At 40.8% G+C, this 144179-nt stretch overlaps 1 protein-coding gene across 9 annotated transcripts; it reads right to left on the bottom strand.

Annotated features, from left to right (window-relative positions):
• Positions 1-39570: 39570 nt before the first annotated feature.
• On the bottom strand, positions 39571-90829 carry SMARCAD1 (SWI/SNF-related, matrix-associated actin-dependent regulator of chromatin, subfamily a, containing DEAD/H box 1). 9 transcript variants are annotated; one of them, XM_044428706.1, is made up of 24 exons: positions 90811-90829; positions 88290-88629; positions 79720-79879; positions 75264-75432; positions 74284-74347; positions 70580-70671; positions 69314-69397; positions 68105-68294; positions 65134-65525; positions 53959-54161; positions 53103-53193; positions 51497-51596; positions 50838-50897; positions 50609-50684; positions 49953-50088; positions 48574-48711; positions 48142-48237; positions 47632-47749; positions 47330-47451; positions 45755-45943; positions 44914-45032; positions 44151-44333; positions 41181-41290; positions 39571-40121 (listed from the first exon to the last, which is right to left on the bottom strand). In XM_044428706.1, the coding sequence occupies exons 2-24, from the start codon at positions 88543-88545 to the stop codon at positions 40060-40062; spliced, it is 3210 nt and encodes a 1069-aa protein (XP_044284641.1). In that variant the 5' UTR covers positions 88546-88629; positions 90811-90829; the 3' UTR covers positions 39571-40059. The 9 variants fall into 9 exon arrangements, with proteins under 9 accessions (XP_044284641.1, XP_044284638.1, XP_044284636.1 ...); XM_044428703.1 differs by lacking the exon at positions 90811-90829 and adding an exon at positions 90555-90773; XM_044428701.1 differs by lacking the exon at positions 90811-90829 and adding an exon at positions 88770-90274.
• Positions 90830-144179: the final 53350 nt, after the last annotated feature.

Genomic DNA, 144179 nt, shown 5'->3' with positions numbered 1-144179 from the left:
TGGTATTTTCTTTAAAAACAATAAATGGATTGTCTTTCCTTTTGCCTTTGTATGTTAGTTATCAGAGCATATAAAGGCAGTACACGGTTCCTTCAGTTTGAAGTTATTTATTTTTATTATATCCATGGCAAATGGACATGAAAATGGCAACTGTTGGCTTCGTGTTCTTCTGCCCATTGCTTAAATTCTACCTGCCCATCCTGCTTTTCAGCAATTTTACTGCACTATTTTTGAGCCTGCTTTTAAATCCTGTTTTTATTTGAATGTTACTTCATGCTGTTATTTTGTTTTCTAGCATTTTAACTGAATACCCTGAAAGTTAGGATAGTAATCCCATCAGCCTCGTCACTATCAGCATCTGTCTTTGCCCCACTGTGACAAGGTTGACATGATCTGTCATAGAGGGTGTGAGGCAAGGCAAGAAGCTGCTAACCAGATGGAAAACCCCACTGGTCTGTAGGGTTGTGGGCCTGAGGCTTCCCCTGCTTGGGTTAAACTGTAGGTTAGCCTTATGTCTGAGCTGGGACTGTGTGTCAGCCCATGTCCTAAAAGTACACTTGCAACTTTTATGCCTGAATGTATATTTAGTTAAGCTTTCCTGGTCTTATGGTACAGAGTTTCTGAAACATAAGGATAATACCCATACACCATATGCCTACTTCAGTTCAACTGTTCTGGACTCATCAGATTTTCTGAGGTGATGTCAAAGTCTGCTGATATAATTGCAGGCAAGCTGGAAGTAAGTGGAATAGAGAATTCCTTGATTAGGAACTCTTAACCCATAGCTGAGTGGGCCTAGCTATACAGATTTGTGATGTCACCGCCTCTGCTTTCTGCGAACACGTAGCTATGCAGCTTTCTGTCTGAAGTGGCATCCAAATAGACTTAATAATGGACCAAGTTTTAGTGAGTTGATTTTTGAAGCAACACTTACTCTGCTGGCTGTCTCTCCTGATAAACTCTTTGCTGAGGTGATTAGAATATCTGACTAGTGATGCAGATCTCATTGGAATGATCCTTAAAAATTATCTCCTTGTCCAAAACCCATCAGCAAAGAGACAAGCATTGATTTTGTGTTAGCCCTAAAGGCTAATCAGTTGAATGTTAATCACATACTTCTACTCCATGGAGCTCCCAGCTGTGCTCCACATATCTGACATGTTTAAATTGCATTAAAAATGCAATCAGGTAAAAAAGTATTAAACTTTGAAAAGACAATTAAATAATATGTTATAGATGCGCACAAGAATGGAAAGCAGAAAGAGAGAAAGGAAGAGAGAGAGAGAGAGAGAGAGAGAGAGAGAGAGAGAGAAAGGAAGGTGCATGACAGAATTTTTAGTCCACTGTGCTGTAAATTAATAATAATATATTTTAAAAATCTTGAACTCAGCAAAATTTAAGTGGTAGAATGTGAATAAAGCAACATTAGGAACAAATGAGCATTAATCCATTTAATCAATTAAAAGGAGGGTTTGCAGCTCTGGTCTTAGCTTGGTATCTAAATGCATAAAATGAAAATATCGGGCAAATTTCCCTAGGAAAGGTGTTCCACAGATGGATAAGCACAACAGAGCAAGCTCTTTTCCTGGCAGCTACACCATCAGCAGAATGCTTACAGATACTCGGATGCTATTCCCCTTCTACTCCCCTGCCCTAGTGCTCATGGACCTGGTAGCACCCTGGGCTTGCCTCCAGACCAAGATACACAGTCTGACAACTGGGAGCAGTGGGGCAGGTCCACGAAGCCCCATTGTCATGGTCAGACCATTTTCTGGTGCTATTTGAATGCAAGGTGTTACTTCCCCGCTGTATTGGTTGGGGACCCATTTGGAGACCAACAGGAGGCCCTGTGCTGTGGAAGCAACACAGCGAGGCAGAAGACAGGGAAGGGGCAGGAACCAGAAAGAGGAACAGCCAGGAAAGGTGCAGGCACTGAGCTATAGGAAGTCCTGTCTGGGTGAGACCAGTTCTGGGGGAAAGAGCTCTTGAATAGCTCTTCTCCCAGGACTTCCAGCTGGTGCTTGTCAGTAGGCTGAGACCTCCAGGAGGCCTTGGGAAGGAGTGGTGGTGCCACTCTGCATTGCAGGTTCTTAGCAGCAAAATGTCTGTCTGCACTGAAGTGATAATAAAAGCAGCAAACCTGCATGTTACGCTCCACCATTTCACTATAAACACTAGGAATTTTATTCCCTTTTTCTCTAAACAAGTCCATTTTAAAATCCTACAGTGCTTCTTTTCTCTTGGTTGTTATAAAAGGATTACTTTATGCCACAGTTTCCTATGCTTTTAATTTAGCACTCCAGCAGTAAACTGGCAGCTCAGCAAACCTATTAGACACGTCCTTTGAAGCAAAACAAAACAATTTGATTGATTCAAAATTGAAAACCTATCAAACCAGCTGATACACATAACGGACTGAACTCCTTAGTGGTTTGTATTAATGAAGGCTTTTTTCTTTGGACATAAATTACCGTGCAGACAAGCAAATCATTTATGAGTTGTTTTCCCTATTTTGGGTTTGTTTCTCTGGCTTCGTTCTGTCAGCCTACAGAACACTTTCATTTTCAGCCTAATTTATTTGTTTCAAAGTAGATGGCAGAAACATGTCAGATACAAGCTATGATTCTTCTGGCATCGTGATGGTTCATGATATCATAACTAATCATAATTTAAATAAATCAGTAAACCAACAACAAACCATGGGCTCTATTTGTGGAGTGTAGCTGGTTGACAAACCATGGTTTGCTTGCGGGGAGGAATTTAGACACAGCAATCCATATCACATGTGAGAGTGGTAAATCACAGGTCAATTCATTAGTTGAGTAGACAATTAGTTCTTAGGTTGACTTTAGGTGCCCAAGTTTGCATGCCATGAAGGTACCTGCAGTTGGGTCAATCAAGGTGGAAATGGCTTGCATGCAACATGCCACCATCACATGTGAACAGGGCAAGCAACAAGCCACATTTCTGCAAATGACACTGTAACTTAGCATGATGTGCAACTCAAATCTAAATGTTGTCCTTGAACAATAAATCAAAGGAAAAGTACTTTATGAGCCCAGAATACCTGCCTGCCCTTTTCAACAGAAATAAAGACACCTCCTGAAGATGTGACAAGAGGGAAATTATGCCAATTTAACATCTACTGCCACTAAGCATCATGTTCCATTCCTGTAGATGTTTGATCACTGGGAAGTCTGGTAAGAACTGATCAAAGCTGCACCTCCTGGGCTAATATGCAGATCATAATTTTAATTATTCACCAGTTTCATGCTTCCTGAATATTTCAGTGCAGTTCATAGCTCAAAAATTATATTTAAATAGATTTAACATGGATATCTTATGAAAAAAATGCATTGAGAAATGTCTATTTTGAGAACCATACTTTTAGGGACATGTATTGCATGCATATTTTGAATGCAAATATTTATGTGTATTAATAAAGCAAATCAGATTTTTGTGCCTAGATGATGGAATAGACCAGTAACCAAATCTGTAATTGGCACAGATTGGAAGCAGATAGACAGATGGATAGATAGATTGAAGGAGCTTTTAAGGTGGAGTTTTAGATTGCAGTGTCAAGGTCTATTCTCAGAACCAGTTCCACACTTCTTAACTTATTTGCATCCAGCAGCAGTGCAGGATTTTATACTTACACGCTACAGAAACCTCCTTAATTGCAGGCTAGCAATAGCACAGCAGAGTGTCGATAAAACTTTCCATTACATATATATAGGATGGCATCCTTTTTGTGCAAAATGCTGTTTCCCAATCTGTGACTAGCCTGCAAGATCAAGGCACTTGGTTTTAGTAGCACACCTGAAAAGAAGGAGGGCACCTCATAGTCTGGATAACACCTGTGGCCATGCCTGTGGACCTGGCAATGTTTTCCATGCTGTGCCACTCCCAGTTTCCCAGCGCAGTGCACAGGGCCAAGCAAGATGACTCAGAGCAGGAATAACAGAATCACAGGATCTTACACCTGGAAGCGTCATGAGAGCAAATTCAAATCTGTTTGCTTGTTAGCATGAAGTTTACATGAATGGGTTCAAAAGGACAGAATTTACTAGCAAATCACTTTCATGCATTAACCAAAACTGCATACAACAATTTTAGATAAACAATACATAGAAATTTATCATCTTTGTTCAGGTGATTTACTATGAAACCTGGAAATTTCATGGACTATATAGCTATCTATTGAAAGCTAACCAAGCATTTACAAACCTAATTTGTTCTGGGGCTTATAAATGTCTGCACATATAAACTCGTAATTAGATTTCAGTAAACTTAGAAAGCAGCAGTAGCACCTGAAAATGCCATTACTTTCCACATCATGATCATCATCGTGGTTAGCTTTCAACTTACGTGTTAGGTCAGATCTTGTCATTTAACCATCCTCAAGCTTTTGCCCTGCAAATTTCAAGCACTGATAAATCAATGCTCATTCTATCAAATGAGTAAGGAAGTTTGCATTACTGACAGAGCAAAGGCAGCAGTTATTTGTAGAAGCACCTTGTGAAAATATATGGGATTGAATAATAGAGCAAATGAGTTAGTTTTTATAGGGAACCACGCAACATAAATGAAACTGTTAGAGTATAACTATGCAAGCAGTTCTGTCTTAATTTAGTTCTTGCCTGCTTACCATCATAAGACTAATTTTTGTACATGTCCTATATACTTTTTTCCCACAAAAAATGCTACCGCTGTTACTAGCCCAGTGGAACTCCCGCATCAAACCAGGGTAGCTTGGCCTGTTTGCCTTCAGAAAGCAGCTTGTTTGCTTTTTCAGTTTTCATGGTCTTACTTGCATGTCTCCACTTTTGTTCTCAGTGGTCTGTTTAGCTCTTTCCAGAAGATGCACTGGGAGAGGGAGTGAGCTGGCTGTACAAAAATGAACACCGAAGCTCAGCCTTTGTAGACCAACTTTGTAGACCAACAACTCTTTCCATACACAGTACCTTATGCATGACCACAGGTCTGAACAGTTATTCCTGGCTGCATCCTGTTATCTCATCTCTTTTAAATATTTTCAGTGCATAAATTATAAAAACTCAGTTTCATAAGCATGAATGACTTGCTAGCTGGCCATGGCGCCAGTCCAATTTTCTTTTTGAGCTTTATACACTTTTGATCTTCTCCTAGTGCTTTGGTGTAATTCCTTATGGGATATCATGGGCCACTTCTGACGACACTCTATGTGATTCTACTAGAAAAGCCCAAAAGATGGAAAGAAGTGCACCAGAAAATGAAATGCAGTGTGTGCCTCAGAGACACGTGGAACAAAACCACAAGCAAAGGTTTTCTTTTACTTGGAAGCAAACCCAAGTATGTTTCCAAAGCAATATTCAGGTTAGTCTGTTGTGGAGCAAGCAAGAAAGGGCCTCATGGCATCAAAAGACTTACACATTTATTATGGTATGAATGCTTGTGAACTAGAATTCTTTTCATCTGATGCATGATATTGCTATCCCCAACTGGCAGAGAGAGAAAAATGTAGGCACTGAGACAGAGGTACGCAAGAAATAGAATGATATGCAAGAAATAGAAATAGTGACCATTACATAAATGCTTAATAGTGTAATCTGATGCGTGTCTATTCAGAAGTAAGACTGACACATGCATAGAACAGTGAGCATGCCCTGTGCTGATGCATGTTTGTTAGCAGTTAGTTCAGCCTTTCTCAACCCGATGACCTCTAGATCAAGAACCCCAGAATTCCTTTTTGGTAGCCACATTTGTTTGGAATGATGGGAGAACTTTCTGGAGATATCCAGATAGAAGTAAGTTCTGCTGAACTCAGTGGATCATATTTGAGAATGGATCTGCAATAAATCAGGTGACAGAAGTTAAAGCATTCAAATATTTTGAAAGAAATACTGAAAATTATCATTGGAAATATTGAAAGACATTGGCATGAAATGCATTCATTTAGCTACTACCTTTGTCTTCAGTGTGAACCAGATGTTTTTGAGCTGGGTATTGCCCTTATGTGTTTGTTCTCATTCATAATAAATACAGATTTAGAAGTTTCTTAGAGAAGTAGGTTCTCATTCAATAAATGAACAAAAAAAAGGAAAGAAAGACAAAAGCTTTGCTAGGACTTCTCTACATGAGGACTAATTGTGTAGTTCATTATCCCTCACTCACAGAAGTTTGTAGGGCTTTTGCACAACATTCTCTTTCACCAGGGACTCTCCTGACTTTTCCAGCCTTTTTTGTGGCTTTTGGTATTTTCCTAGATGGCACCATTCTTCATTACAGTGGCCTCGTGTATTTTCACAATTCTGCTCTATACCATGGTGCCACTATGAAAAGGCAGAGAGGAAAACACCCAGGGGTGGGGTAAGGTGGGGGATCTGCAATCCTCCTACAAATAGAGTAGCAGAAGAAGCCAGGCTATGTAGAGAAACCTTAATCCTGAAGAAAAGAAGCATCAATGTCTACGTTACACCTTCACCTGGATTCCTAACTAAAACCAGAGCACAAAACTGGTGCTTGCAGAGAATTCATCAAAGTTTCCAAGTTTACCTCGTTTCTGCATTTGGCAGGCTCCTGTGCATGCACTGTGAATACTCGTGGGTAGGAAGTTCAAAAAGCTGTTCAACAATTATATTACTATAATTAGATTAGAAGTCACGTACGGCCTGCTTTTCCCCCCTGCATCCTGCACAATCCTCCTCCTCTCCATTTTATTCATTCAACAGCTCTTTGAGGTAAGTCAGTGACTGGCCCACAGCTGCCAGAGAGTGTCGTAGCCAAGGGGATCTAGAATGCAGATTTCTGCAGCTGCCTACCCTCTGTTTCTCTCTTTATTGGCTCTGTGGAAAGCCATGAGGCTGGAAGAAGCAAGACATGTGATACTTGCCTGGCCAAGTTCTTGTGAGCTTGAGAAGTCAACATGGAAGAAGTCGATATGGCAGCTGAGGAGAACTGTGATGCGCTGGTGAGGGGAAAGGGCATGATATGGTGGTTGAAAGGGATGCAACATGGTGTGAGACATGTATTTCCCTCCTCTGGGATTGAGAGACCTTGTACCAGGACTGACCATTGCATGTTCTTTGCCCCGCTATGGCCCCAGTCAGATCACACCATAGCTTTTCACAGTGGAATGGAAACTGGCTCAGGCCCTAGAGTACCACTGGCTATTCGTAAAAGAAAAATCAACTGTGTGGAACCAAGTAGACTAGGAAGTGTGGTTTTAGAGCAGAGGTTACTGGAAGGCGTATTATGATCTACTGGTAGTTCTCTGTATGATTTGTGGTAGATCAGTAATTATTTCTGGTTCTCATTCATCTAGTCATAATAGCAAAACAAAAACACACTCTCCTCCCACAATACTGATGAAATGAAGAAAACTTGGAGTAACCCAGATCTTGTAATCGAAACAAATTCCTGGGTTCAGAATTCTTTAATTCTAAGATTGTTTCTAGATGGAAACCCTGAGAAGGCATTGTGCCACTCTTCTGTCCTTCTCTCCTTAATGGATTTCCCACAATAATAATTGATGATGATGATGTGAGAAAATGCAGGAGAGTTACAAGCAGATGTCTGGAACCTGGATCCCCCATGGAATTCCACAAATAAGGCAGAGTGACGGTGCAATAAAGCCTTGTCTGCAGGCACCCTTGATAGATGTCTTTTGCAGTGGGTTCTTCTTGGTGAATCTTGGGCTTCTGCTAAAAAACCAAGTTGGGATATCCACCCATCCTGGGTAATGGTTCCACTGATTCTGACACATGCAGAGCACCTGTAAAGTCAAAGGGAAGGCATACAGACTATGCATTCAATATCTCAGTGGAGATAAATGGCTCAGAAAGAGAGTGTTTTGTTAGGTGAGAAGGGCAGTAACCAGGGAAACATTCCTTCTCATGGAAGAATTGGGTCTGAATGCTCAGAAGAGTTTGAAGTAAGACAGATAGTTATTATTAACAGTTTACAGAAGCTTAATTCAAATCAGATTATAAAAATGTCTTCCCACTGTAAAGTGAATATGTCAAATTACATGGTAATTTAGAAGTGTTGTTATTTTTCTTAAGAGTAGGTTGAACTCTGCGACTAAGAAAGCAAATGAATAACAATAAAATCTGTCAAATGTATGTAATCTTTGGGGCTTATCTCTAAGTATAAGTATAAAGTCAGCTAAAGTTAAATTTGCCTATGAGTTATCTGATCCTGATTCATGGAGTTTCCAGGAGAAGTAAGTTTACCTTAACTGGGTCCTATACAGCCCACTGGAAGGGCTCTTAGCCATAGCAGAATGTCATCAAGGTCAACCTTGCCAATCTGGTGCCTTCCAGGTATGTTGGTCTGCAGTTCTCTTCATTCCAAGCTAACCTGGCCAATAGGATGGTGGCTAACACATGATGTGCTCCAACACAACTGGAGGTCCACACATTGGAGATGGCTGCCTTGGATAAGAAAAGACAGAAGGGTACATCTCTACACTGGGTTGTACTTAAAGAAATGAACTGTATAGGTTGTCTAAAACAAGCAGCCAACTAATAGGAAATGTCAGTAGACATAATGTATCTTCTTGCTGTAGCGCAAGGATCAATCCAAAAATGATTTTCGTGGCTAGATTGTATGGTGAATACCAACAACTTTCCAGGCATAGCTCTAGGACTGCTTTACAAATGCTGCTATTATGTAATAATTAGATTGACCAAAAAGTATGCTAATGAATTCATCCCTAGTGAGAAAGTTTCAGCACAAAAGAGGCACTGCCAGGATTTTCCCAGGCAGAAAAGGAAATTTTTTATTTCATGGGAAAACAACCCATACATAGAATTTTATAGTACGTGCACTGTAGTTGTTCTTCCAGCCTCATCCAAAATTCTTCTTCAAAATACTGCTTCCTTTGTGCTAATTTAGTCACTACATACAGACATGTGTAATATTGCCCCCATTTTTAAAAAGGCAAAGCAATGTTAAGAAACCATGTGTGATGGTGTTGTCAAATGAGAAATGGAGACCATTGGTTAGGAGATGTGCTAAGCCCGATTGGGCAAGCTCCCATTAATGAGAGGCTTCAAAAGCCAAGGAGGACCTGGTTCAACATCTGTGACTGAGAGTCATGTCTTTTAACACATGGTGGAGCATGTAACCTCACAGCTGTTTCAGCTGATCACCTTGCAAAGCTTCTCCAAGCTGGTGCTTTCCAGATGGCTGGCAATGATGGGAGTTGGGAAGGTTATCAGGTTGAGGAGGTCTGATCTGGCAGAATATTGTTCAATTCTTTTCTGAGAATACAAATCAATGCACTTAACATTAACACATTAGCACAATGTTTTCATTGGTAGTGGAAGAGCATATTGGGTTTGAATCAGATGCCCCATAGGGTGTCTTCAGAGAGAGGATGACTCAACAGCTAGGAAAAGACAGAAATAGAGGTCTCAGCAGGAGATAAGAAGTAGATCCTCTTTTTAAAAAATGTTTACCTGTGCAAAGAATTGCTCATGGGAACCATGTTTTTGGAAGACCAGAGATCTTTCCAGAAATGTTTAAAGGAGCTTCTTTACAAACATCACAGTGGGACAATTCATCTTTACAGCTGCCAACACAAGTATATAACAGGAATAGTTTGTGGGTCAAAAGAGAAAACTTGCTTCTATAGCCTCTGTAAAGTTGCACTATTTATAATCCTTTTCAGCACTGTGCATAACTTTATTGTGAGCTATTTCTTTCTTAGCTGCAGGCTTCAAAAAGACAGATAGGAAAGTGTTAACATGGGAGGTTACAAGTGGAAAATAAACTCATCCACATGTTTTAGGGACGGCAATTGCACTATAAAACATCTGGATGCACCCTGTGTAATGGCATGAGTGGGGACACTGCAATAGAGTGAAAAGGTTAGAGTCCCTGTCCCACTCCAGATCAGGCCCCTGTGCCTACAATGGAGTAAAAAGAACAAAAGACACAGCTGTATACCACAGCTGCTTGGTATATCTTTGAGCCAAAGTCTGCTCTGAGCCTCTTATACCTGTCCACAGTCTTTCTCTCTGTCTTCACTGTTCAAGTTTAGATCCAGTGTCATCCTTTGATACTAAAAGAGGGCATGGCAGTTCAGTAGTGGAGGAATTCTTATATTTCCATATCACTTTTGAAGCAGCCGGCCATAGCGCTACAGCGTCAAGCAATGAGTCATTGATTCATATGTGGTTCACACAGATATCCTTGTTCTTTCTTCAGCACAGGGAACGCAGTGCTAAGAAAGTGGCGCTAATGTCTATAATCTCCATCCTTTCACTCCTTGTGAGCTTTTGCTGAACTATTAAGAACTGGCTTCAGGGACACCCCGGGGAAACCACTGCCTGCTTTGACACAGAGTATAGCAGCTATTAGGGTCTTTGCAGAATTGCTCAATTACTGAGAGAGGTTTAATTTGAGCCAATCATTTTGTTCTCAAGCATTCAGTTTCCATTAGGTATTTTGGTTTCCATTTGCTTTCATCCACCAGAAGATATTAAGGATCGCTCTTCCCCGCATTGCTTTCATGATGCTCTTGAGAGAGAAAAAATATTTCTGTGTTAATATTCGGGCAAATGCATCCATACTTGTCATGGTATACAAAAGAATGGCAAAACTCCCCCACTGCCCATATTAGTTGTAAGAGAGCCCCTTGGCGTATAAAAGCTGCATAGGAAGGATCTGTGAAGCTGTGGCCTCAGCACAACCATTGACGTGTGAGAAGGAAAGCTTAGAATTCCTCCTCTTCCTCTGGACATGAGTGGAAAATGGTCACAGAAGCAGCAGAGACACAAGCAGCATTATAAGCAGTGGAGGAGGTTCCTTTTCTTCTTTTTGGGGTAATCTGTCAGGTGGAACTCATGATGGAAGTGGGCAAGGCATAGGGTGACCACCCATGAACTGCTCCAAAAGAGCAAAGCATCATAAAAAAAGAGGACGAGCATTTGCATAACATGCACATGGGCTGCTTTGTATGTATTCGGGCAAATTTAGAAGAGTTATAACCATTTAAACAGAAATATAGCAAATCTTGGTATAAAATGGAAGGCTGTGACTGGGTGACCCATGAGCTAGCCTATTCTGGCTGCTGTCCAGGTGCTAAGTGTAAACTCAAACCATCCATAGATAAAGGTATATACTGTAAGAGATACTGTAAATGTATATACTGACAGTGATGGACAGCCTATAAATCTCCTAAATAAATTAAGTGGTGAAGGGGAATAATTGCTAACAGTTCTTTATCTTTAAACTGCAGAGCCAAATGTTTGAGCCACATCTTTCTCACACACACATTTTCACAGACTCTCACTCTTTTCTCACCTTCTATTGTTGAGCTGCTCTCTCCTGAAGCCAGAATTGATTGCTTTCACAAGGTTTCCCCAGTCCTCTTTTGATCACTCTAACTACTTTGTCCTTCCTGGGGTGCTCCTCTCCCACTTCATTCTCTCCCTCTGGCCTCACTCCATCCCACCTGTATGTGACCCTGAAGGCTGCGTGGCTCAGGTACTCCAGCCCTGGTGGAGGGAAACTTAGCAATTAAAGGAAGAGAAGTTGGTTCCCTGTTTCCCAAAGGTATTGAGTGGAACAGGTTGGCTGTGCAGATCTTGGATAAGGTGTTAAGACCTTCTGGAAGCCAACAACAGTCATGGACCAGAGCTCAAGAAGACCTTGTTGCAGGCACTGTAGAAACAACCTCACAGTCAAAGCTCAAACCATCCATAGATAAAGGTAGAAAACACACAAATACTTTAAGAATTGGACATCTGGCATCCTTTCCCCCTCTTGCCTCCTTTTTCATACTGTTAATTCACTGAGGTGTTTTCTTAGTTATGTATAGCAACAGTAATAAAAATAATAATAGGCAATTTTATTGTTTCTGTTAATAAAGAATAAGGCCAAGGTTATGCAAATAGACAATATAGCCAGTCAAAACTAAACAGCTGTAGTTGAGGGGCAGCTCTGATTTAACACAGGCAAAGACACAGCCTCACAGTCGTATCAGAATGCAGGCAAATGAAAGCTAACAATATCTTTGCAAACAGCTACTGGGCTGCGAGGAGCCCATGGCATTGATTTTAATTAGATCAGGCACAGTTTCTCTCAAACCTATTGGGTTTGTCTGATTCCATGATTTGTTGTGAGTAAGTTTTTATGAATCAGTTATCTAAAGCATATTAGGGTTGATCACCCCCGCTACACAAGGCTTTTGTTGATATTGACTAGCTTTGAATTTTGCCTCCTTCAGTGAGGTACTTGACAGGAAAAAAAAAACCAGCCTTGGGTGAAAGAAGCAATGTTTCTTTCCTCATTTCTGTATACAAGGAGTTCCCCTTCTGCTGTGTTCAGCCATTCAAAAATAGCATTCAGGATTTTTTTTAAAAAAATAAGCTTTTGCATTTGCAGAGTAAACAGCACCTTTAAAAAAACTTTGTCAGTATGTGCAGGTAGAACAATATACAGATTAAATATATTCATATGCATGTGTATACCCATTTTAAAGTACATATTTTGCATGTAAAAAGAAGAAACAAAACTACAAATTTAAGGAGGTTGCTTTCCCTTTGATATTATTTCAGAATGTAACACCTGAAACACACACACAAACCAACAAAAACAATGATACCTTCAAGGAAATAAATTTGCCATGTTCCTCGATCTCTAAAGCCATGCATTTTTTAAGTAACTCAATCAGTTTATTCAGAAACAATATTGACTATTCAGATGCATGAAATTAATTCTAAAATAAAATGAAATAAAATTCCATAAAGTACGATCAATATTCCACAGAAAATGAAAAATCATTCAATGCATCCATGTTTTGTGGGGGTGGGGGAGCAGCACTATGGTGGAAAGCTCTGCCCACAACCTATGCATGCTGGCTGAATGCTTGAAGGGAGCTCACTACAGCTGCAAGACTTCTGCCCAGGCATTCAGTGATCATGTACTGATGGGTGGTGGAACTCAAACCCTTCATGAGCAGGCACTGGGTTTTACTTTGAACGGTTGACTAGGACATCTATTTTTGGCATATTCACATCTCCCAGACATGTTCCCCATTGATAATAAACGGCAAACACTTATGGAAGAGTGCTATTTCACTTCAATGATAAAATAATACATGACTATACCAGGCTGACTAGGAGACCATATCTAGGTCTCAGTTTTTATAGTGCCATGACCAGCGCTGGTATCTTCTGATTGTCTATGTTCAGCTGCTTTCACATAGGCATGCATTGATTTGCACACATTGTAGGGAGCATAGAGGTCCATGAGTGACTACAATTAGTTCTCATTGATTAACACTGGCTTGATGGATGGTAGTAGGAAGCTAGGTCAAAGTTAAGTTCCAACAGTGAAATGTATTGTCAACTGAAATGATGCCTTAACTAGGGCAAATTTAAGATTAATTCTTTTTTCATCCTTTTATTTTTCACATTAAACTTTTAATGTTTTGGAGCTTTTAAGCAAAATCTAAGTGCCTACCCTCCATCCTTATCAAAACTCTCTGAGAGCTCCTTCTAATGATAACTTGAATGCTGTAGAACGCCTTTTCATATCATGAAGGTATCATAAATCCTGGATCACTTTAGACTAATTGATGACCACGACAGGGCTTCTTCCCATGTCACCACTGAAACATTCAAGAGACTTGGAACTTCTGATCTTCTCTTCACAGCACAAGATCCCCGCCACCTGGCCACAATTAAAAGGAATTTTGAAGAGGCTTCACAATTACAGAGTAGCATCTTGAGACCCTTTGTCTAGCTCTCTTGCGTCCAGAGAAGTTAGCACTAGTACCCTTGGATTTGGACCGCTCTAGTCATGCAGATAGTGCCCTGCTGTGGCATGACAAGAGGAATGAGTGACACATTTGCAGTGCAACAGCTGCTGTGCAAAGAAGGCCATTATGTTAGAAGGGGCTCTTTGGTTCTCTGAAAGATACCAAGCTCTGTGGCCTACTTTGCCTTTTCCATGCAAGTTACGCTGATATTAAAATGATCCGTAGCACAGGGCATCAATGCTGTGAGGCTTGCAACTTATTATATTAATGGCCTACTGCCTCTAAAGGATGAGCTTTAAGTGCTTATCTGAGAGCTTCAACCCACCATGCCCCCCATAGTGTTTACCTTGAGCTGATCCACAAATAATATTTTTTAAAGTATATTTCATCTGACTTCCAAAAGTTCTGTTGAATTCCACCTTAACTAATCAGGATTAGGATGTCCATCAGCACATTAATGGAAAACATATATTATTTGACTGGGCAGGAATGATGTGGCAGAGGATTGGCAGATCCTAACCTTTGTTTACGATCCCCTTCCAGAGACCAGTGTTATGCTCCTTCTGTTCAATGGGTGGCCATTCAAAGCAAGACGGCAGCAAGAAGATTCATGGGTGACCATCTAGGTAGAAGAGTGGCATTCAGTATGAAGTGATCAATTTAGATTGCACTATGATACATCAGAAACCATATAAACTGCAGGTGTACTGCTAATGAGATAAACATTTTAGGAGTGCCCAACCAAAAAACTGGTGGCTCGTATTTCCAAGGTATCATTCGGTCAAATGGAGCACAAGCAAGGCTATCTGATCTGGCTGCTTCCATACTTGAAGATTACGGGAATCCTATTGAGGACGGAAGGTGCAAAAGACATTGGTGGCCAGGCTTGGTTGTTTAAGTCTTGTGGTCCAGCTTGCAAGGAGGACAGGCTGAGGTGAGACCAGAGTACCTCGTATCCCAGTGAAGCCTTAGTCATCTCCACTCCGTCCCTTGGAATGCCCACCCAATGCCAGTTGCAAGGTCTGTCTTTCCTAATCTCAGAGCTGTAGCTGGCATAGAAATAACTTTTCTGGCTGTGAGGGCAGAGGGAGGGTGCTACAAGGCCAGATTCTGACCTCAGAACATGTTTTCAAGACTGGAGCTAAAATTCTGATCTCTTCTATGGCCATCTAGAGTCTGTCTGGAGGCCACAGGATGGTGTCCTATAATGGTGGTCTGGAATGCTCCTCTTGCAGAAGGAAATCCGCAGGACTGAACCCTGTTGTTACTCTGCCATGGAATGCATACATATTAAGGTAATTGTAGTTGATTATTTATTTAAAATGATGTTAAGCTGCTTGTAAAGGTAGAACTCTTTCAAGGTGATGTACAAGATAAGACTACACAAGCATGCCAAATTCAAGTAGAAAACCAGTAAATAATTATTAAATATATTACTATAAAATATTTTCAAATAAAGTAAAACGAAACATCATTAGAAATGTGGATGGGGGGAGGAGGCAGGAAAAAAACCCCATCAATATCTTTTCCACAAAAGCTGCTGTAGATCTGCCACTCTTGATGACATCTCCTTGTATTCTGCTTGCACAAAAGCAGAGGCATGTTGTGGAGTGTGCATTTCTTAATATGGTTCTACTTTGCAGCGCTAGCTAAAAACAGCTTCAGAGATGCTTCTGACTGGTATGCTGTGACCTGCCAGTATAACCAGGCCCTGCACATATAGGACTAATGAGTGGAAAAAGGAATGGAGAACAGAGCTGTCCTGACCCATCCTACTATCTCGGGATGTGCACCTGTGTTCAAACATACGTGTGTGCTCCATGGTGTCACATTCAGTAGCATAGGGGGCTTCATTTCATACAGCAGCAATACCCCTTTGGAGATCTCCACATTTATTGCATAGATATTTGGGTGGTCTTGCATAGAGTCAATTCCATCTTCTCCACATGAAAGAAGGACTGTTTAATCTTCACCAGCCTTATATGAAATAACATGGTTGCAATGTGAAAGAAAAAGAGACTTTTAACTGAAGAAATTAGAAAATGGAAGGGAAGGGTAGAAGATAAGTGATTTAAGGCACCTAATGCAGCAAAAAAGAGGACCCAACAACACCTTTGTCCCTTGTGATGTGTTGCCAGAAAAAGATGTGATACACTACTTCACACATTTTCCTCTCTTTGTGGCAAACACAGCACACAGAGACAAAATAAAATCAAAAGGTCAATATGGAGAACCATGCCTAGCGCACAATAAATTTCCTAACTTCAAATTTCTTTCAGATAACATCCTTTCTCTCTAGAAGTGGGCCAGAAAGAACAATGATCAGGTAAGATCCATAGGAGGCTACAGAATTGGACTCAGAGAGTGCTCATCAATGGTACCTTCTCAAACTGGGGAGAGGTTACAAGCGGGGTACTGCAGAGTTCAGCCTTGGGCCCAGTGCTCTTCAACATTTTATTAACGATTTGGATGAGGAAGTGCATGGGATGGTAGTGTCATTTGCAGATGACACAAAACTGAATGGGATAGCTAATACCCTGGAAGACAGAAAGATTCAAGGTGATCTTGATAGGTTAAAGTGCTGGGCTAAAACAACGGAATGAAATTCAGTGAGGACAAATGCCAAGTTCTGCATCTAGGAAAAAGAAACAAAATATGTATTAACAAGATGGGGAATACTTGGTTCAACGGTACTACATGTGAGAAGAATTTTGGAATTGTTGTAGATCATAAGCTTAATATGAGTCAACAATGTGATGTGGCTGCAAAAAGGGCAGATGCTATTTTGGGATGCATTAACAGAAGTATCCCTTCCAAATCCCATGAAGTACTAGTTCCCCTTGGCTCAACACTGGTTAGGTTTCATCTGGGGCACTGTGTCCAGTACTGGGCATCACAGTTTAAGAAATCTGCAGACAAGCTGGAAAGGGTTCAGAGATGGGCAGCAAGGATGATCCAAGGACTGGAAACAAAGCCCAGTGGGGAGAGATTGGGAGTACTGGGCATTCTTAGCCTTGAGAAGAGAAAATTGAAGGGAAATATGGTAGCACTCTACAAGTACTTCAAAGGCTGTCACAAAGAGGAAGGCCTGGATCTCTTCCCAATCATCCCCGAATGCAGGACATGGAATAATGGGCTCAAGCTGCAGGAAGCAAGATTTAGGCAAGCTATCGAGGAAAATTTCCTGACTGGTAGAGCAGTATGGCAATAGAACCCATTGCCCTGGGAGGTTGTGGGCTCTCCCACACCAGAGGCATTCAGGATGCAACTGGGCAGCCATCTGAAAGGGATGCTTTAATTGGGAGTACTGCACTGAGCAGGTGGTTGGACCCGATGACATGATGGCCACTTCAAACTCTATCTTTCTATGATTCTTTGGAATATCCTGAAACATCCCTAATCCCTAATCTGGGTACAGAAATATACTTTCTATATCACAACTGTAATTTTTCATCTTTGTGCTAGTGTTGGAAGGGACATAACTTCCCAAAGGGGAACTGGATTGTGTGTCCTTCCAAGAATTTTCTAAGGGATTTCAAACACTGGAGTGGGAGAGCAGGTAACCGGAAGGAAACAAAAGGTGTGCAGAATAGTCAGCCTAGCCTGCCTTCTGCTGCTGTCATGGTCAGTCTGTCTGGCCAACCAGCTTGGCTGTGCTTCACAGCAGCTCTGGAAAATTCTGATATTCTGAAGCATGTGTAGGGCAGCAAATGTGCTGTTGTTTCTGAGGGATGTGTGGGCTTATGGAATATAAGAGCCAGTGTGGTGTAGTGGTTAAGAGCACGGGACTGGGACTCAGGCGATCTGGGTTCTAGTCCCCGCTCAGCCATGGAGCCGACTGGGTGACTTTGGGCCAGTCACAGACTCTCAGCCCAACCTACCTCACAGGGTTGTTGTTGTTGTGGGGATGAGATGGAGGAGGAGAATGATGTAAGCTGCCTTGAGCCCTTTGTAGGAAAAAGGCAGGATATAAATTGGAAAAATAAATAAAAATGTGTGGATTGACTGGAAGAAGGTGATGCAATGAGATTGCCCTGTGGGTTACTTCAACCTCATAGAGTGTGGTGGGTGCCAACTCTTGGAGATAGGAAAAGTCAAGTTCTGTTTTAATATTTCAAGAACCCAGTGCAATTCATTTGCAAAATGACCCTAGAATGAAGATTCCAAAAGTGAGCAGAAAGGAATGGTATCACTGGGGGATGGGGTACCCTTCTCATTTCCCACAATGCTTTTGAGCAGCCTTTGCAAGGACTCTTTGGGAAATTAAAATTGCTTGTGGTAGCCACTTCCACCACCAGGGAACATCTGACAGGTATGTGAGTTGTGAGTTCTGATGCTGAAAATGCCTGAGCTGTTTTTTCCCCAAGAATACTGCCTGTTGAAAACTTTGTGAGTTTTCACTTGATATTGTTGGAATATTTCCCTCATGTTATTAATGTTTATATATTTGTCCTTTCCTGGAAGAATTATGGTGGTATAAAAGGCTCGTGTCTTACCCAGTCCTTACAACAGCTAAACTAGTGACTGGCCCAGTGAGGTCTATGTATGATTGGTGATGTGGACCAAAGCACTGTAGCAAGTACATCACATGGTTTCTCCTGCTTATGCCATTTTAAAAATAGATGATGCTCCATTTGCTTTTACATGGCTGGACAGAAGAATAAGAACACTGCCTGCGATGTGTGAAATCACCAAAATCTGAAGCTGTACAAGGGGGAATTTGCTCCCTTAAAATGGGAGTGTCTACGGTTTGAAAGCATATTTGGCCATAATGTGAGTGAAGAAATTAGGTGTAATAAATGGTTAAATTTAGTGCATGGGTGTTGAGTTTTACTAAATGCAATGGTTATTGTATGATGTACTTCTGTAAAATTCTATTCCTGGAATTTCCAGGGGTCAAACGGCACAGCCATTAATTTTAAAAGTGTGAAATCACATCAAGACAATGTGTTCATAAGTTTCTTGTGCCAGGGGGAAACTCTTAGCATCAATTCATAACAGAAAAGCATCCATTAGAGAGCAACAAGGGAATTTGCTGCTTGTTAAGAGAATTAAAAACAGACCAGCAGACAGAGAGAAACTTGGGAGCCTTTTGACCTTAAGTCCTTTGCAGAGTTCTCTCCTGTGGCCTTCACTTGGGTACCATTCACCCCACCTCCCCTTCCTCTCCCTCTACAGGATGCAGCTTAACACCTGCCTCTTTTTTGTCTTCTGCTCAGATCTGGTTCACACATTAAAAATCAACGACATGATAGGGATTTATAAAATAATGCATGGCGCAGATAAAGTGGTTGAACACAAGTTTTCTCCCCCAATTTCTGATGTTCATTGGCAGGGGACTGATGCAGAAAATAAAGTACTTCTTCATGCTTCTATTCTTTCGGCATCATATATGAAATTGACTGTCACTGATATCCACTCATTTAGGTGGCTCTAAAACAGGATTAGACAAATCTATAGAGGGTAGGAGCTTCCATATGAAGCTTATTTTGAATATTTATTCTGCCCATTTGTGGAAATGTACAAGGGTCCAGATGATGCTGTCTTCCACTGGGACCCCTTGAGTGATTTTCTACTGGTGCTTCTGCCTTTTTTCTTACTACAATAATAATGATAATGTTGATTGGGAGAAAGATGGAATAGCTGCACAAAGACTTTCAACTGGTAGTGCTAGGAACCATTTACCTGGAAGCACCTGAAAAGGCTATCAGCGGTTCCTTTGCAGTCATGATGGTTAAATGGAACCTTCAGAGGCACTGTGCTTTGGTACAAGAAGAGTGGATTATCATCATGGAGAATGCTAGACATGGTGGCTACCTGCCAGGGAGATGGATCCCACAGCTGATGGACCTAAACCACCTTACCATGCTGGCTTGTAGAACCATGGGTTCATCCAGGAGAAGGAGGCCTCTGTGCCACATCCCCTGGAAGAGTCACTTGTTGGTATCTGAGATTCTGGAAGGATGTTTTCCAGAACAGTCTCAAAAACTTCTTAGAAGAAATAGGTTCACACTTCCCTTGTGTATCTCCAGAGAAAGGTCATCCATCAGCGTCATCAAGGTTGATTTGCTCCCAAATCTGGGTCTGCAGCTTGTCTGGCATGAATTGCTGAAGCTCTTTTATCCAAGACTATCTGCAACTGAGATGCCATTTGCAACTGGCTGATAGTTATGACAGAAAACTGGTTATTGTATACTTCAGGGAGCTGTTTTTAGGAATGGTGGAACCACCATCTCCTTCAAGGCACCAGGAACACATTTAAGGCTGGCACAAGATTCCAGTGGACCCTCCATATACTGTTGCCAATGGACCGTGGAGAGAATAGGCCAGCCTCTCACTCATTGCAGGCAGTGCAGTGGGAGCCATATCATTTTTAGGTTCAGAAGAGGAGAAGGAGGAAGAGCCAGTGGGGGCTGAGCCTTTCGAAGCCCCCTCAAGATGGCCTAGTGAAGCTTTGCACACTGAGTGTGACAGTCAATCTCTTCTGGAAGAAATGGAAGGGTTTTCAGGAGGGAAGGGGGAGCATATGTGAAACCTAGTCCTTGACCCAGGAAGGAGACCTTGGAAAAAACAAGCCACTCAGTGGGAGGGGCTTCATCGTTCCCTCCATCTTGCTCTCCAAGAGCAAGGGGTACCCTGAGGGTGGAGCCTGCAGCCTTACTGAAAGAAAGGGACTGCAGGGAGGTTTCCAGATTGGATTCAGCGCTTTACCTAAGCAGAGGTTTTTCCTTCCAGCATTGATAGAAGGCTGTTTACAGTTAAACTGTCAGCTGCAGAGTCTTAGTAAAAGAAATGCATCTCAAAGGATTGTCCTAAGTTTTGGAACCTATGGGAAGGAAGGAAGGAAGGAAGGAAGGAAGGAAGGAAGGAAGGAAGGAAGGAGCTCACAACAGGCTCCAGCCACTGCTTCTCCCACTGCTGCAGCTGCTGGTTCTCAGCCTCTGGGCTCTTGGCAGCTGCCTACACATGCCAGGCCAGAGTCTGACCACACTGCCACCCCCTTGATCAATGCCATCAGCCCCCTGCTGCTAGCTTGAGGAAGCCCCAAAGGGCAAAGGGCAAGAGAGCATGCTGTGGGTTGCTAGACGCACATTCTCAGGTTTCAAAAACTCATGCACAACACAGTCCATATAACTCTCAAACGGCAAATGATTGCTGGGTGAAATTAGCATTTCAGGGAAGGTGGTGGAGTCTTTATTCCTGCAATTACATGGACACGGTCCCTTAGTGCATTTTCTCCGTGCAAATGTGATTGAAAGCAGGGTTGACATTAGAAGACTTTTGCAGTTAGATGAACTATCACTGGGCTTGCTGTTCAAAAATTCGATGCTGGGAAGATCATTAAAGCACTTCCTAACAGTTAGGACCCCGAGGGTGTGGAATGGGCTTCCACGAGAGGTCGTTGAGGCCCCATCGGTGCGGGTGTTCAAGGATAGGGTGGATGTCCACATGGTGGGCATGTCATGAGCGGAGCCGGCTGGTGCCGGAGGTCAGACTAGATGACCCAGGAGACCTCTTCTGACTCGCTCTGTCACATGGCTTGGCCCTGTTAGTCAGCCAGGGGTGGGGCTGAGAGGAAGGTGGGATGCAGTCAGGGTAGTGATCCAACAATATTCACAAGACTATTGAGAAAGAGGGCTGTGCAGAAGTGGTACCATGATTTACTGATCCAATAATAGCCCATGAACCTTCCAAAACGGACATCTGCCAGACTAAATCTTGGATTTAATTTTAATCTATCTGACTTTCCCTGGATTTAGTTGGTGCTTTCAAATAAAGAGCAGATCCTCAGAATTCATCAAGAAAGAAGGTAATGTAATTAATGTTCTCATCTCCTTTAATGCATCCCTGCTTGTACATTCTCTCCCCTAAAGTAGAAATAGCAAAGACTGCAGGAAACAACCCTACAGCCACACAGTTATGCAAGTACTTGCCAAGATAACTGGGTCTGTCTGTCTCAGCAAAACATGCACACCTAACAGGTTGTCCTTTAACAGAATGTGGAGACTTCATAAAAGGGGAGCAGGCAGAGCATTGGTGGATACCAACATAGCTTACAAAAACAGAATGGGATAAACTGCCCCCCCCCAAAGGGGTTGTCAGCAATCTGTTTACATCTGTTTTTCAAAGAGGAACTTGAGATAAACTAGCCCAGTGCTGGGGAGACTGCCAACAAAGGGGTGTCCTCCCTATTAGTTGGTAGATAGAAACTGCAGTACTAAAACTTTTTGCAAATATTCCAGACAGACAGAAAGATGAACGAGTGAATCCTAGATCAAATCAGGCCAGAACAAACAAAAGTGACAAATCTAAGGCTGTCATACTTTGGACATATCATGGAAAGGCAAGACTTCTTGGAGAAGACAATCATGCTAGGGAAAGTTGATGGCAGAAGCAAAAAAGGAAGACCAAATATGAGATAGATGGCCACAGCCTTGAATTTAGAACAGCTAGGCAGAACTGATATTTTGAAGGCCTTTCATTCATAGGATCACCATAAGTCAGAGACAACTTGACAGCACACGGCAACATCAGAACTAAAATCCTTAGTTCAGTCACATTGCTATTTTAATATTTCTTATCTGGTTTGCTCATGTTAAAAAGTATGAGTTTGTTGTGACTTTATGGAAGAGATTGAGCATATTTGTGCCTAGAAATGCCAATTCCTGGGTTGTTATTCTTACATCTGAACATCCAGAGCTAATCCATGGTTTGTTTATTCCCTAAACAAGTGAGAATTTTAGAGTTCATATTTAATGATAACTTGTGGATTATTAGGAAAGTAGAAACGACAAACATGCAAGAGGCAGCAAGACTGTTCAGTGCTACATGGCCACAACCAACAACTTATATATGCCATTGTGTGTGGACCAGAACACTGTATGCTGTAGTTGGGTGATTCCAAAAAGATGCTGTATGATCTTTTACCTTTATAAAGCCATAGTTCTCCCTGTTCCTTTGCAGAATCCCTTGATTTTTGGCCCATTCCTCTGGACTTTTCCTTTGCATTTCATCACTGAAATTGGGTAAGACATCTCCTAAGCATGCTTACTGTAATAAGATTCAGTCGTGGAACTTGTGTGCTGCATTTACCTGAATAAGGGCACAAAATGGGCATCAAAGATCAGGTAATATACTTATTTATCATTAAAAAATGAGGACACAGGTTAGTGCACAGTTTGTATGAGAGGCAGGGGTGCTAATTTACATAGGGAGATGCAAATCTGCAAGAAATTGCCATAATTTAAATAATATGGGCTGGTGAGTGAACTAACCAACCCAGGGTAACTTATTGTCAGGAAAGTTTATTATGACATGTGAATCTGCCCATATTGTTCAGAAGGAATCAGTCAGTGAATGCATTTGCTTGTTTTTAATACTTAATTACTACAAATTTCAAGTGCCATTTTATCCCCCCTGTGCTTAAAGGAATAAAACAAAGGAAATGTGCACTACTGTTTTTTCTTCTTAGGCAAATCTGTGCACGTTAAGTGATTAAGTGATTCATTGATGAAAGAATGTACACTTGCTTGGCTAAGATTTCCTTCACTAATAATAAAGGAAAAGCCAGGCAGCAGTTTGCCCACAGGCTTAGTGACAGGAGTGCTAGGCCGAGCCCCAAGGCACCACGGCAGCTTCTAGTTGGCCCTTGGATGCAGCCTAGCAGAGCAGGGTGCGTTCAACTCCACTGATGAGAAGGAGAAAGTCACAACATGTGACACTGGATAGGCAACGAGTTACCTGTACAGTGGTTTCTATGCAGGGATAATGTATCTTGGAATGTTGACCTTCGTCCACAGCCATTCTGTTGTGAGCCGGGGTCCCTTCTTCACGCACCCAAAAGCCACACACTGTTTTCCTTTCAAAGTGTTATATATTGACCACAAAGCACCCAGAATGAATCTCTGAGCATGCGCAGAGCAGTGTGTAGAGCATGCCTGGGCCCCACTCTTTGGGAAGTCCTTCTGAAAGCAAGCAGGCTCATCTCCACAGGCCAATCTTCTAAGTGGGCCGTCCTTCTCTGCTGATGATGCTCCATGGTGTTGGGAGCCATGACTGCCTCACCTGAGCCTTGTTCCAAGTTCCTTCTGCCAGTGGTGCATCTTGGTTATTCCCAGAGACTGTCCACCCACCTGGGGAGCCTGGCCTTGAGAGAAGCATCTCTGCCTCTCTCGTCTCAGTGTCTCAGCATGGCCCACATTCCCAGGCTCCCTGCAGTTCTGCTTCACATTCTGATTCGGATTGTTCTGAAGTCCAGCCAATAGTCCTTGAGAACAAATGCCCAAAGCAGCTATCCTGCTCACTGCCAGCACATTCTTGACTTTCCTTGGCATCCACTTCTGTGGGAAGGCACAGGACTGGAAGACCACTGTGGGTGGGTAAAGACCTAGTTACAGTACCAGTAAAGTGTGATTTGTCCCTTAGCAATGGACAAACCTCTATGGGCAAATTGCTGTCTCCCAGGCTATCTTCCTGTAGAGCTAAATCACAAAGCTGAGGGCAGCATACAAATGTTAGAAATGGCTTTAAGGATTTCAGAGAATAATTAAAGAAACACAGCCTGCTTTTCTATATAGAACAAGACAGCATAGTATTCTCCTTTTCATTCTGTATAACCATCTGCTGCAGGCTGGGGAAAGGAGGTGGGTGGAAGGAACTCGCATTAAAGCCTTTAAATGGTAAGAAATGGTTTCTAAGGGAAGCCTAAGCTGAAAGCCATTCGTCATAATACTTAGTACATCATTTCAAACACAGCAATATGAATCATTCAGCATTTTTACTTTATTGTCTTCCAATAAATTAAATGGATACCCACAGCCCCTGTGGGGGGAACAGAACTGCATTAGCCCCATGCAGATGTGTTCGCTCTCTCGGATAAGCAGGTGGCCGGGCACTTTCCTGAAGTGATTCTCAGGGAGGCTTTATGTTGCTTTATCCTTGTCTCATTCACAGAATTTGTAAGGGTGTGTGTGTTGTCCAGACCGTCCATTCTTCCACTTCCTGCATTTTTCCACTTCTCTGCCACCACACTTTATTGCAAAACGTATGCCAAGACAAAAAGACAGAATTGCTATACGGCACCATCATACTGGCAAAAGTTAGGAGCTGTGAGGACATTATTATTATTTATTTTTGGTGGGGGGTTATGCTAATTTTTGGTGGGGGGGTCGTGCTAATTTTCACTGGTCCTAATTTGAATTAACGAATGTGAATTAGTGCCAGTAGAATGAAATTCTGGTTTAAAAAACCAACTCCATCAATGAACAGACGACCAAACAAACGATGCTCAACAATCTGCAAAACACAGGTGGATGTAACAAACCCATACATCCTTATCCTACAGCCAACAAAATATAAAAATAGGCCTTCCCCTGGTAATTATCTATAGCACCACATCACAGCAATTTGAATGCTGATCCTAATCATGCAAATTCTTTAAAAGCAGATCACATCAGAAGAATACAGCAGGGATTATTTAGAGAAAATGGATGCAACATTTGGAAAACAACATGATGAACAGGTCCTATTGGGAGCTGCTGGCGAATAAAAATAGAAAAAGGAAGTAAACAAGTATTTAGGATATACTTGGCTGAGTAACTGCGCTGACACGTACGTTCAGGAGAGATTTCACATGCTTTGCCCTTCATGTTGGCTGAGGGCGAAACACATTATGTTAAATACAAGGCATGTAGACGAACCTCACCTTTCCTTTTACCTTGAGGTTCATGCCATGGACTGGATCAGAAGTACCGTGGGTGCATTGGGAAGACTTGAGCCTTTCTGCCTAGCCATTCTCGCCTAAACTATGCTTTTCTGACAGCTTATTAAAGGAGAGAAAATAAAGGTCTATTGGTGCCAATGGAGGTTTTCTTTCCTTTTTAACCCATGTTTGCAGGTTGGAGTGGAGCAGAGGAATTTAGGAAAAGATATGGCTGCATGGAAAACTATCTATTTCCAGTATTCACCTGTGCTGATCAGTGCCCCACACAGATTCCTCCAGGTATAGAAAAGAAGCAAGGATCAACTTCATTTTTTTGTTTTTAACATTTAGGGCTTAGAAATTGTTCCTCTCCCTCCCTCCCTCAGTGATCATATAATGGAGTTATGCCAGCTGAGGCCTTTAGGGGTTTACAAAAGTCCTGCTATGTGGGCACAACCCCAGATATGCTGCTGCCACAGCAGATGGGCTGCTGGATCGCCACGTACTGTTGTTATGTCAGGAACTGCTGACTGCTGTCCCGTGTCATCACATCTTTTCAGGAAAGGACCTTTCAGGCTGACTCAGTGAAAAGCGGTGTTTTGACACCTTTATTGTGTTTTCACAGTGCAGTCCAGCTTAGTTTTTCTGATTTGTTCAAGGGTCTTTAACCCTTGAACAAGGGATCCAGCCCTGATTTGTTCAAGGGTCTGGATCATTGAATGACATCACTGGGCCCTTGGTGGCGCACTGTGACAAATTTGCTCATCACAGATGAAGCTGGTCATGTGTCCTTCTCTATGGAGGATAGTCCTTTGTTTGAAGGGCAGCTAAGAATATTTTCTTCTGTTTGCAGTAATGCAGTACACAGTTGCCTCTTGAAATTCTCCATGCTATTTGTGGGCCAAATAATTTATCCATGGGATCAGAAATCCCCAACAGTTTTTCAAAGGTAGGGCTCCCAATTGGCAGGGACTGTAGTTTCAGCTTCTCAGGTTTCGGCTTCTTAGAGCCTGGTCCACTTTGTAGTGGCCCAGAGTCAGAGTTCTTGGTGAAGGTACATGGGATGCTTGCCAGCAATTGAACTCCATGTGCTGCGTAAGAAGAGCTATTCTTCCATGTCAGTGGATGCCACTGGCAGCTGCAAGTGGGAAGACAGGTGGCTGCCAGGAACAGCAGTCGGTGTGCCAGCTCGCTGCACCCCTTTTCTCCATGTGCCTGTGGCAGCAGTGGGAGCAGTGAGCAGAGAGGGAAGTGGGCCAATGGGAATGGCGCCTGGGGAAGGTTGCTGGTTGTGCAATCAGGGCTCCATGACTGCTCATGGACTTCTGGGCTTGGATCACTGCCTTGGAGCAGGATGAGCACTGGGAGAAGTCAAATGGGCAAGCGTGAACCAGGTTCATGAGAGACTTGGCACATCTGTAATTGTAGCATATTCTTTCTCATAGGGACATTTGGTTTGTGTCCTGCCCCTTAAATCTCAGCAGGATGGATAGTGTTGGCTAGCTGGCTCCCATTTTGCTTTCACTATAATGCAATTTATAATGGATAACGCAGTGGGGGGCATGCAGTGTTATTTCATGCATCCAGGAGAGCGAGAGCTACTGCCGAATCAAAATCTGTCTCGAACTGGGAGAAATGTAGCAGAACCATGGTCTTCCATGGTTCTGCAGCCCCCGCCTTGCTGGATGTTTGCACTTCCTGATCCAAAAAACTGCTGTGTGAACAATGGCCTCATGGATTCTCCTCCTGGCCTTTAGTGTGGGAAGCTGAGGAGGCTACAAGTCTCCTGAGGAACAATCGCACAATGCAAAACGGGATATTTTGGCACCACATTCAGCCACTTCCTAGGTAAGGAAAGCACAAGAATCCCAAACCCAAGTTAAGAGAATTTCTTTGAAATTTTCATCACCATTGAATTTCTTCTCATACGCAGTTTCTTTTCCATAAAATTGAATGAGGATGGGTGAAACAAGTGCAGGAGAAATTTTCAGCACAGCACTAATTTGAAGGCATCCTTTATAGGAAAGGCTGCCCTGTCCCATTTGAGTTTAAGCTGAAGAATTGTAAAAACTGTTGCCCACCAACATGTAGCACCCAGGCAGCAGACCTGCCTGTCAATGTGCATCTGTATGTCTAAATTATTATCTGCAAATTTTATGCAGAATCACAGTTGCTCTTTTGTCCTTCCTTTTAGTTCTTTGGAATAAAGATCACTGCTCCTTTCTGGCCTAATTTTGTCTTGCTGGTTATTTAAAATTTTGGATGCTCTTCCGGATACCTTACATGAGGCAGGTATTATGCAATGACTAATTTTGTTATTTAAGAAACAAGGTATATAGGCAGTTACGGGAGGGAGGGCTTATTCTAAATGAGAATGGCAAGGAGCACAGTAGCACACAATGGCAGAAATTGGCTTTGCAGATTCTGTAGCTGTCTGATAGCACAAGAAAACTTTTCCATTGCCTTTTTTGGTGTATCCACAGCTATGATTTGTTGCTCCTAAGAGTGTTGTATTTCAGGTACCTGGAGAGGTTTATAACAAATATATGTGAAGCTGAAATCACCCATCAAAACAAAAAGCCATTGTCTGGAGGAAGCCCAATAAATGTGTCTGGAAAAAGCAGGAATTTAAGGAAATTGGATAAAGGTGTTATAAAAGTCAAGCGAATGGTCAGGAATTTTGTAAGTGGGGTTCTTTTTAGTCCTGACATCAGTTTGAGACATACTGAAAACTTTCTCTCCATCCTGCTACATCTGCCACTTATAAACCCACCAAGAATTCCATTAGTTGTTGAAACTTAGATCTCAGTGCAATTCCTGATACAAGTTGGATGAAAAGCTAAGTCAGATGACAGTCCTAAGGAAAATTAGGTTGCAATCCTACACTCAGTTCCTTCAGACTAAGCCCCACTGAGCTCACTGGGATCTACATCTGAGTAGTCATAGGACGGTGCTGCTATTTGGAAGGAAGTTTCATTAGAAGTTTCACTTGCTTGCTCCTAGGTAAATGAGAGCATGATCAGGTCGCCAAAGACAAAAGTTCTTCTAAACTTTTACATCTGTACAATCTGGCTATAGTCAAACTTGACTAAACCTATTACAATCCATTGGGCACAGCACCGCTTACTATGCTGTCATTAAACAGAAGCCGTTTGAAAATCTTCCACATGGTAGGTGGAATGTGTATCAAGGGTAGGCACCCTGATGTCCATTTGTCCAGATGTTTTGGACTACAGGCTGGAGGATCCATTTGAACAACATTGTGTTCTAATTGGTGCCAGGTCTATGCGACTCAGGGCCTGATGTTGTCCACCCTGTCCTATGACACAACTGGGAAAAAGCAGTAAGTTGCGACAACCAGCAGACCTAAGTCAGACTCATCCAAGAAACACCACCAGAAGGGTTATCTGTTCAGGGGAATGGAAGTAGCTCAGGATGAAGGCTGGGGTGCTAAGCTAAGGCCTTAAGCCTTGAGTTTTAGGAATCAAGAGGCAAATATGGATCACACTGTAAAACAACATTGTGCTAAAACAAAAGGGGGTAACTGTGGAGCATTGTCCTACAAACGAAGTATGTTATATAAAGATAATGAACTCCTTCCCTCACGCACCCCTTCTAAATGCCACAGAGGTCTGGGAAAAATCAGTCCTTTTGTTCCACTGACAATTAGGGGCTATTTATTCCCAATGGAGACTGCAGCATAAATAAGCGTAGTTAGTAGAAGCTAATTTGCAGGACTGTAAAATGCAATTAAAGGTGACATTTTCACCAAAAGGCCTACCCTTGGCTATGAAGAAAGAAACAGAAACAGCTGAATCAGCCTTGTCCACTTTTTCTCCACAGCCTAAGGAAGAGACTGACTGTCATCTTAGATCTTACTTTCTGTGGCTAATAAGACTCTCATTAATGTGGTGGTTCTTCTTCAAAACTGCAGCTAGTATTCATCATTCTCCTTGTGTTTCTAGGTTAATGCCCTGAACTGTAGAATCTTCCTGGTGTTCCTTGAAGGTTGTCTGATTAGATTTAGAAGACCTCAGCTGGGAAGCCAATGCTATCAAATGGAAAGCTTCCAGTGGGGAACCTCTAATGTTTCACTTTTCCAGCCTCCAAGTTTCAATCAGGACCAGCCAGTGGCACCAGTGAAGAAGTGTGAAATCAGAGATGTGTGTCTTACAGCCATCGCATATAGAAGCTGCTGGACTATGAACACAAAGGGTCATCCATGAAGCTGACTGGTGGGAGATTCAGGGCAGATAAAAGAGAGACGCTTGCAGCCAAAGATAGGGTAGCCATGTGGCCAAGTTTACAGAGGACAATCCTCTATTTAAAGGACTGGAGAGGACAGTTCCATGTTTTAAGGCATTCTCTGTTTGTCAAGCTGTCCAGTCGAAGTCCAATTCAGAGCTAAAGAGCCATAGGAAGGGAGAGCGGCAGGGACCTTGGATTTCTCCAGTAACAGTAATGGAAGACCACCAGGGACTGGCTGACTGTTAGCATCTGGGCAGCAGACTGAGCAAGTGATCTCAGTACAGTCTACCCTATTATAATGAGATGATTTATGTTTTTAAATTATAAAAATATTTCTAAGTCTGTTTCTGTACCTATTGATCAGCATATGCACTTTTTATGTCAATCTCTGTCCTCCTTTCCAGTGATGTGTAAATGATCGCACTAGTCACAGGTTCCCCATGGCTGCTTTACATTGAAGTGCAATGTGAGATAGTTGAACAGTGGAATAAAATCAATACTGCATTTGTATCCCAAGCAATGGAAAATCCGCATACTATACAATCCTATCTGTAGCAGACACATTTTAGACCCACTCAGCTACACTGAATCAACCTAAGTGGCCCAGATTATATACAAGTGTTTCTTTGGTTCAAAGTACTCTCTTTCCACAGTATTGCCATGTGAAATTGCATTTATTCCAAACAGAAGAACAAAGCCATTGAATCTGTGAATGCTGATGGATGCATAATTGATATAATCTGGTCTTTCTCTGTGCACAGCTCAGAAGTTTATGTCCATTGATTAAAAGCAACTGGTGTGTATTCTCAGAAGGCCTTTTCATATAACCTGCTCCAATCCACAAGAATGTCATCCTAGTTGTGGGGAGAGAGGAAAGTCTCACACTCACATCTCTTGGTCATCAGTGCTTTGCCAAGATGCTAGGGCGATTCAGAGCGATATTTGGAAAAAGATTTGTTTGTGAAATATGTTTTCACCTGATTTTCAGCATTTCTGTGCCGCATGCCTACCCAAATCAGCACGATTGGCTGATCTTTGGGAGAGGGGTGGTTGCTGTTTTTCATGGTTTGTTTTATACTTTGCTATACTATTGTTGTTGTTGTTGTTAATTGTGAAGTCGTGTCCGACCCATTGCTACCCCATGGACAACATTCCTCCAGGCCTTCCTGTCCTCCACCATCTCCCGGAGTCCACTTAAGCTCACGCCGACTGCTTCAGTGACTCCATCCAGCCACCTCATTCTCTGCCGTTCCCTTCTTCTTTTGCCATCTATTGTTCCCAGCATTAGGCTCTTCTCCAGGGAGTCCTTCCTTCTCATTAGGTGGCCAATGTTTTTGAGTTTCATCTTCAGGATCTGGCCTTCTAAAGATCAGTCAGGGTTGATCTCCTCTAGGACTGACCAGTTTGATCGCCTTGCGGTCCAAGGGACTCGCAGGAGTCTCCTCCAGCACCACAGTTCAAAGGCCTCAGTCCTTTTGCGCTCAGCCTTCCTTATGGTCCAGCTTTCACAGCCATACATTGCAACTGGGAAAACCATAGCCTTGACTATATGCACTTTTGTTTTCAGGGTGATGTCTCTGCTTTGTAGTATGCCGTCTAGATTTGCCATAGCTTTCCTCCCCAGGAGCAAGCGTCTTTTAATTTCTTGGCTGCAGTCCCCATCTGCGGTGATCTTGGAACCCAGGAAAATAAAATCTGTCACTACCTCCATTTCTTCCCCATCTGTTTGCCAGGAAGTGAGAGGACCGGATGCCATGATCTTAGTTTTCTTAACGTTGAGTTTCAAGCCAACTTTTGCACTCTCCTCCTTCACCTGCATCAAGAGGCTCTTTAGTTCCTCTTCACTTTCTGCCATGAGAGTGGTATCATCTGCATATCTGAGGTTGTTGATATTTCTCCCAGCAATCTTAATTCCAACTGGTGATTCATCTAGCCCCGCCTTTCTCATGATGTGCTCTGCATATAAGTTAAATAGGCAGGGAGACAGTATACAGCCTTGCCGAACTCCTTTCTCAATTTTGAACCAATCAGTGGTTCCATGTCCACTTCTCACTGTTGCTTTTTGACCCTCATATAGGTTTCTCAAGAGACAAATAAGATGGTCTGGTACTCCCATCTCTTTAAGAACTTGCCACAATTTGTTGTGATCCACACAATCAAAGGCTTTAGTATAGTCAATGAAGCAGAAGTAGATATTTTTCTGGAACTCCCTAGCTTTCTCCATGATCCAGCGTATGTCGGCAATTTGATCTCTAGTTCCTCTCCCTCTTTGAAATCCTGCCTGTACTTCTGGTAGTTCTCGGTCCACATACTGCTGGAGCCTAGCTTGTAGGATTTTGAGCATCACTTTGCTAGCATGTGAAATGAGTGCAATGGTGCGGTAGTTTGAACATTCTTTGGCATTGCCCTTCTTTGGGATCGGAATGTAAACTGACCTTTTCTAATCCTGTGGCCACTGTTGAGTTTTCCAAATTTGCTGGCATATTGAGTGTAGCACTTTTACTGCATTGTCTTTTAAGATTTTGAATAGCTCAACTGGATTTTGAATAGCTCAACTGTCGCCTCCACTAGCTTTGTTGTTGCTCAGACTTCCTAAGGCCCATTTGACTTCACATTCCAGAATGTCTGGTTCGAGGTCAGTGACCACCCCATCGTGGTTGTCAGGGACATTAAGCTCTTTCTTGTATAGTTCTTCTGTGTAATCTTTCACCTCTTCTTAATCTCTTCTGCCTGTGTTAGGTCCCTGACATTTTGGTCCTTTATCATGCTCATCTTTGCATGAAATGTTCCCTTCATATCTCCAATTTTCTTGAAGAGATCTCTGGTCCTCCCTATTCTATTGTTTTCTTCTATTTCTTTGCACTGTTCATTTAAGGCATTCTTATCTCTTCTAGCTGTTCTCTGGAATTCTGCGTTCAATTGTTTGTATCTTTCTCTTTCTCCCTTGCCTTTCGCTTCCCTTCTTTCCTCAGCTATTTGTAAAGCTTCCTCAGACAGCCATTTTGCTTTCTTGCATTTCTTTTCCTTTGGGATGGTTTTACTTGCTGCCTCTTGTACAACGTTGTGAACCTCCGTCCATAGTTCTTCAGGCACTCTGTCTATCAGATCTAATTCCTTACATCTATTTGTCACCTCTACTGTATATTCGTCAGGGATATGATTTAGGTCATACCTGAGTGGCCTAGTGCTTTTCCCTACTTTCTTCAACTTAAGCCTAAATTTTGCAACCAGAAGCTCATGATCTGAGCCACAGTCAGCTCCTGGTCTAGTTTTTACTGACTGTATACAGCTTCTCCATCTTTGGCTGCAGAGCACATAGTCAATCTGATTTCTGTGTTGACCGTCTGGTGATGTCCATGTGTACAGTCATCTCTTGGGTTGTTGGAAAAGAGTGTTTGCTATGACCATCGTATTCTCTTGACAAAATTCTACCTGCCTGTGCCCTGCTTCATTTTGTACTCCAAGGCCAAACTTGCCTGTTATTCTGGTTATCTTTTGGTTTCCTACTTTAGCATTCCGATCCCCCATGATGATAAGGACATCATTTTTTGGAGTTAATTCTAGAAGGTACTGTAGGCCTTCATAGAAATGGTCAACTTCAGCCACTTCAGCACCAGTGGTTGGGGCATAGACTTGGACTATTGTGATGTTGAATGGTTTGCCCTGGATTCGAACTGGGATCATTCTGTCATTTTGGAGATTGTATCCCAGTACTGCTTTTCCTACTCTTTTATTGACTATGAAGGCTACTCCATTTCGTCTGAGGGATTCTTGCCCGCAGTGGTATACCTGATGGTCATCTTAATTAAATTCACCCATTTCTGTCCATTTTAGTTCACTGATTCCTAAGATGTTGATGTTCAGTCTTGTCCTCTCTTGTTTGACCACATCCAGCTTGCCTTGATTCATGGATCTTACATTCCAGGTTCCTATGGAGTATAGATCTTTGCATTATCAGACTCTCCTTTCACCACCAGATACATCAGCAACTGAGTGTCCTTTCGACTTTGACCCAGTCGCTTCATTCTTTCTGGCGCTACTAGTACTAGCCCTCTGCTCTTCCCCAGTAGCATATTGGACACCTTCCGAGCTGAGGGGCTCATCTTCCGGCATCATATCTTTTTGCCTTTTGGTACAGTCCATGTGGTTTTCATGGCAAAGATACTGGAGTGGGTTGCCATTTGCTTCTCCAGGGGATCACGTTTTGTCAGAGCTCTCTGCTATGACCTGTCCGTCTTGGGTGACCCTGCACAGCATAGCTCATAGCTTCATTGAGCTATGCAAGCCCCTTCACCACGACAAGGCAGTGATCCATGAAGGAGTGTTATACTATACAGAACAGTATAACAAAGGATGTGCTCTAAGCTGCTGTGTCCATGGGGAAATTAAAATAGCTAGAATATCTTTGCTTGGTGGAAGCGATATGGGCCAATTCTAAGGAACTGTGTGAGACCTGTGCTCTCTCAAGCATTTTCTATTCATAGCTCTAAGCTTGTGTATACTATAAGAGCAAGGCTACAACATCAATTTAGCTTAGAGAAAAGGCAAGGGATGGGGCATATGATAAAGGTGTGCAAAATTATGTACAGATTGATCCGATGAAGCTGACTGGTGGGAGATTCAGGACAAGTACAAGGAAGTACTTCACACCAGCTATGGGGGTTTACTCCCACAAGATTAAGTGATGATCACAATGAGAATGGCTTTAAAAAGGGATTAGAGAATTCATGGAAAAGAAAGCAATCTATGATGGCTAGTATTACACATAAGAAGCAGTCGGCTTATGTATATCAGCTGTCGAGAAGAAAACCCCTGACTGCCCCTCTACTTGTTTCTACTTTCTAAGTGAGTGCTACTTCCTACTTGTGGGTCCCCATGGATGGCTGGTTGGCCATGATGTGAACAGAATATGCTAATGGTCTAGATTGGGGTTGTCCAGCGTGCAGCCCCTGGGCCCTTGTTCTGTGGTCCTCTCGCTGCTCAGAGCCCCCCGCCCCCCCAGTCTGGCTCCCAGCAATGGCATGGGCATGATTGCGGTAGAAGCTGAGCACCTTTGCGCTTGTCAGCAGAAGTGGGCAGGACAGGCTGGGAGAGTTCGCCAGCTCAAGTAGAAGAGGCTCAGCACACGAACTGAAAATAGGAGGGCCCGGGGTGGGTCACATGGGAGGGTTTCCGGGTGGGAGAAACAGGGAAGAAAGGGATGGAACACCCCAGAGGAGCAATCACTGTGCTTGGGCTGTGATCAGAGAAGGGGCTGCAGAGGCAAGCTGCAGAAAGGGGCCACTGTGATAATCTATGCTGCAGTAATGAAAAAAGCGCAGACTAGGACAGACTTTGCCAAACAAATCAGCACATACTTTTTATTCTTCTTTGTGGTCTCTGTGCATCCCACATATGGGCATGTGCTCCCATGCAAGGCTAGAGAGGGAAAAACTTCAATTGATCAGTATGCCAGAATGGGTGCCTCTCCTGCTTCCATTTCCTGTGACTATAGGGAATGGACTTCCGCCCAGTTCCTCAGTTCCTTTTTGACCACTGGAGGTAGCATGCATGAGAAAAGCTTGCCAGAAGGGAAATTCCATGGCTGGACCCAGATCACTATAACTTTGAAGTACACTAGTGATAATAAGGAAGATTAACACATTATATTTTTGCAGGGAGGGGGCAGGTTTTACATGAACAAATGTACAGTATGGATGCAACCTGTAGTTATGTAAGAGGGTATCAGGTAACTGGGATGCCTTGCCATCCCCTATTACATTTTTCCCTATCCCTGTTTTTTTCCATAAATCCATCTGGATGTGTACATGGTAGGCATGTCATGAGCAGAGCTGGATGGAGCTGGGGGTCAGACTAGATGGTCCAGGAGGCCCCTTCTGACTCACTCTGTTTCTATGATCCCATGCCAAGGGCTGATAGAGAAATGGTGCACATGGGTATAAATACATACCATTTCTCCCCATACCAGCAGATCACAAACAAGGGAATAAAGGGCTGGCTGGCAAATGAAGCATCTCTCTTTGCTTGTAACCTTCCAAAGGGAATGTCTATGGCCTTGAAACGCTTGCACAAAACAGTGTAGACAACTCATTTTTTAGGACTATCTCACGTATTATGAAACTTCTACACATCATTTCTGAATAAAAAGGGGCGTCACATACACACAGATGTTCCTCATTGCAATAATGCAGTTTTTATTTTCCAGTCATGTTCATACACAACGAAGTTGGCTGTCAGTTGTGGCTTCCCAGGGAAAGTCTGTGGGGGTGGAGGGGCCGGAAACCACGGAGTCCCAGGCCATTTCGCCTGGCAGCTTCTTTCCCAGTTTCTAGTCTGCTGGGATTGTCCCATTAGTGAATGAGGCTTTGGACCCACGTGAGTGCTTTATCAGTGATGTGACTTCTGCCAGCTTAACCTCTGCCCACATGGTTAAACAGCTTTAATGTAGACAAAAGCGGAGTGTGTACGTGCGTGAGAAGCACAGCAACGCACAGCTGGAGCGAGGATCAAAATTATGAGCAGATTGAATGGAAGGAAAAAGCTTGTCAATTGGACAGTGAAGAGGAAAGCAACAGCGGCAACTAAAGGGAAAAGAAGAAATTACTGTAATAGCAATGGGAAATTTAATCAGGTGGTGTGCGTATCATTTTTGTAACCCCTTCTGTGTCCTGCGTAGAACTCACAATGGAGACATCTGGCAGAAAAACACCAAACATGTGTTTGGCCATATAAAGAAGAAAGGTACTTAGAGCTTAGGGCACAATCCTACTGGATTGCTGTCCACTTGCTTGGAAGCTTCCGATCTTGGAGGCTTCCAGGAATCCTGTGGCTTGCCAGGTGACTGCCCTGAAGAAGTGAGAGAGGCAATGTTGCTTGCCTCCTCTACCACTTTTCCACCATAAGAGCATCACAGCTTCTCTGAAGGACTTGCAATGCAGGGGCTGAGCTCATGCACCAGAGCCACAGTGATGTTTTCTGTGGTGGCTGGGAGGGAGTGACTATCTTCAGCTTGGAGCACTAGGATCTCAGGGATGAAAATCCCCAGTATCCTATGACTCAGACAATGTAAACAGTCCTTAGAATGGCTCTGCTCATGCTATATGTGGTCCTGGGGAACCATCGGATCTCTGACAGGAGCAGACAGTATTCTTATTGTGCATATTTTAAAAAAAACCAACTAATTCTGTAAGAAAGCTGTCGGGTTTCATAGCAAATGTAACCGTATCTTGTGAGATCTCAAAGACTAACAAATTTATGATGGCAAATGCACAAGACTTTTAGACTTATTTCATAACCCCATATTTCTCATGGACTGTTAGATATTGATAAGAAAATGGAAGGATGCATCAGTACCTCCACATGGTGCTGAGCCACCTTTTCTCTTGGCTGGGGGATGCTGGTGGTTGTAGTCCCCCAGCTAACCTCTCATAAGGAAATTGCCCCAGACAGCACTTCATTTCTGTGGTTTCAAGTTTCAGAATTCTCTTCCCACTTTTATGCTCACCATAAACTTTTGAGGTAGGCTGAGACAAAGAGATCAGTTGGCCTAAGATCAGAGTGAAATTCATGTACCTTGCCTTTCTGAAGTCAATGCACACAAAGCAGCTTACAGCAGAACACTGCAATTATAAACTGCATTATATTTGTACTACAAATAATACATTGCAGTAACTGAACTGTTAAAATTGTGCTGGACCAACAACTAAACAAGTGTTCATTGCCCTGTGCAAAGCAAACAGCAGAAATACAAGAAGCAGCACTTTAGGTAAACTTTTTGAAAATGGAAGTGCTGCACCCGAGGTTCTTGCTGTCTGTTGTGCAGTCTTTGTGTGTGCATTGCTTGCTCTAAGTGGACTACTTCCTGTCCATCTGAGGACACACGAGATGTTGGCTTTTGCTGAAGTGGAATTTCGGCTGTTCTTTTTTGGGAGGCATGTGGATCTTGCTGTATTTGTGACATATTATGCCTGACAACCTCAGATAACATAGGGAGAATCCTTGCAGCACGATGCTCATGGACAGCTTCACCAGATTGGCTCCCCTGCTTTCCATTGATGAATATTTTTGAATGAGTCTTTTCTATTCCAGCCCATATCCAACCGTATCTGTGAGGTCAATTTGCTTAAGTAACATTAAACAAAGTTGTGGCTGGCTGTTGTGCTTATTTTTCTTCAAAGATACAGCCTATGCATGTTTTTTTTTTAAATCCCAATTCAGTCATTCTTTCCTTTTGCAAATCAATTGCACCTGCTGCCTTTGACCTCCTACAACTTTTCTTTCAGTTCTATTGCTGCCACCTTCTGGGAAGAAATGAGGATGCTTATACTGCTAGTTTCTCAACTCCTTTGAAGTCTTCTCTAATCTATTGTTCCAATCATCTGTTTGCCTGGTGAATACATGGAGATCTTCCTGTGCAGCTGTTTGTATTCCAGTAAACTACAGTGAAGCAGAGGAAAATTAAATTTGAGCAGAATTACTACATTTTAGCAGTATTCCTCCATCCTGACCTGTTCCATGGTTTCACTCATCCACTAAGTCAAATAGAGCTTTCTATTTTTTGAACCACCCTATCATGAGCCCAGCTTGTTAACCTAAAAGGCAATAAATGAGCAACTATATCTAATTGTGACTTTGGGAGATAGGAAGCTGACATGGTGCACTGGTAAATTCTGAAGTGAAGGCTGTCATCCAAACTGTACGAATAGGCAAGGAGAGTTCCCCCAAGAAGAGTCCAGTTGTGTTGATCCAGATCAACAACCAGTTCTAGTTATTTTCATCTGCACAAAATACCGTGCATTTTAATAGGGACAGCTCACAAAAATAGATTGTCGCTGGGAAAATCTACCACTCCCCTTCAAGCTATTGTGGCTATTGTATTTAAACTCTGTGGAAATAGGGGTGAATGGCGTCAGGTGATGCCATCTTCCTCACTAAGCAAAATAAAGAAATAAAATCCAAGCACTTCAATCCCATGAACTTTGGCACCGCTGGCAGCAGTTCTCCGGGGTCTCAGGCCGGAGGCTCCTGCCTTAACCCAAAGAAGACCCTGTAGGCATGGAGAATCCAGCAAGAGCAGGAGCAGTGTCTGCTGTTACCCTCATGTACTGCCTTGTTTCCCCTGGATTTCTTCCCACAGGGCAGTGGATGGCAAACGGCCCTATGGAGTGGGTCAGGCTATGTGAGCCCAGCTGCAGTAGGCCCTGAATTCTTCCTGGCCTACTCCCCTCCACCCTGTATGTACACTGAATAGAATAAACCAGAAACCTGAAAAAAGCAACTGTAAGGACTTGGGGGAGACAGAGGGAGAAAGAGACACAGAAAGAATGATCCACCACTCCAAGACAGGGAAAAGAGAGGAAGCAGGTAACACTTTATTATTTTCTGTAAGGTTGCAAGCCCAATGGGTATGGCCTGCCCCTGTTATACATTATGCACAACACCCAGCATTTTAAGCAATTAAATTATAATTAACTTGCCTGCTCCCATAAAATTCAGGTGACTATCTATTCATGAAACCATATATTTATGCCTTAGCAAAAATGCATGATGTTTGCAAATTTAATATATATTCCATATACTCAAACTAGTTGGATAAAACTGCTTAAAACATTAAAACAAAAAGCTTTAAAATATAATAATTCATGATCCTCAGAGCTTTCTGAAGAAAATGCTTGCTATCTACTATTTGCTAGAAACTATCAAAGCTTGAACTCAGGTAGTACTTGGACAGAGAATTCCTAGAACCACAGCCACTATTCAGAAAGCCTCAATGCAATGCTACCATAAGTAATACAAATTAAATTCGAGGAGCTTAAACTTTTGTCACCCCCTTCCTGCATTTCAAATAACCATTAAGCAAAACACAATCTGTTAAGGACCAACTTTTATTATGTGAACAATTTGATACAAAACATTACAGTACTTCAAATAAAAACAAGCTGAGAGACAACAAATATGGGCATTTCAAATAAGGCACATGTAAAAAAAACACATCCAGTGAAATAGACAGGTTCTATATATATATTTGGAGGTAGAAATAATTACAAAAATATGGAACAATTTTAAGCATTAGCAGTTCTGTTAAAACTAGGGTCCCCATTTAAAAACTGCCTTGGCAAGATAGCTTATGTGGCATTTTATGCACTACATTTTTGTGGCAACTCTACATTTTGCTTCAGAGTACCAGTAGTGGAGTGAGGGTTGGGCAAGAGAACTATGCCATGAGCAATACAACAAGGAAGTTACAAAAAGTTATAAATGTCCATACAAATGTATTTAATAACAAAAAGTTCTTGAAGCACCACGTTTCATTTTTCCTCAAATAAAAAAGATATCTACAATGATTTTCTTTATTCTATTAGAGACCTAATGACGTTTTTAATAATGTTGCTATATCTGCTGGAATGGCCCCTTCTTCTCCTGCAGAATAAAAGGAATGCATTAGAATTCCACATGTAGGCAACATTTCATGCAATCTAATATTTATAGCATAGACAACTAAAGCAAAGAAGCAGCCCTTTCTGCAACCTCGCTAGCTTCCCAGCAGGGAAAACTGGTTATTTTGGGTCAATACAGATGTTACATGAATAAAAGATGGAGTAGGGGATGCAAGGGATGCTTGGCCTGTACTTGTAAGCCACTGATGCAAGCGCAGTCTGTGTACTCTAAGTGCATCTATGGTCTTTGCACAATTGTTGCTGTTCCGCCTGCTAGTATATTGGACTCAACTGTGATGTGCTATAAGAACCACAGAATTATTTTTAATGTCACAAGCTGCTGTGTAGCTGCAGTGGTTCACTATGCAACACAGTAAGAGTATGGTACGTTATCTGAGAAACACCACTTAGGAGCAGAGAAGTTGCTGCACAGTTATTTGGATTTTGACCAGGGAGATACAGTGCCAAGAAATCATATCAGGCAAAACAACAGGGGACAGATTAGCTTTGCTGCATATGCTCCAACCCAGTTCTGCCTTTAGAAAAGAGTAGCAAACAAATTGACCAAGAACTCCTCACTAAACAATGCAGGACATTCTATATCATGCAATTCACAGCCTGAGCATTCACTCCAAACAGCAACAGTCTGCATTGTTCCACTGTTTGTTTTCTGTATTACATCCTTGTCTTTTAGGATTTTCTCGCAGAATGTTTTAAAAGCCTATCTGGGAAGGAGAAATGCATGAGTTCTTTCTCCCTCATCCATTCAGGTGTGAGATTTATCTGCCACTACACTGGTTGTTAATGCTTCAAATGAACTAAAGTATGTTCTAGTTGAATGGAAGATTCTGCTGCATTTAAAATCTCTACATAAAAAAACTATCTGCACCTGACCACTAACCACCTGACCTTTATTTCCCTCTGCCATTAATCTTCTGGAATAAGGAACATAAACACTAACTCTCTTCTGTTTCACATAGTTTTAGACCCAGAGCTGCTTCTTACAATGCGACACATGCAAAACTGTCTTACAAAAGCTTACCTGTATCTGCTGCTGTCATGTCTTGTTCTAGTTTTAACTTTTGTTGACTGATTTTGAGCATCGATTCTTCTATAGTTCCTTTACTTATAAGCCTTATAACTTTCACTTCTCTAAAAACACAGAAAAATAATAAGTTTACTCATAAAATACTGTAAGTCAATATTCCTGATTTAGGCATAAGAATATTTCCGCTTAAATCCCACATGCCTTTACAGGAAACAGTACTTCAACACTACTGCTAATACTGTTGTTATAGAGAGGGTGAGGACCTCATCTTATACATACCATACTAGACAAAAAGTACATCAATATATCAGTTGTGAAACCACTGAGCAAACACACACATTGCCACACAGTGCCAGTTAAGTTTTAAGGATGAGTTTGATCTGAGGTAGCTCATTTGTGCGTGTACTTTCACAGATGTGGACCTGGTTTGCATGACACAACCACCTAGGTCAGGGGTTGGCAACCTTTAACACTCAAAGAGCCATTTGGACCCATTTCCCCCACAAAAGAAAACACCGGGAGCTGGAAAACCCTTTTGACATCTAAAATGAAGATAACACTGCATATATTGTTTTTTACCTTAATGCTATGTGTATCTTCATTATGATTTAGCTGCAGCTCTTGTTCAGTAACTAAAAACTGTTATTTTTAATCTTACATTATAAACTAGTAGGACTCCTTTCATATATTTTGAATAGGAGAACAGCTTCCTGAAGAGTCAAAGTCAGTGCTAAAGGGCTGCATGCATTAAACAGCAAACCCCATAAGTTCATCAGCAGTAAAAGCAAATGAAACTACCCATGTATCATTAAACGTTTGGTTTTCTTCAGAAACTTTTCTTCGATTTATCCATGGTTGGCCTATGGGGGTGCGGGGGGGGGGACTCAGTAAATTGGTGCAAGATCTGTAAATTGGTGGGGGATCCGCAGATCAGCCAGAGATATGGGTGTGTTTAGTGACTGATTAGCAGATAAACAGTCAAGTGCTGTGAATTGTGACAGGTCCCAAGTGCAGCTTCATCAACATTCAGATGAAGGAGGTTACATTGGGACAAAGAGAATCCTTTCAGCAGCGTTTTGTGCAACATGAGAGCCTGCAGGAAGATTGTTTAGCAGAGGAATGTAACGATTTACTTAACTAGCTATTAACTAGCTAGTTCTGCATTCCTGAGTGGAGCTTTAAGCAGATCAGTGGCTGTGCCCGCGCGTGTTTTGAGTGACGGAGCGTGTTTTGAGTGACGGAGCTGCAGCAGAGGGACTCAAGAGCCATATGCGGCTCCGGAGCTGTGGGTTGCCGACCCGTGACCTAGGTGAACAAGCAGGAGCAAGCACACTTGCTGGTTCCCAGCCACTTAAGCTAAAGACACACAAGTTGGGACTGTTTAGCTTAGAAAAACAGTGAGGAAAAGGAAATGCAATGCAAAAGAGGCATACAATATTCTGAATATATTGGAGACATTTCTTCCTTTCTTGCAATACAACAACCTGTGACTGATAGGATTTTCAGGACACAAAAAGATGTACTTCATCACACAGTGCATAATCAAACTATGGAATCTGCTTCCATAAGATGCAGTGATGGCCACCAACTTGGATGACTTCATGAAGGATAAGAGCATCCACGGCTATTAATCCTGATGGCTCTTGTGCTACCTCTCAGAGGCCTATCCATAGCAGTTATGGGGAAACATGGGGGGAGGGTGTTGTTCTACTCATGTCATGCTTGGGAGTGTCTTGCAGGCAGCTGGTTAGCCACTGTGTGAACAGACTGCTGGACTAGATGGACCCTGGACTGATCCAGCATGGTTCTTATGTTTTTATGAGTTCTGAGTTGTCTCCCACCAAAAGTCCACAATTCCATGTTTAGGCGACACAAAAATTAGCTAGGGATAAAGTGTCCCTGGGCTACTTAACTTCTCACATCTGCAGCAGGAGAGATCAGAGCATCCAGAAGTCAGTACACTCATTCCTGCTCATTCATGCTGACCCAGTTTAAAACAACAACAAGATAGTTGTGACATGCAAACTGGTCCAGGGACCATATATCCATTCAACAACCACTTTCAGCGGAGACACTTCATGTATTCAGGTTTTGGTCACTGAGAGGTAAGTCATCAGGTGAAGAGGTATTTTAACCAGGAGCCTGCAGTTTGCAAGGGTCAAGCCTTGGTATCTGCACCTGTGCCCAGAGGTTTCCTCAGTCATGCCATTCATATGACATAAGTGCTACAGAACTGACCCATCCTTTCATGGGCATAAGAAGCATGTTAGTGAGATGCAGTAAGTGCTGCTGCATTCAGAAAGTTCCATGGCAATCGGGGTGCATATGCAGCTGCTTTCTCACATACAGTGGTACTTTGGCTCACAAATTTAATCTGTTCCAGGACTCTGGTCATGTCCCAAATTGGTCGTGACCCAAGTCAAATTTTCTCATAAGGTTCAATGTAAATAAGGTTAATCCATTCTGTAAACCGTTTTTAATCACAAAAATTTGAAACAAAGTAACAAAGTACAGTACAGTAGAGAACACTAACCTAGCTGGGGGGGGAGGTTATTGTTTGGAGGGAAAGTCCAAACCATAATTGTGCGATAGTGATTGTGCTGGCAGAGGGGGAAATGGCTGCGATTGGGGGTGGGGTGGGGGGGGGGGGGGTGAGATGGGTATGATCGTGATCATCCCCCAATGCGGAGTTCATGAACCGAGGCAATTTTTCTTTGAATTTCTGTTCATGACCCGATTTGGTCATGAACTGAGGCATTAGTGAACTGAGGAACCACTGTATCTTGGGACCAGCTTGATAAAATAGAAAAGGAAGAAAGCAAGTTTTATTCTGTACTGTGCCACATAAATACACTGAACCTTTCTGTTTTAAATTCCACAGACAATTTAATACTTGTCAGCAAAACAGAATCAGCACTGTGTTTGATCATTATAGTCTGTCCTCATAAAAAAACCAAAATATACCTAGTTTGTCCTACTCTGTGGCATCGGTCTTCAGCCTGCTTGTCATTGTAAGGGTTGCAGTCAATGTCATGAAGGATAACCACATTGGCTGAGGTCAGATTAATCCCAAGACCTCCAGCTTTAGTTGACAGCAAGAAGACAAAGATACCCATATCTGAATTAAATTCGTCTATCAGATGTATCCTACAATGAAAGAGAACCACGCATTTATCAGCAAGCAACTCTTCAAAAGTGGGTCATACTGAAAAGGGAGGCATACGGGCATGTCCACTTACTAGCCACAGCACTAAGCACAGTAAACAGCGCAAATATTCAGCAACCAGTCACTGAAGGCAAAATGTTTGGGTGAGTGAGCAAATTTGCTGTAAACTTCTAAATCATCTTGACTGTTAATGATTTATTTTCTTATTGCCACTAAATCTATTGAGCTATATTTGTATCAACTGTGAATTATGCAATTCCTTATGTCAATATCATTGCTTTACACTTTATGGATATTTCTCTAGTGCTCTATATTTAAGGGAAGAAACTGTGGTGTGGAATTATATAGCAACTTTATTCAACAATTTTAAAGCATATGACATGGGATACCTTTATTTAAATTGGTTCCCAGCTTATTTTAATAGTTTTTTTTAAATAACTCAAGGTGTTCTATAGTTCCTACCTCACTATCAGTACATACTCAGCGTCAGATTCGAATGGGACAAGAATGAACATTAGTTGCATCTAGTAACGGTGCTCCTATCATATACATTTTACTTACCTGTCAGCAATTTGTGTCTTTCCATCCAGTCTAAGGTATCTATGCTGCTGATGTTTCAGAAGAAGCTCTAGTATATCTAGCATCATTGTAAACTGGCTAAAGAGGACAACTCTGTCACCCTAATGGGGGAAAGAAAATTGTATACTTTTCATTTTTGTTATCTATGCATTCTTCCCTTTCCTTAAGAAAACTGGCCTGTTGGTTTAGCATAACAAACCTATTAAGCACCTACCCGATGAAGAGTCCCTATGCATATGCTATACTACCTATAGGTAAATTGGGACCAGGCAGGAATTTTAACCTAGGATAACGCTAGAGCAGGGTGAAGGAAAGGAACAGAAAAGCCAATATGGCATATTCGTTTTGGGTGCTGGACTGGCACTCAGATGATCTGGTTTTTCATTCCCGTTTAGCCTAGCCTACCTCACAGTGGTATTGTGAAGATAAAATAGAAGAACATGATTATAAACTGTCCAGAGAACTTTGCCTGTAACGTGGCACAGAAATTAATTAAATGAGCAAGCCAGCCAGCCAGTGAGCCACCTTGGGATTACTACTGAAAAAAGGGGTCTACAGATATAATAAATACATAAAAAACAAGTATTTATAAATAATTGCTGATCCCACAATCCTGGTTCATACTGTGTCCACTGTATTTCCCAATAACCTTTTCAGAGCCATGAATTTGGAGCACGGCTTCCCTCATTCAAATTAGATACTCCAGTGGTTTACTAAAGACTTTTATGAAATCAGCCTTTCATTCAAGTTCTAGTTAAGACCATTTCATTATGTATTGGACATGCACACTGTAGGAAATCCAAAATATATCTGAAGATTAAACCTTTTCTTTGAAGTCTGACAAAATGTGTGTCAGTGTTCTAAATTTTCCTGAATCCAAAATCAGGTCCATCTCCAGTCTGAAATCATGAATATTTGTGTACTGTTTACAAAGCAAATGCAATTCATAATCTGTCATCACAGACATATCTTCAAATATAAGGTCAGGGTTTGCTTCACAGTGTGTAGGCTCCTGAAACAAAAAGGTAGCAAATGAAGCAAGTCATTGAGGAATTGCAAAGAACGTTACAATTCATTTTTGTCTGGATTTTGTGCACACATTGTGATGAAGCCAGTTTGTGAAAACTGAAAAGCAGTTAATATTAACAGTTGACTTTTCAGTTTCTTAAATCTCCCGTCCATGAATACAGCAGTCCTGATTCCTAGGTTTAAATTCTTTAAATCCTGACATGTACTGTTAATTGTTAATTGCACACGCTATATAATTAACTTAGATGTAGTTAGGCCTTAAAAATTGAAGCTTCCAAGCTCCTCTTCTTGCTTGAGTGGGGGGGGGGGGGGGGGGACAACATGAACAAATGTGCATACTCAAGACTTGCTGCAGCTCTCTCATGTTGTATTGAGTGTGCCTTTATAACTGCCTGCTCCAATCTGATGCCTTTCAGATGCTTTGGATTTCACATCAGACTCAGATAGCATGACCAACAGCTAGCAGTGCTGGTATCCAAAAGCACAGGGAAAGCACTAGGCTGGGGAGACTGTTTTACAATTGTATTGGGTATTAAAAACCGGAAGACCTTGTGACAAGGACAGCACCAGCTGTTCACAGCATCCATTCAATGTAGTCATGAAGGCAAAGGACATTTGTTTGAGGTAAGTATTTTTATATACCCATCTACTGAGTTTAAATGGGATTGCAGGGACTCTCTTGCCCTCCCTCCTTTTTCCCATTGGCAGCTTCTCACAGCTTCTGGCACTTGTAGAGTTTAGAACATTGTTAGCTTGCTAGTCTGCATTTTGGGTTTTGGTTTGGAATGAACAGTGCACCAGTGTCAGAGCAACCAGTACTCCAAGAGTTATGTACATCATATTAAGAAGCCCTGTGACAATTCATTTTTGACAAGGGAAATCTGGGCAAGTCTTATCTTTGTTTCTTAATAAGCTGCATCCATATTCCAACTCTGCAGTCAACAAATGACCTATTGTCTTTCACACAAGAGGGTTTGTCTCTTGGATTATCCTCTAATTTAAACTGGGGGGCCTTGGCTGGACCAAGCCCTGTGAGGCAAAGCAACTAGGATGCGTGAACGAGTCCTGTGTCTTGTGCAATCATTCTCTGTGATTTCCCATCAATTCATGATAATGCCAACTGTGGATGGATCATCGAAACCTGGGACTTTATTTTCTTTTATCCCACAATTTGTACCCCAATTTTAGTTTAAAGCATTTTCTCCTCAGGAAGCCTGACCTATTTAGTTGTTTACATGTTTTAATAATCAAAATTTGAATAATGTTGCACATGCAGCAGAAGAGTGGCTATTTGGTGAAAATACAAGTACATATGATAAAGTGGAAAAATATTAAGAACTTGCCACATTATTTCAGAACAACATCTTACCTTTAGCATGAGTTTTGACATCACTCTCAGTTTTTCAGAGGTATAATATTGGCGGTGTAACAGAGGATGGTTGGCCATTTTTCTTAGCTGCATCATTACATTGCCCATTTCTGTATTCTTTTCTATGAAAAAAACAAACAAATATTACAACATGAAAATATCCACTGAAGTAGACTGCTGCCTGCAAAAGTGTTGAAGAAAAACCCGTAATCAATTTAAGTGACATACAAATCCAAAACAGCTCAGAATTTCTGTTTAGTACTATGGGAAAGAAACGTGAGAAAATTTAAGCAAGCACCTACCTTGACTGTCAATAGATTTTTTTAAGCAGCTGAACAGATCCTGGTATAGTTGTTCTTGTTTTTCAGACATTTCACACCATTCAACTATATCTTTTTTGGGAGGTAATTGTTTCAAGACCTGGTGGACCAAAACAAAATTTTAATTTATCTGGAGATTATACACCTGGATTCTACCACACTCTCTTGGGAACTAGTGTCACATATGGAGTGTGGTGGCTAGAGCTGGACTGGGGGCTCTGGAGAGCTGGGTTCTAGTCTCCACTGTGCCATGAAGCTCATCATGTGACTCTGGCCCTGCTCTCAGCCTGACTGACTGCATAGGGATGTTATTGTGGGGATAAAATGGAAAGGATCGTGCAAGGCACCTTGGGTTCTTCACAAGAGGTAAAAAGGAAAGATATAAATATAATATAATAAAAGTAATTATTCTTATTTAAGATACCTTAGTTTCTACTGATTAGTTTACACTGTAACCTAATGCAGTTAGCAGAGGTTAAAATTAAGACATACCTCTTCTTTTACTCTTCTCAGGATAAATGGTTTTATTATCTGCTTGGCATGTACAATTCTCTCCTTTTCGTATATACTATGTTCCTCGGATGCTTTCTAGGGTGAAAAAAAATCAAAAGAATGAAGTATATTTCATTCAATGAATGTTAACATGAGAATGGCACCAGTTATATCAATGGACTGTTATGTTTCCAACAGTACATGTTTCAACCCAAAAAAGACTGTGATGCATTAGCTGTGATTTCTAGAATATTTAGTATAGTGTAGCCACACATAGCAAGAAAATAGTTTGTGGATTGCATGGTAACTTTCCAGAAACATTTTTGTGGTTATCTGTTAGGATAAGATGTAAAACAATTTTCATTATGAAAACCCATGTATGAACTTAACCTGCACTTTTGAACAATACAACCACATTTGAAGTATACTTACTGCTTTAGAAGAGAATATTCTCCGAATTTCACTGGTACTACTACTGAACATGTGTGGCATCACAAAATTCAAGAGTGACATAAGTTCTAGAAGATTGTTCTGAACTGGAGTTCCTGTTAGCAGCAAACGGTTTTTTGCCTATTCCAGAATTCAAAAATAAAGAAAAATGGTCAGTACTTACAGGATGAGATTACTAGTCTCTTCAAAACAATACTACAAAAGTAGAATCATCTCACTAGTGCAAAATGCTACACTTTCAGCCACTTACATCTTAAAAAACAATTAGCCAGTTTCTTGGTAACACTGTCTAGTTTTACTTGAAGGAAGGGACAGCTGCAGTTTCATTGTGATATAATGTATGATTTTATGTTACATGGATCCTCACCCTCATCAGGCTTCTCTTGTGTCTCATCCTCTATAACTTTAGTTTAGCATTATATTCAGACACAGACAAACTGTGGTTAGTCTTAATGATGGTTTAAGGAAACAAGCTAACTTGAAACTGTGATATATGTATGTGGCTTGTTCCCCCAAACTGGGGTGTGGGTAGATGTCAGGTTTGTGAAATCTACTTTTTTTTAAACTAGCATATTGAGGAACCCCAAAATGGTGATTCAGGCAAGAGGAAAAACCAATTATCCCGCATACTCCATAAGCCAGAGATGGGGAAACTCCAGCCCACAGACCTGATAAGGCCTACAAGGATTCCCCCACAGCCTGTCAGTTTCTTTCCTTGACCCGACTCTCTTTGACCATGATCAACTAGTTACTTAAACAGGCTTTCTCAGTGCTTAGCTGTGTAAGCTTGTACAGGAAATGCAAGTGTCTCCACATTTTTCTGTATCTTATGAGACAGAATTTGATATAACTGCCATGACAGAGCATGCAATTATTCTGACCAATTCTAGCTAACAGAAAATAGAGTGGGGTGGGCAAATGGTGGTCCTCCAGATGTTTTGGCCTACACCTCCCAACACAGCTAATGATAAAGGCTCATAGAAGTTTCAGGCCATCTTGGGGACCCCCTCCTGATTCAGGGTACAGATTCGTATAATATCAAGACATCAAAGATTAACTGTTTTCTCAGATATGAAACTAATACCTGCAATGATAGTTTAGTGTTTCAAATAATAGATCTAAACTTCAATCCAACTTCAATTCCCTGTTGTTCATAGAGTTTGACCAGTATGTTTCCTAATACTCTTGGCTTACTTTTTATATACAATAGTCTTATATGGGATTACTCAGAAGTACTACCACATGCTAATAGAATTTAACCAGGTGAAAGTACACAGGATTGCAGCTTAACTGTGCAGAACAAGAATCTGAATACAACCTGCAAGTATCTTAAAACAATTTCTTTTTTGACAAAGTCTTACGTTAATAGTCATCAGGTGCTGATAGCGTACAGAGCCCATGTTTTTTAACATATGACCTTCATCAAAGATTGCATAATTAAGTTTCATCCGGCGGAACAGACTGCGGTCTTCTGGACTGCTAATTGCACAGTTATACCTATTGTGAGAGCAAATACCACTTTATATACATATGCAAGGAGGCATGCTGATACCGCAATAAAGCACTTCCCACGTTGTTGCTTGTTACACTCAGTTAGAGGTAACAGCTACTTAACTCTGGGTTGAATTCAAAGAACTGTGGGCAGAAGTAAAATAACTGCTGGAATTGTTCTGCAAAGACTTGTGTGAGCAGAAATACTTGCATAGTGTTATAATGGCTAAGGGCTATAGCAGTTATCATGTTTTCAAGAACATATTTTGTTTCAATTTCACTTTTTAGGGAACTTTGTAGCACCGTGTAGAATAGCCTTTCCATTGGCAGAAGATACCTATTACACATAGAAAGGAACCCCTGGAACCAACCCTTAGTTAGATCATTGCATTCCTCTATAATGAACACTAGATTACTCCCATCTGTATAACTTCATCATAAATTCTTCATGGAATGTTCAAAACTGAATCAACACATGTAAGTTTTACTGTCAGGTGACTAAATTTCTCATAGAAGTTATACTTACGTTGTCACAATCACATTGAAATCCACAACTTTATTATGGATATCCATTCTGAGATGCCTCCTGTCTTCTTGAGAGCCTACATAGAAATACACACCAAATATTTTATACCAAACCCTTCAAAAAGTATCATGGAGTTTACTGTCATTTATCATGCTGCATCCGGACACCCATGATCCAGTTATATATTTAACCACAAATGTTCATCCACAAAAGAAACAGAATTTCTTACCATAATAAAATAAGACTTGGAGTTCAGGACACCACAGGTTAACTTCTCTTATCCAGTTATCTATTAAAAGAAGAATTATATATCTTTACAAAACAGGGAATTTAAAATATGCATAAATATTAGTTCTCAAATTCTTTTTATTAAGATACAAATATAGCATGCTGTTTTGATTAGATTCACCATTCTCTAGTGGACACAATGCACTGATCCAGGAACCACCAAGCTGAAAACCCTGCTCTGCCTGAAGTTAATTGGGCATTGTATGGTCAGTCAGTATCCCTCAGACTAAACTAGGATTAAGAGCTTATGGGTACAATTACGAGTATTAATGGTTGGAAAGTGTTGGAAGTTGTAGGACTTTTTTCTGTCCAAACAGACACAGGATTTCATCATAAGGCTGTATTCTTATAGACACATGGGAGTAAGCTCTGTGGAACTCAGCCAAGAGTACTTTCGATTATGCATGCACACAGCTTTGCACTGTTATGCAGAAATGCCACTGCGGGGCATAAACACATGTGTTAAGTGTAACCTGCCATTGCATACAGTTTTTTTATGTTTACTTGGAAGTAAGTGTCACTGAATTCAATGAACTTCACTCCTCTGTAAGCTTATTTAAAACTGCAGTCTACATAGAAACAGTTTGTGAAACTTCTTACCTATTGTTGATGCTGGCACTACAATCAAATGTGGACCTATATCGCCCACTTGGTAAAGATATGCCAGAAATGCAATCGCTTGAATGGTTTTTCCTAAACCCTAAGAGTAATGAAAAGAATACAGTTACTTTTATGGTACAGAACTCTGGGTTAATATTTCCTCTTGGATTGTATTTCTCAAGCTTTTTATAGCTCTAAGTTTTGGAAAATGTTAATCACATTGTTAAATTCTACTCTTTAAGAACCACACAAGAACTTTATTTATTTATTTATTTATTTATTTTTTGATTTATACCCTGCCTTTTTCCTACAAAGGGCTCAAGGCGGCTTACATCATTCTCCTCCTCCATCTTATCCCCACAACAACAACCCTGTGAGGTAGGTTGGGCTGAGAGTCTGTGACTGGCCCAAAGTCACCCAGTTAGCTCCATGACTGAGTGGGGACTAGAACCCAGATCATCTAAGTCCCAGTCCCATGCTCTTAACCACTACACCACACTGGCTCTCACTTAATTAACATCATTTAATTTCTTCTTGTTAACTAGCACAGAATGTACCACATGCTATTACAACCCTCTGCACACTTAACCCCCTTTCAGTTACTGAATGCATTGTATTGCCTACAGGCATAAAAATGCTTTCTTGTCTGCAGAGTTTTGTCAACCAACCAGATTGGTTGTCTCATCTCCCCTTATGATCTGGCCAGTTTGTAAGATCAAACAGCCAACAACAACGGGTAGTAGTCATCCTGAATTTGGTTTGCTATATTATCTGAAGCTATACTTTGCTATATCATCTGAAGCCAGGAACATGGGCAGTTTAACCCTCACATAATCTCCTTTGCCCAGGTTCAGATGAAAGGAGCTATAGTCTGAATATTTTTAAAAACCTGCCTGGCATGTACCATGGCGTTCAGTATGCCTTAAGCGAGACACTGTGGGCAACAGTGATCATACAAGCCAAGTGCCTTGACCATAAGGTCCTTAAAGACAGCTACTGTTCATTCACCCATGAATGCCTGCCTATGTCACTTCCAGGACAGGCCTTTGTTATTTCAAAATGCTATCTGAAGTAGTAGCCTACAAACTAAAACTGCAAACCCCATCAGGACCTTGTCCATATAGTAATGCTACTGTATCACTCCTCTTCCTCTCCAATATTATGGGCTAATTGGCTTGTCTCAAGTCAAACTCTTTTGCATTATGGCCCCCATGGCAGCTGCTCATCTATCCAGACATCTCTCTCTCTTACTCCTACAAACCAAGAGATATATATTTGCTGGAACACCAAAAAATGTGTCCTAGTTTCCTTCTAGAGAAGCAGAGGCTCTTTTGCTAGTTCTCAACCAGAACTAACCACTTGTACGTCTTTGCTAACTGCTTCCATTTTCATTATTTTTAATGGTTCAGCTAATGAAACTATTAAATAGCCAGCCATCAGTTATTTGGACAGTGTCTCCTGAATACCCAACCCCCAGTAGTAGAAGTAGCTATTTCCATCTCATATTCCAGTATCTTTCCAAGTAGTTAAGACCAGGCCTTAGGCAATTTACATTACTCTGTGCTGTGTCATATAATTATGAATTACTGTAATGGTTTTAACTTACCATTTCATCAGCTAAAATACCATTCAGTGAATGCTTATGCAAAAGTGCTAGCCAATTTAAACCAATCTTCTGATATGGCTTAAGCTCCATGCTGACAACAGAATAAAGACTACACCGTTAGTTCTTTTGTCAACTCAAAACTCGTGACTTGCATTTTTTTAGTTATTAAACCAATTAAAAAATTCAAAACATGACCAAAATAGTAAACAATACAAATATGAAGGAATTTCTTTTCAAAACAATTAAAACTATACAATAACAAAGACAGTGCATCCCTCCTTTGGTTACATGTTAAATTATCTGTCAGGAGGCCCCACTCCAAGAACTGCACTGAGTCTTGTGAAGGGACAAAACCCTTCTCTTTTATTAATACATATTCAATAAAAACTTGCATTTCATCTGACATGTAGTTTAGTTACTAAAAAAGGTAGTTATGAGTCAGATAATTTCCAGTTTGAGTCCGCTACAAACTTGCTAAGTGGCACTTAGATACTCTTAGCTTCATCTTCCTCCCCAAATAATAAACTACCATATATGGAATAATAGTGACAGACCTTACAGGCTTGTCATAAGCATTATTACTAGATAATGGATATATATCACTTTGAACACTAATAGTAGATGCAATTCAAACTACTACTGCTAAAAAAGAGAAAAAGGAAAGTATAAGCAGACCCTTAGGATTTGCTGCACATATATTTTCCTTCAAGAACAGCCAAGGATGCTGCACCAGTGTTGGCCACTTTTTAAAACCCAGTTGCATTATTTAGACTTTGAGGATCTTGGATCCTAGTTTCTATCAGCTTCTAGCTTATCATCTCTTCAGATCTAGTATTTAGTAAAGAATCCTACCAACCTTTGATTCAGAATGGAAGGCTGCTCAATGTTCCAGCCACCTCCTCCATCTCTGGTAATTCTTGTCACTTGCTTGTTCAGTTTATTTGAAATTTCTTCACATTTGTTCATAAGTTTTAACACAACATCCCTCTCTCTCAGTAATGTTTTACAGTTCCATATAATATCTTCTGACAAACCATTTGTCTTGCACATTTTTGTGAACTGAAGTAGGAAAAGAAGAAAATAAAATAGCCATTAGTCCCAAAATTGCTGGAGAAGACTCCTGCGAGTCCCTTGGATTGCAAGGCGATCAAACCAGTCAGTCCTAGAGGAGATCAACCCTGACTGTTCTTTAGAAGGCTAGATATGAAAGTTGAAACTCAAATACTTTGGCCACCTAATGAGAAGGAAGGACTCCCTGGAGAAGAGCCTAATGCTGTGAACAATTGATGGCAAAAGAAGAAAGAGACGACAGAGGATGAGGTGGCTAGATGGAGTCACTGAAGCAGTTGGTGTGAGTTTAAGTGGACCCCAGGGGATGGTGAAGGACAGGAAGGCCTGGAGGAATGTTGTCCATGGGGTCGCGATGGGTTGGACATGACATCTCAACTAACAACAAGTCCCTAACTAAAATGGGCAAAAACAGATTGAACCTGAAGAAACTCATATGAAGCTTGCTATTTAGCTATTCTTCAGGGTTTGATCCAGAACTGGTCTTCTGTGAACAGATCCCTCTGTTAACAGGGGGTGCTAGGATCCAAGTGAACTAGGATTTCACTTGAGAATGGGAAGGCAACTTTCTCAAATTCCTTCTTCATGGGTGTAGCCCGGAGTTGTGGAAGGGATGTACTGGAAACAAGGGATGTACTGAAACAGGAACATCTGGCTTTGTCAGAGTTTGCCCAATTTCCTACCCCCATCCAATATGATGGACTGGAGGTATGCCAAGTTGAGTTTCTTCTGTAGACTTTCATCTGCAAGTTGGATGACAACTGTCTGTCTGTCTGTCTGTCTGTCTGTCTGTCTTTCTTTCAAATCACCGATGGAATTTAGGAAAACTGGCACTGGAAAACTACAGGTTTTAATAGGACTTGTGTACTGTCTATGAGCTGTGTGTTTTGTGGGTGCTGTTTTGTGAAAAAAGGGTCCATTTGACACAAAACAGCACTTGAAAATGTGGATTAGCAAGATCAGCACAAATATCACTAATCTATGTTGCTTTTAGGTGTTCTTTTGGGCAAAAAGGAGCCACTTTGCTGATAACTGTACCTGCAAACATGTGCTTTAGAGAGATTTGCATAAATTGAACACATATTGTGAAAACTGTATTTTTCCAACACAAATTTCTATAAATTTCAGTGGAAGTTAAAAAACAAAATAAAACAAACATGAAATTTGTGGTTCATCTTACAAATGGTAGTTTGTGAGCTAGTTAGTGTTATGGTTGAACAAATCACAAGTGTGTAGGCAATGAACCAAATCTGGGGAGCTGAACCATGGGAAGCCATGGATTTCCGCATCCAAAATAGGTTCCTCACATTTCTCCAATGTTGTAGGACAGGTTTTGGGTACAAAGGGGGAAGAAGCATCAGCAAAGGATGCCTTCCCCTTCCATTTGCTGGATCATCCAGTGCATATAGTTTTACTCCATATAACCCTGTATTCAGTCCACTCTACTACAAATCAGCCAAATGAACCTACAAACAAAAAGTCAATTAAATGGTTTTGTACTAACATAATTCCAAGTCTCCTTTGGCTGAGGCTTGCCTATGCAGAGTGAGAGGGAAGTTTTGTCCCCGAGTCCAGTTCTTTTCTTTTTTGCTTCAGGAAACTCACTTATTGCAGAAAACAAAGGAATGAAAAACTAAGCCACTTGCTTCTAGTAATGCTTGCAGCCATTCTGGAGTTATCTACTTGGACACTATAAAAAAAATACTACATTTGACCAGACTGAGTTCTGCTGTGATTCAGCAAGTCTCCTTTCAGGTTGATGTAAGCCTATTTATTGTGCCCAATATGAGTAACTGATGAGCACTGATGCATGTGGAAGAACATTCAACATATATTTGTGATCATATTTTCAGTAATTTTCAGGACATGTTTAAGTAGCCCTTAAGATGAGACAGCTTTAAATCTAAATTTTGGTAATGAGGAATTTTAAAAGTATGCTTCTGGTAGCAAACATTTCTTATAGATTTTCCAATTTAGCATTTTGTTTGCACAAGTTTTGTATTTTGTCTTAGCAAACCTCCCAAAGTATCAAGGTTGCTCCTGAATTAGCAAATACAAAATAAAGATGGGAAGCTAATCTACTTGCTTGAAAATCAAGCAGTGTAAGACACTGAGAAGACCTCATGCTAGGTAAGAAACAGCCGCAGGCTTAGGTTTTAATTATACATGGTTCATCAGTGGTTTCTACCTATTTTGAATAAGCAGTCCTTTATCTATCTCCAGACAGGAAGGCCTGGAGGAATGTTGTCCATGGGGTTGCGATGGGTCGGACATGACTTTGTTGTGACTAACACGACTTTGTTGTGACTAACAACACCATCTATCTTTTCCTCAGATTACTTAAAAGACCTGGGTGCCCTGAAGGATTGTAGAAAAGAAGGAGCCCAGGCTATCAGCTTTGGAAAGGACTATGAACAGCCCCAGATACTTTTCCTTCTTTAACCTTTTCCAGCATATGTCTTGTTTAAATATGTTAAATTAAAACAGTCATGGATGTGTTACTAGAAAGAGAAGTATGTAAGTAAAGGTTTTGGGCATCTAAGCTTTAAGCCTTGTGGGTGCAGTTAATTCTCTAGGGTATAATGCTACATGGCTGCCTAGACCATCTGAACCTGGAAGACTACAGGCACCCAAACTGAACACAGAAGATTATGGAGGTGAGAATTTTCTCCATGCTCCTGTAACCCTCAGAAATGCCACAGATGGCTTATTTTGGCCATTCAAATGTTTCTGCCTTCTCACAGAGGAGAAAGGGCTGAGGCATTGCCTGGGCCTGGCAGAAGATAACAGTGTCTTTGCTGCTCCTCCCAAGAACCCTTTTGCAACAGCCTCAGCAGGTGATGGCTGAGAGGGTTTGGGGTCCTCCAAAGGCACAGTCCTCACTATGACATCAGAAGGTTTTTCCAAGGTCCAGCAGGGCTCCACTTTTTCCTATTGTTGGCCAGACAACATCTACCAACCACATCTACCAACCACAGGACAGGACTATGACCTTATTCATGTGTTTTTGTTGGTCTTTCTATTTTCATTCATATTTTATTTGATACATTTTAACTGGAGGTGTTTTGAATTCATGAAGGTTTATTATTATTTTTTACTCAGAACTGTTATTTTGCCTGTATTTTACTGTTAGGTGTTTTGAGCATTGCATTTAGTAGAAAGGTGGGATAACCTTTATTTAAATAACTGTGCTAGATGTATGACTGCTGTATAGGCTTTGCATTTACTACAACTGGAACAAGCATGCAGTTCAAATTTTCTGGCCCATACAAAAAACAAATGTATGAAGTCAGAGATATGCTCATGTTTTCTTAGAATAAACTAGCTTGTACTGAAAATGAAAACTTTCAGTCCCTTTTAGCTACCATGTCTACAGAGTTGTAGAAAAAACAAGATTCGTGTTTCAGCGACAGAGGGCACTATCAATCAGGAGTTAAAAATAAGTAGTTTTCCTACACTAGTATATGCGTTTAGTTATTTTGTGTGTTTGAACTGTAGATGCAAAATACAAAGATCAGTCATAGTTAAACAAAGAATTACAGGACATCTGTTGGGATTATTTCAGAATATAATACCATGCATCTATGAGAAAAATGCCATGTACTAGAGCACCTTTTCTAAAAAGAGACACATGTAGCTAAGATCTTTATGGTCCTGCACCTCTCTCCAACATGGACAGAAATGTCCTTTGACAGTCAAGATAATACACGTGGACAATGCTTGCCTGGTTTATCTGACTATTGTTCAGAGATTGCCTCTAGCACCAGAGCCACCCTTTAAACTTGTCTAAACAAGGAAGGATTTAAAGGATACTGGAAACAGAATGTAAAATAAGTCAGTATTTTTCTAATCCTAAAGCTGTAGAAATCTTCTGTATCCATTACTGTAAATCAGAAAGGGACAGCTTCTGGTTCTACAGAAGTTAACCTCACAATGTGTAAGATGAACACTTTTTAATTTAGTTTGCATTACCATAGTGTGGCTTCACAACTGGAACTCCTTAAGATTGTAGCTTGAACAAACATGTGTTACAAAGGATCTCCTTTTGAATATTTGAACCAAGAACATGACCCATCCTAATCTTGTAGCAGAACTCACACTGCAGAGTGGGGAGAGGGCATTAAAAATGTGATCCATCGCAAAACTCCCTAAAAACTAGCATAGCAGGAAAAGAGTCGATAAGCCTGTCTATTTATTTATAATTTATATTTATAAATAAATGAATAGCAAAATGATCATCTACTGGGAAGTCTTTACAAATTGTTATCACACTATGATACTGAAAGCCATCAAGGTAAGAAACATATGACAATCTGGGAAAAGGATCCTGGAAAGAGATATCACCAGGTCAATGGGAAGCTCTTTGGAAGAAAGATATTAAATTCACTGATAATCAAGCATTGAGAGAAAATTGGTATAAGATGTTTTATTACTCCAAAAGACATTGGAACAATAGATAAGAATTATAATGGAAAATGTTGGAAATGTGACAAGTTGGACAGGACTTTCTATCTTATGTGGTAGACATATGAAATAACACAAAAATTCAAAAATGATACATGCAGAAAATCTTTAAAATTAAGTTTCCTATGAGTCCCAAGAACATCTTTTGAATATTGTCCCAGAGACGCTTTTGAAAAACACGTAAGAGTTATTTAAGTATATGCCGACAGCAGCAAGAATCTCAATAGCTTCTAAATGGAAATCACCAGAGCCCCCAACCACTGAAGAATGGAGAAATAGATTAACAGAATATGCAGTGATGGCAAAGCTAACTAACTATGCAAACAGAAGACTGACAGAAGAATTTAATGACAAATGGAAATTTATTGTGCTTAGCATGACTAATGGAAGGTCAGGGAAGTTTGGAAAAGAAAAATGAAAGCAGTATCTGTTGAATAATCATTTCTCTTCTGTAAGCATAGAGCATGGGAAGATATAAAGGAAGAGAGTCAGTATGGGGGGTTGTAATATAGGCTGAATCTGTTCAAAATTCCATTGACAATTTTGTATTTGTCAATTTTGTTCACTTTAGTTTGTTCTATTTATATTAGTTTTTTTATTCTACCTTTTCCTATGTATTTATATATGTTGATAAAATAGAAATAAATAAATAAAAACAAGTTTACAAAAAATTTTCCAAGGATGCTGTTATACATGGAGAATGTTCAAAAATGTTTTCCACTTAGAGTAGGTTGACATACTGATTATGCTACCCCTTGTTTACATATTCCGCAAATAGGTACCCTACCTAATAGCATGACAGTCACCATACAGAGTGGTAGGACAGGAAGGCCCCACAAGCAGCAGGAAGTGTATGAAAGGTGAGACTGTGCTGGTCTATGGAGTGGTTTGTAGAACAGATGAGCACTGATGTTGAATTTGAAGTGAAGGCAGTTATCCTAATGGATACTGAGAAGACACAGATATGAGCCAGCTTGCCACAGGAGAAGATGCAAGATAAAAATGCAAAGGAAACATTTGGTAGGTCTGTTTGCACATAATGGTGGCCTTCAGTAGAAAACTGTGTGTTAATTAACCCACAATTTGCAGGGTTTCACACTGCAGAAACTACATCTGGATTCTGTGAACAACCTATGAATGCACCATTTGTAGTGTGACATTCAAACCTGAATACTTTGTTATTTGCAGTTTAAAAAACCCAAGGTACCTGAGAACAAGCCATGGGTTGTTTAATCCACAAACAAATGAAATTGGTCAGGTTGAAACATCAAGCTAACATCCAGTGTAGTCAATCCATTGTAGTGATCTGTTGTTGGAAAGTAGAAATGGCATGTGGGCAGGCGTCAGTTGTTTAAAACCATAGGTTCTTATGTACAAACCAGAGCAAATACTAATATTCATTCATGTTCACATATCCTCATGTTCTGTGGACCTTTTCAAATGCTACAATTCTTAGAACAGGAAATGTCCTGAATTTCTAAGGTACATACAGAAAAGCAACTGATCAGCTTAGAAACTGCATGTGCACTCTTAAGGGCAGTGTAAACGTAATGCTAATGATCTCATAGCCATAGCTAAGAGTTTAGCATAGATCATGTGACTGCTCACTTCCTATCCTCTTGCAAGATGAAGGTATTATCGGCATCTTGATTTGTATGAATTGGTTTTAAAAATGAATCCTGATTAGCATTAATCACTTGAAGTTATATATAATCATAATTAAGGCTGTAACTTGCACAGGAAAGGATAGGAATTGTGTGGCCAGTGTGTGCCCACTTATTTACGTTTGGTTTAAAGGGAGCAGGAATGCACAGAAGCATACTCTTTCAATATTTTAAACTACAACTTCCAGCATTCATAATAGCTAGCATAACTGGCTGGGGCTCATGGAAGTTAAAATCCAAAATATCTGGAGGTCACTAAGTTGAGGGCAGTTGTTCTTTAAATAATACTTGAAAGAAGAGACAGTGTTCCAAAGTCTATTATTTTTCTGTAGATACCTAAAAAATTTGGAATGTTTGCTACTCTAAGAACTTTATTTGGGCATAATTGTTAATTTCTGGGCTCCTTTTTTAAAAGGAGGCATACCAATAGGGTTTACTCAATCTAATCTTTTAAAATGGTAATTAATTACTTCATAATGGTAACAGCCATGATTAAGCAGTTTATTGAAAATAATATTATTTTAGTACTTTCAAGAACTTGGTATAGTTTTGATATTACAGTTTTAGTGAAGTCTTTTTGAAAATAAGCTTAAATATTTACAAATTAATTTTGAATTTAAGCAGCTCTGAACTACCAAGAGTCAAATTGAGTTTCTTTTTAACCACAATGATATTTTTATGGTACTGAACATTTCAATAATTATTCTAAATGCCTTAAAGCTTATACTGGCATAAAGATACTTGTAATCTTTAAATAATGCAACAGAAGTGAAACCATCTGTTATGAGAAAACCACTAATTTTGTTTCATGATAGACTGTCAACATCTGTTTCCAAGTTACAACAAGAATTACCTTCAGCAGCTTTCCAATATGAGCCACACGAATGATAGGATATACCTGCTTAACACACAGTAGTTCAGGTTTAGACATTGCTCCATTTGTTAAGTATGGCCACAATCCATCCAAAATTAAGCGTGTTAAAATCCCATGGACTTAAACGGATGTGAGTGTCAGTCAATAATATGTGTTTATCTATGAACTGGCCTTTAAATTAATTCTAATAATTGGTCCACCTTATACAATTTATATTAGTGTAATGCACTCTTCCTTCTGAATGCCTTTGAAAATGGTTCTGAAATTGCAACTAGTACAATATATCTGGTGGACAGTCAGATGTTGATCAGGCAATTCAGCGTATGTAGCACCGCTCCTGTACCAGTTGAATTGGCTGCCAGTGGATTTCTATGGCAGCCAATGCAAAAAGCTGGTGTTGACCTTTTCATTCCTAAATAGTTCAGGATCAGGTTACCTGAAGCATCACTTTGTTATGAACCTTAGGCTTTACAATTAGACTTAGGGGCACTACTCATAGGCCTACCAGGGAGACCTTCCAGTATGGAAGACACAAGAGGTAGAGTCTTTATAGTGATGACTCCTGGTGGTAGAAACCCTGCTTAACAAGTGTTCAAATTGTTCCTTTGGTGCAGAACTTTACATGCAATTTTAAAAGGTTGGAGATTTTTTTCTTAATCATAAATTATAAAATATCTTAAAATGACTTTTATGGAAATATTTTGGAATGAGGAGTTAAGCTGCTGTTTATATAATTGTTGATTTGGGCAGCATCCAACTGTGTTATTTCATTAAAGCAAATGACAGTGTGTTAGTACTAAACCATGCTCAAAAAGAGAATTGTGCAAGCACAACTGTTCAGGTGGTTATAAATAATTCTTTCAATTTCATTGTGCATGTGGTTGCATATTTTTGTTTAACTTAACGCACAGCTTGTTGTACAATTACTTGCACATTCTGCTTGGGGAACCCATCATGCAACTAGTTGCACAAGTATGACAGGCAAATGCTTGAACAACGGAACACTCTGATGGCATTGCACAAGCACAATTTGAGTTTGCAGAATGACACCACTGGATACTGCCCAGCGTTTTAGTTGTCATAAAATGGTTATTTTTTAGCTAACTAACTGAAGCTTAATCCAGGTAAGAGTGAGATGCCATTAGTCAGTGCTTCCTCTGACGCGATGGGGGGTGTTTAATCTGTTCTGGATGAGGAAGGAGCAGCTACATAGCTTGTGGGTCCACTATGTTTCCAGAGACTAAAGTGTCCTCAGTGGCATGAAGTGCGCCTCTACCTGGGCAGGTAGTGTATGGACTCAGTAATCTATGCAATCTAGATTATTGTAACACACACTACATAAGGATACCCTTGAAGACAGTTTAGAAGCTGCAACTCATACAAAATAGGTTTCCCTAGCATTGAGAAATTTCAGGAACATGTTTTTCTTCCCACAAAAGTGTAATTGGGCAGAATGGACATAATGAGCTGTATTCAAACATTTATTATTAATGAAATTTATTCCCTTCCATTTTTTCCTTCCAAAGAGCTCAAGGCAGATCACCTAATTCTTCTCTTCCTCTCAATCTTATCCTCACCAACAACCCTGTGAGGTAGGCTGGGTTGAGAGTCTGTGACTGGCATAAAGTCACCCAGTGATCTCCATGCCTGAGTGAGGACTAAATACCAGAATGCCTAAGTCCCAGTCCCATGCTCTTAACCACTACACTATGCTACTGTACATACTGGCTTTTTCTTATGCCCTTCCATAAGTAGAAGCTCCTCCTGCTGGAGTTAGGAAACATATAGATGCATCCCTATGTATTAAATAGTTAACTTTTCCAGTGATTAAAGAAGAAAATTCTATTAACTTGTTAAATCATCACTCTCTTACAAGAATTCAATACCTGAATCCCTAATCTCTACAAATACTTTCCATAAATTACTTTCCATACATTAGGATACATAACATATAAACGTGCATGGACAAAATCAATTAATTTTCATTTTGCTTTGTCACGTTCATCTACTTATAGCATTAAAGGTTTCTAATCCTCGCATAATGGGTAAGAATTTTGATAACTATTTAATTCACTCCTTAAGGAAGTCAGAACAACCCCCTCTTAGTTCAGATGGGCCGTAAAGACTATATTGTCTGTCAATATTTTCACAGTTTTAATGTTGTTTTCTGATTTTATTGTAAAGAATACCTTGCCTTCTGATTTATTCTAAATGTTGTATTCTAACTATTGTCCATCACTTCAACTGCCTGGCAGTCGGAGAGATAATTTCTAATTAATGTTCACGAAGTAAACCTTGATTTAGCCAGTGACTAAATAATATGGAGACTGTAAATAAAGTTCACAATTTCTAACATCCCTCTGTTGAAGACAAAGAACTTTTTTCTTCTTTATTTACAACATTCAGCACAATAAAATTAAGATTTTAAAACATTTCAAAATACCATCTTATTATTTATTTCAAAAATATTGGGCTGTTATACAGTCTGCCTTGAGAATGTTTGGAAGCTACTCCTTTAAACTTCCAAGAACTCTAATTTGCTGCCTTTTATTAATACTTCGGGCATGTAGTTACAGCAACTATGTAGATTTCCAAGTGCTGACAAATGCACTTTTTATGAAAGGGATTTTGAATCCAAACAGGCCCACACAACTTAATTCTATGGGACTGTTTCAAAGAATGGCAGCCCTTCAGCAATTATGTTTGCAAAGAATCCGTTTAGGCAAAGCTCAACATGTCTCAAAAGGGGCAGATGTTCTGTTCAAAGTCAAAGGCTTCAGGCAAAACAGTCTCTGAAGCAGATTCTCTGTATAGCTGTATTTCTGCATCTTTCGCACACACTCTTTAAAATATACATGAGGGGGTTTTTGGTCAAAAAGTTGACCAAGTTATCTTAGGGTCTATATGATGAAATACCAAGTATACAGTAACACAGCAGGTATAAAAAAGCTTTTAACACACAGACACACAAAACCAACACACCCTTAAATATGCTTACAAAAACTTTACTTTTTTGTAATCTCTTCTCTCCCAAGAAATGTTGTTTAAAGACCAACACTTAGCCCAATAGCTGACTTTTATTCAAAGGCCCCTAAAGCCACATCAAGTAGTAGACATAGAGTCAAAAATACTAGCATTCTACAATTTTTCCTTTAATAATTAACATTTCTAGTCATAAAAGTAACTTTGCCCAATGTAAAGGCTGTTCACATTGTTAGAACATGGATAGTTTGAAGCATACATTATGAAAAAATAATTTAAAATGTTCACTAAAGTTTGGGAAGTGTATCAGTACTCACCAGTAGCTATGTTTCTTTCTTTTTATCCCCAACATTAAAATTTTTTGACTTTGTGTTTGAAAACAGAACTTACAGTACTCCATAAAATGGCCACGGTGCTTAGTTAGCAAAACCAAAGTTAAAAAGGCAGCACATTATGATTTAAAGGAAGAACAAGAACAAAAGACTAATAATCAAACGAGCTTTCATCAAGAACTGAAGCTTAAAATATCCATCCTGGGGTCTTCAATCATGGAGCAACACTGGAAGTTGGCTGCTGATTCTCTGACACTGTTGCAGTAAAAATTCTGTCACATTCTTGCCTTCTGCATGGTTTTTCCAGCTACAGCAGATCAGAACAAGCTAGCAAACAACAGCTTCCCAAATGAAAGCTCTAAATTCTTCTTCTGCAGTGAAATGAACTAAGTTTCAGTGCTCAAGAGTGAGTGACAGTATTGCCAGCCAATCAGCTCATGTTTTTCAGGAAAATCACCCCTTAATTCATTCACAATTAAGTCATCTGACACTATTTAAAATGCTATTGGCTTAGAATGAGCATAGTGTTTTAGCCCAATCAGGAAAAGGCCACCTATCTATGTCTTCTTGGTTTTAAGACATCCTTGACTATTTTATACACTGTGGATATTAAAAAAAAAAGAAAAGAAACACGAATGCAGACTTACCAGAGCTTCCCAACTATTAAAGGGCCGTAGCTCTATTATTCTCTGAGCCTTCTTCTGAGAACACTGTGGGATCAAAGTGAGTTCACCAAGTGAGGCATCTTGTAGAAAGCTAAGTATTTTAGCTCTGTAACCATCTTCCATCACTTCATCACCGCTGCTGTAGTCCTCATCAAGGGAGCTACCAGCTTCCGAAGCAGATTCGTATTCCAAATCCTGCGAGTCTTTTTTAGTATTCCAAATTTTTTTCTTTTTATCTTTTTTCCTGAAGCCATTCTGAGATTTTGTGGGTTTTTCTTTGAGCATCACATTAGCATCATTCTCAGGATAATGGGTATTATTAATGGATACCCCCTTTCCATTTGAAACTTCACTTTTGGAAGGATATTGTGTATCTGTATATACAACATTAAAAATAGACAGTAAAAATTGAGATGAGACTACAAGGTACCAACATATATCTCCTACAATGAGCTTCAATTTCCTTACCCTAAAACTGTTACCCTATAGTTAACAACTAATACTTTAACACAGTAGATCATTGTACAACAGCATTTACAAGCTTAAATATCATTGTCAGTAATATATATACAGTGGACAGAGTTTGCAAAACTAGGAATGGATATTTGCTCCTGAAGGTCTGTATGTATCTTACTTGATTAAATCAGAGCATTAACTAGGCAGTGTATCTCCAAAGTTAAGTTTATTAAATCTAATGTCTTGTTCCAAAGTAAATTTGTTGACACTTTTAAACACAAAGTGTTATTTTGCACTTTTGTAAATTAATCTGATTTAATAAAATGATCATAGATACATTTTCAGGAATAGTAAAATGTTTTCTTGTATAATTAGTTCAGATAGCTCCTGCATTCCTTTTGTACTCCTATATGTTTTAAAAATACATTACCTGGATCAAAATATTTTCATAAAATAATTTTTAGCTTTTTAGGTTGCAAACTCTTTTTGTGTTCTCCTTCTAGCACTATGGTAGCTTATTTAATGAAATGCTACATTATTTTGTAATATTTCTCAGTAGTAATAAATATTGCTTACAGGGGACAGATAAAGAATTCAAATTTATAGCAAGAATTTGCTGTAAAACAGTGTGCCACAGTAAAGTGTGCCAACCACTACATCTGAATGTATATACCAGACTTTTTACAGAGGCAAGTGGAATGCATTTAACATAACTAAATATTCATAATCCTAGTACGGTCGGCTAAGCAATACTAAGAATTGTAGGATTTTTTCCCTGTCTAAACAATGCATTTGAGTGCATTAAGCCCACAGTCCAAGAAAAGGGAGGTAAAGAAAGCTTATATATGGATTCTCCCATATATAAATACATAATACTTTTGTCTTTATTTTCATGTGTGTATGTGAGAGAGGTGTGTGGTTGGGCTCAGGGTCTTCATCAGTAACCCCTGCTGCTGGGAAGAGTTAAGAGTTCAAGTCATCCCAAATAAGTTTTTTTTCCTTTGTATAAACACATCTACAATTGATGGATGATATACAATCATGTAAATAAATAACCTGGTGCTGCCTGGCAGTGGTCATTATGCAGCACACACCAAAGATAGCATTATTTCTCCTATAGTTACTGCAACACCAAAGGGCAGTAGCTGGAACTAACAGTAGCTTCTAAGGACTGGGAAAGGGGATTTTACCATCAGTTAGTCACAACTGCCTCAAAAAAATCCTTGAATTTACCACAAGTTAATATGTTTGTCAGTTGCCTTGAAGGCCAGCCTGGAAAATAGGATACACATATTTTAAAATCAATAAATATGCTCCAGATTTTGTATTTTTATGAATGATTAACTTCTTGCTTCTTACATACTCAAACCTGTTCTCATAAAACAGAACAGTCATGTTGTATCAGATCAAGGATCCATTCTGTTTACACAGGGGCACCCCTGTGAAAAAGCACCTTTCATCCATGTTCCCCATCAACTGGTGTGCAAAGGCATACCACCTCTGATAATGGAGAGAGCAAAATAGGATTGGTGGCCATTGGCAGCCTTTTCCTCCATGAATTTGTCCATTTTTTTTAAAGCCCTTCAAATTGGTGGCCAACACTACATCTGGTGGAAGTGATTCCCATAGTTTTTTAACTCTGTGTTGTGCTATGTGTCTTCTTTATCTGTCTTAAATCTTCCACCAATCTTCCCCAACACCTCTGAGTGTTCAGAAAGTGTTGCTCACTTTTCAAACTCTTGCCTAGAACGCAAAATTATAAACTAGGCAGTTATAGAAACACATGCACTAATTTATCCTATGGTCCAAGAGTTGTATATTCACATTTTGATTTAATGTAACAAATTCTTACTCCACAACAGATGTACATGTACGTGTCAAAACTGAAGACCTTTCCTAATTGAAGAAGTCAGTGTTCTGCTATCTGTAACATGGGGATTTCCCATCCAAATGGCATAACATTTGCAAGCTTTCACCCCCTTTGTCTAAGTCATTTGTAAAAGTCAAGGAATGTTCCAGAGAGTTGTTTGCATGTAAAAACAACTGTTTGGATGTGTTAATGGCTGGGTTGTTCAGAACAGTGGTCCAGGTTTGTATGCATAGAAGGAAATGATCATGAGTTGCCCAGTAAAGGCATTAAGAGGAAGGTGCACTTCCAGACAACCCATTAAATTGTTAGACTGATAGACTATTATTACATGAAAACGATCCTGGTGTGAGGGCCTGTAGGCAGACACAACCAGTAAACTTTCCCTACAAAGAAGAGATTTAGGCACACATATACAAGGTTCTTACCAAAGGATAAGAGGCTACATTAGTAAAAATAAGTTGCAATAGTTCTGCCCACTTTAGCTGAAGATTCTCATTCAAGATGACTAATAGATGACTAACAAATGTTCCTACTCCACAAAAGTATTTATGATTCAATTTAGATTTTCATGTTAACATCAAATAAAGTTTTTAAAAGGAAAAATGACTATATCAAAACATTACTTACAAGAAATGCAACTTGCTAGGAAAAATAAAGCAAATATGGACAGTAAAGAAGTTTTATGCTTCTCAAATGAATGATATAGATAAATGGAAATGAAATAATAGTCACCATCTTGATCTTCCATAAATACTTTTAAAGACTCCAGAGCTTCCTGATATATCCAGTTGTGTTCCCGAAGCACATCTCTCAGTTCCTTAAGAAAAATATCACAGGAAATCTTGTATAGCACATAATTAATGACCTATAAATAGTAAAGCATTCTCACAACTGTACAAAATTAATTTTATACATATTATAATCAGGAAAAAAAGCTTTAGGAATCTTTAGGAATATAGTTAGAATCTTCCCACTTGTTAATAACTTTCCTTTTTACCTCATACGACAGAGTGACAGCTCTGAATCTTATGCTAAATTTCATATTCTAAAACTGAAATCATTGTCCAACTATCAAATCCTATATAGCCCAAAAGGCATAATCCACCCAAAAAACAGCACTATCCATGGGGCTACTTGGGGAGGTAGAACTCCCTAACTAGGTAGGAGAAACAAAGGTAGTCCAATGAGGACTGAGTATGCCGCTTGATCAAATGTCATATATGGTAAGCAGGAAATTAATTGCAGGTGGATGGCCCTAGAAAAGGGTATGGCTTGCATGCAATCAGCTTTGGAGCATTCCGCAACCGCAACTTTCGGTTACAGGTCCCTTAGATTTTAACCATTACGCCTTTGAACAATACTTCCACCAAAACATAGCTAGGTAACAAACTGAGCAAGACAATTCTCCTAATGCAGGAGAAAGAAAAAAAGCCAGATTTTTTTTTTACCCTGGAACATACCTACTGTACAATCCTATGCTTGCTTACTTGGGGCTAAGCCTCATTGAGATCAATGAGGCTTGCTCCCAATTAAGTGTACAAAAGACTGCAACCATACTTAAGCAAAACTGGCTCAAAGCCATGTTGATTCAATTCTAATGTAGTTCCAAGTACTCAGAGCTCTAGCTGCCAAACAGGAGGAGAACACATGCTGCATATGCCTTCATGCAAACATTTCCACATGCCAAGAAGCCAAAGTGATGAAATGTGGTTTGCATTCTGCAAATATTTTTTTCCAAAGGGAGGGACAGCTAATAATAGTAGCTAGAATACAGATTTATTTAGAATTTCTGAATAGGAGTTACATAAACATACATTTTGTACCAAACATACATACCTCTTTATCCAAACTGGGAAATTCCTTGTGTAGTTTGCTTACCAAATTTTCACGTTTTTCCCACTGATTTTCAGGACTTTGCAGCTATAGTTCAAAAAAGTTTCATTTACTTAACATTCATTCGACAATACTAATTAAAATACTACTAAGCCACACCCCCATACCTATAAGGTAAAGGTTTCCCCTTGACATTAAGTCATGTCATTAAGGACAGTCATTGAGTCCTCTAGGGGGTGGTGTTCATCTCCGTTTCCTAGTCAAGGGAGCCAGCATTTGTCCACAGACACTTCCTGTGGTCATGTGGCTGGCATGACTAAACACTGAGATGCAGGGAACGCTGTTAGCTTCCACCGAAGAGGTATCTATTTATCTACTTTCATTTGCATGCTTTCAAAGTGCTAGGTTGGCAGGAGCTGGAACAAAGCAAAGAGGGCTCACCCCATCACACAGATTTGAATTGTTGGCCATCCAATCAACAAGTCCAGTGGCTTAGGGGTTTAAACCACTGTGCCACCCATGTCCTATATACCTCTAAATCTACCTCTAAATCTCACATATACTTTCGCCTTAAAAGAAAACATCTGAAACCAAAATTTTGCAGCCAATATGGCTTAATTTCTGGATCCAAATGTTCCTTTCCTCCAACAGAAGCAGCAAGTATTTTAAATATTCTTACTTTTTCTCAGCGCACCTCATGTTTACAAACTGCTTATGATTACTTCAGAAAGTGAAACAGATATAAAAACCTGGCAAATTATTTACTCAGCAAAAGTTAATTAAGGTATTTCTGAATTTCCATTTCACTCAATTAATTCTTAAGACGATTTACATTAAAGGCTAAAAATAAAATTTTAAAAAATCTAAACACGAACCACAACAGAAATGATAAAATACAAGCCATTGGGAAGTCTCCAGGGGGGTACTGAGCCCCACTGATTTATTTTATCTATTATATTTTGACAAGTGAGATCCACCACTTGCGCAGATTTAGCACTTTTGAGAGCAACCATAAATTAATAAAAAACCTAGCTTATGTTCAAATTAAAGCATTCTTTAGTAAAGGCTTAGCAGAACAGAAGCACCTACTCTTCAACCCCTACCAACTTCAACATTTTAGGAAGCAGGAAACATAACAGAACCTCTGTTGAAGAATGTAGATTATAGGCAGATTAATACAGAAACAGGTAGTTTCTCAGATAAATGGGCTCTGAGGCATATATAATATATTGATTTCAGTATGAAAAGATGGCCTATCCGTCTACTTACAGGATCAAGCCTTTTCTTTTTTGTACTTTGGTCATCATTATCTTCAGGACCATCTGTATCACTTTCCTCAAGCCTCCTCTTTCGAGATCCACCTTTTAAAATAAAAAAAGGAAATAAAACTAGATTTGGAAACTATCTGCAGTGTATAATCAGAGCACTTAGAATGTTCAAGTTCCTTCTGGCAATTAATAAAAATAGCAACTCATTGCATTTATTATACAAGCAGCCAATGCAGAACAGAACCCATTCAAGAACAATCTCATGATCTTCTCTATCAAAATGAAACGTAATAGACTTTCCATCCCCATACATTTCAGAAATCTAGCACTTATTTTCTGTACATATGGCAAGTACAGAGATATAAATTTCTTCTCATCTGGATTTCCAGTCCGTTTCATATTCATAAGAAAGTTATTCCTTACATGAACATAAAGAGACATAGCTACATATGACCCTATCCTACATCTGCTGCACAAGGAAGTGGTAACAATTTCTGAATCAGCACATCATAACTATGATGTTACGTTAGATTTCACAAGATTTAGGCCATTTAAGGTGGTGCTATGTCATAACTTGAAAGGCACATGTGTACACAATTTCCTTCTATGTGTAAAGGACTTTGCTGCATCTCAACAGCAGAAACCTTCTCAAGAGCTATACTTTAGAATACATTTTGTACATTCATCCAAGTTTAAGCCCCATGGAATACAGTAACTAAGCATCCTGCAAACATGCCATGCCTCTGTTAGTAGAGTTAATAAGTAATCCTTGCTTTGCAAATGTATCGTACACTAAATTAGTATCAATACTGCATATTCATAGTTATCAAAAATAACTTATTTCCGGCCATATTTAATAGGAGAAATTTAATACAACTAAGCATTATTTAACAGTTCAGATTTCTTGAATAGTCAAAAACAGAGATAAATTTTGCTATTTAAAAAACTCCAGTTAAGTATAGAGCCTTAAATACAAAAACAGAATAAGATACTGACTGACAAAACAGGTGTTCAGCCTGTCTCTTAAAATGTGGCCAGAAACAGAGGCACCATGCCATTATGTTGAGGCATGTTTATTCTTGTTCAGCTTTTGATAAATATCCACTTTAATGTTTGCTGTCTCAGAGAAGACACCCATGTGAGAGATTGTAAGCAAAATATGAAATTTTAGTTGCAGAAAAATTGTCTGTAGAACTGGAGATCAAGTAAAAAGAAAAACACAACAGCTTGTACTCAAAACTTTCACTGCCAATTAGGCCTGCAGAACTATGTACACTTTCCCAGGAGTAAACCCCATTGAACACAGTGGGACTTACTTCTGAGTTAATATGCATAGGATTATGTTGAGGGTCCCTTTAATTTCAGAAGAAATCATTTCCACATAGATTACTACATTTTTGTATCTGCTCAGCTGTGGGCTCCCTGGGTCCTGTTGCAATACCTAGCATTCAAAATAAGCTTGATAATTCAGAGCAAATGGAATAAACAAAACACAATGAATGTTCATACAAACACATGATAAATCATGCAAAGAAATAAACTGAAGACAGCAACATGGAAGTACTACTGTTGAACATATGTGAACATAGGATGATAAAGAAAAAAAAAGAAAAAGAAAAAAAAGAACCTGCAATATGACACTTGCAAAATGGGATAGTATGATTTTAAGAACACAGGAAAAATTGCATCAAACACATGGATACAATATCACACTGAGTAATGGAACTAATGCAATTCTAAGTCAATGCATTTTAATTTTGAGATGTGGGGCTCAGCTCTCTCTGTAATCTAGCATCTTATTTTAAAAAGGGTATTGGAAAAAAGCCCATAATTTGAATTAACATTACATGTACTAAAATTACACTCTCAATGCAACAGAGATAACACAAAAGCATGCTTTTTGGTCTTTTGGTGCCTTTGATAGAAGACACTTCCAACAGTAGACTAGTATACAACCCAGTACAACAGTCTCATACTAGACGGAAAAGGTTTATAATGGAAAACGTACTTAAGAATGTTGTGACTCAACTAGGTCTTAAGTTATGTCATATTGCCTCCAGATTTTGGATTCAGATCTGTTTTGACTTTTTCTTTATAGATTTGTAGGGACAGATATGAGAAGGGGAAGGAGGACCATTCATACCTGCTGAAGACCACTATAAAGGCTCTTTCTCACTCAAGAGTCACCATCACCAGCCATTCCACCAGGCTGGACTGAGGGAGATGTAGGGAAAACAGACCCATTCCATTAGCCCTACTGAAAAATTTATTTTTCCCCTCCCCATTCCTTTTGCCTTGTATGTCATATATTTTTAGATAGTTAAGCCTGCAAAACAATCAATCTGTTTTTACAGATTGTATGTAAAGTTCCCTAGGAGCCTTTTTGTCAGAGGAGTGGGTTAAAATTTTATAAATAATTAAACCTATCAGTAAGTATTTTATTTATTTTTAAATTCATTTATATCCCATTCTATAGCCAATCAGGATTCACAGGATGGCTTATATAAATAACAACAGTTACAAGACAGCAAAATCCATAACAGCACTTGAATAAAATCACAATATTAAAATATGCAATAAAATCATTCTAATCATTAAAATTCTAAACAAATAAAATGGTTTTGGCCTGGCAATGAAATAGTGTTAGTGTCAAGTATACCTCCCTGAGAAGCAGGTTCCACAGACAGGGCGCTACCACTGAGAAGACCCTTCCCCTAGAAGCCACTCTTCTAGAATCTTTCAAAGAGGGCTCCTGGAGAAGGACCTCCGCAGATGATCTCAAGGTCTATGCAGGTGTATATGGAAAGAGACATTCCTTCAGATATTCAAACCCTAAACTGTTTAGGGCTTTGTATGTCAACATTAAAACCTTAAATCAGGCCTGAACTTTAACCAGCATCCAATGAAGAAAGTGAAAGACTGGCATTATATGATATTGTCTGCCAGTCCAAATTAGCAGCCCGGCTGCTCTATTCTGTACCAACTGAAGTATCCAAACTGTTTTTAAGGGTACAACACATTACAATAGTCCAAATGGGAAGTTGTCAGAGAATGGATTACTGTTGGAAGGCTCTGCCTGATTGTATTTTACTATTTATTATCATGTAGTTACTAGTTATTCAGGGAGTAACTTCTAATCCTATTTGAAGTTCTCTTTCAATGTTTGCAAACTTCCCTTAGACTTGGTCTCTGCTCCTATGTTGAGCTGCTACCTGCGATGTCTGGCTTTGCATTTTCCTTTCATCTCATCCATTACCCACTTGCATTTTAACCACTTCAACCCCCATTCATAATCTTTTTACAGTCAGGAATTGGACCTTGTGCATTGGTAAGTCTCTTGTTGCTCAAGCTGTATTTTCAATAACTTTGGATTTGACTTACATGGAAGTGTGGACTGGATATGAATTTAGCTGGCTAGACAGACATGCATTCAAATTGTGTTGAGGCCATATATTCTTAATATCTTGCCTCCATTTCTTTTCCGGTCCCTTTTTGTCTCTCTTATGTCTTCTTTTAAAGCAGTAGTTCAATTAGGATAGGGAACTGTCCTGTCATTCTTTGTAAAGGAAGGCATAAAGAACAAAGGTCTTGCAATTTCCAATATTTACTTGCACACACACATGGTTTAGCTAAGGACTTCTTTAGAAGGAAAGCTACTTCAACACTTGTTGAATAAGAAATCATTAAAAGAAAATGATTGTATACCTTCTTCAACCAGCTTCAGGCCAGCAGCTATAGCTTCATCCATTGTATCAGTTGACTCTATCAGCTAGAAAAATAAAACAAATATTTTTTTTCCTATTTTATGTTAGAGGCATTTTAAATATACTTTGAAGCATTTACTGTGCAATCCTATGCATATTAGCCTAGAAGAAACTCACACGGTATTCAAACACTGCAACAAGAAAAGTTTGAATCCAACAACTTATATACAGTATGAAAATTTAATGGTTTTTCATATTGTGTCATATACAGTATCTTAGTTTTGCTAGTTATCAAGAAAGGAAAAGAGCAGTGAGTAGCATTGTGGCCCTATATGAAACTGCTGGACATTCTATTTAACCACTTCTGACTTCTACGACAGGCAGTGCCCATATTCTGTTAAGCGTATCTTTACAGTTACAAAAGGTTAAAAAGTTGTTTCAGAAAGGAAGATGTTCAAGAAGCTGAAAAAACTTCTGTGCTTACCCTACGTTTTTCAGTTGACAAGAAGAATGACAATATTTCATTTTCTGTGCTGTTCTGAATGTCAAGTTTTCCATTTCAGTGGATGTTTATTTAAACCATTATCATATAATGTTTTAATCATTTTTGTCAGACACCTGGTGGTGGAGTTTGTGGGACAGTAAACTAGATAACTAGGTTAACAACCTGTTATACGAATTCAGGAGAGTGGATGATCTACAGTGTTCTAATGTGTTAAAATAGATGTAGAATTTGAAAGATGGATTTCCCAGTTTATGGCTCAGTTTTAGCCAATATGATATATTCAAGTTCTGGTGTATTTGTATAGGAAGTTTTCTTCAAACTATATCCTACCATTACTCAAGCAGATTAAATAAAGCAAAGTTCATTTCATTACTAGATTTTTGTGGATGAAAAATATCTTCCAAATATGCAAGAGAACTATATGTGGATCCTCACTGCAAAATTGGTGATAACCCAAAATTATAATATTACTGTACTTGTAATAACTCTTGGTCACTTTTTTGTGGAAAGAGTTCTTTTAGTGTTTGGAGTTTGCAGTAGTTCAGATCCTCATCTTCCTCGTCTTCCTCCTCCTTTGTAGCATCTGAAGGTTGGGCTGGTCCATTTCTTTGTAATGGTTCCTCTTCACTATCAGAAGGTTCCGAACTGACAGGTGTGAACATAAAAATATGAAGGCTATTTTAGTTGTAAAACAGAGTTTTCAAAAACATATGAACATATAGAAATATGACTTATAGGAACTAATTGTCCTCTCAACCATCAAGTTCTCAGGAGATGTAGCACTCAGACTCCAGCCATCCCATCCAGCCAATCTTAGTAGAAATAGAAGTTGTTTAGATGTTATGTTTCTTTTTAATGGATTTCTTCCCACTGCTATTAAAATCTTTTACTGTTCTATATCTATATCTATCTATCTATCTATCTATCTATCTATCTACCTATCTATATCTATATAATTTCTATGTGTAGGTGAAAGCTGATTTCTTGAAATTATTCCTTTATGGTATCAAAGCAGCATTCAAGGAAAGCACTGCCAGACATGTCCCATGGAAAATCATCTCCTACCCATCGTGAGAGGGAACTGTAAAAACAAAAGTGACATTTAAAATGGAACATTTCTTTTTATATCTGAGAATTCCTTGTGGTTCCTCAATTACAACAGCAGTGCATAGGGATAAAGAAAACAAAAATCTTTGACTTTAATTTTTAATAAGCCCTGAATTGCATCTAAATGATCCTCCAAATGATGTCAAAACACAGAAATAAGTAGCTGTATCTTACGGTGTGATGGACCGTTGCTTTAAAATTTGTAAAATTCAACCCCATAGCTTTTCATGCTGCAACTATTCATGAGAGGAAACTAGAGTTTCTTGCTGCTGCCCCCATATATGACTCACTCAATTTTTAAAAGATGATTTTGAACACTTGATTGTCTTCTTTGGCTTTGAACTTAAATGCATATGCTACCTTTGTTTTAAGGTGTGGACTTGGATTGTTTTTATCTGGCTTGCTCTTAAATTTGTTTTAAAGTGTATTACAATTTTGTACATTTGCAATATTGATATTAAAGTTTATGTTTTATATTGTAACCTGCCTTGGGAAGACTTGCCTTTAAAGGCAGTTAGTAAATAAAAACTTTACAGGTGAACAACAAAGAACATATGAATTACATTAGTTGTACAGCTGATAGCTGGATAACACCTTAGCCATCTTTCAAGACTGCTAGTCCTGAATATGAAACATACAATAGGAAATACAACTAATTCACAAAGCCATAATATGGCTTAAAACAAATTTAACAACGAGCAAGATAACATGTGCATATATAAAAATGATCATGTCTTACAGTGTAGACTGAGAACACTCTACAGATCAATGAAGTGGCTGCTTCTGTGCATTGACGACTTTCCCATCAGCTACCTTGAGTCCCTCTGCCTCTCCTTTTGTACGTTTTTCTGTAGTGAAGAGTCTGGGCTATGTTAAAAACTGCTAAGGATCAGGAAACTGCCATACAACCCCCACATATCCCTACTGCAGTTGTAACACTGTCTTCTTTTTAAAAATCATTTTCGTTAAAAGGGCCTTTTTGGGAGCTAATTCTGGCAGAAAATTGGGAAAAATATGACACTCAAGATCTTTGAGTCATATGACAACACTGGTCATTCATAAAGGTTTTAGAAAAGAAAATGGAATGGGATTATATTCGCGAATATTTACAAATGTTGCTAGCTTATCTGTAAATTCTCACTAACATGGCATCTCAGGACATTATGTGCACATGTGCATATGTGTAAGTATCCATTTTTATATTTACAAAAATCTGCTCAGCTGCAACCTGAAAGTTGATGTATACATATAAAACCTGGAATAAAGAAAAAATCCCTGAATATCCTTGGATGGTACAGACTGAAACATTCTCTCTTTTAGGAATAGGAACCTCCTTTCCAACATTAGCAAATGTAAGATACAATCCTAAGCATTTTTAGACAGAAAAAGTTTGTACAATTAGAATTCCACAGGTGATATGGCTGGCTGGACAAATCTGGGAAGCATAGGATTTTTTTTCTGTTCAAGTATGCACAGAATGGCACCTTTACATACGTAAGCAAAATGGTCTTTGTTGTATTGCAACATCTGAATACAGCAAAACACAGGAACTTTTTTTTAAGAGAAAGTGTTAAATTCTTGTCAGTTTGCCTTGGGAAAAAGGATTAAATATTTGCATTAATTGCAAACTTAAGTAGGCGTTTCTAAAGCCCATTCATTTCTCTGAAAAGTTAATTTGCAAAAGTTAATAATCAGAAGTTCCTGATTATCTTTGAAATCATCTATAAAACTGAATACTTGAGGGCATGTTCAAGTACATATCTAATTACCAAGTTGTCATTTATAACTTTTTTCTGGCAGATGTTATGTAATTAAAGAGCATAAGGTAGTGGCACATTCAAAAGAAAGCAAATATGATAAATTTATAACATAAACAAGTATTCTTTTGAGAATTTATTTTATGGTTTTGGAAAGTATTTTTATGAAGTGGATAAAAAACAGTTTTAAAATGCAGACTGCAGAAAATGAACACCTATAGGACAATTTTGAAATGGACAATTGTTTCAGTATCAAATTTATCTATCTATTTTCAATATGGTGGAGTTTATGAAAGATGTAACACATAGCAATACTACTGTGGTTAAGAACATTATTTTATGATCCCATAAAATGGTCACACATTCTTGCCAATAAACTGGAATATACACTATTGAGTTTAAGTGTTTGGCTAAGAAAATGGGAAAGTTAATGAAACTAAAGGGCTGCATTCATTTATATGCTACTTCTTCATATAATGTCTACAGTTTGGAAAAAACAAATTAGGCCCTTCTATTCTGACATAAATGTTAAGCATGAAACTTTATAAACTTTCATTTTTACTTTTTTCTAGCTGCTCTGGTCAAAGAGAATTTGCAGAGGTGGGACTGAGTTGTGCATGTAACAGCTGTGTTGCAGGAACTCCATCTTCCTTCCAAGTCAGAGACCACTGTATCTCACTCCCCCACCTGCTTCTGATCTGTTGTTCAGATCCTTGGCAGACAGCAGTGGAGATTACTCACTGTGCTTGCCAATCTCTGTAAGGAGTGCATTCCTCTTAAAGGTAATCTCTGCTTCTGATGCAGAAGTTCCTGAATTCCAAGAGGTTGGTTGTAGGGTTTATTCTCTATTTTCTCTTTTCCTAGGGATAAGTGAGGGGTGTATTTGAATACATAGCACAAGCTTCCTACCACCAACAACCTCTGATCCACTGGCTGCAGGGACAAAGACAGGCAGAAATATCCACAAGAAAATAGTTTTAAAAGGAGGGGCTATAGCACCTACTTTGCCAGCATGGTATAAAGTTCGTGTTCCAGAAGTTTGTTAAAAGGTTCTCAGGTAGCAGAACTGTGAAAGACTCATGCCTGAAGCCCTGACAAGCTGGACTAATTAGGACAGGCAATCGTTAAGTAAGAAACAGAGGGCAATTTCTTATATAAGAAGCCATAAAATAGGAATTTAAATAAAATTTCCCATTGAGACACATTTTGGCACAAATCTGACAGTATAAATTTTCTTTTAAAGTATTATCTACACTGTTTCATTCTTACAACCAGGAATTGTGTATATTTGTTGCACTGCACACAGCACTTGCTTTTTAACCTATAGACAGAGTGTTTTCAATGTATTCTTATCCAGTTCTTCCTTACAAACAGATAGACACTTGTGAAATCAGATTCAGTACATAAGGAGGAGAGCAATGGGTAACACTGTCTTCCCGTCTTTCAGTACTGATCTTTTGTGCTTCACTCTGCCTTGCATGGTCCCCACAAACACAAGACAGCCAATTCAGTATAATGCTTCATTATCTGGCAATGTACCATTCCCAACAGAGTTATTTCAAGCACAAAAAATAGCTCTTACCATTGTGGCAGCCTGAGAGGCATAGTGACTACACAGCGATAAAGTTGAGGAGGTAAGGATAAAACTAAATATTATAGAGTATTTCAAGGAATGTTTTCTTGGTGTGTGTCAGAGAAGATGCATAGAAAAGATATGAAAATGTAGGTTGAAACTTCCCAGGAATTGGTGTCTCTATAGCCACCTAGTGGCAATATGACTGACCAGATCTGACCAGATCTCATACTTTTCTCAGTGACTCTCATTAGGTTACCATTTAAAAGCTTTACAGTGCAGTCCTACACATGCTTACTCAAAACTTAGTCTCACAGAGTTCATAGAGGTGGTATAAGATTACAACTCTATTGATTTTTGTATGCTATATATTCAAAATTGGTAAGGAAACTTCCAGAAACATGGACTGAAAGTTCACAAATGTAACTAGGGAATTCTGATTGCCTGTCCAACTCAAAAGAAGCAGGCATTACAAAAGGAGTTATAAAAGCTTACATGATGATTACATCCTTCCTGGAAACAGCATGGGTATACTCTGGTGGTACTTCATCTTCATCACTTTCTGATGATAATTCAATAATATCTTTCCGATACTTAAAATAAGATAACTGTGTTGTCCTCTTTGCTTCAGGGGTTTCTGGAACACTGGAGTCATCTTTGAAAGCATTTTGAATGAAGAATAAATATATTACACATAAACATAAATGTCCTAATTTTATGTGAAATTATTGTCTTTGTCTGCTTATCAATTTAACAAACATTATTTATGTATGATTACATAAAGTTGTAGTTATAAGTTCACATGACTTAATGATTATTGCTGTTTCTTTGTGAAACTTCCCACATTTAGTTTTATAGGCAAGTTTTGTATAAGGTCTCTTGTTAACTTTTCTTTCTGTTTCAGTTTTATTTATAAAAAAATGAAAAAATGGGAAAAATAAACACAAATGTCCTACTATAACTGACATTTCACCAGAATTTGTCATGCATAACAGTAAGCCAACTGGAAATGTACATTCATGGTTGCTTTTGAATAGTTTTATAAAACATTCTGTAATTTCAGGTAAGTATTCTATGTAGACTGCTTGAGAATGCCTATGTTAAAAAGAGGCATTACAATGAGATGAATTATATACAAAAATCTGGTCCTAATGACGACATCCTGAAATCTTCAAATTCCTATTAAAAATAGCTGCTGAACCCAATGGTTGCACAAGATAAATTGAACGAGTTTTACTGAAATGATGGCCTTGTAGGCTCACAAACTGGACTGCCTGTACAGCACTCTTTCGGCATCAAAGGGCTGGGCTACTGTGTCCTGCCTCACTCCTGTGGGGCAGAGGGGAAAGTGAAGAGAGAAATATAATGGTTTCCCCACTGTGTGGAGCCTAAACAAAAACAAATAGCAATCTATGGATCTTTTCAGGACTAGAAATATTCTGACCCTGGAGGCATGCAAGGCAAAATAGGAAAGACAGCAATGCACATGAGAACAGCAGCTGCAGAATGGGACTGTTGCCTGACAAAAGTTTATGGGAAATAAATTTAAAATCTGAAAGTGCTCAAGTGATACTTAATGGAAACGTCAATAAATCTTGAGCATTTATAACCTCAAGCAACTTACTGACACTGAAAACTACTGCAGAAAGTGAACTTTGAAGTTGGGAGGTATGACATGCCCCCTTGAGTTTTAGTCATAGTTTATTGCCAAATGGTAGCAAGGGCATATAGTTGGAGAGATTTACTGAGGTAAGGAGAAATGCAAATCAAGAAAGAACTTGCAACTTGGGCTTTGAATTAGAGAAATGCAGTAGATAAATAAATATCAGTTCTGTTTAAACTATTTTAAATTCTGTATATTGAAATTTTATGCTGTATTTTATTATTTTATCTGTGTGTTGCTGTGAACTAAGGAGCTGCTGCTACTGGATGGCGCAAAAGGAAAGTTGTCATCTTCCTCAATAGAAAAACGAGGCTGCATAGTTTAATTATCCAGTCATGGGGCTGCATGCCCTCCTGCCCCCATTATTCAATGGTGCACCTGAGCATCATCAAAGTCGTATTAAACTCAGCTTTGGAACACCTGCATTGGAGTATTTGAACCAGGCAGAAAAAGGTGGAAAACAGAGCTTCCTATGACAGCACAAGGGGTGGGTGTCCATGACCACATATCTGTTCCAATTCCTAACACATATTCATTGATTGCATGCATCAGTTCATAGTAATGAAACAAACTTTCCTCTGATATTATCCACACAGCTTCACAGACCAACTAGAAATTCTGATCTCTACCATCCAATAACCTTTAAATTCTTTAAGACTGAGCCAAATGACTTTTAAAGGGCAGCTATTTATGCAAACTTAACTGGCTAGTAATACAATATAGGTAACCCAGCTAGATTTTTCAGGTTTGAATGTCTGCCACAAGAAAAAATGTAGTTTTAAATTGGACTTTTATCTGCAGAAAAATCATGCTTCATACCATGGGTCCTCAAACTACGGCCTGCAGGCTGGATCTGGCCCGCCATGCCCATTTATCCAGCCTGCTTCAGAGGTTTTGGACTCACTGTGCCCGCGCCCACCGCCACAGCCTCGCTACGCATGCATGCCCCTGCCTCGCCTTGCCGCACGCATGCATGCGCTATCCCCCCTGCCCCCTCATGCCACCGGCACCGCCTTGCCAGTCCACACCCACCGCCAACACCTTTCAACTGGCCCCCTGTTGAAAAAGTTTGAGGACCCTGCTTCACACAATAGATTAAAATAATTATTCCAGGCAAATTTCCTAAATATATACACTTGCAATTAAGGCTGTTCAGAAGGAATATGCAGAAGGCAGAAAATAAGGATGTGAAGCATGTACATGGTGAACTGTGGAATACAATTGCTGTGCTATGTATGAGCCATGGTGGACTTTGAAAGTCTTATATAAAATTTTGGGCTGTATCTAATTTAAAAAAATGATTGGGAGAGCCATCAGTAGGCAGCTGGGAAGAGAAGTACCAGCTGTCTATTCACATTCATCAATTGAAAGTGGTAGGACAAATAAGAACCAGTATGCTGTGTACCATGACATGGCATGAATTACAAAATCAAGCACATTTTATTTATTTATTTATTTTTCAATTTATATCCTGCCTTTTTCCTACAAAGGGCTCAAGGCAGCTTACATCTCCTCCTCCATCTTATTCCCACAACAACAACCCTGTGAGGTAGGTTGGGCTGAGAGTCTGTGACTGGCCCAAAGTCACCCAGTTGGCTCCATGGCTGAGCGGGAACTAGAACCCAGATTGTCTAAGTCCCAGTCCCATGCTCTTAACCACTACACCACACTGGTTAAGAAGTATATGCGAAGTAATAGCTGGGGAAGGTCTAATATCAGTACCACCAGACAAAAGGACTTGTTTGATACACTACTTTAGGTTATTCCTAACAGCCTTTTACCAAAATATATGCACATAATGATTGGGTCCACATGATCAGGAATGGAACAGAAGCATTGGTGGCTTCTTTTAGTCATCTGTCAACATGACTTACACTGTTTCATTTCCATAATTAGATACACTGTACACAGGTTGCCATCCTGACTGAACCTGGACAGGGTAGGGCACAGAGGTGGTTTCCTCATTCTGTGGGGTGGTTTGGAAGCCACGCCTACAGCCAACCTTAGATGATATGACAATCTGCACTTAGTGCAGTTACAGAAATGGAACAATGCACAACTGGAACATGCAAAGGAAAGATACAAATGTGGCTTTTCCTCTCCCCTTCATAAAACACTGACACTGTTTTTAAACACTGGAACAAAGGAACAAGTACCTCACTAGACATTGGGGGGGGGGGATCTAACAAAGCACTTAAAAGTCAGCTTTTTAGCAAAAGCAAATAATACTGACTTGTATCAAACCACTGGTCTAATTTCATATTTGAGATCATTAGAAAATCTAGGATGAATACCATCTGAACTCAGTGATACATGAACTTTCAATTTGTCAATAAAGTCAAGAGCCATCTTTTGTCACTACTATTTGCCTCAGTTCCTCAAACTCCTTTTCTGAAAACATCAGCTCAGGTGCAGATAATCTGTTCTATATCTCCTACAGTGAAGACAGATGAAATGAAGTTCACTCCTCCTCCTTCAGTATTCCTTTAATTCCATTATCATTCACTAGTCCAACTGCTTTCCTATCTAGCTGTACACTTCTGAAATAAACAAGTTTTTATTATTGGCCTTGATGTTAGTGAAAATGTCCCCAAAATACGTTTTAAAAATTCTCTTATGGTGTGCTTGCATCTCCCTTGTGCAAGTTACTGCTCCATTTTGTTTTCCCCACTCAGACAAGGCTTCCATTACCCAAAGGAAGCCTTCTTTTCTCTAATTGCTTCCTTGACACTGCTTGTTAACAATGCTGGTAACCTCTTCAACTTGGCATTACCTTTCCTAGCTAAGCATCTATTATAGTGGGTTTGTGTCATTGCCAAACATTTTGAAGGGATCCCTTTTAACCTGCTTTTAATGTCTTAGAAAGTTTCTTCTTCTGAAATCAAATATGAGTATTTTGAAGATGAATGGTAATTTTCCATTTAAATATATTTTAAATCTGAAAGCACTGTGGTCACTATTTCCAATTCCATGCTAGGTTCAAGGCTTACCTCTTCTGAGTTTAGTTCCATGATCAACAGGACTATTCAGGGTGTCAAGATACTTATTGTGAATGGAGCATGTATCTTTCCAGTTAATGTGGGAATAATGGAAACCACCCATTGTTACAACACTTTCTCTTGCTGTAATGAGGTAATGGGAAAACCCTCCAACTGTCAGAAGCCACCAACTTTCTAGGACAGACCATCCTAATCTGTGCCTCAGTCCCACATGGCTCCAAGTCCCAGTAAGCGTAATCAGTTGGCTGCTGTGATCATGCAAAGCTGGTCTTGGTTAACATCCGAACTTGGTCTCTTAGCTTGTCACTCACAAACAGCTAAGAATCAATTAACCAAGAACAAATCCAGCTTCACAATTCTGGCTTGCAGGGAGTAATAAATCAGAAGTACAAATTCAGATCTATCACTAAACATTTGTTGGTGAGCTCTTGATCCTGCTAGTGTAGGAATGGACAATCTGTGGCCCTCCAGAGTTTTGAACTTCAACTCAAGCCAGCACAGCCAATGGAAAATGATGGGCGACGTAAGCCAAAATTTCTGTAGGGCCACAAGTTCTTGGCCTGAGATAAGTGCAAGCAATCTTGTGGGAACAATCATACTGCATGCATTAACACACAGCTTGTGAACAATATTCTGAAGCAGTGATGTTCTTTTTTTCCAATCCATAAAAAATACAGCAAGTCTAAGCTTGAAATAACTATTATAAGAAAACACATGATGTGAGCACCTAGGACCACATGTTTTCCATGTATACGCTCCAACTCCTGGACCAAATGATGACCAATGATGGTTTCCATTATTCCCAATATTTTAAACAATCATAGTTTACATGTCTGAAGTGATTGCCAGGTGAATAAACCATGAAGAACATGCCAGAAGACACCACTTCCTGCTACCACTTCCAGGTCTTGGGTTGATCAAGGCTTGAGCTGAGAAAGATAAGTGTGTTTGGGATGTTCAGAACTGTTTCAGAACTGATGCAATCTACTTCTGCTGACACTGAGAAAATACACGGCCATATCTGTGGTCAAAGTCCAGTGATGTGCTTTGACCACAATGTGCTTCAATGTGCTTCATGTAAGCTATTTGTTGAAATCATGTTGCTGTGAAATATGGCAATTGTGTCCATTTTTTGTAGATGTTGATTTTTACTAGGCACATGAGCAGACTCATGATCCTTTATCAATCTACTGAAATAATCTTTGGAGGCTTTCCTCCAGGCAGTCTTAGTTTCCCTGTCAATTGTGGATGGTGACCATTTTCTGTAATAGCATGCCTTTTGAGGAATGCCATGCCTGGGAAGACCTACTTAGATGAAAACACTGTTATCTTTTCACCACAATTTTTATTTTCCTATGTTTAACACATTAATGATTTTTTTCAAAACACATACATTTTATTTGTATTGAATCCTGTTTTTGTAAATTATCTTAAGAAGCTCTGAAGGAGATACAAACGTATTTTAAATAAGAACTAAGAAACAAGCAAGCAGTGAAAGTCAATTAGACCCAACACACCATTCTTGTAAGTGCCATTTATTTGCTTTGTGGCATATTATTGAGACACTGATTTTTTTCCACAGTTGTATTGTTCTGCTGAAAAAGGAAAGTTCTCAGCAAAGTATCAATTTTTATGGTTTTCTTGATTTATAACTGACCCCCAAACCAGACGGATGCGAGCCCTATGCAGATGTTCACTTGCTCATGTGTAGAGCAGAAATGTGGCAGGTGATATGCGCAAGTGCCTAAGGCCCACCCCAGCATACCTCTAAAACCTTTTCATGTATTTCCTGAACGCTGCAAATGTGACCACTACATTATTTTAATTTAGAAAGTATTATTTAAACTGGGCTAGTTCATATGATGTGACAAGAAACTGTGGGTTATTTAGCGATTATCACTGAACAATACAGTGACTCAGAGCTAAATTCATATGTCAAATAGAATGTGTAGTAGTAAAAGCAACAATGGATACCAGCACAGGATAACTTGAATATATCAGTAAGTTCTCTGGCTTGTTTCTCTGCATCATGACTCATTGTAGCAATGTGTTCTTATGATTTTTAAAAACAGCTGTATTTTACATATATAGTTACTAGGTTTGTTTCACTAGCATTTACTTGCATGTTCTTAATCAGTCTAGACTTCCTGAACATCAGTGACAACACAAGCTTTGAAATCAGAGTATATGAACGACTAATCCACCCGTAGGAGTAGCATACATGTAAAAGAGTGATTAAAACAATGATCTTGAAAAAAGTATGAGAATTCAGTATTTAAGCATACAGAGCCATAAAAGTTATTGCAAAACAAAGCTGCCACATTGCTGTTAACACTGCACTGCCATATAAACTGGGGCTGAACACCAAATCAGAACAACAAGAACTACATGAAACACTCTTTTACAGACAAGAACTATATACAGACAAGAATATGCTAATATGGAAAGGGTTCCTCTCAGTGGAAGTATCACAAGTTTGCGATACAAATTATCAATGATCTGAGCATAAAACAGAAAGTCTGCAGGGGCAAACACACACAAAACTATACACAAATCCAGGTCAGAAAATGACATACATGAGTTAATTCTCATGTTACGTGAGGCTGAACTGCAAATCTCTGCAATCATGAAAGCCAATATACCATGAAGAAGAATCCAATTGTGTTCATTTACATAGGCAGGCTATGAAAAACTGGATCAAATGAAATAGCATTTGTTCAGTAGAGTCCCACCGAAGAAAGTAAAATGTCAGATACCCGAACTGTTTTTCCATGGGTCAGTCGCAAATTCACCCTACCTATAACCCAATATGCAGTATCTTTCTCTCCCAACGCACCTCTCTCCAATTTCTAGACCAGTCTTTCCAAATTTCATGCCATCTTTTCATGCCAGCTTCCATTATTCCCATTAGAAGAGGAAGATCAAATAAGATCTTATGGATTGACACCATAAAAGAAGTCACAACCTTGGGTTTACAAGAGCTGAGCAGGACTGTCAGATAGGACATTTTGGAGGACATACATTTATACAGTTGCCATAACTTGGAGATGACTCACAGCATATAAGAACAAATTATACATATTCAAAGGAGAGGGCCTCTTTTGCCAGTCTAACTCTGGGATTCTTGACTGGTGCTGCTGGGAATAGAAAAGCCTGTTATTTTTGGCACACTTTCTAGGATAGGGTGGCACCAACTCTTTAGATGAGGACTGGGAAGGCTGGGAAATACGGAGTGTGGGAATTGAGATGGCAGAGGAGGGTGAGGTTAACTCAAGACTGCAATCTCCAGGTGCTCAGGCAGACCATGGGAACTGATAGAACTTGGAAGTGAAGGAAGGGTACAAGGGAGAAGAGGAAGATGAACCCATATGCAGTCCAGTCCCTGACCTCATGATGGAGCATCTGGTTAGAAAAGCTACCCTATTAGAGGGCCAGTGGAGATCTAGGAGGCTAGCCCTTCTTTGGAAAGGCCTACCTAGAAGGATGGAGCCCAGGATTACTAAAGGAGAGTTTTCAGAAGCAGTTTCTAGTTTTGAGTTCAACAAGTCACTTTGTTCATGCACAGAAACCAGTCTTTCAGTAGCTACTTTGTTAGCTGCAAACGTGGAACAAACCAGCTATTTTGCAAAGACAATGCCTGTTATTTGTAACAAATAAGGGGAAATCCAGCTCCTGACAGGTGCTGATGCTAAATACTTATTGGCACCAGAATATCTTCCTTCCTTAGTAAACCTGGCATAATAGATGAAAATCTGTTCAGTTTTATGCTTTTCTTCTTTTTAAAACTATATATTCTGTTTAATTGCCAAGCTATATTCTGTTGTGTTAATTGGCTTTTTACAACAATCTATTTTTATTGTTTGTATGAGTAGCTTTATTCACATTTTTCTGCACTGTCCTGGGATCCTCTGCACGAAGGGCATGGCTCACTGAGGAATGTCAAATGTCTTCTGTTTAAACAAGCAAAGGACAGTATTCCTTTGTATTTTAAATAGTTCAACAAGTACATACCCTGAAGAAGGATTTTGGAAAACACTGATAATCACATCTGAATAATTAAATATAAAGGACATAATATTAAAAGGCCTGCTGGATCAAACTATCTACTGAAGCATCCCGGTTTGCACAATGGCCAATCGGATGTCTATGCAAAAATTAAAAGTTGTTGTTCACCAGCAACTGGTATTCAGTGTTCCCGCTGCAGAAAACCACAGAAGTTGTTTCACTAGACTTCTTCCATATCATTTAACTTATGATTATACTTCAACAAGATGTCGCTAACTTGTTAAAAAAATTAAGAACATAGTTTAGACCTCAGATGAGCTTAACTTCTGTGTAACACTGTGATAATAAAACACTGCAAGATTTTCTAATAATTTATGAATTAAATAAACAAAACTTACCAGTTTTCTCTGACACATCAGATACTGGTGTGACTGGCCTGATACTATGTTCAGTAATATTGTCATCTTTCTCACAAATAGGAATAGCATGATTTTCAGAAGCAGAAGGAAGTGCAACATCTCTATCTACAGCATCCAGAGCAACAGAAGTAGCAGCTTCCTCCTGATGTGCAGGTAGGCCAAGCGACTGAGCATTCTCTTCCTCAACTTTTCTCTTCTTTTCAAAGCGAAACCGGTCCAAATTAAACAGACTCATTGTATTAGCCTTTCACTTCTACCACAGTTCACAGAGTTGAACTTTACAGTCCGTGAGAATGACAATGGCACCATATAAGTTTATCTGGAAAGCAAGCAGCAGGGTATAGGTGAAAGACAGTGTCAGACCTATAGAATATGATGGAAGGCCCTGAGTTCTACAGAACTGATCCTATTATTGCTTTATCTAGCATGTGACACTGCTGACCATAAAAAAGCAATGACCTGTGCAATCATCTGGCTCCTTTTCACAGTCCTGCATCCTTCCCTATGAAGTCTCGCATAGTTTCACTTTGTCCCATTCCTATCTGAAATGTGCACAAATCACTTGGCAAGACTATACAGGGGTCTGGAGTCAACTTGAAATAAGCTCCTCATATACAGATCTACATCTTTCATCAACCAAAGTTATGCAGTCTATTAACTCAGTATCAGGTTCTGGTATTGAACACATATGAGTAAACCATCTCAAGCTACAATTACATACAACTAAAGTGACTCAAGTACAGGGACACCCACAATACCTTATGAAAGTGTGTGTGGTGGGAGACACATAAGTCTGTGGTTTTCAGTGTACAGTGTTGCGATAGCTTCAAGGTCAACATGTCATAAATTTTGTAGTGCTAAAATTATTTCATACATTTAGCATTATCCTTGGTTATCATATATTGTAAGAATGATGCATACATCCCTTCTTCTGTCTGTACTGTGTATTATATCAAGCTATTCTACAGAAGGATGCCCCACCTGGATGCTTCAACCCATGCAAAATGGAACTTGATCATTAATTCCAATTCTATCAGGTCTACTCAGAAGTAAGTCCCACTGCATGCAATGGAATGCATTCCCAGATAAATTAGTATAGGATTGCAGCCTATGACTGCATTTCACTGGTATTCTGGCATTTCCATTACTGGTCTCTATATAATTAAATTCATGATAAATAATTCAGAACCATTGATCATCCTGAATCCTACATATCACAGCAACTATTTTCAGCATTAAGCTCTATCAAAAGATTACAGTCATCACTTTCTTGACAGAACCAAGTCTGTGCATACCCAGGTAATGCTGAATTAGTGTAAAGTAATTCTTCTGGGCCAGCCTCAGAACTATGGGACTTCATTTTCCTATACACTTAACAAATTATAGTTTGCCTGCCTTTCAAATGTGGCACTCCATGGAGTAGTTTTCAAATGCTATTTTCTCATGCTATTTAGATCAAGGTTTTAGTGTGTCACAAACTAAAGGAAGGAACTTGATCTAGCAACTCAGCATGAAGTTAAGCTGGACCCCTATATCCGGGCAGGTCCCTTCAGGTCCCTGTCCCTTCCCCCACCCACTACCTTGAAGTTATCTTAACAACCTGCTCACCCCTTAGTCAATCAGACGCCTATGACAAGCACAGAGGATACCAGAGCTACAGAATACGGGCAGAGAGGAGTATACCTTACATTTCCCTTTATTAAACACACTCCCCCCGCGCAGCCCTTCATTCTCCTTCCATAATCCATCTGGCTTTAATCCCGACCATGCCTTGAGAGCTTACTTTCAAACACTCCTCTCTCTGTACTGAAAATCCCCCCTCAACTCTCCCCGCCCCTCCCTTTTCATAATCACCACACAATAGTTGTGGCCTTTCCCTGCCACCATCTTCTCTCACGGCCTTGCGCGCACATCCTCCCCATCCCCTCACTTTCCTTGGAAGCCGCCAGTGCGGCCGCCTGCCTCCTCCTGCTCTGGACCCCCGTCCGCCTCCTCCTCCTCCTCCTCCTCTCCCCCCACCCACGCCTTAAGCTCCCCGACGCAAGATCCTCCTCGGAACTTCTCCCGCACGAGCATCCCAGGCGCCCGCCCGCCCGCCCGCCGGGCCACCCTTCCCGCGGCTTGCACCGCACTGTGCGTGCGAGAGCCAGAGAGAAGCGAACAAAGGGGAGACGCGGCAGGGAGAAACCGGCGCAGCCAGCAGCCTCCACCCCCGCGCCCACCCCTCCCCCACGGCTTCCTTACCCCGCCCCCACTGCGAAGAGGCGCGAGCTTTCGGAGCGCCGGCGCCGGCACGCGGCGGCACAGCGAGGGGGCGCCGAGAAGAGCCGCGGGGAGGGGGCCGTGGCGGCCGCGGCGGCCACAGCAGCGGCGGCGGCGAAGACGGCGAGCAGGCTATGCGAGAGGCGGCCCCTCAAAGCATCGAAGGATGCAAACACCTCTGAGGGTTATGGAGGAAAAAAAAGGGAGAGGGAGGAAAAAGAGGGCGCTTGCTGATGACCTCACGAAGCTTGGCTTTTTCCCAGCATCCTTTTCTAGCTTCTGCTCTCGGCCGAGGACAATGTTCTCTGGGCGGGCGGGCGCGCGCGCGCACAAAGCGGGAGCGCGCCTGCCAGCCTGCCTGCTTGTATTGACGAGCGGTTGGCAAACGCCGGTCGCGGGAAACGTCTACGGAGCTCTCGCGGTGCGCATGCGTGAGGGTGACGGGACGGCTTGGCTCGCGGGAGCCGGCTTGAAGGTTCGAGGGGTGGCTGCGGCGGCGCCCTGCGCAGGTCTCGGAGAAACCCGGGGCATCCTGCGGGGTGGACGCGCCTTACATGCACGGCGAGCCTGCAGTGTCATGAATTACTGCTGTGCAGGGACGGGACAAGATCGTTCAGTGGCCCTGCTGGGCTTAAAATAAATTGTGCCATCGCAGGAACACCCAGTTTTGCCACAATCATTTGCACAGAAAAGATAATCTAGACGAGCACTTATTAAATAAACATTTAGTACAAATGTTTGCTCTGTTTTGTTTTGTTTTTGCATTGAAAGCATTTGACAGAGGTACTCATCTAAAATATAACAAGTTTTGTAACCCTGTTTTAGCATTTCATATTTTAATAAATCTGGAAGGTCCCCAGAAATGGAACTGGCGGCAGCCTCTCTTGATCTCAAAAGTGGACGTACAGAGCAAAGACTGGGGAAAAATGAATGGCACATGTCCAAGGGGTGGTGGGGAGAGAATAATTCTGTAATGCTAAGCAGTTCTCTGGACTTCATATGCGACAGAAGAACGGAAAGTATACCTGTATTTTCTAAATGGGGAAAAAAGGAATTAAAGTGCAATCCTATGCCTGTGTAGACAGAAAAAATTTGTCATACAGCTCCCAGCAGCCTTGCTGGCAGTTGCTCCACCTTTTTATGTCTAAGCATGTAGAGAATTGTAATGTGTTGCCTATGTAAATAAAAATTAAAAACAACAGTAAGATGTATAAATTCATCTTCAGATACTAGAAAAAAGCAGGGAAGTACCAATTTCCTGGCAGGAATGGGATAGGGTAAAAAGATGTACTTTCAGGTTGTCACACCACAGTAATAGAAGGATTAACCGACCTGTACTTGCGGAAATTCATTTCTGCGTTCAATTTTCCTGTCCTCTATTGCAACTGGAAGGCCCACAGTTTCATAATCTGACTTCAAGACAAATGGCAGTTTAATACTGCTGCATAAGGGGAATGCAGCTTTTCTTGTTTAGAGTGGTGGATCAGCTTGGTTTGTACCCATGACAGAGGTCACCTGTCTGTGTTGGAGTCCAGGCTGAAATAAGCATTGTCCAGGCCAGAACTGCAAAATACGGCCTCAAACAATTTCTGGCAGTCCAGCAGACCCTCTCGCACCTGTTGCCACCTCTGAAAATATTGTGGTAGCACTCCCTGAGTTTTCCTGTGTTAGCATTAGCTATAGCATCTGTTCCATACCTCAGATCTCTAATGAGAGGTCAATGATAAGGGATTCTTTGCTAGGGCTAGCTATGAAAAGCCTGGAGCTTCTCTTCCCAGCAAGGGAATTTCATCCTTTATCTCTGAACTTGCAATAGAGATAATGGATTCCTTTCTTAACACAAACCACAGTAAATTCTCCACCCTGCTAATTTTGTGTTCATGAACACACATCTTCATTTATGTGTTTCTGATGTGTGTGTCAGTAAGTGCACATGGTCTTGGGTCTGTACCAGTGTGGATTCATCTGTAACTCTCTAGTGTTGCCAGCTGTGGTCCTAAATGGCCAAATGGTTTGTGAACTCCTAATCCAGGCCCCTGCAGCTTTCCCTGACATGGTGCCTTCCTGGACTGCAACTCCTAGGAGTCCTGATTGGCTGAGGCTTCTAGTCTAAAACATTGCCAGGCTAGGAAAGATTGGTTCAAAGTAAAGCAGAGCTTTACCTTGGATTCCAAAGTATTGGTACCTGAATGGAACTTGTACTAGGTAAACGAGGTGGAGCTTGGCGCCCTTGTGCAGCAACAGAACTAATAGCCATCATCATCCTCATCCTGATCATCCTGGGCTGACCCTCTGTTTGTGTTCAGATGAACAAGCCATGTATCAGAGGAAACTTTATAGCTGGCACTGCCAAATTTCCACACTGTTCTGCCACCAGACAAAGGACATAACCCACAGAATTCTATAATGCTTGTTGAACAGTCTGTACATTCTGCAGAAGATAGAAGAGATTCTGAAGAAAGACAACAGGGTATTGGAAGGAACACAGTGATGGGGTGAATGATAAAGAAATCCAGGAAGAGAGAATTAATGTGAAGATTACATATTAAGAAAACAGGACAGAATACAAACAAGGCAAAGCATGTTATATGCTGAAAAGAAGTAGTAGAAGTTTGGATAATACTGCAATAGATGGATTATAATTTTTACATTGTTTTGAATTTGAAAAGACTGTACACAGTGTTGTTATGGTTACAAGAATTATAGTTTCAGAAGGCTTGTAAATAGGCTAAAAATGGTTGAGAGATCAGGTGCAGCAGCCAAGAACTTTCTGTGGGAAACCAAAAAGTCAACGTTTTTGTTAGTGATTTTGTTTGGTACCGGCATAACAATTCAATGAGCAAAAATAAAATAGTATCTTAAGAGAAAAATGTAAGGAAGGAAATTTGTTGCACATTAAAGAGCTGCAATATTAGGAAGAAATGCATAGACTGTTCAGCATATCTTTTTGGAAGATCGGCAAATCTACATTTTCCCCAGTTCAGGCAACAAATGGCTGAAGTTAGTGCACTAAATGACTATTTCAGCAGCAATTCCTGAAATAAGTGTTGTTATAGTAAACCAGAATTAAGCAGCTGTGATACACCCAATGCAGTAGTGACTAATCACAGCTCCATTGTTTTCAATGGGTCTTTTCTAAGTATTGTAAGCCAATATCCAGTCAGTCCCTTATAAGCGTTATCGTGTTCTCAGTACATATAAGGGTGGATTGCTGTTCCTGTTTCTCAGATGATGGTCTTCGCAGTTTGCCTAAACCCATGTAATATATCTGAGGCAACAGTAAAATTTGAATTCAGCTGTAGAACTGAGAGTAGTTCTCAGAATAGTTCTCAGAGATACAGTGCGGTGTAGTGGTTAAGACTGTAGGACTGGAGTCAAGTGAGCTGGGTTCTAGTCCTCACTCAACTGGGTGACTTCTGGCCAATCAAAGATTCTCAGCTCAACATACCCCAGAGAGCTGTTGTTGGGAGGATAAGATTGAGAGCAGGAGAAGGAGAATGATGTGAGCTGCTTTGAGTTTGTTGTAAGGAAAAAAGCAGGCTATAAATCAAATAAAGAATAAAACAAATAAATAATTCTTGAGCTCTGAAACTGATAGTTTATGATTGCAGTAGGCCCATATATCTACTAAAAAAGCTCTTAAGGCGGCTTATAAATTCCTAAAAACATCTGAATAGAAGTGTTAGGGATAACGAGGACATTAAAGGCACTAGAATTAGCGATGAAAGTTATAAATTGCAAGCATTCACAGATGATTTGGTCTTCATAATGGAGGAACCCTTTGTAACAATGTCTAAACTTTCACAATGGATTGAAGAATATGGTGAGGTTACGGGAATTAAAATAAATAGAGAAAAAATGAAACTGTTAGTTAAAAACTTTACACAAGACCAAAAAAGAAAGACTCCAGGAACAAGTAGATTTGCAGATTGTTAAAAAGGTTAAACACTTGGAAATCTATCTTACAGCCAAATGTACTACTTTGAAAGAAGATAATTGTGATAAATTATTAAAGGGTATTAAAGCTGATTTAGAAAAATGGGCCAATTTACAATTATCTTTGATGGGAAGACTAGCACTTTTTAAAATGAATATATTACCTAAATTTTTGTTTTTGTTCCAAATAATTCCCATAAAAATTGATTAAAAATTCTTTGATGACCTAAACTTTCAAATTTTGAGATTCATCTGGAGAAAAAAGAAACCAAGGATTAAATTAAAAATGCTTCAGGAAGCTAAAAAGAATGGAGGTTTTTGTCTTCCTGATTGAATGTTGTATTATCAAGCATCTGTTTTAATTTGGCTAAAAGAATGGATTACTTTGCGAAATAAGAGAATTTTGTATCTTGAAGGTCATGACTTGCAGATGGGTTGGCATGCTTATATGTGGTACGAGAAAGCTAAGTCATTAATGTCAGTGTGGGAAAAAGTAAAGTTAAAAGTGTATAATAAACTACCAAGATGGCTTTCACCTATGGAAGCTTTTGTATATCCAAATGTATTGAAGGGATCATAAGATATGATGATATTTTGGATAAGGACGGTGGCCTGAAACTAGATCAAGAAATACAAGAACAGGGACTTAATATCTCCTGGTGGTATAAGGTGCAGATGCAATTGAGATATGCTAAAGATTGTAAAGCATGGGGGTTTTACAAAGACTTAACAGCGTTTGATCAGGTGATGCTTAAAACAGATGAGAAAATGATTAAAAGATTATATGATTTTTTACTTGACAGAAAAATGGAAAGGGAACAGGTTAAGGAAACTATGATAACATGGGCACAAAACTTTGGATATAATGTTGAACTAGAAAAGTGGCAAAAACTATGGGAAAGAAATATTAAGGTAACATTAGCAACTTCGTATAAAGAAAATTTATATAAAATGTTCTATAGATGGTATTTGTCGCCAAGTCGATTAGCTAAGATGTTTCTAAATATATCAAATAGATGTTGGAACTGTAAACATAAAGTGGGCACTTTTCATCATATGTGGTGGACTTGTGATAATACGAAAAAGTATTGGATTAAAATACATAAATGGATGGAGAAACTACTACAAAAACCCTTTGCTTTTAAACCTGAAGTTTTCTTGTTAGGCATCATACCGGAAGACATTAACAGACAGGAAATGTATTTGATGTTACACTTAATCACAGCAGCGAGGATTGCATTTGCTCAGTGTTGGAAAAGTGAGGAGCTACCCACCGATGAATTGATTTTAAGAAAGATTTTGGACTGCACAGAAATGGATAGACTGACTTTATCATTGAAGGAGAAAGAAAACACTGACTTCTATCAAACTTGGGATTTTTTCTATAATTGGCTGGAGAAACGGGACTTGGCGTAAATTTAGAGATGTTTTCAAGTTATTATAAATTGATTTAAATTTGACTATAGAACATTAAAAAATATGTAGTAGGGGGTTGACCCAGTAAATCCGATGTATGTGATGTTTGATGTTCTTAATAGTAGTTTAAAATTTTAATAAAACTTTTTTTAAAAAAATAAAAATAAATAAATTCCTAAAAACATCACAAATACTGGAAAGAACTTAAAGATAAAAGTAGTTGCTGAAGAGACCTTACGCAGTATGGAATCAACCTGATCTGGTCATATCTACATTGAATTCAATAGGCCTTTTAACAGTGGACTTAGAGCCTTGCCTTAGTCCAATTGTTTTCATTGATCCAACCCTTTTAAAAGTCTGAGAAAAAGGAATGGAGTTTGCCTAATGTCTAAGCAGAATGATGATGGTACCAGCCACTATAAAAAAAGAAAGTGCTTGTTCAAACAGCTATGAATTTAAGCCATGCAATTTTCTGCCAAAAAAGTAACGATGACTGTCAATTTGGATGGCATTAAAGGTTTTAAAAAAGTAATAGTTGGGCAAGTGTGTTTGGGAGAAAATGATTTTTTAGATGGCACTCCTGAACCTTTAAATGCTGTGTAGAAGAGGGAATTGTAGTAGGTGTCACTTTTCTCATCTATGCTATATATTGGTGTGACAAATTTCTCCTGTAAAAATTCCCTCCTAAGGAAGCAAACCCTCTGCCTTTGGTCGCCCTGCCTGGATAACACTTAAGAAGATCCATGCTGAGCAAGATCAAGGAACGGACCTAGCATTTTGTTCATACAGTAACAGCCCAGCTGCCTGTGGGGAATGCAGAAGTAGGCCATGAATGTAATCCCACCTCTTTTGGAGCTGCTGGTATACAGAGGCATATTGCCTATAATATCAGAGACAGTTCATGGGTATCGTGACAACTGTCCTAGAAGAGCTCTAACTCCCACAGCCTTCGCTAAAGCCATCCAAATTACTGGCAATCACTACATCGTGGGTTAGTGAGTTTAAATGTGTGAGGAAGTACTTTCTTTGCTCAGTCCTGAATCTCCCACCATTCAGCTTCCTGTGGAAACCCCTTCAGGTTCTGGTATGATGAGAGAGGGAGACAATTCTCCCTATCACTTTCTCCACACCATGCATCATTTTGTACACCTCTGTTATTTGACATAAATTGACTTCCAAAAACCACTGAAATATATTTTCAGATAAATGTAATAGGGTCTCTTTGACACATCATTATAAAAAGCTAATGAGAGTGCCTTGAAGATGCATGGGCTACACTCTCCATTACACTATATTCAATGTATTTCCAGCAGCCCAAAATGGAACTTGGAGATACAAGGTGTTTTGTGGAGATCAGTTAGTGATCTAAACTGAACTACATATAACTGACTGATCTCTACAAAGTACTTTGTATCCCTGTGTGCCATTTTACAGTGTTGGCAAAATGCTGTAGACTGTGCAGATTCTCAAGAAAGATTGTGTTGATTGTGGCAGGTTGCAAAACTGATTTTCTTCCGATTATTGGTTCTTTGGCTATGCATTTTTGTTCTACAGATACCCCTCATATTGTGACACCTCTCTGTTTTCTTGACTATTTATTTCTGAAACCAGTTAATATGGGAGAATAGACTGCAGTGCAGGGTCTTGTATGGAATCTCAAAGCACACGTCGAGGCCTGCTTCCAGCTCTTGCATAGAATTGGTGGGAGGTATTTGTAGTATTATAAATTGTGAGCAACAAGACAGGCTGTCAACAGCAGATGGGATTGTACTTGACTGCCAATCTTTGAAAAATCACGAAGTTGTTCAAACTAGCTCACACATCTGTAGGTGGTGAAGTGGTGAGCAATTCCATGTGTAGAACATGAGGTTGCTGGGCAACGACAGCATACCTTAATCATAGCTTAAGGTACTCCTGTACCTTTTTTTTTTTAAGTTAACACTTGGTGAATACAGACGTCCCAAGTTAATGTCCTGATGCCAACCCCTTTCTTTTGTTTCAAGAGTACCATTCTAAAGCTTTCTTCTGAAAATGTATAAGGTGAGAACTTTCTGACAAATCATTCCAATGCCACTTAAGATGCTGAATTTGAGGGATGGGGTCTTTTCAGTGGTAGCACTTTACCACTGGAATCAGTTTCCCTCAGTGGTTCATTAGGTCCACGCACTCCAACTTTTTGCAAGTCTTCTGCAGACCAGCATGTTTTCTGGTATTTTGGTAATCCTGGATTTGCATGCATAACCTGTTTGTATACTGTCTCATTGTATATTTATTATTGACTTTAAATTTGTATATTTTATATTGGTTTTGTATACTGGTTCAACATTCACAACAGCCTAAAAATCTTTTTTAAAAATTAAAAGGAATAAATAAAATATTGCATGTTTGTAAAAACATTTCTGGAAGAAATCCTTTATATGTGTGTATATATGTTTAAAAAACTGTAGTGTGCTAGTGAAAGGATTCCAGTGCATCTGCCAAATACTGAGAAATCTAAGTACTCTTGTGTGTGCTTCTTGAGAGTCAGCCCCATAAGCGCTTGTATTCGTAGGATTGGCACCCCATCCTAATCCACGGGAAAGAATTTCCCTTTTATTAATCTAATATAAGGTCCATAGCTGGGTATGTCCAAGAGACTGTTTCCCAAATGTAGCATTCTTTTAGGGGTGGGGAGCCTACTTTCCATCTCAGTGAAAAGGAAGTACTATGTCTACTGCTTACTAGAGGAATGTCCTGTTTGAAGGACCATCCAGCCAAAAGTCATCAAAAGAGAACCAGAGGAGTCCGGAAGAACAAGGCCCTGAAGCGGCTCTTCCACCCTTCGCACCCAGACAACAGACTGTGGCCAGCTATGCAGGTTCTCCTGGCTGCCATCTCTCCACTATGCTGAGCTTTTTGTTTAAATGCTAGCAGCAATTCCTAGTGTATAGGGATAAAGTAGATTACGCATGTTTTTTATGCAGGTCTGTCTTCCCTTTTGACATCTTGTTTGGTGAAGTGTAAATGGCCACCCAAACTGGGATTTCACAGGACAGCAATGAAATATGAATATGAGTGTGGGCCTGGAGGTAGGATTGCCTTAGAAATATTTTATGCTCTGCATTTTTATGCAAGGTTTTCTCTTAGTCACATATAAAGTGGCAAGGGGAGGTTGCAATTTAAAAGGCCAGAAATGGACATGAAGCATTGAATGATGCCTTTGGCTGTGCCCTGCATTCTATTGCACAAAAACCATTCATGGTTTTTATGTATTCATTTTTAAAGGCACATTTTTGGTAGACTCCTATGCAAGTTTGCTCAGATGTAAGTTTATACACTCACCAGGGACAAGAAGGTGCAGACTTTTGCCCCCCCCCACACCTGTGCATGCTGGTCAGCGTCCACTTGATTTGCCTAATTACCCTTGTAGTGCACACCTTTCCATGTTGTTTGAACTTGGTGAGGCATGCAGTGGGTTTGGATGACATGGCAACTGGTATGCCACAGGGCTAAAAAGGCAAATCCTGTGGTATATGACTGGTTCATGTGGGCTGAGGAAAAGAAGACACTGTGTCTAAGAAGGTGATGTGCCTTCCCTGGTGATAATGTGAACCTAGCCATTGCAGCTTACTCCTGTACTCCTGGGAAGAGTGTTTAGCATCTCAACTTCACAGCAATATCCTGTGCATATTTATTTAGAGGTAAGTCCAGGGTAAGTCCAGGGCTCTCTGGAGAAATTGATCTGCTTTAGGTGAAGAATGTGATGGCAGTCCCTCACTTTCCATGCACTACAGATGCCTAGACTACCAGTGGTGCCCCTCTTTGCACTGGTGATGGGATACTCCCTTTCACCATACAGAAGGCAGCAGGCTACCTAAGGGGGCACAGAGCAGAAGGTGTGGCACCTTGCCGCTTTATCCCAGTATTTGTCACCTAAGGTGATTGCCTCGCCCTTCCCGATGGTAGGGCTGGCCCTAGGCATGTGCCACTGAGTATAGACTGCAGTCTCAGGACCCAGTCAGCACTGTTTTCAAAGGTGGGCATGATTGGGCACCTGCCAAAGACCCACACCTCAGCAGGGGCCACTGACAGGACTCTCAGGACTATCCCTCTTCTTCACCATTGCGACCTGCTTCTTGGCCTGCCTCTCTTTCTCTGGCTCAGAAAGCATCGGTGATGAGAAGCCCATGTAGATGCTCATGTCTCCTTGCTAGCCAGTCAAGCAGGGAAGTGGTAGCAATTCTGAGAAAGAGGATGGCTGGGAACAATGGCAGTAAGAAGAGAGACTCACTGGGGTGGGCGGATTGCCCAAGGTCTCTCCATGTCCTTATGTTCAAAACCTGGACTAGGCATTGCTTGGCATTATTTGATTTCACACATAAGAAAACAACATACAGGTTTGTTGTATACACTCAGTGGGAAGCCACAATAACTCTCAAATGGGTGCAACTCTTTGTCAAATTTCACTTTCCATTTTTAAAGGTGTGTGTGTGTGTTTCTTTTCTTTCTTTTTTAAAACCTAGTCATGAATGAGGTTCTTGGACAGATCTAATTTCAGGATGAGAGAGATTGTTTCAGCATATCTGATTCATGACAAATGACCGGAAGGTCCTGAAGACTGACAAAATGGCCATACTGAGATCAAAGCAAGGCATTCTTAGGTTCAGTTTCTTAGTGTCTTCTCTGGGATGCTGGAGGACAAAAAAGGACCTCTGGGGTCCCTCCAGGGTCCATTCCTGGGTTCCCATCTGAGTGTTTCAGTTGCCAGTCCTTGGAGTACAGGAACCTGCTACATAGACATGCCTCAGGTTAATTGCCGGATACATGCCTTAAACTGATTTTGCAATTTGTAGCAAGAATAATATAGATTTAAATAGTGGAATCAGTCCAGTAAAAATAATCATTTGCTGCTTCCCAAGTCAAGGCTGTTGTCTGTGTGGTTTGAGTACCAACAAAGATCAATGCCACTTTCTTTTTATCCACCCAGGGAACCACACCTAGTGATAATAACATCCCTTTTATTCCTTAAATGAATGTTTACCAGTCTGAACTAGCCCAAAGTGATTGGTGAAATGCTTATCTTTTTATAATGCTTCTTTAGTCAGAGCTACATGCCAGCAGACTTATAATAATACTCGAAACAATAATAATAACTCCAGGTCTGTTCCTCTTTGGTATATTTTCAGTAGGCAAAACATCTGCCAGAATTTCAGCTTTTATCCTAATTACACCAACAAGCCCAGTGCGCAGTCTAAGAACATAGGAACATAACAAACGCCCTGCTGGATCAAATCAGTGGTCTATCCGGTCTGGCACTTGGTTCACTCTGGCAAACCAGCTGTCCACAGGATCTCTCAAGCAAGATGGCTACAGCATTCTCCCTGTCCAAGCTCCCCAGCAACTGGTCTATGCAGGCATGCCACCTCTGGTGAAGGAGGTAGCACATAGCCAGCAAGACAAGCAGCCACGGACAGCTTCCTCCTCCATGAATTTGCCCAGCCTCCTTTTAATGCTATCCAAACTGCTGGCCATCTTCCTTCCTGCAGCAGCAAATTGTATAGTTTAGCTATGTGTGGTGCAAAGAAGTACTTCCCCATCCATGCCTTCAATCAGCTTCAGAGAATGACTTCAGGTTCTAGTATGATGGGAGAGGGAGCAAAATGACCCTCTAACTCTCCTGCTCAAGGAAATAAAGGGGACCTGCAGCTATGCAAGAATAGCCTCCACAGCCAATGATCAGAAATGCTGAGATCTGTAGTCCAAAGCATCTGGAGGGTACCAGGCTGGGGAGGGCTGGGCTATGGAAGATGGGAAACAGTTTTTTACTGAGTCAAACCATCGTTCATCCAGCCCAGAGAGGAACATTCATCCAGCCCAGAGATCCAGCCCACTGTGAACTCCCACTGGCACCCCAACTAGCAGCTGTATCACTAGAACTGTTTGGGATCTCAGTGATTTCTGAGGCAAGTCAAGAACCCGGTAAATTTGCTGATGTTCGAGGGAACTTTGCTCAAGCAACAAAGAGAGGCCTTGAAGAAAAGAAAGCAAAACAAAACTCTTTCATGACCACTGGAGGGAGCAAAGTTTGTGATTTAAGTTCCTGTGCTAGAAACCTATGGAGCAATAAGCTTTTAACAAGGTTTCCTTTAGACTACAATACTGTACCCACTTACCTTGGTGCAAGTCCCACTGAGCTCAATAGGACTTACTTCTGAGTAGACATCTATAGAATTGCACTGTGTCTTTACCAAATGCAGTTCAGATATGATAGTTATTGTTCAATAGAACCGTAATGCCACCTTTTGCTAGCCCATTTTCCCTTGACATTTTAGTTTTACATAGGAATGACAACATCGGGATAGAAGAAGCTTCCCTCTACTGCATCACCTAACCCTGAGTTGTGAGCACTGACAGACAGTGGCTCTCCAGGATTTGGGAGAGAAATTTTTCCAAGGAAGGCTGAGCACCGAACAATGGAGGCCTTTGAATTGTGGTGCTGGAGGAGACTCCTGCGAGTCCCTTGGACCGCAAGGCAATCAAACTGGTCAGTCCTAGAGGAGATCAACCCTGACTGCTCTTTAGAAGGCCGGATAGTGAAGCTGAAACTCAAATACTTTGGCCACCTAATGAGAAGGAAGGACTCACTAGAGAAGAGCCTAATGCTGGGAACAACTGATGGCAAAAGAAGAAGGGGACAGCAGAGGATGAGGTGGCTGGATGGAGTCACTGAAGCAGTCGGTGTGAGATTAAGTGGACTCAGGGGGATGACGGAGGACAGGAAGGCCTGGAGGAATGTTGTCCATGGGGTCGCGATGGGTCGGACACGACTTCATGACTAACAACAACAACAGCAGCATGTATGCTGTCATACTTTGGCACATCATGAGAAAACAAGACTCTTTGGAGAACAGAATAATGCAAAGGAAGGTCAATGGTAGAAGAAGAGAAAGATGAACTATTGCATGGCTTCCTTCCATAAAGGAAGCTCTTGAGTTTACAAGAGCTGAGCAGGACTGTGAAGGACAGGACATTCTGCAGGGCAGCCATTTATAGGGCTTCCTTAACACTAAGAAGTGCCATGCAATCATATCCTTACAAGAAGGGTGACCAGGGCATTGACTCTGAGCATGTCTACCAGGGAGCATCACATGAATGGCAGTGCCATTTTTATTTAGACATGTATAGTACCACATATATGTGTATATATTTTCCTTTCTTTCTGGCATTTTATACAGCTTTTCATTTAAAATGATCTCATAGTAGTTCACTAAGTACAATTATAATCAGATACAATAAAACTAATCAATATAACAATTTGGCAATGAAGCAATAAAATAACATAGAAAGAGAGTGAGTCAGAAGGGGTCTCCTGGGCCATCTAGTCTGACCTCCGGCTCTAGCCAGCTCTGCTCATGACATGCCTACCGTAAACAAGGATAGTGGTCAGGAAAACATCCAGGCAAGCAAATAAATCTTTAGGTGTTGGCAGAAATAGTTTGTAGGAGGAACCCAGCTGTCCTGAGGGGCATCATTCCATAGGGTGGATGCCACAAGGGTGAAGACCCTCCTTTGCACCATTGGCCTGATGTACACCAGCAGGCCATTGTTCAGTAAACAAGACCTCCTGTTCAGAACATAGACAAGGGTGGAAGGACATGCTCTCTTAGATAAGCTGTTCTAATGGCATTAGGATGCCATTGAGCTATTCTGCATTTTCATAGGCATGGGGCAGGCTCTCTTGTTCCAAAGGCATTCCAGTACAAAGACAGCACCAATGTTTCATGTTTTTAATACTTAAGGACTTCTCACAGTGGGATCAAGTATCTTAGCAATCTATGTAGGCTGCTTTGTGGCTTTGTAATAATGAATGTAGACTCTTTTTTGAGCATATGTAATGTTTGACTGTGTACTAAAAACTGGTGTGTGGAATAAATTAATGTCAGAAGTGAAGGGATGTGACATAATGTTAAAACCAAAGAACCAAGTGCCAGATTTCGTAGCAGTGTTAATACATTTCAGTCTTGTTGAATGCCATAACTAACTTTTTTGCAGTGACAGCATAGTAAAAGTTATCCAAAATGCTTTTTGAAAACACATTTTAAAAGTTATGTTGGGGGCAAGCCAGAGTAGGTCCAGGCACCTAACAGACATTTTAGAACCCACTTCCTGAAATTTTAGCTTTCATTGAGAGTGAGAGAGAGAGAGAGAGAGAGGGAGGGAGGGAGGGAGGGAGGCTGCAATCTTTCTGGAAGTATGTCTCACTGATTTCAATAAAATTTACTTTGGAGTAAATATATATAGGATTTGTGCTGTATGTCTTAACTCTGCAATCTAATGCAAGTTTATTCAGAAGGAACACTCACTCTTCAGCTTATTCCCCTTTATTTGTGCAGGTGTAAAAAAACCAGGCTGTTTTTGATCCAATTGTTCACTAAGAAGCAAGACAGTTAAGGCTGCAATCTTATACATGTTGAGGCAGAAAAAAGTCCTACATCTGGACTTTTTGTCAGGCTGGCTGACAAATGCTGGGAGCTGTAGGGTGGTTTTAGTGCACATAGGATTGCTCCCTAAATAACTTTAAATGTATTTGGATGCAATACTATGCAAGTTTAGACAGATAAAAAGACTTATGACTTCCAGCATGCCCCAGCCAGAATAGTTGTCCGGTAGTAATTCCTCCCTCTTGCTGCCCTCCTTACCACGAAATGTCAGACTGCAAGCCTGGCCGTGCTGCTTCCCTTCTGCTCCATGCAGCCGCTTCCCTGTTGAAGGGCGAGATGGTGACAGAGCCGCTGAACGTCCACTAGATGCCAGGCTCCCTTTGCGCTGCGCTGCGCAGCACAGCAGTGCCGTGAGCTCTCTGGAAGGAAACTTTATGCAGCTCGTGGTAGGAAGCATCTTTCGTCTGATGCTAAAGGCATTCATAGCCAAGGGTGCAAGGAAAGGGGGCACTTTTGCAGCACCCAAAAGAGAGGAAAGGAATCACCAAAAGAGGACACAGAATTTAATGATAAAAATTGCGTGTGTATACAGTTAAATTTAGGCAGAATTGCTATGAGTTAAAGTAGGATTAAATAAAACCTGGGGAAGTCTCTGACTAGGTGATTTGTGTGCTTGTTCATTCCATTGTCCAGCTGATCACTTGTTGCAGACAATAGTTGAAGGACAATGTAGCTTCATATTTCATATGGCTTTTGTTTAAATGGACTTGGACTGGAGAGCCCTTCAAACAGAAGGTGGCTTTAAATAGCTAACTCTTCAAACAGAGGGCTGAACTCTGAAAAGTATGGTGCTGCCACCATTAGAAATAACACGGACAGGTAAGTGAGGAAATGGGTGTCACCAAAATAACGAAATTCTCTCCCTGGTTAGATGTATCTGCTTACTAATTTATTAACTGCTCTTTTATTCTATTAACAAGAGTCCTTTTTATCACTGTATGGAGATATATATTAAAACTACAGTTAAAATTGCCCACCCATAGTTATTGTATGGACTATAGACAGAGAAGACACAAAAGTTGCCTGCTTATTATCTTGTTTCAATGTAAATTATACTTCTAAGGTTTGATCCAAATTAGTCATAGAGTAGACCATTGAAATCAATGGGACAAGTTAGTCATGAGTTTACTGCAAGCACAGTAAGTCGTACAATCCTATAGGCACTACAGAGTGTGCAGACAGTCATAAGAAATTTTGGGGACCCTCCTGTGAGGTCAGATATTGTTCTGAGCTTGTTAAGCTGGGAAGCTGAGCTCCGTACACCCTCTGTCCCCAGCCAGCACGGAAAGAACTGACTGGGTCTCTGAGATTGCAGGATGAGGTTTAGGAGGTATTCCCAGGAGGTGATGGGAGGCGACTGGTGCCACTAGGCATCCTCCTTTCTTCCCACTCTGAAATGCCTCAACTAGGTGGTGCCAATGGCCATCCAGGTGAGTTGCAGGGCAAGAAAAACATGGAGGCAAACTTCATTTCTGCATTCCTCCCACCCTCCATAGGATGCCAATGGTCCTGCAAGTTCAGATGGTCATGAGCATCCCAAATGGATTTCTTGATCAAACCCATTATTTTCAAATGTGTGCCTATATGTACAAATAAGCACATGGAACTTTTATGTAAAGTTATGTCCTGTTTTTCAATTATACATTTCTCTTTGTCTTTTCTTTTTTCCTTTTTCCATTTTTTGGCAATGTGTAAGTAGCCACGCTAGCCACTCCTAGGGCACAGGCAGATACACAGATACGAAGCAGACTAGTAGAATATTGCTCCCTTTAAGTTCTATTAGGCCACTAATGAGACTCTTCTTTAAAGCCTGCATTAAGCCAGAGCTCAGGAGAGCCATGGCAAAGCTCTAGAAGACTTGGATCTGAAATACAAACTGTAATGCCACTCCGCATGTGCAGAGTGCTTTTTCCCCCATACTGAGTGACATAGTCGGCCACTGTTGCATTCCCAGGACTAAAAGGGAGGTTTGCATATCAGAGGGCAGTCTCTGATCAAGTATCAACCCTGGCACATCTTCTTCTTAAGCACCTGCTCCCTCATCTTCTTGTTTGGCATGGTAACTTCTTGAAAAGCCCATACTGGGGGTTTCTTAACAGTTCCACTGGAAAGCTTGCCAATTTGCAGATTTAGTATTTGCTCAAATAACTCTCTAGGCATTGCAGCCTCTTGTTAGCATGCCAGAATGCTCATCAAGACAGAATGAAATTGGCAGCAGAGTCGGCAGTGTGTACTCTCTCATCACAACAGGCAGGGAAATAATAACAGTTACTGTTGATATTGTTCTTCTTCAATCACTCCGCAAGCATGAAGTCAATCATCTTGATCACCACCCAGTGGAGAAGGCCAGCACTATTACTCCCATAGGACAGGAGTCTCTCTCTGTGTGTAGTGGTGGTGGGGGAGTGATGTTAAGGGATGGTGGCTTGTCGAAGGCCAGCCCATGCATACACCACTCAGGTGGGAGCTGCTGCTGTTGCATCTCCTTCCGTCAACCACATTTGTCCACAGCTTTGTTGCATTTGCCGAGAAACAAATTTGATGAGAAGGACTAATGCAGCACAGAACACTTTGGCACTTACCCCAACTTTGTTAGCTAATGATACAGGCTGCATCATTTTGATAAAGCACTGTCCTAGCCTCTGCAACCTGGTGGCCACCAAAAATTTTGGACCAGCTCCCTTGAGCTCTGGTAGGCATGGCCAGTCGTCAAGAATGCTGAGGATCATAGTGGGATACCTGTGGAAAGGCTGTTTTACTGTATTACTAAGGATGGATACAAGACTAACAGCACAATCCTATACATTTGCAACCAGGAGACAGTCCACTGAACACAGTTGTCAACTGTGGTGCCAGTGGCCATTGCCATCCTTTCCTGTGTGATATTTTCTTCTAAAACACCCAGCAGTGAGAGTGCTAATCACAATGCTAAGCCTTCCCTCTCCAGCTGAGATCTTAGTAAAAAAATCATTCTGGGTGTGCTATTTAACTCAAAGGGACTACTTTCAGATAATGTTGTATAGTATGCTACAGACCTAACTACATATGATTCAAATGGCAAGACTAACAATCACATTATTGATGATTGTCAGGTCTATGGTGGAGAATGATATTTATTACTTTCATTTCATTTTGTTTCATTTCATTTCATTTTTAATGCTGTCACATAGCCAAAGCTCTCTGAGTAGTTCACAGCAATTAATCAAATGCAATAAAACACAGCATAACATTCCAGTACACAAATTTAAAATAGCTAAACATTCCAATATATGCAAATGTAAAATGTTTTATGTCTAAAACATTTTCATCAAAAACTAGTCCTAATTAGAACAGCAGATGTAGCCTATTACATGCCATTAAACATCACAAATGCCTGGGAATAGAAGGCAGTTTTAACCTGACGGCAAATGATGCCATGCTGGCACCAGGTGGGCCCTGGTGGGAAGGCCATTTCACAAGTGGGGGGCGGGACACCACTGAAAAGGCTGCCCTGATGGATGATAGCCATCAGTACCATGGCATGTGATGAGGGAATGGACTGGCTTAAGGCTGATGGCATAGGAATTCATCATGAAATCCCAATAGCCATGCCCCCATGGAGAGTCCCAAGATTCAGGCCCCTCTGTTGCCCTAGCAGTCTTCATCTCATAGAATCATGGAACAGTCGAGTTGGAAGGGGCCACGAAGGCCGTAGAGTCCAACCTCCTGCTGTTGCAGAACACCAATTTACACCATCCGACTCAGATGGATGCCCAGTTTCTTTTTGAATGTCTCTAGTGTGGGAGAGCCCACCGCCTCTCTAGGCAGCTGGTTCCACTGTTGTATTGCTCTGACGGCGAGGAAGCTTTTCCTGATATCTAGCCTAAATCTGGGTTGTCACAGCTTGAATCGATTATTCCATGTCCTACACTCTGGCATCAGCAAAAAGAGATCTTGACCTTCCTCTTTGTGACAGCCTTTGAGGTACTTATAGGGGGATATCATGTCCACCAGAAGCAAGTCTCTTATAAAGCACCTGGATCTCAGTTGTCCTGTAGCTTTACGACATAACCAAAGCCAACCCCAAACCTTTGCATTAGAAACAGGAATACTATATTGTTGCTGAGAAAATATATTTTACCCCAGTATATGAGAGAATTGCAGCTAAGCTCAGACAGAACAGAGAATTTTGGGGCAAATGTCAGCTTTCATGCTAATAAAAAAGTGCTTGGTGCTGAGATTCCCTGAGATTCCTGACTCCATTGTCACTGTTTAATGACAGTGATTCCTCCAGACATCACGTACTAAGGTGCCAAGGACAAATGCTGCCATTGCCTGCATGATATTGGCTTTTTAAAAAACAGTAGTGGAAGTACTCTTCACACTGTTAAGCCTCCCCTTTTCAGCCATCGTCTTAGTGGCTCTCTGTGTGCCAGTTCACATGAGGAGTAAAACTTACATTGGTGCCAGTGGAAGATTTTCTCCTAGTGCTCATTGCTGCATGGAAGGAATTTTTACTGAGATTTTGGATGGGGGTAGAGGGCTTTAACCATCTCTCCCAGTTCATCCCAGTGTCTATGCCTATTAACCCAACCCAATGTTTTTCTTTTATTTTTATTTTAAAATCTGCAACATTATTGTTAATTTTACTATGTATAGTTAGGCTCTTACAGATTTCCTATGGGGACTGAGATTTAATAGACCTTTAAACCAATTACACTAAAATAGTAGCTAGCTAGAATATACTGACATAAAAGAAAATTCCATTGAGATCAACAAAATTTACTTTCAGTTATCAATCTTTTCCTACTTTCCAAGCTAAAGGAGAACTTGGCTCAAAACAGGACCCTTGTCTAACACCATGTCTCTTTAGTTTGGTTCTACAACCATCACAAGAGGTCCAACTCTTCTCAGCTGCTCTCGGTGGCTATGATGGATAGGATCTTTTTCATGGTAGTGTTTTGTTTTCTTCCCCTATTAATTTGCCTGGATCTTCATTTAGATCAGATACACATGATTTGGTTTTCCTGTGCCTTTAGTCAGTGGAAGATGGTGGCTCCAATCTTGGTGGGGAATGAATTAAATCACTCTGGACTGTAGTATAAACTTTAAGGGAGCTACCCATGGTGCTGAACCTATTTTGTGGCTTTTGTAGCACTTGAGCTTCAACTTCCTTTAATGTGTGTGTGTGTTTTAGTTGGTAACTTAAGCTAGATTTTGCTTTAAACATTTATATTTAATGTCATATTTGGATCTCATGCTGGTCATTTTGTTTATACACAGCACCCATGGGTTATGGAGCTAAACAGGACTGGGACTATGGCCTGGAGGTTCGCTGTTTTCTTGTGCATTATATTTAAACATGCCATTCAAGAAACAGCTACTTTCTCCCTCAAGCCCTTTGATGGTTTTTAAACATCGCCACTGAAAAATAGTGTTGTTTTATTGCAGCTTTATTGTGGTAGGATTTAAATGTATGGAATGAATCACCTTGGAAAACTGGTTTATTGAATGAATGTTTTATTTTTACCCTGCCTTGCAATGAAAGGCAGGATAAAAATATATTAAATGTCTAAAGAAAATAAGAATGGCAGCAAAAGAAAAGACATAAGTTTAATATCTATTTTAAAATTGGTAGTCCTTTCAGGATTACCCCTTCCAATTGCAACCCAAAACATTAATGCACCACAAAATTATAACAATATAGTTTAAAAATCATAATATAAAAAGTAACAGTGTGATCTTATGCTTGTCTTCTCAGAAATAAGTCTCATTGTTTCAGTAGAATTTATTATGTATAAGGCTGCACCCTGCTAAAAACAGTATCATCAGAATGCGACAGTTCTTGGATAATTTAAAAGCTGATTTTCAGGATCTCTGAAAAACAAACACAGATGGGGAGTTATGTGCATTTCCCTGGGAAGAGAGTTCCAGGGTGATGGGATCGCTAGGGAGAAAAGATAACACAACATGTCATGCAATGTTACAAAATATAGACTTTTACAGTGATGATTCACATTTAAGGTAGAAAGGCTGTCAGGACCTATAGCACAATTGTGTCCCCACTCTGGAATCCATCACAGAAGAGCCCAGTCTGGGCCCATAAGTGACACCAGTCTTTCCACTGCCATAGCTAATTGCATCCCCCATTGCTGTCAATGTGATGGTGCCAGGAATAACATACATACATGGATCTATCAGCAGGTCTAGGGACGAGGCAGTAGGGGTTCTGCCTTGCTTCCCAGCAACTTCATTAAGGAATATTCTGTCCTTCGTAAACATTGCAATATCCAGCAAAGGGCAACATTTGCAAGAAGACATGGGCACAGAATGCAAGCATGCTATGGACCTGTAATTGGTGGCACATGTCTGCAGATGTGGGTCTCCCTTTCAAATGTAAGAGGTTTTGCTGAGAATCACGTGGTGGGTGACAGCTTGGTTGCTGGGCAACAACTTGTCTGCTGTGGAAAGTATGAATCAGACTTAAATGCTAACCATCGTAGCTGTTGGAGAGAAAGGCAGAGATGTTTTATTCTCAGACCCATCATTTGTTGTCTGTTTTGCAATGGTGCCATCCTTGGAAGATAGAGACATTTCTTTATTCATGCATCTCAGTGAGTGGTAAATGAGACATGCTTGCCCAACTTATTTCGGATGGAAATTAGTCTAATTAGTCCATCCAGCTAAAGAATAGTTATTAAATTTCAGGATGGAGCAAATTTGCTAAAGCTGATATGTTACAACCATTGCTTTGTCCTTTGTGAAGTAAGAAAATCCCTCTGTTTTTCTAGCAAGTTTTCATGGAGTGAAAATACATAAGAAGGCAAACATTATTTCAGATTTGTATGTTTTGAAAAACAAAAGATTTTTAATTTGCACAAGTATCACATATTATATGAAACTAAGTTCTTTTATTTTTATGTAGTGCTTTACAATTGAGTTGTTAAGTGTATTTTCTGTTCAAGGAAAATGGCTCCACATTTTCATGTACTGAAGTTGTGAGTACTCCAGCAAGTTATTTATTGCTGTGAGCTCAGTGTGCAGTTTCCATTTCACTGTATTCATTTTAATTTGCTAATAATGCACGTTGTTTGTTCAAAGGTAACTTTTGCATTTTCAACATGTGCTTTGTTTCATGAGAGGCAATGAGGACAGGCAAATTGAAGCCGACTGGACTTGATGTGATAGCATGACAGGAAGTAAAATTAATTTACACAGTTACTTAGATATTTTGCAAAAGATTTCTTTGGGGAACTGTTCTGTCAAAGAAAAGAACCTAGTTTCCAGAAGTGAGCACAGTGATTTCCACATATCATACTTCACACACAAAAATAGCAGATACTGATGAATCTTTTTAATTGATAGGAATCACATCCCATAATGAATTTACATTCTTTGAGTGAACAATTCGGCCCATGACGCCAACCTCTGAGGGAGAATATTGTGGTCATGGTGTCTGCACAGTGCGGTAGCTATGGCTACCTATATAATTCTTAGCAATGGAAAAAAAAAGTGACAATGACATTAAATTTAATCAGGTTCCCCTTTTCGGTAGTTCCCACTGGGATGAGTCACTAGTGTCCTGCCTTAAATATTCAAAGCCTTCAAAGTTTGCCTGTGTTTTCATGCTAGGACAATATCCTGCTAATAGAGAACAATGGATCTGTCATGTATTTTTCCTTTGAGTAGCCGTAAGTCTGGATTTCGCTAGTACAGGCATATTATGATTGCTTCTTTAGCGATTGTCCTTATGTTAGCCTTCACTTAGGAAGAAGACGAACAACAGAAGGACCTTGATGAAATGTAGGCACTAAAATATAATACGCCTGTCTGGTTTCCCTTTGGAATATAGATCAGAGATGACTGTCCTTTTTTAGAAGATGGAGCTTTATTTCCAGTCACACTTCATCTGATATAAATGGAGCAGCACTAAATATTATATGGTTCAATGCATTTGGAAGCACAAACTAACAGATATTAAGGAAAGGAGGCTGAATTTTATGTCTCTCCAAACCAAAAGCAGCATGTTCTTACAATCTACTATAAATATTTTGCTGCTTAACTAATTAGTAGAAATTTAACGAACTGTTTTTTAAATTTCTGTTTAGGTGCCTGAGTTCTTGAGCTATTTTTTCAGGGTTATACAGAGCTATGAATACAACTTCTCCCTTATATTTTGAATGTTTTCCTTAGAAATTTAGTCTATAAAAGAGAAGTGACTCTAATAAAATTAGATAATGGGTAACCATACCCATAATGGTTTTGGGTAACTTATTACTACCTCTCAAGACGAGCATTAATAATTATGCCTGAAATTCTATGCAGTTTCCTGTGACTAAACCTGCAAACTGTTGCTTCTGTGTAAAGATTCATGGGATTGCACTGTGTTTGGGGAATTATTTTCTGGCCCCTAGATAGCACCTGAGGGACCACTGAAAAGTTTGAGTTCCCAGGTCTGAGGTGCTAGGCAGTGCTCTGACTTTGGACCTGGGGGGCTGCTGCCCTGATCCTACTCTGCTGCCCCCATCCCAGTTGTCATGCAAAGGAATGCATGAGCTGCTCTCTGAGGTTGGGGAGACAACCTCAGAGAGAGTAGAAGTAGGAGCCTTGCTCTGAATGAAGAACCCTCCAGTTTGGGGAGACAGAGAGTCAGTCAGTCTCTCCTTGCAGAGAAAAGGCTCCAAGCCGAAAAGACTTCAGCCGACTGCTGAAATCACTAGGCTCCTTGCTTGCCAGAGTAAGGTGTCCCAATTCAGTGACTTGCTACCTACAGTCAAAGTTACCTGTTTTCCACCATCTGAGACCAGGTATTTCAATGCTTGCTAACTCTGGTCTGCAGGAAAGAGCTTCAACGCAGAGAAAAGGATATTGCTTTTGGAGGTTCTTAGTACAACATTGTAGCTTCAGCACATCTCTCCCTGCACACGGCTACATACGCTTGGAAGATTCCTTTGTGTGGTCTTGAAAACTACTATAAATTTGAAATCCAGCTTTGCCAAGAATGCAGTTAATTTCTCCATCAAGGCATAACCTAAGGCAGGCTGATGCGTTAATAGAGCAATTTGCTCAGCTGATTCTCCTCAAAGTAGCTTGTATATTCAAAATTTTGTAAACCTGGACAAATGTTCCATTGTGGTGCTCCCCTCTTTAACAGAATCCAAGTTGGATTTCTTCGGGAATTCTCTTCTTAAATGTATATGCTGTATTTGCTAATGTCTAAAGATTCCTTATAAACTATGGATGAGTTCATCCATAGCACATATCTAATACAATGATTGCTAAACGGGGCTATTTGGATTCTCAGTGCAATCCTAATTTTCTTTTCTTTTCCTCTGAAAATCTAAATAGATTGTATTTCAGAACTAGCTGTTTGTGAATTTTTAATTCTTTCATATCTGACAAACAAGGTAAGACAAACTGCATGTATTTGTGTACTCTTGTTACATTTATGTGTTAAAATCACTAGATACCTTGCAGCTAATAAACAAATATATAAAAATAACAACAATGGAGATCATACAAATATATCGTGTTTCATCTGCATTCCTAAATGATTCAGGGAAGGCTTTATCACATGCTGCTTCTCAACACATAGATGATCTCAAAGAGAAATGTGTGGGAAAGCACAGCTGCAATTGCTTGATATGGTCAGGCTTACATCTCTTATCTCAGCTGCTGAAGTCTTCAGGTACTGTGCAGAATGCAAACCATGCAGTTGCAAAGGGGAGGTGATGACTTAATTAGTGCCCTTGTCCTGATTCTAGGTATCAGGTCACTGGATTACACAGTGGAGAGAGGCCATGCCTCAGTGGTAGAACACAAGCTTTCCATGTCAAAAATGTCTAGAATACCCAGCTATGATTGGGAATGACTCCTGTCTGAAGTTTTGGAGAGCCTCTCCCATCAGTATAGGCAACAGTGAAGTAGATGGACCAATGGTCTGACCTAGTGGAAGCCAGATTCTGATTTTCCAAAGTTTGTGATTTTGGGTAGCCACAACTATCCCCCTTTGCCTAATGGTAAGGTTGGAAAACCATAAGGCACACACCATTGCTAGTGTTGAACATATGCATGTATGTATTTGTGCATGTCTGGGCCAAGTTGAACAGGCAGGCAAGGAGAAGTGAGCTCAACCAGCTCAATTCCTGAACAATGGAACTGAGGATGGAAGGGCTTGTGTGAGCATAGGAAAACAGAGATCTTATAAGAGTGCTAGAAATAATTTCTAAGGTCCAATTTCACTTTGATTTCTAGGACACTTCTTCAGGGGCAACTGATTAAGTCCCATCAAAGTGCAACTATCTGCTAGAGTTTTTAGAAGCTGTTGAGCCTTTGTAAATAGTTGCCAGGGCACTGAAATGTCCATATATTTTGCAGAGGTCAGTCCTTTATTTGAAGGGCTGTCAATATTCTTGAAGCTTGTCTGGTTTAAGGATAAGGAACCATAACTGGGGAACAGAGGGGCCTTGATGTTCACCAACTAGCAATTCACAGCTTTGACAATTTGATTAAGAAAGTAATCCTGAAATCTTAGGAAACTTAAGATATGTCAGTTCTCCCTCTCTGTGGCCAGAGGGGAAGGTCCATGAGCAGTACAGGAGGTCCAGTGCTGGGGGTCCTTGCTGTTGTGGCCGAAGCCTGTTCTGCTATTGCTCCCGGACTCCAATTGTGGTAGCGGGTAAGGATCAAACTGGTGGTGACTCAAGGGAGAACTTGGATCTACAGAATCCAGAACCTTCCCATTTCCCTGGGACACCCCTAAAGCAAACACTATGTCTGTCCTGCAGCTGGTGTGGTGAATTTTCAACCATTGAATGTACATCCATAGGATGAAGTAGAGAGCCCTTCCAGTCAAAGGACACAGACCTGCCATCATTCTCAAGATGGGTCCCTGGCAGAATCTCCACCTCTCCAGTCTCCAAGAACAAAATCAAACAAAACAAGAGTGTTCCCTTTAGCAACCCAGTTAGTTCTTCGAGGAAGGGGAAAGGACACCACACAGCAGGCATTATCAGTCTGCAGAGGTTTCCACTGAGTTTAGCTTTCAGGTGACACAACATCCTCCTATTGCAGTAGGAAGAGTTGCAGCCAGAGGGACTGTGATGGGCAAACTTATCTCAAGCCAATTCAGTATTTCCTTGGAAAGTAACAAATTTGTCCATGTCAGACAAATGGACATGTGGAGAAGAGTTCTCCTTCAATACAAAATCCTGTTGAACAGCATCATATTCAGAATAATACAAATATTAGTTTGTGCACATGCACAATAGCAGAGTGTCTCTTGAGAGCTGTAGCTGGAATCGTGTAGTATGGGATGTCATCAGGCACCACCGGAATAGATGCCTCCTTTCTGACTGGCTGTTTTCACATGGCCTGCCTGCATGATGATGCCATGAGATGTTTATTTGCGGTAGCCAATTGACACTCTGAAGATGGGCCTATCGAGTCCTTCTTGTCCACCTCTTTGGAGCCAGAACTCCGTGAGGAGCAGGCATGAGGACAAGGCAAGCGGCCAGTGACACTGCTTCAAGTAAGTTTTCTTATGGGGGCTCTAGGCAGTAGCGTGACTAAATATGTAATGGAGGATTTTTTTCTGTGCATGCTCAGAAACTCATAATTAATTCCAAACTTACTTGTAAATTCCTAATACAGGCTTGGCACTGATGTAGTACAAACAGATAATCTTTAACTAAGAAGCCCATTATTTACAAAATTCAGCAGCGTAACCATGCAGGGCCTACTTGGAGCTATCCAAGGTGCTGTTTATTTGGCCTTTTTCTGACCACCAATGGATAGTGTTAGCTTCCCAGGGAAGCTTCAAGGAGTGGTTCCATGGGTGGGCCTCTTTCCATCATATCCTAGATCCATGTTCCTGAAAATGTAATGCAGACAGTTAATCTGCCAAAAAAGAGATCTTACTTGCCATGTTCCTTCCTTCGGACATCAGCATATAATAGGTTTTACATGTGCGTTTAGGGTACAGTGCATATTTGCATCTCCAAAAAGGAAGGTGAAATACCTGCTAATTTATAGGTATAGGCACAAAATTATTTACACACACACACACACACACACACACACACAATTTATAATATATTCACCCTGTAGAACTGTGACCTGTGTGCTTATTCAGTGTGCTGTCCATGAGTTTTGTCTGGGAGAACTGTTTACATGATGCAGTATCTGAAGAAGGAAAATTGAATCAAACATTTGGATACACAAATAGATTTTCATCTGGCACTGAGAGCTAAAGGCATCACCTGTATATATAAAGGGGAAAGGGGTTCCACAGTCTGGATACCTGTATCAAGAATTTTCTCTTTTGGGTTGCCACATATCAAACTCTGGGGAAATATGATTCCATCAAGAGGATACCCTCACTAGTTATTAATATCCAGGCAAGGACCAGAGAAAAGGCCAGGGCCAGTATCAAGAGTGGTTATATGGTTGGGGACTTACTAAGGGTCCACCATCCTGGCAGGAGTCATTGAGAAGTATCCCTTGGACTTAGTTCTCTTTCTTCACCAGTGCAATTGCTTGTTTACCTGCCTCTCATTCTGGCCTGAACAATGGCTGGAATAAGAAGAAGGAGCAGTAGATGCCACTTCCTCCATGCTGATTGGCTCTTTGCAAACAAACAAGTCGTTACAATGGTGAGAAATGGAATGAGGAGCGATAGTAGCTTGTGGCAATGGCAATAAGAAGGCATGCTCACTGTGGGAGTTTGCCCACTGAAGATACCTTGTTCAAATACTCTCTAAAACTTGAGGTTGGCACTAGAGAAGATAGTCCATCAGGTAACCAGGTGCCAAGCCATGTAGGGCTTTGCATGTCATCATAAGCACCAGAAGCTTGGCTTGGCCACTTAAAATCATAGAATAGTACAGCTGGAAGGGGCCAAGGTGGCCATCAGATCCAACCACCTGCTCAATGCAGGATTTCAAGTTAACATATTCCTGACAGAGGGCTGTCCAACTGCCTCTTGAATGTCTCCAGTGTCAGCCCACGACCACACTCGACAGTTGTTCCATTGCTGTCCTCCTGTAACAGTCAAGAAGCTTTTCCTGATGTCCAGATGGAGCCTGGATTCCTGTAATTTAAGCCCATTATTCCAAGAAGAGATCCTGGCCTTCCTCTCACTGTTAACCCCTGCAGTTCCTTCAGAGCAGGTGTGGTAGGTTCCTGGTAGGGTGTCTGTTGTTGTGAGTAGCCACACATCTGAATGGCAACAGACCACTTTTTGCATTGCCATGCTATTTAAGTCTACTGTCTAACAATAGCCTGCTCCATACGCTCCTGCGTATAATATCAACAAACGGAGGATTAGACTTCATGCACCTTGGGATGTGGATTCTAGTACACCAAAATTGATGCCATAATAAATGGTCTTTCAGCTGATGGAGAACTTTTTGTTCTTTGTATTAGTCATTGCAGCCTCTGCCCTGAACGCCCTCGGGATCTTAGGACTTAGCGTATGATTTCCTCATTTGCTAAGAAAGGTTCGATCTGATTCAGTCCAGAGCAGAATGTTCAAATACAGAAGGTTAGCAGAATGAAATTTGAGCTAGAAAACACGACGCAAGGCATTTGTGCCTGTTTTAATCAGCAATAGGACAAGCACAGAAGAGGGGAAAGAAATACTTTTACAATCTGGGGCACAAAAACTCCTCCATCCTCAAAGGAATCCCCAGAGCTTATTTGATGCTGCTGCCACCCACCTGTTCTTGATGCGATCAGTGATTAGAAATGCATGTTTCAGATTCATCTCCAGGGACGTGGAGGGACCTGTGTTTATAGCTTAAGTGACAAGGGCCATGTGCACAGCTGTGCAGGAGATACCCATCCTCCACAAGGGAATTGGCCAGGTAACCATTTCTTATGCCTTTATTGAAATGTATAATGATTCCAGAGAGTCTATTATATAGTTTTAGGCCACAATCCTATATACATTTACCAAGAAATAATTTCCATTCAAATTTAGGTCTTATTTCTGAGCAGACATACACAGGATTGCACTGTGAAGGCACAATCTTATGCATGTTTAAACAAAGAATAGTCTAACAGCTTCTAGCATTCCTCCCAGTGTTGGGAGGTGTTGGACTTTTCTCTGTCTAAATGTGTACAGGGTCATGCCCTTAGCTGCTCAAAAGCTAAGGCTACCTGTTTATTACTGACAAAGCCTAGAAAGCATGAGATGTACATTCAGACTAGTTAGGGCACAGTCCTGTGACTTCTGGGTGCTTCATAGATAGCCATAAAGGACGCCAACTTTGAAGTGCTCTCTCTCTCTCTCTCTCTCCACCCTCGCAGCTCACATGGCTCTTTCTGCAGCACCTGCAGCTCTGAAATCGAGTTTGGAGCTGATGCTGAGAGGGAGTTCCAGGTGGCATGGAAGGGAGGGACAGGGTACCACCTGTGCGGATCCCTGGAGGTGCCTCTGGATCTTCTCCTCAAGAGCTGAAGTTGGCCAACCGAGGGTTTGGGGGGATGAACAAAGTATGGAGACAATCCTCATCTCTGCACTCCTCTTGCACTGTACTGGATAACTGTAAACGTCTGAGCTCAGAGATTCATGTGCAGCCACTCATGTCAAACTAGTTTAAAGCTGAGCCATGGAAGGCACTGGTGTGAAAGCCAGCTGTGAATGCTGAGGGGGTTGCAGCCCAGAGAAATTAAGCATAGAAACATTTAAGCTCTCTGGAATGATCTTTCCTGGGAGAAAGCCTCATTGAACTTAACCACACTAACAGTGCAAGCTTATACATGTCTACTCAGAAGCAAGTCGTATTGCATTCAGTGGCACTTATTTCCAAAGAAGTGCACATAGGATAGAAGCCTGGATATGCATGCATAATACTAAACTGTTCGCCTCTGTGTGATTCTCTCCCTCCACACGGAACAGCAAATCTCATGCAGGGGGGCAGGGAAAAGAGATGCATATATGTCCGTGGTTAGCCTTTGGTTGGAGAAACAAGACCAAAGATAATTTTGTAAAGTGAAGTCAGAAACTGTATACTTCTTTATTGTCTCATCACAAAAATGTTCACTCTAAATGAACCTTAGATCTCTGGGCACTTTGTCATGGTAATGGTAACCTAATGCAGTTGATTTCCTTGAACCTTTTCTCCCTCCCTTTCAGCAAGGTTGCACTGAAAGTGCCTCCCATGCCGTGCAGATAAATGCGATCTATTCTGCTGGGTTGGGGTTTTTTGTTTTAATTTTTTTTTAACAGAGGCACCAGATTTCTTTCTTTAGAGGACATTGGCAAGTTGCCTTTTGCAGTTCAAGGTTCAAATGCTTGGATTCTGGGCGTACTTTACTCAATTGGCTCAACTTAAACCTCACAACTAAACTGGTACTTTTTCACTCCAAAGAGTCCTGTGCTCATAAGAAATGTAATATTTGTGTGGTCCCATCTTTGTGGGAGTCTCTGGTTTTCCAAAGTACAGCCAGAGCAGCTACAGTTGTTCTACATGTTACACCATTCACACAAACATATGACTCCAGTAAAGAAAACATCTCTCTCAGCAGAATCTGACAGGGCCAGTGTTTCCATTAGGTAGTACAAGGCAGCTACTCCAGGAGTCAGTTATTGAGGGGCAAGAAGCAGAGGAAATGGTGAGCTACACAGCTACCCTTGAGTGCAGTGGAGGTCAGGGTCCCTTCCTTGGCATTGGAGTAAGAGTCAACCCTGCTTAGCTTCTGTAAAGGGACTGCGAGGCAGGGGCGTCTTGTCCACCTCCAGCAGCACAATAACTTGGGATGGACCTGCAACAATTCAGAATGATTGGCTTTCCTTCTCTTAATACAAAACTGAGAGCCAAAAAACTAAGTTATGGAGAGAAGCATCTTAGAGGTTTAGAAGACATTCCAGCTATTGTAGTTTCAAGGCAGTTGAACCCTTTGGCTCCAGTTTCAACCAGAGCTATTGACAATCGTATTGACATGCAGGATTTCTTTTTCCATGTGGGAGGTGAAATAATAGGTGACAGTAATCTCCTGGAGCTGGCTGGAGTGGAGACCTGCTGAACCCAGAAGCCTGAATGTCTGAACTGAAGATCAATCCCATTCTGCTATGGATCTGGGCATAATAAAGTCACAATGGCTATGCTCCAGGGTGGGAGCACATGTCTTCCTATCTCCACTGAGATCAATAGAGTCAACCTGCCATTCACAATGATTGGAAGTTTACCTATTGATTGAGTAGGTTTGTAAAACCTGCTTTTAACCCAATATAATAAGCTGATGAGGATCTGTGCAGAACTTTCCAAGTGTGAGAAGAAGTGTGGCAAGGCAGTGAGGGCAGCATGTCGTTGCTTCTGAATTAACTCTGTCCAGTCCCACCCATGCACCCAAAGACATCAGCACCTGAAAGGTTTCTCGTCATGTCTCCAGCCAATAACTGGAGCAGGAAATGTGACATTCATGTGACACGCGTCCGAATGCTTGCATCGCTGCAGAGGCTTTCCATCCACACTGCACTGCATTCAGTGCAATGCTCACACTGATGCATATCCCAGATATGCAGCTCAGCATGACTGGTGCTGTACATTTGGATGTTCATTCCATTGCAAGCCATGTGGTACAGATATATTGTCTCTTTACTTGGATGCACATCTGAATGTATGTCTGTTTTATGGATGCAGTTCCTGATTCAGAAGTGATATGCACATTCAGCAAATAGGATGCCCATGGAAGCAAATTGTGGTACATATCTTCTCAGTTAGATCAAACTACCTGACGTCACAGAACCAGTCCAGAGACAAGTTCAACAGTTAGCTTTGAATAGTCACCAGCTTGAGCAGAGAGAGCAGTGGCTTTGATAGTCTCCTTGAAATCCATCTGGCTTTCTTGGTCTCCTTGAGTCTTGTCTTTTAACCTGTGAAGAGCTGAAGGCCAGCACACTTTTTTGTTTGAGGGGGTGTTTGGGCAAAGTACCTCACTGGGGATGCTATCTGAATGTACCCATCTCTTCTTCACAGCCCGTTCACGTGATCTCTCCCTTGGGACCCAATCTGTATGACAAAATTGGTGGGGGATGCTGCCGTGTCTTCTCACCCTGGTCACAACTTGCATGCTTGGAGAGGAGCAGTGACAGCAAGGAGGAGCAGCTGCAGTTCCAGGAGGACCCTGCAGCAGTCATGGGCCTCGCCAGCTGCCCCATGGTACCTCTTCTGGCTCGCACAGGCATGCTGTTTTCTATTCCTAGTGTCTGAAGTTTGCATGAATGCAGCATGCACGCACAGGCCTTGGCCCACATTGACTTCTGAGTTTGGGAGGAGCATTTACATTTCTAAAAAACTCTCACACCAGGATTTTCCTTTGTACTTCCCAAGTCTCATGGCAAGTGGGAAGGGCTGTGATTCTGTCTCCGAACTGCTGCTTTGCATGTGAAAGGTTGCCAGGTTCCATCCAGGCAGCTCTAGGTAGGACCAGGAAAGACCCTGCCTGAACGCTTCTCCCATTCATTTTCCCACCCAGCAGGTCCACACACAGGATAGCACGTTAACTAACAGGAAGAGTGTTAGGGGCAAGAAAGGAAAGAGAAGGGAGTTATAAATCGAATAATAAAGCAGTCTTTCTGCCCGGTACTAAGGTACTCGAGTCTTTGTAGCAGGGTTCTAACCACAATAGCCTTCTTTGTTGTGCTGGTGGCCAAGTGAGACCTTGACTCCCACCTTTGGCTCAGGGAACATAACTCACAATGTAGCCAATTATTGTCCCACAGTGAGGTTCACAATGGCAAGAACTGTGAGTACAGAAAGTAAACGTACCCTTGCTCTCTGAAAATGGACTGGGATTGGTCCCATTTGTCTACCTACAGATGTATTCACTTTTTTATCTTAAATAAAGTTTAAAAGCATAGCATCTCCATCCATTCCTACTGATTTCCAAGTCAGAACAGAAATTGTGTTTGCGGTAACTGCCAGGACAAAGATTTATGACTCCTTTTGCTTCTTAAAAACTGGAAACTGGTAGCTGATCTGCGGAGAAAGAAGGCTGTTTTAAAATTATTCTGACCTTGAAACTGGGTCATCTAAACCAAGAACAAGCAATTGTGGGGAGCCTGGGGGCCATTGTTGGCCTCCTGCCCTCCCCATGATGGGAATCCCACTGTTGAATTTGGTGGCAACAGAAACTCACTATGGAGGGGTAAAGGGAGAAACAAAGGTTGTGATCAAGCCCCACTAGAAACTTGCTGTCAAAATTAAGTTGTGAACAGCTAAGTTTCTTCTTGCCACTGGAGGATTTTGGTGACTGAAAGGGGCAGTGGGGACAGCCAGGGAGGTGGCAGGGCTTCTGGGTTGCCCATCAGTTCATTGGTGTCCATCCCTGCCTTAAAATCAGAATTATATGTGTATGGGATGAGGGGGAGAGGTCTTCAACTTAATTCAGGAGTCTCACAGAACTAAACTTTTGTGTGCTCCAATGCAATGCTCTGGCTGCTACAGCCAGGTGGAAATTATTTTCCTCCAGTTTCTTCATTGCAAGAGTAAGCCATTTACTTTCAGCAACAGTTGTAGCTTGCTTCAATGCCCAATCAAAATTTCTCTGGGCCTGGTACAAGCCTCAAACAACCCCCTTCCTTCTCCACCCCCTGCTCCTAGTCACAAAAGCCCTTGTCTGCTTTGAAAAATTGGGGAACTGATTGGTGCCTTTTAGTTTCCTTAGGTCTCTTTGTTTAAAAGCCTTACTTTTCTGAGTGCCTGATTTATATTTCTAGCCACAGACAGCAGTGTGGCATGTTTGTATATTAATTATACGCAAATGACAATTGTCCTTTAGACTGGGGGTGAGCAGGCTTCAAGCTTGTGGGACCTGCCTTTTTTAAAGCTAGATCCCCAGGATCCACTAACTGGATCTTACCAAGTGGCTCTGTGAGTGTAGACGTACACTGCAAATTAAAGGGTACCAGTGAATACAGGCTCAGCCTGGGAATCTGCTTTCATTACCTGATGTGAGCAATTGGCCTTTTCACACAAAAATCCATTCCTTCTCTCCCCTCATGTCACAGTGTTTTTTATTTCAGGGAGGGGAGAGAGAGAGAGAGAGAGAGAGAGAGTCCTCCACCTCCTGCTCCTTGTTAAACAGCTGGAAGTAAGAAATCCTTGCAGATCTCCTGTACCAGAGATCTAACTGCCCCCCTGCCGCACCTTATGGCGACTCCGGTTTCAGGCATATTCCGGGCCCTGGGATCCAAGGCCAGGTCTCCTATGCATTGGAGACTTGAGGCTGAATTCAGGGCTCTTGCTTGGTTTGCAGCCTGCCCCTGGCTCAGGCTCCCATCCCTCTCATTTTCTGTGGATAGGAAATGTCAGCAAGAAGTAAGGAATGCTGGGAAATGTGGTTCTTCAGAGGACGTGTCACCTGGGGAGGCACACAGGAACGCACGCATTCTCTCTAGCTTAGTTGGGCTATTCTGCCACGAGGCTTCCCCATTGCGTGAGGGCACAGATTTCAGAGTCAGGTCTTAACTTCCTCTGCCATGCAGGGCTCTGAAGCATGTGGGGAACTCACACGGGTAGAGCAGGCTCCCCACTTTGGCAGTTCCTTGCCAGCTTGTGGAGGGTGGTCAGATAAGGATGTAGGAAATGTATTGGAGAGCATGAGGGGTATGAATGAGTCTCTGCCCTTCCCCTGCTGTGACGAGTAGTGGCGTTCTCTCTCTCACACACACACTTACCTAGAACAGGGCCTGATCCAGATTGGGACTCCAGCCTTGAGGGGGCAGGTAGTCCCCTGTGCTTACTGTAGAGTAAAAATGAAACAAGCAAACAAACCATTAGAGAGAGAGAGGCTGGAGCTGAGCCTTTTTCTCTCTGTTCTAGGTTTGTTCTAGAGGAGGATCAGGACTGGCACATGCATCATGCCACAGCAGGGATGACTCCAAGACAGGGAGGCAACATGTGTTCCTCCACTACCTTTCCAGCATGGCCCCTGCCCCCACCACTCTCCCCTTTTCAGCGGTGACAACGACAATTTCAGCATTTACCAGAAACTGAAGATGAAACTCAACTACTTTGGCCACCTAATGAGAAGGAACAACTCACTGGAGAAGAGCCTCATGCTGGGAATGATTGATGGCAAAAGAAGGGGACAGCAGAGGATGAGGTGGATAGATGGAGTCACTGAAACAGTCGGTGTGAGCTTAGCTGGACTCCGGGGGGGTGGTGGAGGACAGAAGAGCCTGGAGGAATGTTGTCCATGGGGTTGGGGTGGGCCGGGCACGACTTGGCGACTAACATAACATAATGGTAAGCATGCCCACCCATTTTAGCTTGCTCCCCAGTGCCTAAGGAGCAGTCAACTATTTCCTGTTATGCCAGATCTCAGTAACAGTACTTTAAGGTATTTTATGGCATGAAATAAATCATCGACACCCCAGTTGTGGTCTGTGCCATCCCTTTGTTTCCCGAATGGTTTTTCTCAAGTCAAGCCTGTTACTTGGACCTAAATTCCACTTACGGGATTATCCTAAGGTGCATAGAATTGCAGCCCCTGTCAGCTTCAAATATATCTGTGCATAATATCTTTACAAGTGGAGCCTCCACACCGTATAGCCAAACACATCAGCATCCAAAAGCCGTCTCTACAGCACAGCCTTTGCATTGTATTACACTTCTAGTGCTAGCATTACCATGTAAATATAGTATTTCTTCAAATCCAGATTTTTGTGAAGAGGATGCTTCTAAAGCTCAAGCTGCCTAGAACACTGCTCTTGAGTGTAGCCATTACCTCATTGGTCTCGCAGCGGGTCTGATTCTAAACACAGATTTCTTTGGAGCTTTCTGTATATATTCAGGAGAGAGCAAACAAATTAATTGCTATGGAGATATTTTCCATTGCTCCATAAAAAGTCTCACATACTTTGTCCAAATGAGAGCAGTTTTCTTCTTTCTACCAAAGTTGAGAGAACCATTGTGTGGATCCGTGGCTATGGTTGCTGATACTTGATCTGTTTATTCCACCTGAAAATCTCTGACCTCTACATTACCTGTGTAAGGAGAAGAATAGAGAAGTGGAAATACATCGACACAAGATTCTCCCTTTACTTGCAAGACAGCTATAGACATAGGGAATTTGAATTAGAATGGGGAAGTCTGTCCTTTGGGATCCAGCTACAGTTCCTTCCAGTTTTCTGATTTCAAAGGCAATTGCTTCCCCTCCATCCCTTCTCTGGTGTTTGTTGTCGGCATCACTGATTTCATTAACCTGCCCATTGGTAAGTTCATCCTGTCTTCACTCCTTTGAAAGAAGAGGGAAAGTTTGAGAGGGTTTTTGGGGGGTGAGGTGGGGGTGTTGTTGCTGTTGCTCTTTTCTAAGCCACCTGAGTTCTGTCACTGTAGGGTAGTGACAAATGGCCAACTGAAGTGCAAAGATCAAGTGCTGGGACAGCAGGGTCACATGCTTTTCATGACACCTGATGGAATGGTCATCTCTTGGACACATTGACCAATGGGGATGTGGCAACAAGACCTTCCTGTCACTAAGGTACCATGAATGCCATCTTGTATTCAGACCCGTAACCTGCAATGCAGTGGCTTCCTTACGGCCTCACTTCATAATCCTACATATTCTCATGAATTAATAAAAGGCATCAGATAGATATCTCTATAAATAATGAAACACACAATACTATTTTATTGGAATGTTCTAAAGTTCTGCTCTGGGGAATATAAGGATGCATAGGGGAAAAAATCCAATTGTCTGTTTGAAAATATGTGCTGACTTTTAGGTTCCAAATGTTTTTCATAGAATCATAGAACAGAAAGTTGGAAGGGACCAAGAAGGCAGGACTTGAAGTTACACAATTCCTTTCAGATGGCTGTCCGGTTGCTGAATGCTCCCATTCACACTCTAAATGTTTGGTATCAGAGTGTCATGTTTCTATATCATAACAATGTTTTTCATTTTTGTGAAAACCCTAATTATGCATGTACATGAACTTCCATGTGTGCACATGTTCCTGTTGAACCAATATAGAAGCATGATGCACACATGGTGGAAATTACACTGTGCTTTGACAAAAGTGGGGAAATTAGCCCACTGACAGAGATCAAGAAGGAAGGTACAAATTATATGTTGCACAAACTATTACAAAAAGAAGACTTGAGGGCTAAACCAATTTCCTACCACTGAGTTGGCAAACGATTCCCGATAATAAAGACGGGGGTGGGGTGTGAGAGAGACTGAACCAGAGAGTTTTAGTTCACCAGATAAAAAGTGTAGTGAATACTTGCGAAATCCTGGGAGAATTATACTCAACAGGTCCTTTGAGTTGCAGTGGCAAAGTGCAAGCCTTGGGAGAGTAGATAAATTTAGAGGTGTTAATGGATAATGTCAAAGGCCCCCACCCTAACTGACAACCCCCTCCCCCCTGGAGCTACTCATATCACCACTGCAACCTGCTTGTTCACCTGCCCTTCTGCATGGTCCAGATACTGTTGCTGGTGTGAGAAGGAGAAATGTTAGCTCGCCGCAGCTCGCTTGCTCATTAGCTGGGTTCAAACAACACAATATCCTACACTCAGTGGTTGAATATGGGTTGAGTTTGGGTTGTTGTTTAATTGTTGTTATAACTGTAGACTGTAGGTAATAATGTTGTGATAACAGGGCATGGTTTGCTAATCATGCACAACCTCCAGTTCACATTCAACCTAAGTACAAACTGAGTTCTTATTATTGGTTGATCATGGTTAGCAAAGCATAGTTTGTTAGTGAATCTGGGTTCAGAAAACATGACAAACATGGAAAATTTCAACAGCATCCCATGGTTCAGTGACAACCCATGCTCAATCATTTATGGGTTCTCCTGTTGTCTAGACCCAGTCATTGGCACTCTGCCTGTCGGGAGACCAAGCGGTAGCAGTGATGAGGAAGAAGATGAGGAGCAAGAGCAGCTGATGATGATGGCAATGAGAAGGCAGATTCACCAAGAGAAAGGGATCGTTGAAGGTGTCTTCCCTGGGGGCCCTCACAAACTTGGATCCAGCACTGGTCACAAACACATGGAAACTTATAGTGGGCACAGAGCACTCTGGTCTTTACTGGCTTTTGGAACTTACTCAAAATTGTATAATATTCACAGGTTATCTAGAAATGGTCTGATGGCTCGTACCTCCAGTAATGGTTAGATACCAGAACCAAAGGCAATGATGGGAGACTGAGTGGCTGCCTAAGCCATTCCTAGGGACCCATGAGCCAAAAACAGTTTAATTTGTAAAAAGATGGAAGGATCATTGGGAAAAAATGGAGAATGACATCTGGACCCTCCATACATAGCATGAAAAAGGCAGTGAGATTGCACACTAAAAGCCTTGTCCACAAACTGGAAGACGTCTGGCAGAGTCAGCTCTGACATCATCTACTGTCTAGCTGAAGTATTGGCTGGAGTTCCAGCTGGCATTTTGGTAAGGTCAAATTTGCTTGCACTACACCCTTCCAGGAAAGAAAAGCGCAATGCAGGAGATGCCACCTTGACCCAGAAAGAGACTGGAATGCTGCTGCTGCTGCTGCTGCTGCTGCTTCCTGGGCTGGGGATTCTTTGGTTGCCCCAAGTCCTCCCTAGTGGAGGAAGCACAGAGCACTGGAATCCTATCTTGGCCACTGTTACTCAGAAGTGTTCCTCCCATAGCTAGCTGCCCCGCACCTACATCCACACTGTTATCTCCAGAGAGAAATTGGTCTCTCTCTGTTACAGGGAAGATACTTCCAGGAAGACAGAGAGGCTCCGCAGCAAGCTGGGGAACCTTTCTTGGCTGGCTTTATGAAGGCCAGAGGCTCTTCATTAATGGTTTAGACAAATTTAATGGTCAAAACTCCTGGGCACCATAGTTTGATGAAGGTGCTGAGAATCTTCTGCTGGGGATATCTGATTCTCCTGCTCACAGAACTAGCCTTACCAAAGTCCTCTAGAAAAGGGAATCCATATCAACATTTTTAGTTTGTGGTGAAAATATTAACATCAATCAACCTGAGCCAGAGCTACTGAGATAGGTGGAATCCTAAAATATTTATCAGGCCGTAAATTCCATGGTCTGTGGCTGGGCTCCTTTCTAGTTAAACCCCTGTAAGGATCTTATTGACTGTTCAGCCAAAAACCACATGTTTAGCAGCTAAGGACTCAAACTTGTAGGACTAAACTCACTGAAAATCAGGTTGTTCTGCTTGTACCATCACTCTGGTTTGTATCAATTTCATTATGAAACCATATCCTTACAATAAAAGCAGTTGAAACTCTAACAGATGTAGATGTTTTGCAGGATACAAATCTTCTTTGGAAAATGCAGGAAGTTGTTTAAATACCTTTTCTCTCCACATTCAATGGCATCTGCAAGTTCACATGCAGCCTGGAGAAGTCCCCTGGAAACCAGGTTTGGAGTGTTCTTTGATTCTGTGATTGACAGCTAGAGGTTTGCCTGGTGACCATGTCATTCAAGAGACCCTTCATTCCCACTCCCAAGTCTTCTGCAGCCTGTGGTGTCACAGAAGGACAGCCCCCTGTGGTCCTGCCAAGTTCCTTGCTGTCAGAGGGCTAGGACTGGACTAATTCATTGCAGTGGGGTTTAATTAAACTGCACCAGAGTTGTTTCCCTGGTAAAATAAGTGTGGGAAGAGAATGTGTGTCAAAAGAGACATGCCCCTTACTGTGTGTGCTTTATTGTTACACCACCACTAATATATTGTGGGAATTCCCATGGCGTCCATGATAAACTGTATTATTAGCTTCCCTAAAATAGGCATTCTACCAGCATAGGTTACCACTGTAGCCTGCAATTCCATTAATCCTCCTAATTTATTATATTATAGCTGTATGTGAGGTCTCCTAAATTCATTCTGCCCCTTTCATCTCGATAAAAATGCTTGTTTTTCCATGCTGATAAAGTCAGTTATTATTTGTCGTGTCGGTTTCTTCAAAGCTGCTTGCACAAAAATGCAATTACTGGCTGAGAAATGTAAACTGCATTTGACACATTGTCTGCTATAAAACATAAAGATTTTATTAGTTCTATTTATTGCAGTAGTATATGAAGATACATACACATCCCACATACTGAATTTTTATTTCGTTCTGGGTTTATAAGATATTTTATCAATACAGTTATTCCTTTTGTGTGTTTCTATCTACATTTGTATCTAATCTGTCCACCTATCATCTATTTATCTACACACAGTACATACATACACACAAACTACCCAAGCTGTGCCTGTAGGAGCCTTTCATTTTATATGAGAATAGGAAAGATATAAGTAATATAAAACCCTAACCCCACTAAAATCAATGAATGTCTTTAAATGCTTTATTTAGAAGATGAAAATCTAGTATTAAATCCCTTTGAATTCAGCAGGATTTACTTCTGAATAACTATGCTTTTGTGTGCATCATAAGATGGCTAAGAATAATTTAATTCTTGCCATAAGCAATGATGAACATGTAAATGGACCAATCACAGACATCACATCACAACTAGAACTTTCAAAAGTGGGATCTAGAACAAAATGTGGTCATGTGGACTGCCCCTATGCAGAGTTTCTGCAAGGGAGTTACTCCAGGATACTTGGTTTCAGTAAGAGAGTAAGAAGAAGTAAGAAGAAAATAAAACCAGGCACAGATCAGCAGGACTGTTAAGTGACTCAGGTGAGGATAGATAATTTCACAGAAAACCAATGAGATGTCATCTCTCTTGCTTCCTTGAAATCTTATCTGAAAGCCCAACTTTCCTATGATGGTGTTGGCATAAGTTCTAGGTTCATGTCATTGTGTGACCTAACTTGTAACTAGGTCTTAGCCAATTCAACCAAAACAACTGCATGCTGCTTCCATGTCTATCCCTCTGTCCATTCCTCCTTCCTCAATTTCCTGCCAACAACAACAACAACAACAACACTTTTTTTTGAGGGGGGGGGGATATATCAGGTTGCAATCTCCTTGAGAGCTATGCTCTTATATCTTGTAAAGTGCACAGTGATGGCATTTTGTTGATGGTATGATTATGGTGATGGTGGTATTTGGCTATTCTATTGTTGTTGTTATTATTGTAACTTTATCATCCAACAGTCAAAGCTCTCTGGGTGGATCTAGCATAAAATTTCACATGATGTCTAGTGTCTGTATTTGTGCATTTATTTGTTTATTTTATTTTTCATGGAGGAAAAGTAAAATAAATTTATTGGCTTGGGTTGGAACCTCTTGTTGGCTTAGGTTTCAGCTTGGAAGCAGCATTGCTCTACCATTTACACCTGGAGGCTTGGGTTGAGATTTAAGAATCAGATTGAGGACTTGAAGTAGCTGAAAAGGGAAACACTCAAACATGGTTGGGGAAAAAAACCCAAACACAGTGATGGAATGTGGCTGAAACTACATATGTGCCCTCTTTCTTCTTCCTCAAGCAATGAGAGCAACTGCAGTGTAGCGGCTAGAGCACTGGACTGAGATGTGGGAGATCCTCACTAGTGAATTTTGGTCAGTCACTGACTGACAACCTAACCGACCTGTCAGAATTGTTGTGAGGATACGATTGAAAGAGGAGGAGGATTATGCAAGCCAACCTGAGTTCCTTCAAGGAACATCAGTGGGCTATAAATATAATAAATACATAAATAAACATAGTTATCATTACACAAAGAACGATGTGCTGTCTTTATGCAGCAACTTTTCCTGCCTTTATTCCTGTTAACTGGATTCTGTTTGCAAGGAAGAGACGTTGAAATGTGATGCTATCATTTACATAATTAATCGAGATAGATTTTGCCAGGAGAGGAAAGACAATCAGATGTGCAGCTTCTGCTATTTGTAGCAGTGCAGCTTGCTCATAATGCATAGTGCCAGCTGGGAAGGTCCTTGTGTGCCACATTTTTATCCTGTGCTTCCTCAGGACATGGTGCATGGTTCCCTGGTATGATTCTCACACCAACCTCATGAGGTAGGTTAGGGTGGAAGAAAGTGACAGGTCTACAATACCGGCCCTTTAGGCATCATCCAGGTCATCATTTTTTAACCCTAACCCTAACTGGAATATTAACCATAACCCTAACTGTAGACTGGAATAGCCATAGCTACTAGTTGATTTCGCACAATGCTTGGAGGTGGGATGGGGATTTTTTTTGCACAGCTCCCATTCTTGCCAAAGGCTAAGCATGATGTAGGACACAAACAGATTGTAAGGACTATCACCAAGTCCCATGCATGCCCATTTTGGCCTAAAATTAGGGTTAGGGTTAAAATCCATGTTAGGGTTAGGGTTAGAGGAACAACTGCTTGGATGATGCTTAAAGGGTCGAAATGTGTAAACAGAGCAGATAGAAGGTGAGCTGTGCAGAAAAATCCACACCTCCTTGCCTTTTGTGAAACCAAGCCCCATGCGTGGCCATTTTGGCCTACAATTAGGGTTAGGGTTAAAATCCAAGTTAGGGTTAGGGTTCAAAAAACGAAGCTCCTGACAATCTTTTTGTGGCCTACATTGTGCTATGCCTAGGCCAAGATGAGCTGTGTAGAAAAATCCCCACCTCTTGGCCTTTTGTGAAACCAACTCCCATGCACGCCCATTTTGGCCTAAAATTAGGGTTAGGGTTAAAATCCAGGTTAGGGTTAGGGTTCAAAAAACGACTGTCCCAACAATCTTTTTGTAGTCTGCATCATGCTTAGGCCTGGCCCAGAAGGTGAGCTGTGCAGAAAAATCCCCTCCTCCCAGTGTTTTGTTAGAGGAAGTCACAGCTACGATCATTTTGGCCTAAAATTAGGGTTAGGGTTTAGGTCCAGGTAAGGGTTAGGGTTTGAAAAATGATGGACCTGAAAATCTTTCTGCAGTTTGCACCATGGTTAGGCTAGGCCCAAAAGTTGAGCTGTGTAGAAAAATCCCAACTCCTGGCCTTTTGCAAAATCATTTTCCATCTATGGTTATTTTGCCCTAAAGTTATAGTTAAGGTTAAGGTCCAGGATTGGGTTAGGGTTAAGAAAATGATGGCCCGGAGGCAGCTTAAAGGGCTGGGAATGTGTTTAGAAAGGGAAGAGAAGGTGGGGTGTGCAAAAAATCCCCACCTCATGGCATTTTGTGAAATCAACTCCCATGTTCTAGCTTTCTGCCCTAAATGGAACATTCTAGACATACCACTGGATTCTCTGCTGAATATGATAGTCTCTTCCCATCCTAAGGCAAAGGAAAAAAATGGAAGATAGTTATGCTCCTCTCTCTCTCTCTCTCTCTCTCTCTCTCTCTCTCTCTCTCTCTCTCTCCCCCCCTCTCTCTCCGCTCCCTCCCTCCCGATCCATCCATCCATCCTTCCATCCATCCATCTGTCCCTGGTTTTATTCTCCTTGCTCATTCTGCTGCCCCCTGAATTTATTTCATGTTACTAAGAAACAACCCTTATCATGTTGCCTTTGCAGATACTGTGTGGGTTGCATGACAAGCTAAAGCAGTGGACTAATAATCAGGCACATCATGGATAGTGTGTCTACTCCTCTCCCCTCAGTTTTCTCCTGGGTTTCTTACGGGAAACCACAGGAGGATTAAATTTTGCCCTATATTGATGCTAGCTGTGATGCTGGCTTCCCCTTGGATGGACTGAGCTGTCCTTCCAAGGAACCCAGTGAAAATGTATGTTCACCTTTGTGAGAATATGTATTCTTAAATGTCCATAGATGAATCAACAGCAAAGGAGAACCTCCTGGGGTCCTGGGAAGTCACCCATTGAAGTATTTGACAGCTATCAAACACAATCTGTGAAGTGCTTCAATAGTTCAGCAAGATCACTCTTTTTGAAGGAGGACCTCACATCCCTTTTTTTGCAGCAAGATCCCCTGTTTCTTTGGGTGGGGAGAGCAAATATCTTCAAATATCCAAATGTGTACCTATTCCTGAGATGCTACCATGCAAAGATTCTCTAGTGGGGATACTTTCTTCCAATGACTGTCAAGCAGCAGCCAGGATTGAAGAAGGCTTCTGCCAACCACCCCCAAGTGCTGCTTGGATGCTAGGATGTGGCTGGCACTGGTGCTTGCCAGCTGCTTGGCAAGAGCAGCAAAGGGGCGGTCACTCTTGCGAATCAGCTCAGCAGTGGTTAGTGTTGATCCGTGGAGGGTTCTGTTGCCTGGGCTTAGATGACATGACAACCCATCATGGGTTAAAGAAACTGTGCACTAGCATAGCATAAGAACCTCATCTGGCTTAAAAACAGCAGTGGATTGCTGTGTTATGTGTACTAATACTAATTTCATCAGAGGAATCACCAGCCTCCAGAAGGATTCTTCCAGTATGCATGGGGAAGTTTCACAGCAGGTATGGTTAGAAATAAAATGTATGCCTAATCAATCCTATGCTCACTGGAGTCACTGGGGACTGGATATTATTGCCAGTCTCCTCTGCACAAATAATATTGAAGAAAAGGAAAAAGTGGAGCAATGGCTTTAATTTCAGCTCAACTTTAAATCAAATAGGCTGAAGAAATGATCTCCAATACCATCTTCCACCAGGTTTTCACATTTCACTGAGTTTATTTACTCAGAAATACATACCCTTGAAGTTAGAGGCCTTTCTTTCAAGTAAAGCAGGTAAAGATTAGGGTGCTAGGATTGCATAACTGTGCGTTGAACTATGGATTTTGAACAGATAAAACAGACTATTCAGACTATCCCTTCTAGTGCTTTGTTTAATGACATGTAAACTTTTATTTTTTAAAGTGGTAACTCAATGCTTTATTAAGTTAATTGTTTTTAGGACAGTTTTATCTTAGGTAAGGACACAGCACTCTAAAATCAAATGAAATGCATTGCAGCAGGCCTTGGACAGCTTCAAGTTTTCAGGACTCTGTTATGCTAAAAATACACTTTTTGAAAGTTTGGGTCCTCGCTTGTATGTCTTTGGCCCTACCCAGTTCTGGAATGTGGCCTCCAAGACTTTCTCCAGAACTGAATTCAGTTTCCAGGCTGAAAATGGTTTTATACCTGTGTATTACTGCATAAGGCAGAGCACAAAGATACAGGGGGAAAAGTGGAGCCCTTGTAAAACTAACAGCAAATGTGCAGGAGATGCTGGTGTTTCACTAGAGGTTACGTGTCCTATCAGTAGCCACACAAGCAACATCTGGCATCAGTTGAAGCTGATGGCGCCACTGTCAGAGGGGCAGTGCCCCCACCAGAATTTTAAAGGAGCCGTCCATGGAGTGAAACCTGACTGGTCTTGGGTTCAGCACCACGGATAGCTCCATAAGGCTGCCTGGAGTGGAGACCTCTCATACCGAAGTGACCTGTCTCCACTGCCTAGCAAAAGGAAGTCCAAATCACTTGTGAGAGAACTTTTGCAGCATCTTGCACAAGTATTACATTGGACACAACTGGCAGAAGATTTGGGCCACCTGAATAACAGCATTGGATACTACTCAGTATTTTAAAGCAGACTTACAGTATTGTATATCTGAGAGCATTTGAGAATTGATTTCTGCTCATACTTGACAGCTGACATTAAAATTGAACTACATGGGAACTGGCATGCAATGGTATGCAACAGGCCTGCAAGGAACTACATGAGAACTGACATGCAGTGGCATGGGAGCTACATGGGAACTGGCATGCAAGGAAAATCATGGCAAGCTGCCTTATACTGGCAGTCCAATACTTATACCACAGTCCAATCTACCCCAGTACTGTCAATACTACTGCAGTAGATTGGACTATGAGAAGCAGTGCTTTTTGCAGGGTTTCAGGCAAGATTACTTCCTAGAACTACCTGAAGATACCGGAGATTGAACTGGAACCTTCTGCATTCAAAGGTTTCTATACCTGACATGTGATATTAGATAGTAGTTTGGTAAGTGACATGCGATGTTAGTATGTATTTGACAGCAGCTGTGATGTATGTTACCATTTTGGAAACCTAAGGAAGTAAGCAACAACAGCAACAATATTCTAGGTTTGTAATTCTCTGAGAAACGTCAGCGTTTATTTCTAATACTATCCTGAAACTGAAATGCTTAACCTGCTTTCAGTCTTTAGGAGAAAAGTTTTACTTTACTCTCTCCCTGGCCACTTTTCTTTATTAAAGATCCTCTTGCACTTTGGAATGATTAGAGCTGCAATTAACCTGGGGTCCTGGCAAAGTTCCAGCCCAAGTAATTCCATTTTGCCTGCTTAGGTTTCCTCTGCTGTTCCAGTCGGATTCAATATTGTGCTGCTTCTGTGTACTCAGGCTTGTGCTATGTTGTTGTTTGGTGATGTTTAACAGGTGTATCCTGCCCTCCTCTCTATCCCCAACTCTAAATGGAGCTAAGTACCAGTTCTGCACAAAATGGTGCTCTGCATAATATAGTTGTCGTTGTCGTCGTTGTCGTCAGTGATCTATTTGCTCCCAAAGTAGAGTGGCATTTTTGTAGATCGCCTGGTGAAAAATAAAAACAATAACATTAGGAATTTTAGTTTCCTTTTGTTAATTTGTCTGATCATAGAATCATAAACAAGTCGAGTTGGAAGGGTCCCAGGAGACCATCAGGTCCACCTTCCTGCTGTTGCAGGTCACCTATTTATACCATCCCACACAGAGGACTGCCCAATTTCTTTAGGATGGGACTGTATATTTATGTATTAGAGTTCTAACTCACCCCCTTTGTCACATGGCTCCCTGTTTAAAGTTTCTACCACCCAACAGCCAAAGCTGTCTGGGCTGTTCACAAGGTACATTAAAAAAAAAAAAAATACTTGTCCTTTAAACAAACTGTTTCACCCTCTTCCATAATAATAGAAGCCCCATCTAGCCAATGAAATTGACTGGCAGAAAGAATCATATGCTTCCTTTCTTTAAGATTATGAGATTTGATGCTTCAGAATCTGACAATTGCCATTGTTTTAAGGCTCTGTCCTATGCATATTTAGACACCAATTTTAGACACCATGTTTGGACACCAGCTAGGACACACAAAATGTCCTATAACCTCTTCGCTGTCTGGGGAAAGGCTCAGAGTTGTAGCATTTCCTTCTGTCTAAACATGCATAGGAACTGCTGAGATTAGGGCAGGCAAAGGAGAGGCAATTAGCCTTGATGACTGTTTAGAAGACTTACATTCAGATATGCAGCCCCATCAACTGTGGGGAGCAACAGAAAGGAAGAGTATCATGTTGATGCTCTGCTGTGCACAAGAGACTAGCAGGATCGTTCGCTTGACCCATGGATTTACATGACATGCATTATGGCCTCTTTGTCACAAGCATACCATGTGTCTGAACTGCACAGTTCTGGAGCAACCCCCCACCTCCGCCAGCTCATTCTAACCTTCTTAAAATAGTGTATCAGCATCACAATCTATATATGTATACTTAGAAGGGACTCTGACTAAATTCAGTTGCATTCATTCTCAGGTAAGAATCAAGGATGGAAGTCTTGAACACCAGAATAATCCACTTTAAAAGGTGAAAAGGAGAGAAAGCATGTGGATATGCTTTGTTATTGTTTTAAGTATTTTACACTGGACTTTCCTGCTTTCTGTTTTAAGTGCTCAGATATTGTTGTGGTGATTGAATTAATTTCATAGACTTACTTTTAGGCCACTATTGTTGTTAACTGCTTTAGAAGTCCTTCTTAAGGCTGAAAAGTAAACGCATTTTTACAAGTATGGGAAAACACTCACAGACTCGTGCAAGCTGTGAATAGCCATCCAGCCTAGTTTGCTGAGGCTGGTCTGATGTATTTGATGAGGGATCATAGGTCAGTGGTAGAGCACCTGGTTCATATGCAGAAGGTCAAGAGTTCAACCCCTGGCAGGTCCTGAGATTTATTAGAGCCACTTTTCATACCTCCTTCACACAAGTCCTTTCCCTTTTTTCATGTACTTTGGTTTTGAAGAGGGCAAGAAACTGCCTGGTACCCATGGTTTGTTACCCATTCTGCAGGGTTCAAACGGTATGAGAAGCTGTGCTGGGGAGGGAACCCATGTAAAACTGGACAGCACTTGAGCAGCGTGCACAGAGCGGTTAGCAAGCCATGGCTGGTTGTTAAAGATCCGGACATCATGTGAGTAGTAACCTTCCCAGCGGTTGCATCAATACTGAGGGGCACCACCAGTCGGTTGGTTTGTCTTTCCCCCACAGTAAGCCTTTGAACTCTGGGTAGCTTTAAGTGCCTAATCCTGCCTAATCTTGGGAGGTAAGCAGAGTCTGGCCTGGTTGAAATCTGGATGGGAGGCTAAAACTGTTGTGCACCATCCGGAGAGCTTCAGCTACGGGCATTATAGAGATGTAACATCATGATGGTGGTGGTGGTGGTGGTGATGGGCACTGCTCTGACAAGTGCATAGGGACTAGAAAGCTGGGATAGAATAACAATAAATGTAACCATCCTGTCTAGTAGTTCTTCATCTTTTCATTCCTAAAAATTATTTTAAGAGCCATCTAAGAGCCAAAGCAGACATTACTTGAAATGGTTGACTATCTGCTATGCTTCTTTTCAATTTCAGTCCGGAGTAGGTGCTGATGACTGATTGAAAGACACCCCTCCCCTCCACCATAGGATCTGGATCTGAGGTTTTGTGCATATTCTAGTGTAAAAATTAAAAGCAAAAAGATATAGCTGCTTGACACACGGTTATGTCTGTATTGGCTTGAATCCAGTGGATATCGCTACATCTTGTGATTTGTTATGTCTCATGGTGACATGATTTTCCATTTGACTATTAATGTCCATGTCCCTGCCATCTAAAGCAGCAGATAACATTTTCACTCTTTCTAAAGGGAAATCGTGTGGTTTAAGATGCAGCTGGGCCTTGAACTTTACTTGTATCACATCTGATTCTTGTATAGTAATGCTGGAAACAGGCTAGGATATAATTCTTGCATCAACCGTTTGGAAAGAGCTTGGTATGTGGACACAACAACTGCTTGTAGCTGAAATGGGAAACTAGACCAGTGCAGACTCCTTTTATTGAAACCTCTCCATCTTGTCAAACCACTGAGCCGCATGTTGTAATGCAGCAGCCTAGCCCCGCTCACAAAGCCCTTTCTGTCTGGAACCCATCCCTGAGCCTTCAAACAGCCAGTCGAGCATGAACACCAAGCTGGAATTATGGTCCAAAAGGCTGGCCAGCATAATAACGGCTGCTGTCGCAGTAAGACAATCAAGCGGATTTTCTGCTGGTGTATTTTTCTCATCCTATGCATGACAGAAAATCTAATGGGGCCTGTTAGCTTAATCAGTAGCTCTTAAGATCTTCTAAAGTAGCTCCTTATCAGCTTCAATCTATGTCCCCAAGGTGTCGACCTGTATTTCAGAGACTACTGGCTGTAGCTCTGACTGTATTCTCCCCACCCTTTCTTCTGACCCATCAATCCAGAGATAATAAAATCAATGGAGAAATTAGAAAAAGAAAAGGATATGCCAGATTTAAATCCCTCCAAATAATTGAATAAGCATCATCTAATAATAAATAAATAAAATATAATCTACAGACATAGTTTCATGTTATTTGGAAAACATAATGCCCACTGTCTACATTGTGCCCAACATTAAAACCATAAAGACTGTACACATCTAAAAAGAACACATTTAAAGGAAGAACAATCAGATAGAAACACCACATCAAAATAAACAGGAACAATCTGCATCTTTTAAAAAACAGATCATTCAGTGATTTACAGACATCATTTATGTATTTATACATGCATTTTATACATTGTCTTTCCCTCACTATTGATGTCCAAGGCAGTTGACAAACTTTCAAAGAAATATAATAAAAGTAACAATAGAAAATTATGCAAACACAATTGTATGAAGTGATGGCTCCAATCCTATAGTCACTTAGGTGAGAATAAGCTGCATTCAGTGGATTCTACTACCGAGTAGATATGTATAAAATTGCACTGTAAAAAACTTGCATCTGGAAATTATATAGTCTAGGTCTAGGACTAAGTCTGGAAATAGATCTGGGACTAGCTCTAGCTCCCTTTCTCTCTCCCAAACTAACAGTAAAAAGAGCACACCTTGCCTGGTGACTGGATGTTAACAGCAAAGGCTCCAGGTAGTTCTTTTGGCAAGGAGTAAGCTCTGTTATTAGGACACAGCTATCTTCAGTCACCACCTCTCCAACCTGTAGGCAGCCAAAGCCACCTTGATGTCCCTATAATACTATGGTTCACGTCATTTGCTTAAAACTGAAATGTATTGGATGTAAGGTACACACTCATCCAGTGCAAAGCAGGAGGAGAGATGGGGGTGACTTTTGCTTCCGTGTTCATCCCACTCTGCATTTATACTAGCCACCTCATGATGGCATTCAGAGGGGAAAGAAAGGTGGCTGCTTTGGCTTCAGATATTTCATATTCTGGCTCCTTCAGTTTCCTTTCTCATCTCCCAAATTTTATTTTATTATTTATTTATTTATTAAAACATTTTTATGCCGCCCCATTCGCCGAAGCCTCGGGGTGGCTTACAACAATAAATAAATGTAATTATAATATAAATTACAATAAATATAAGCATTAAAAATCCAAAAAATACAATATAAAATAAGCTGCCCTGGCCAGATAAGATCAAATAATACTAACAGTTAAAATGCCGCTTAAATAAAAAGGTCTTCGCCTGGCGCCAAAAACAAATAACGACGGCGCCAGGCGGACCTCTCTGGGGAGCGCATTCCATAACTTAGGCGCCACCACAGAGAAAGCCCTCCTCCGAGTACCCACCCTCCTAATTTCTTTCACGGAGGGTTCCCGGAGAAGGGCCTCTCCCGCTGATCTCAGGGGGTGGCCGGGCATATATGGATGTAAGCGCTCCTTCAGGTAACCAGGACCCATGCCGTTAAATGCATCCTTTAACTCCTTTCCATGATCAGTTTCCTGACACTTGGGAGCAGCTGGTGAATTCTGTGCTTGCAATGATCTCTGATTCCCATCTGAATGATCTTAAAGCCCATCAGACAATGACTGGATTCAGACAGCACAATCCGCACTCAAGGGTTGGGTATGGGTTGAGTGTGGGTTGTTTTTGAACTATGGGCTGTTGTTGAAATATGGGCTATCATGTTGTGTGAACCCAAGCACACTAGCACAGTATGGTTTATTAATTATAAACAGCCCATTGTGAATTGTGGGTTGGCCTCCATGGTTGGACCCTGCTACTGTCTCTTTTAATCTAGACTTCAGCTAGACAGTCCTTTGAATGAAATCCACCCACAAATAGAGGACAATTTGCTATAAACTAGGACATGTGGCCATCTTAAAATGCATCCTTACAGTTGCAATACCAGAACTGTATTTCATGAGGACCCTGGAGGAGCCATGGCTTTCAAACTCAATTCCACATTATTTATTTATTTAAAACATTTATATCCCATCCTTTCCGATGAATGGCTCAGGATGGCTTACAGTGATTAAGTATCCTCAGGAGCCAACCCAGCACCTTCTTTGTTAGCCTTCTATCACACAGTTAAAACTTTTTTTTTTTAAAGTCTTTGGTGCCGAGGAGTTTTTTTAGTTTTGTTTCTGCCCAAGCTTCCTAGACTCTTTTTTATATGAAGGTGCATGAAATTTTGAAATCTCTGGCTGTTCTTTCCGGTCTCTCAGCTGCTTCTTGCGATTGTGCTTTATCTGATGTTTCTTTGCATTATAGTTGTTATAATTGTATTCTCCTGAATTTGTAAGCCACCTTGAGCTTAATGGTAAGACAGGGGTGTGTGGATTATGGGAAGCCTTCTCTAAGTGCTTGGGACCACAAGCAACACCTGACATGTCCTTTCGAGCCACAATATACCACTATGACCCAATGCCTGTGGCCTTCCTTCAGAGGTCACCTGAAGGTTTGGCTGGTGGCAACAAGGAGGAGGGCCTTCTCTGTGGTAGCCCCAAAATTATGCAATGATCTGTCACCAGGGCCTACCAGGTTAAGACAACCCCCTTTATCAAGGCATTTATCAGCTCTAGGTAGGACTTGCGGAGTTTTTTTTTTTTTTAAAGCAGGCCTTGGGGTGATTACTGTTTTTAGTTGTTTGTTTAAATGTAGTTTTAAACATTAATATGATTTTTATTATTTTATGCTTTTATTCAAATTGCATTTTATCCTATTTATTAGTTATTGTTCACTGGCCAGAAAGCTTCAGCCATTGGGCAGAATAGAAAGAAATGAAATGAATGAACAAGTTCAGACCTTAGAAACAGAACCTCTTGCTACAATCAAGCCTGAATCCTTGATTTAAGGAAGACCATTTACAGGTGGAAAATACCACAACATGTATGCTGACTGATCTGTGATGTTTGTTGTAGGTAGGTTGGCAAGAAGATAGAACCCCACAGGACTCTACAGAAAAAACCACAGGACAAAGAGTGATCTGAATTATTACAGCAGTCCTAATAATGAATAACTGGAATTAGGAAATATATATACTTACCTTAAGATTGCGCTTGAATATGAATGAAAGTTTGGGATCAGACCTGAAGACACATGAGACTTGGGGAGCTTTAGCTGTGGAGGGAACTTTTCTGGAGGAAAGCATGGCGTTAAGTTGGCCACTCAAATTAGTATGATGAGAAATAGCTAAGACTATAGCCAAGGAAGCACTGACTACCCTTGCTTTATTGCTTTGCTCTATTGCTTGGACATTTCTCCATAATCAGTGTTACATGTCTGGTGTTCTAACTGCAAATGTGCTAATTGGTATTCATTCTCTCACAGAAGCTTTGCTCAAGTGGGTAAGTTTTAATTTCACTAGAAACAGGCCGTAACAACAAACACGCAAGGCTTTTTGATTGGTGGTTCTAGAAGCACCCTTCCTTTGTCCAGCACTTGTGCTGAAAATTTGGATATGTTTCCCAAACATTTTGTATATTTACTCTTGATCTTGAGAGACACAACACACAGGTCAGCAAATGTCAATAACATTTTAACTGCTGAAGGATTTTTTTACAAAGCCACCTGGGAATGGGGAAAATAGGATACTGTCTATTCTTCCCTGCTTCTCTTCATGAAGTCTATTCTCAGCTGTACACATGATAGTTGCTATGCATACAGATAGAGCCGTAACAATGCCGACCTGACATTCAAGCATTTCACCTGCTGCGCAGGACAGCCTGCTTGTGCTTTTAAACTTGCTTCTTGGGCCAAATGCAAAGGAACCACTGTGCAACTCTTTGCTTATCTGCTGTACTTGAGTCGGCAAAGTTAGTGTTTGGATGGTTCAGGTATCACCTTGGGATTTAAGCAAGAGCCTTTTTTCAGTTAACCCAATCCCACAGACTACAGTGCATTGCCTTTGATTTAAAGGCAGTGAACTACCAAAGCAGCCCGGGCCATTAATTGGCATCAAATTCGCCTGAACTTTGGGTTACAATAATTACTCTTTCCTTGCTTGTAATGCCTTAACAAAGATTTCCTCAATCTAGCACCCTGCAGTTGCACTGAAGTACAACTCCCAGCTTCCTTCAGCCGGCTAATAATGCAAGGGGATGTCATCAGATTGGGGAAAAGCTACTTTAACACATGTTCTGTCACAGTCTCTTGCAACTGTGTCCATCAGGAATGGTGGAGAAGATGGTGTGGCTGTTTTAAATGCTTCCCTTGGGTTTCTTCTCTTAAATATTATTTCTGTATTGCAGGGAAGGGCAATTAAAATTGGTGAAGGCTGGTTGACCTCCACTCAGCCCTCTATGGGCCAAATGTCATGGAATGACCAAGGCCAGCCCCAGATGTCATTTGGATCTCAACAGAGGCACCAGGTGAACATTCTGGCTGGTGCATCTCCTAGCAACTGGCTCCTATTGGAGAGGTGCTTTCACTTGCCCGATGTCTTCTTCCAGGTACTCACCCCAGATTCACTCATCTTTTGCCTTCCCTGAGAAGCAGTATTTGCAGGAACTGCTACACATGCTGGGCAAGCATACGCTGCAGTTTCCTCAAAGGATCTCTTTGCTTTCCCTGGTCTGTAATTACATAATCTTCTCCCTACCTTGTCTAAAAGCCCCCAGTAGTTTCCAAACTAGGGAACAAGGTTTATCCCAGGGATTGGATAGGAGAGTAGGCAGGACCTATGGAGAGAGCAGAAGACTTCATGGGCCAGATGGGGAACTCCAGAAGGCTGGATTAGGCCCATGGGCTAGAGAATGCCCACTTAGGCTGAACTGGGTGTTGTTGTTTTTTCCCTCTGGCATCCTACCCAGGACATTGTGCTATGTGGAACAGCACCATGGAGGAACAGTTTCTGTAGCCTTAGTGTGCATGTTAAAGGGTCCCTCACCTAAATAGTCCAAAGTAGACTATTAGGCTGGATGTGCACATGGTGGGCATGTTGTGAGCGGATCCGGCTGGTGCCGGAGGTCAGACTAGATGGCCTGGAAGACACCTTCTGACTCGCTCTGTTTCTATGTTTCTAAGGGCAGCAGCAACTGATACAGTTTTGTGCTGGGGAAACTTCTCTGTGGTGGCTCACTGCTTTTTTCAGAAATGTGTTGAAAGCTTGGAGGAAGCAGATGAAGAGCTGGGCAGGTAAGGAATTGACAAAGGGGCCAAGCTGAGCTTTTCTACCTGTCCCAAAAAGATTTATGGAGCTGTCCACTCTATGACTCAGGAAGCTAATGCAAACAACAGAGTCTTAGGGAACTGTGTTGGAAAGATGTTGCACCAGCAAGAGTAAGATCCAAACCAAATCTTCTCATGCCTTCTTATACCCTGACAATACTCCCTGACTTTCATTTCTTTGAACCCTTGAGTTTCCTTGTTACTAGAATTAATCTCAGCAAGAATTATTCATTTTAAAATATATGATTGCACTGTAGTTTTGAAGGTCATCTCCAGCCAAACCCTGTGTTGTTGCCCTTCCAATTTGGAGT

The sequence above is a fragment of the Varanus komodoensis genome, unplaced genomic scaffold, assembly GCF_004798865.1.
Source record: "Varanus komodoensis strain SLA01 unplaced genomic scaffold, ASM479886v1 scaffold2, whole genome shotgun sequence".
Classification (NCBI taxonomy): Eukaryota; Metazoa; Chordata; class Lepidosauria; order Squamata; family Varanidae; genus Varanus; species Varanus komodoensis.
Note: the sequence above shows the minus strand (reverse complement) of the source record. Positions and strands in the feature narration are given on the sequence as shown.

Bases quoted from the DNA above. Each gene is read 5' to 3' on its own strand.
- SMARCAD1 (XM_044428706.1), bottom strand. From the start codon at position 88,545: ATGAGTCTGTTTAATTTGGACCGGTTTCGCTTTGAAAAGAAGAGAAAA. The intron at 69,398-70,579 runs GTAAGTAGACGG...TTTGAACTATAG, and splicing joins AAAAGAAAAGGCTTGATCCT to CTGCAAAGTCCTGAAAATCA. The intron at 68,295-69,313 runs GTATGTATGTTT...ATTTTTCTTAAG, and splicing joins TTCCCAGTTTGGATAAAGAG to GAACTGAGAGATGTGCTTCG.